The following is a 144,179-nucleotide window of genomic DNA, read 5'->3' as shown; positions in this document are numbered from 1 at the left end:
ATTACAATGCATCAAGATTTAATACTTTGGTATTATAATATATTTATGTCTTCAGTAGACAGTCTAATCGACTAATATGCATTCCTGTGTTGCATCTCACACGAAGGAGAAACACAATGGTAATAACTTACGCCTTTTTTTAACAATTTTAATAAAAATAATAATAAGTTCACAATTTGATGACCTCACACTAAGAGTACATGCATTTACGCGGTTTATGTGACCTACATCGGTCTGTCAAGTTTTACTGTGTGCACGGATTTAAAAGTTATTTCGCTGTCGCTTTCTACGATGAATTTGCAGCGTTTTTGTTGTGAACATGGAGTTTCACAACATGCAGATGACTACGGCGAAGCCTTTCTGTACTGCTTGAATATTGATGTTGAAAAAATACTCCAAGAATGTTTCCAGCGAACATGATGTTCTAGCGGTGGAATGTGTACTAAGAAGCCTGTGCTGCGGAATTCGTATTTCTGTTTTTGGTAAAGGACAGCTAATTAATTGCTGATTGCATATTGCTTGTGTTTGTCAAGACGGGGGTGTTTGAAATGTCCTCATGTTGTTTGTCACTAATGTGGCTGTATTTGTTGACTGACTGGATATTTCTGTGACTAGTGGTCAGCATGATCTGGTTTGGCGGAACATTGTTATCAGAAGTTTTTGAACAAGAAGCTTTCCGGCACTATGATTCGTTTGCCATTTGTCACCATGAAGTCCTAAAGCTTCATTATTGAGGTAAGTATTGGTTTGCGTTTAAACCATTTTGTTTACAAACAATGCGGAGGGATATCTAGGTCACGTGTGATCAGTCTAGCCAATAGAATTGTCTGATTTGTTAACTTACACATGTGTTAGATAAAAATATTCGCAATTGGTTTATTACACGGAAACAAGGGTAAGCATTTGATAAATATATATATATCAAACGAAACGGTAGCGCCATAATGAGTTTGGAAAAATGAAACATGCAGAACATTTAATTAATAATGTCTGCAGGAATTATCTTCGGTTTATGTGTGTGCCTTATATTGATTAAACAACAAAGAAATCGTTCATTGATGTGAAAGATGCCAAAACAAAATATGAAATTTAGGTAGAAGACAAATACGATATATTATCTCGATAATGGGCGACTAGTAACATGTTCTAACGAAACAAGGCGACAAGCAACAGAAATGTGTTCAAGTGATAAAAGGCGCCCAGTAACATCTTCTAACGATACATGGAAACCAGTAACATGTTCTAGCGCAGTTTGTTTTCCAGAGAATGATTATACAAAAAGTTACCGCCTTTTTCACCGTCGCTTCAACAGCATGAAGTTGAGAACTCCTGCGAAACTAGCTTATTTGAAAACTACAAAAACAAGCTCAGTAGTCAAAAGTTTAAATATAAACCACGTATAATTGCATAGGGTAAACACCAAAAGCATAGAAAACCAAACCAAAAAAAACACAATCAAGAAATATGGAACAACAGCACAAAACTCCACAAACAGCACAGTGCATATATTCTATATAAAAGAACTAGGTATGTTTATCAAGGATTGTCAGGTATCGCCTTGGAACGGTCAGTAAAATGTAAAACAAATCAACGATATTTAGACATTACCCGTCTCATGTGAAAACAAAGATATGCTTATGTACGTGTTTCTGTCTTCGTTGTCAGGTGTAATTTTGTGTCCCTAGTTGTGTATCGGTAAAGCCTCATTTTTGTGCCGCTTAGCTGTTATTGCTTTATATCACACTTAATTGTAGCTGTTTTGGCACTCACCATTTGTACTTGTGAATAAGCTTCTTAGAAATGAACATATTAATTGTATTATATACACAATATTGATACTATAACACGTTGGTTTACACTTGCAGCCCCCGCCCCCAAATTATTTGTAAACAAGCATTATTATCTCTCAATGTTCCCGACCCTTAGTCGACGAGCCTCTTGCATGTTACTGAAGACACAATTTATTACTTTGAAATTTCTTGTTCATTCACCACATTCTCACACTTGTCTATTCATTCGTGCAGGCACCATTGATTCCTTCACCGATTACCGACCAACACCCTAAGAGTTCCAGAGTCCGCCTATTACAAATAGCCCGAGAAACAGATATTTTATTGTGGCAAAGAGGATTGTGGATCGGAGACACTATTTGCGTATTAAATCAATACAATCGAGTATGGCAAGGTTCTGCTTGGATAACCTATGCAAGTCAGTACTAGTCAGTCTGAAGTATTGTCAAGAAGCGATATTGAGGTTTTTATTAGCTACCTTTCACGTGAAACTGTATTGTCGCCATAGTATGAAGCTTGGAATTGGAAACGAACGTGCAACTGTACAGACTATCAGCATTTTATAGAATCTTTTTGGATACCTCAACTTATTCGTGGTGTTTGAGTTAAAATAAGAAACAAACATGCACTAGTACTAAATAATCGGATAATATTGGGACAAAGATCTGAGAATAAAATTTGGTTTGTGTACATTTGCTATTGAATGACAATAAAGCTTAATTAGAACAAATACGGAATACATGGCAGGAGCTTAAGTGACATTCTTCTCGGAAGTTAGCTTGTTGATATGAATTAAAAGCTATATCCGTTATTTAATTTATTATGACGGAGGATCTAGAATGTTTTTATCGCCGTCACAAATTCTTTATACTCATCAATATGATCCGGAAATTCGAATGTCAACAGAGCAAACCTTTTCGGAACTTATGAAGAATTCTATACACGGATCGGTGTTTCCAAAACTTCAGGTTGTCAAAAAGGACGGTTACTATTTCACACTGAACGATGCAAAACTTCAGGTGTACAGACACTTGGAGAAGCTTGGTAAATGTGGAAGTGTCGAGGTGGATAGGGTGGCGCTTAAAGAAGTACCAGAAGGAATCAGACAGCTCATGAAAGCCCCCGAAAAAGTCAAACGGCGTAGAAGTAAGTATGTTGTCGTTTTTTTTTAAATATTCCTCTAATGTTTACAAGTGTTAAAATCAGCACAGAAACAAAAAGAGGGAAAACACGTTATTCTATTGTTTGAAAGATTAAAGACAAAACCTTATATTAAATCTACAAAAGTTTGATCAGTACAACCAAACAAAAGATTTTGCGACATCCGCCGTCAAAAATAGAATTTGAAAGGTAAAAGTATTTTTCCAATAATGTTAATAATTGTTCCAAGTAGGCAGTCGTAAAAAGGTTAGCTACATTAGATAAATTTTCCTTAAATTGTTTGTTCACTTTTTGATCGATTTTGTTTTAAATTTGATTGCATTGAACACGTATATGTATTTTCGGATTCTTCAATGAGTAAGGAAGCAAATGGCAAGTCAAGTTATTCATGAGTGTGGAGTCCCTTGATTTATATAAAATAATACAAAGACAAAAACATGCGAATTTTGTATTTTTTGTGTTTTCGTTTTGTTTCATCGGACATTGGAAATAGTAGTTCTTGTGTCCAAGATATACTCGTATATAGGTGAAATTCCTTTGGATGTAGCAATTTAAGCCCAACCAGATTTATGAGCAGATAAGCAACATGGTTACTTAGACAACAACTGCTTCAAATCAATATTTACACATGTTTGCTATATTTACCCCGTACCAGCAGCAATGACTGCTTGTTTATCCTTAAAAAAGCAAAAGAGAAGCAACACATTTATTCTATGGCAAAAGTATGGTCATATGGCCTCGAGCAGACAGTGTAAGCCCATAAACAAGAAGAGACGAAGAATATTTTTTGTCATTACTTATTTCCTGTACAGCAGAATGAAGTGGCAGTATCAGAAAACAGAACATTTTGGATATAATTATATAAAACCTATCCAAAAACAAAGTGTACACACTCCCTGACTGATCCTGCCACATTTTGCTTTGATAGAGCAAAGACGAAATAAAATATCTTTTTCCTTTTCTAAAATTCATGATTTTGAGTTTATGTAACATAAATACAGTACCCACTACATCAACACAACACATACATAACCCCTGCTGATATACCCTGATATCGGTTTCATTTTACTGTATACCAATTTTCATTGCATCGTTTGCATTGTGTTAAATCAATTTTTATTTCCGTATCAAGTCTAGCCTTTCATTTATTCTATTATTAGTGTGCCTGCATGATGCAAGTGGCTAGTAATAACAGTATATTTTAAGGAAATATCAGAGTAATTAAATTGATTATGACTTTTCATTCAGTTTTCAATTTAATTTAAATTTTTCCATTTTAAGTATCACAAAATACAGCTTTCTGGCGATATTTGCAATAAAAATATGTTATAGATATATGAATACGGATACCATTGCTACCATTACAATTTCAATTATGAAATCGGGAAAGTCAACACCACTTGATAATTATATAAACAAGTTGTTGTTTTTTCAGTCCTATATTCAAACAATAATTCTTTAGCCTGGTCGCTATTTTTTCTATGGCATGGAACTGCAAAGAGGAAAACAAGAGCAAAGTAAAACCTACCCAGATCGAACCACATACGTTAGAAAGACCACATTGGCATTTGTAACTATTGATACACGTTATATGCATGTACACTTATTTGTCATTAAGACCATTAAAACATGCTGAGTTTACTATGTCGTTCCTTGATTTATAAAAAAAACAACAGCAATAATTTTTGTTACATATAACAACCTGAAACAAATCCCTTCATAGCACATAATACATTTTGAAGATACTTGTAATTTGGCATTTTCCGCAGACAACCACGACGCGTTGAGCTCATACGTTGTGTCTTTAGTTCAACTTAGTTTGAACACTTATCTTAAGCCTCTAACCAGTGAACACATTTATTTTTATTACGCACAATCAACAGGAACAAACGACAACAAATTAACCAGGAAATATCGCTTAAAATGTTCTGCCGATGTTATTTCTGAGTTCTGTGAAACACCGCTTTGTTCCCGCTCGATAGCTAATCTAAGAAAAACCGTAATGAATGACCGTTCATTTTGTTATTCCTGGAAATTACTTTGAAATAAAAGAAACTCTGCGGACGGCAAATCGATCTTAGTTCCGTTTCCTACAAGTCAAAGTCATCTTTCTCATTCCTTTTGACATCTCCACAGTTTTATAACCAGGATATCAATCAGTTTTACCTGTGTGTGTGTGTGTATGTGTGTGTTTAATATATATTCTACTGCCATTATACTGTAGTACAGTTATACAGTAGTATAGTTAACTACAGAGATAAAGCCCTCTAGTCAAATATTTAAAAAAAATCCCTGCTTAGACAAATAGCTTATGCTGATCATATGCTGAAACAGAGACGAACAACGTACAAATTATATTTATTTTATGTTATCAAAGGTAGTACACAAATACATTGTAATGTTTTTTTGAAAACAGATTGATATGTAATTAAAAAGAGCACATTATCAATTTGAGGGCCACTATTTTATTATTTGCGATCACAGCCTGTTCCGTCTGCGTTTGTTTCCGCTGTAAATTGTGTTTGTTTCATGTTCCAATCAAACGAGTTTATAAAAAAAATGAAGTGTTTTCAAGCGTTTCATCTGATTAAAATGGTAAATTACTCAAGTAAATACCAGAAACGAGGAACATTTGCTTTGAGGGAATTTGAAAGAAAAATGTATGTACACATCATTCTAAATATCTCATTAAATGCACACTGCAACACATTACAGTCTCCAATGCTCGCCCGCATAATCAGTCGGATTTGGAGCCCTAGTTGAAGTATATAGCTCCAATGTGATAAGTCAGTATTGTGATTTTTGAAATAGGGAACATGTCAGAAGCGTTAATACTTCTGAAGTCGCATACCCATATGCGTATCAATTTCCCTTTTCTAAACATTACAAAGATACATTGTATTCGCGTGGTGTGGATTTCAGTCAATCTTTTAAATGCGTACGAAAGATACATCTTGACATGAGATATTACACTCAAATGCCGCGTAAGGAAATAATACCTTCGTCACGATACCAGGCTTATTGACGCCAAGTTCCCTTTGTTGCTCAACACCTTTTTCCTGTGTGATAATTGATCATATATATATATATATGTGTATATCTTTATCTGTACCGATCTCCTCGCGTATCAGCTGCTGCTAATGGAAAAAAGCGTTATGAAGGCAATAGCTGAATATTTCATTGCGTTTCTAGTAGAATTTTACGGTATCATAACACATTTAATGAAGGCTATGTGCACTAAAGGTTAATCATCTCATATTTTGAGCTCAAATTAATTGAATTTGAATAAAGGTAGCACCGATTCATTGGATGATTAAGACACATTAATCAACACCATAAATAGACTTTCTTACCTTTTCTTCAAATGCTTATTATTAATCGAATATAATTATTGTAAAAATAATAAGATTCTGAAAAAGTCTAACCAGCTTTTGATAAAGTAGTTTTCGTAATTTCAGGTTTATGCGTAACGACGCAGCTAATTAACTTGATTCTTTATTTCCAACATGCTTTACATCTCGATTAAAAAGGGCAATTAGTTGGTGAGGCAAGGGCTTGCTCTAAATGCAAATGAGTAGGATGGCAACAAATTAAACATCTAGCAATAATTTGCATAAAACGAATCTTCATATATTTAAATACTTTACTTAATTAACATTATTTTTCAAATTAATTTAATTCGATCTTTCAAATGCTCCATCGGGATCTCAGCTTATGCAATCATTTTTTCTGGTAAACACACACAAACTTGTAATTGCAATATCAAGGAAAGGGTTTTAGAGACATGAGTTAAACGTAGGGTTTTTGGAACGATTTTGCATAATAAGTCGATACCGAAAGGTGTACCATCAAACTACACTCAGTCTGCCACATGATATAAAAAGGATATTGTCAATATATTCCTAACATAAAGTGGTTCGTAAGAAAGTTGATTTACTAGTAACTATTTCCTATTAGCCAGGTATGATATTTGACGTATGTAATATGTCTTATAGTGTAACAAAACGGTAGACATTCTACACGAACGTTTTTTAAGTCCTCTATTCAATATGATAAAAGATGTTTTTGAAGAGAGAAACATTGCGAATACTAGACTGCTACGCACATTTTAGACTCGAAAGGCGGACATATATTTTGGACTGTTTACTTAATATGTTTGTTGTTTCTTAGACTTCCATAGTTAAGATATATTAGGTAAATCCAGAAGAGTGTAGAATTAGTACGTAATTTATATATATAAATCTATCAACAAACAGTTAGGTGTGATATTAAAACATCATGTGATGACCAATAATAGTGAAGCGGACGCGTCTTAAAAGTACAAAATAAAACAATACTTAATGTAATAAAACAGTTCCTATGTTATCAATCTTCACGCTTGGAACACCGTCAAGTAATAAGATATATCAGCTTTGCGGCCTGTCAACCATGGATATCTTATTCTCGTCTGTGGTCAATCTCAGTAAAGAATATTGCATTCGTTTAGACTAAGCTTTACATCTTGTCAATTTTAGGCGACAAGATAAAATTCGTTTCTCATTTAGTATATATTGCCTGTCTGCAGAAAAAAGTAAACGGACCGTACTTTTGCCAATTTGAGCAATTAAAACACTGTCACATTTTTTGGCAATAATGCTGTTCGCAAATCAACACCTTTCAATTGTAAAATTAATGAATTACGTCACTACTTGATTTTAGTCAGGTATTTGTAACTTAGTTGCAATCAGATGAGAAAGAATAAAATTTTACCTTTATCATGTTGTAAGCATGTTATTGTCATTGTATACATAGAAAAAATGTCGCAATGACGTTTCTTGATTGTTTAATCAGTTTAATTATCTCATATAGTTGTTGTTGTCACACTATTACAAAAATCAGGGATTTTTTAATAAAACTCACACATATCCATAAAAGCATTTTGCTTTCAATAATATCAATATGTCATTTAATCACATTTAGAAGTTACTCATTGCAAAATGCCTTAAATTAAAATATGTATCCCTTGTGTTTGTTTGTTATAAGCAATATGGTAATCACACTATTTTCCCTACAGTATAGCAGTTTGTCTTTAGAACAGTTGCCAGTATGAGGACAGGTTTACTTGCTGTGCCTGATCAAGTGATACAGTGAAAGCTTTATAAATATTCACAACTTTGGATTTTTTTCGAACGAATACCCCTGTATTAGTGTCACTCATATGACAACCTTCATAGACAAATAAAAAACGAGAATCCTCTTTAGTGGCTTCCATTTATTAAAGCTTAATACTTACACCTCAACTTCCATTCCTTATATGAACTGCTTTTTGGCAATTGAGAATATTTTCTGATGAACGCAAAATATTCCGATAAATGCTGATCGGGAAACTGAATATCGTTGATCTTGTTATTGTTTGCATTGTGCCACCAGGCTATGATAACTAAAATCCACAAGTTGGAAAGTGTTAATTTATGATATTTAAGATGCATTGTTGCAATTAGTATTTCAATTTTATGTTTAAATGTGATTTAAATATTTTTTTCGCGTTATTGTGACGTAATATGATAAAACTGTTTTCGGTTACGGTTGGATCGATCTAAATAAAGCATGGATCAGAGATAATTACTGTAAGGTTTTCTTCTATGAAATTAAATAATTTATTAACAAATTCTGGAAAGAAATAATGAACAATTGGTGTATATTTAAATAATGCAGTGCATGATTTATGTCTATAAACTGTTTGACTGGTTCAAGTACGCGTGGAGTCCTTATGCATTAACCAGACGTGCTGCGCTCATGACCCGATTATGTCATCAATCACGCAATGCATTCCTTAAATGACCATAGCTGATAAACAATTAACAAGCAGCTTGTTGAAATGCTCCATATCAGAGGCATCCAGTAATAAATCCAGCAGTTCTAGGATGCAATAACACTCAATGATTTATTCCAACATAGATTGCGGAAGAGAAATATAACACAAAGGTATATTCATATGATCTGTCACGAATCGTCATATAATATACAACTTTATTTATCTTGTTCGGGAAATGTGATATAAGCGAGCCTTTGTGGCGATCGTAATAACTTTTTTCTGGACGAAAGTCGGATTCTTTTTATCACAGTAATATAAATGAGAATGAAAATGTATTATTTTCATATGTTAAATGTATATTAGATGCAAAAAGTTATCTTAATTATATACCAACACGTTTGCAACGATATAAATATCAGTATGTATGGCATTTGGGGTAATTTTTGTCCTATTGGCCAATATTAAATATTAAATCGAAATTCAAACATCAGTTTCAGTATTTGTTTTGATAATATACTGTCTAAATATATATTATCATCACATATCCAAAACGAGAGGGAGGTAGATTCCATAATTACCAGAGAAGAACGCCAATGTACATTTGTTTGAGTTTCCATGCTACTGTTAAATCCGACTCACATTGTTCTGCTTTCTGGTCCTATATTCGGAGAGATACGTAAGAAACATTGTACAACATTAAACCGGCCAATCATTTACTTTCAATATCAGCAAGTAATTAACAATGTTGACAGGCATTTTTGAACAGAAATTGATTAACTTAAATTGCGTACACTAAAAAACATATTAAGCGATATTATATAATATGTTAGGAAGTACATAATACCTACTAGTTCAATGTTCAATGCCGTTTTTTCATATTAAGCATTTCATTTCTATAATATAATGTTTTACATAGAGGCTTTGTTTTTGTTTTAGTTTTAAAACGCAATACATTTCACTGAGTGGGCACCAAAAAAGTATATTTTTCGAATGGCGTAGCCATGATTGTACTATTGTATTGGTGTTTGCATTATTTTTCATTTTAACGCATCATTTAGTTGACCCTTTATGACCTTTCGCACTAACAACTTATCAATTTAGGCGATATAACGTATATGTATACACCAGCCTATAATCTTCTTCATTATACAGGTAAAGAACAATTAAATTGTTCGAATATATTTATGGTATGTTCTTTCATCACTTTTGTATATTTACATTCCAGACGTGATGTCAAAAACAAAAGATGGCGGAAAATATACCAGTGTCTCCTCATCTTCCGCAATAGATATTCCCGATGAAGACTTACTTGTGCTGGCCTCGTGTGATGACGCCAGTGATGGTGACGAGAAAAATTCCAGTGAAGAGAGTTCTGATATAGAAGACACAGATTCTGACTCTTCAGGTACAAATTAACAATTATTAAGAATCGCGTTATGCATTGTCAAAAGTAATGGCAATCTTTAAATGAAAAAACACTTTTTATTTTTTTATTTTAAAACTCTATTACAGCTGAGCAAACGATTAAATGAACAATAGTAAAAAATACTTCAAAGCAGACACAATTAAATTAGTTGGTCATCCTTGATAATCATAATTACCGGTTTTAATAAGCACAAAGACAAGCAAGTAAAACACCGAATATAAACAACATTATAAATGTTGTTATTGTTACCGATTATTTTTTAAGTTGTGTCACGCATGCGTTCCCCTTACCCTGGTCTTTATGAGGACGTCAGACGTAGATGAACAATATTCATAGGAAATACATTATGAAGAGTTGATTCGTGATTATTGAGATGTCTTGTCCTTCATAACAATACATAGAGTGATGCGTCTGCGATCCTTTGCAGCGATATATCTGGTCAATAATAAAAGTAATGGACAAAAACTGTAAATAACAATAAGTTGCAGCTTATATGAATTATTTTATGATGTTTGCCTAAGAGAAATTCATGTCAAATCAGTTAAAGGCAGGTTTATAACATGTTATCAAACTCGATTTTTATAGCAGCCCTCGCTGTCCTGGCTAGCGAATTTGTTTATATTTCCAAATGAGGAAATAAATGGCAGAATGAACAAGAACTCTTGAAAATGTTTTATTAACCTACGACCGGATAAGAACACAACAGATGATTATTTTGTTCTTAATCTGCTTTGTCCACAAAATGCAACAAATAACAAAATAAACAAGCAATTAACCTGACATAACAAGAAAAACATGTATTTATAAGAAGTTTCATGAAATAAATATCTCAAGTAAGTAATTATTGAATTTGAAACCCAAGAATAAAGAATAATGTCTAAATTCCAAAAGTTCATTAATAATCTTCACATATCTCGGTTACGTTGTTGTCCACATGATAAAATTCACATGAATATTGAACACACTATATGAGATATATTTATATCCAGCATTATTTAAAAAAAACTTCCCTAAACAGGTTAAAATGTAGTCTTTTGTTTTTAAGTATCTTAATTTAATTATTGTCCTATATCATTTAACCATTATATTTTCATTTGTTAATTGTATGTGCTAGGTAAACGAATGATTTGTTCATCATTATTCAATTTTTTTTAAAAGTTATGTATAACATCAAGAGAGCCACAACATGTGTCTAATTTGAAAGGTGTTGCAAAGGTTTTCGTTGGAAAATAATTAGTATTGCCTTGGCTCGCACTATGGTACATTCTCTCAAAAAGAAACCAAATGATGCAATAAATGATTTGTAAGGTTGGAAGTATTTGAATTAAGAGCTTGCAATTTGATTTACGTATAGATATTTTAAAACCTGGCTTGTACAGGATCTTGAAAAAGGTTCAATTATTGAGAAGCGAATAGCGATAATTGTGAGCACATATTTGATTTTTCCAAAAACGCATAATTTTATAACTTTGATAATTGGTATAAGATTCATTTCACGGCCGTCTTCCATAATGCAACAATGCTTTAAAATTAAACCTTGCCTAGATATGACCATTTTTTATGTTGGTTCGACTTAAGATGTTTCTTAAGATGCAGTCATAGAGTTCATAGGATTGGTAACCGGTTTTGAAGTGCATAGTCATCCAAAAAAAATATCTGCATTATTTTTCAATTTGCTGCCGATAAATTGTGAAAAGGTTATGCAAAATGCTTTTTCCCCAATGTTTCTGATTCACACTTAAAATATTATTCCAGAGAAATATTTCGTGTCATATAACATAAACTTCCTTGTAAAGATATCAAATTATGCCCTTTTGGGATTACTTGCATCCAAAGACCTTTGTTGGCATTGTAATGTCAATACAATTCAAATAAATATTCAGATGGGTAACAGACATCAAATGAAAGATTAAAATACAAAGAAGCCTGGACTGAATGAAGTTCTTTCTGTTTTATCATATTTACCACTATAAAAAGCATTAAGGGTTTTCCACAGTGCAAAAGTGGGTGGGAAAGTCAAATATTCAAACGTTTCAAAATATCAGGTTTTATTTCGTTTGGAAGAACGATCTTTTTGGGAGAAAAACATACATTCTTGGTGAAACGTTTTTGGGTAATAAGGAGTTGAACAAATTGAAAAGTTTTCGACATTAATCAACATAATCAACAATGTCTTCAGAGTTCTTGATGATAAGAAAATTATTAAAAAAATAATGGAAAATAGTGGCTGAAATTCGTGGTTACAAAAATGCAAATATCTTTTTTTTAATAGCTGCAATCACAACACAGCCTATAGACATCATTGATTGGGTAGTTCCGATAATTTTGCCTATAAACTTATTATTTTGTATTGAGACATTCCCGAGAAAACGTTAATGCTGTTTAATATGAAATCTAATCAAATCTTCTTTCGTAAATATTGTTTATATCCTAATTGCAGATTCACAAAAACGTCCTTCATACGACGTCTGCATTGTTGCCGGCCTTTTTAAGTTAATAAGTTATATTTCTTTTAAACATGACACGTTATGTCTTCGAAATACTATATGAATCGTTCATATCGAAAATATACATACGCAAAGTTAAGTGGGAATAATTCAATCGTTTCATACGGACACAAAACAAGATATACATAGAGGCATTACGTGCTTCGCCCAGAATATAGTTATCTAGATGTTTAATTGAGAAATTAAGTTATTCAAAAATCCATCAAGTTGAAAATCACTTAAGCGGTTGGTTAGAGTATGGCTTGTTTAATTACAGTCAATCGACAGCCCCAACCAATTCGAAACTGCTGTAAATATGATATGCATGGAAATCGTAGAGCACTCCTTCGGAAGATAATTATTCTATCCTATATGTGATTTCATTTTTCATTAACTATATTCAAGATTGGAGTGATGAAGACGTCTCGGACACGGACATACAGACAGACGAAGATGAAAGGTCAAGGTTGCAACCACAGGATTACTCCGCGGCAAACAACGACGAAAACGAAAGCTTCATTTGACAAATATTTACTTTACCGAAAGACATATTATATAATTGTAAATATATTTCAAATGTGTTCATTTATTCAAACAATGTCAATTGATGACTGAATTCAAACAAAAATGTATTTTTTTAATTATTCTACTTATTTAATAAACATGCATAGCTCGTTTTATTTTAATATATTCCCTTGAATAACGTTCATTTTTTAACAACCATAACGACTAAAGCAGCACAATTCTAAAGATTAAAAAGTTTTAAGTTTAATCAAGGAAATTGCTCGCAGATATTTGTAAAATGTGAGGTCAATTTCGAAGCTATGAATGCAGTATTTAATGATCTTTGAGCATTAGATAAATATATGTTCCTTTTTAGTTACAACTTCATTTGAACAAATTTGTGATATTTTTTTTTTCATTTGTATTCATGACGTTTAGGCCGTTAGTTTAGAATGCGTAAAACCTCAATTTATATTAGCTAAATGAGTAAACATGTGTTTGTATTGATAAAATAATGAGCATTTAAATTTCAAGTCCTGTATCTAGTTAAGGTTAACATAATTAGATGTACCAGTCATAATTTGATGTTTTGAAAAATTGATTTGTCTTGTATGAGTGCATTTTATTAAATGCAACAATTAATGCTTATACATTCTAATACCAGGTCATATTTTACGAAGCCAACGCCTTAATAAAATACATGAAAAGGAGAGCACAAAAGGTTTTTTAACATGACATAACCTTTGCCTTAACAATCCTGACACTCATTTTAACTCAGCCAACAAGAACTTTATTACAGGAAAATGTTATACTTACTTAACATTCATAAGCCATACACACATTCTAATTGGGGAACGAGAACTCTATAGCACAGGAACAATTGATACCAAGGCAATGAAGTGACATACATTGTACTTCTGTTTAAGATCGCCATGGAATATAAAGTGGAAATACATATGCACACACATTTGTTTAAGATATTCCTTGTAAGTTTGGATTAGTCACAGACATTCATGTCTCGGAACAAATCATTTGTAACAGTCAGAAGTGACACAAGAAAGGTGCGACAACACATTCATTTATATTTCTGTTTCTAATTCAGGGGGCCCATAAAGGCTGCAATTGTTCTTTCGCTAAGCTTACTACTTGCTTCGAATTACGTACAAGCAACAGAAATTCATAACAACCAATTAACCAGAAAATCCCGCTGAAAACTTATTGCCAGTGTTTTTTCCCCGAATGAGTTCTGTATTACCATACTTTGCTCTATCTCGGAAATAAATCCCTGAATAACGTAATGAATGGCCATCCATTGTCTTATTACTAGAAATAAAACAAACTGTGTGGACGGCAAATCGATGCTAGTTCGGTTTCCCTACAAGTCGTGGCCATCATTCTCATCTATTCGAAATTTTCCTTATTTTTTAACCAGAAAAAACAAGGGGCATTTCTTGTGTTTTGTCAGAGCATTTTTTAACATGAAACAATATTACCACCAAGTTACAAGGTGCATTTAGTAAATGTTATATCAATATTAAGTCTGATGAAAATGTTTCAATGTTTACATATAAGGAACGGTTATCATGTTTGTATCCATAATAATCCTTAACATATAAATATGGACATGGTGTCTCAAAAAACAAACATTGGATACATAACGATGCATTTCGATAGATCATTTTGACTCATTTGTTTCTGAACTTTCGATTGTTACAATGCTTACACACTCGATTCTTTTATATCAGCTCCTTTGCTTATAACTGTTTATATTGTGTTTTATTTAAATTGCAAAAGACAACGACATTTATTTTATGATTTCTAGAGATTTATAGAGTTTCATCAGTGAAATGATATTTTGATAGTTTTCTCTGTTTTGAAATAATAGCCGGCTCTCAATTTCAAATTAAACGTTATCGCAAAATTTCTGAAATGACGTTACGTTCGAATACAATTTGTCGCCCTTTTCTAAAAATCTACAATAAAAGATCATATTATATCCTCTTTAGGCATATAATATCTGAAGTAATTATTGGATATGGTACCTCTCCATCCGAGGGAATTGAAGTTAACCCCTTATATGTTCATGTAGGTGAAAAGGCATCACTAAAGCTAATGGTCGACTTTAAGTACGATAGCTTTTGTGGAATAAGGCATGATTTCTTTTTAGTTTTTTAAAGCATACCACAGTTTTTAGAGAAAATATGAAGAATGAAGTATTAAAGAAAGTTGTAAGGTTGCAAAATAATTCACCTCGTAAACACTAAAAATATATTGATTTCCGTGCTCAACCGGTGAAATATATTAAAGCTGTTCTCTAGCTCCCAAATAAGATTTACAACAAATGATACATTTGACTGAATATACCAAAAAGGGTAAATAAATGTCGAAAACAATGGTTATTTTGAAGGATACCGAGACTTATTTGAAGGAAAGGTGCAGACAACACGGTTTTTCGACCTTATGAGACGATATCAGATCGCACTAAATCTTTTAGCACCCACCAATCATTTAATATTCTTGTTTTCAGTAATATTTTCTATAATTGCATTTTGTAGTAAGAAGTTAAAGGTTTATCACTCAAAATGTGTGTTTGTTATACGTGTGTATGTATTGATTTTGAATGAGAGTATCACTTAAAGATGCACTATAACTCCCAATTAAGATTTAACACAGTTAATACAATTGTTTTAATATACCCAAAGGATGAACAAATGTCGAAAACAATGGTTCTTATGAAGGATATCGGGTTTAATTTTAAAAATAATGTGCAGAAAACACGGTATTTCTATCTTACCATAGAAAATCGCAGTTTATCTTTTAGCATTCGCCAATCATTTAATATGTTTGCGTTTTAAGCTATTAAATACACCATTATATTATTGTTAATAGTAATTAATATTTTCCATAAATGCATTAGTTAGTAAGTAGTTAAGGGTGTATCACTCACAATTTATGTTTATTTTACATTTGTATGTTTTTATTTTGAACCAGAGTGAAAAAAAAAATAATCCTTTATATATTTTACCCCTCTCAATCAAATGAATAAAACAAACTGTATCAATATAATTACAATTTTAATAATACAAATGAAATCTGCTTAATACATAAATTCTTAAAAGTAGGAAAAACGATTTTAGCTCGGGACTTAATAAAATAAATAAAAACAAAGATGAGGAACAAAAACGTTTCCCTTTAAGCAAACGGTCATATAACGTATGCCTACGTAATTTCTAAATGTCACATAAACACACTACAGCACATTACATACATCCCCCAATATGCCCTTATAATAAACATCACATAGATGTACTCGTATTTGTGTTCGTAACATCGCAGCGATTGATGATGTTCCTTCCATTTGTGGATCAACACCTGTTTTCGTATAAAAATACCATACATATACTGGTCCGAACTTTTAACGCGCAAGACATTGGGTAAATGAAACTTCCGTTATCTTTCTTATTTAGGCATCAACATTTGTTCGATAAATAATAAAACTATAATCTTTAAATCTCAATGGCCAAATGATCTAATTATCCCATATTTAAAGCCAAAACTATTTTTATTACCGATTTACTGATTTCTGGTAAATGAACTCAGTTTAAGAGTTTTTCTTAAAGCATGATTTAGCCAATTTTGAATTGTTTTGTTGGTTGCGTTAATTGTTTTATCAAGCAGTCCAAAATTAAGATGCATTTCATGCATGTTTTTATATCTTTACTTTATAAACATACTAAGAAGCACGTACCAACTATTTTCCTTTTAAGACATCAAGTTTTGTTATAAGTGGTTGTACGTTAAGGGAGCAAACAATAGACGGCGGGCACTGTTACTATAGGTTTATTCAAGGATCATACCCTCAGAGTGACTAAGGTGACATTTCTATCAAACCCGACCAAGATATTGAGCCAATACACACTCTGACCAAATTTGCTGATAATTGAACAAACGTTTATTAAGTTATTAAACGGAAAATACCAAATTCAATAAACTGGCATATAAAATGCACATTTAAGCGCAATATTTAAGATATATTTGACATGTCATATGATAGATTTAAGGCTTTGTTGTTAAACGAATGCAGTGCCAGATACGGCCCGAGTAGACTAACCTTACATGATAAGCCCCGACTTCCCGACCGCTAGTTGGTGTGACCCACATACTCGTCAATGTTTGAATAGTTATTTTGACAAAAACAATAAAAGACACAGCATTACGAATAATTCCACACAAAAAGTTTCCAAACAAATATGAACAGCAAAAAAAAACAAAAAAGCAAAAAAAAATAACAAAAAAACTTAACCCTTACCATAACATGAACGTGTTTAACACTGTTTCACTTTATGATATTTTAGCGTTCCTCATATAGTCCGTCAGACATGAATGTCTTATACTCGTCTTTAATCACTGTCAGTCAGTTAGTTTGTATTCGTTTAGCCTATAGTTAAAGTTGCATTCGTGCTACATTGGTTAACACTTTTTTCGCAGCGTTGACATCATAAATTTCACAAGTAGGAAAATAAAACTTATCCACATCAGGTCCCTTACCTGTTTACGGAACGCATGGGTTAATTCCAATTGCCAAATATGCAAACCAACAATTGTTTTCAGAAAACAATGAAGACTTTGGTTTATTGTGTTGTAGGAATTTCAGCTAAAACATTATTTATTCAGATGTATTGTTCGAAATAAGTTTCAGAATAAGTATAATATATTCGTAAAATGCTACATAAGATATCACGCGTTACAGAGCCAAACGGCTCATAAATACGTCGAGAAGGGAGCCTATAATTGATTTATATTGTTCTAATGTTACCAATTAAGCTGATACAACCTCTAACACTGTCAGGGTAAATGTCATCAGCCTCACAGATGAAAGTTGTATTTCCCTCGCTTTGTCAAGCTTTTGCCGACTGAGAAAGCCTCTTTCAATGTTTTTTAACGCCAACCAGTTTCAACTAAAGTGAGTTCATTCTACAAACAAGACAAATGGTAATAGTAATAACAAACACAGCCACTAACAAACGTGCATGCAAGTTTGCACACGCGCACAAGTGGTTAACACGAAACAATTCGCGAACGTTAACAGATTATCTTAAGGCATATTTATTCTATCATGGAAAACAACAAAAAAACAAGTTTTTAGATTGTGTCAGTAAATTATTTGTACGTAAGTCCCTATAATGGTGACACACTCCCACAAAGTGACATTTATCGCCTAAAACATCAATAGTTCATGTAATATATTGTCTAAACTATCGGTTTATAGTTCTTTATCGTTTGTCTTTATATAACGTTTGTATGCTAAACATCCAAATCTAGTTAGTCACATCCTCAACGTTTTGCCAAATTCAAACACACACAAATCAAGATACTAATACAGTCAGAACTGGTTGAAGGGTCACCTGCTTTGAAAGGCAACATGCCTTATCCGGCCACTCCAAATTCTCCGTACGCATGCTATATAAACAAACGCGTCCCATTGTATTACGCGTTATTACACATCAGTTAAAATATCGTTATTGACGATGTTAGGGAAACCGCCTTGACATTATCGTTGTAAACTAAATAAATACTCAATAGGGAATAAGAGTTTACTAAGCGACATTCGATAGGAAATCATGTTTTGAATCATAAGCTGATAGGGTGAAATATAAGTTCAGTAAATCTGTAATGATTGGCATATAGGGATATTATCAAATTTCAATTCGATTTAAGAAAGACAAGTTAGGAATCGGTATCCAACACTAGTTGCGCCCATTCTAAAATCTCCATAATAGTTCAAATTGACAGAATGCTGATATGATAGTTTATGAAAAAGGCTCACTAACCCTTAACACGAAATTTTGTACAATTTGTTTTGAACATAAGAGACATCAAGCAATGAGCCCAGCAGTTTGATGGTCACTGCATTAATATCAGCAGAGCCACACTACAAGAGACATGCAAGTACAAATTGCTTCAAATAGAAAACGGTGCAAAAGTAAATAATACGCATTTATTAATTGTCCCGTTATCGCAATAGTCAGCAAACTCGCTCTCAACAATAAGTCCTGTGTTCGACTCGAGCCCGGACGTATGTGTACGGGGTTTTCTGTGGTCACCATGTCAGACAAGTAGGTTTTCTACTCCGTTCACCCACTTAAATGAAGATCACACTGTCGAGCAACACCGTGTCAAAGAAAGTGACTCAAGATAAGTTTTTTGTTGTTGTAAAATAAGTATATTTTAAACGAAATTAATTAAAGAAAACGCGTACTAGTACAGTGCAAATACAAGATTTTAACAATTCATGAAGGGTAAAATTTGTCAAGGTTATAATATGTCCAAATTATAGTCTGGCTTCATAATTGTTGAGTCCCATCAACTATGAGAAGTAAAAAGGTGCATCAATTTCGATTGGAGTTATATCATAATCAACAACAACGTCTGCAAGCAATGAATTGAAACGATTAATCATGGAAAAATTTGATAACAAAAGCGCAACGTGTGCGGTTTCACATAATTAAAAGGTCAAGCAATGACAGGATTCCTGATCGAATTAATGTCGATTTCATTGTTATAATCATATAACCAACCACAACATCAATAAGTTCTTCACATGGCTTTGGTTTTCTATTCTTGTACTGAAAAAGGGTTGTTCGGATTAATGGAATGCATTGTGGGTTATAAAAGTACATTAAACTATGATTCATTCATGGGAAACACAATATGTCAGGGAGTGGTCCTTCTATTGATATATATAGAAGCTGCAATCAAACCTCAACTTTACTTTATAGATTCGCTTTTAAAAAAAACAATAAACAAAGGCTTTATATTTTGTTTTGTTTAATAAATATATTCATATTGTGTACTACAATATTTTGAAAATGAGGAGTCGGTCATCTTTCCTGTGTAATTTATAATTAATGGAGAAATGACTCCAAAGTGAGATATTAAATTTTTAGATGATGTACTATTGTTCATAAATTTTGTAGCAGTATTTAAAACGTTAAAGTTGTTCATCAGTCATCTAAATTCAAATATACACCAAGTCAATAGTCATTCGATATCTTAAGTGAATTCCTTTAGCAATATATTGTGAAGGGGGCGAGGGCATAGACCTAATGCTAATGTCTGCAATTCGAAATTTCTCATCCTCGCAATATTTATAAGCAAAGTGTTAATCACTCAACGAGTCGTAATAGACGAAAACAATGAAATAGGCCTATTTATAAACATAAATCATTTATTTATTCATTGGGGTATTAAACCTGTTTATGACTGCTATATCTTACAATTCCCCAAACTTGTATCAATACGTGCAGAATGAAAAAAAATACGTCTCGGCGTATGTTACCACTAAGACACTGTCAGGGAAAATATCAGCTTGCTAGCATTATTACTCCCGCGCCGACAAATGTCTTACTCTCTTATTTTATACGATTCAATTTGGTACACTGAATCCATATAATTGTTGGACGAGTGCCAAGGTGACAAAATAAGCGACGGACGGAATTGTTTGTTCTCAGCTGGAAATTCATTAAAATATACATATCAACCGCGCCTGGCGAAAAAAGTTCTACTTGATAAAAATTGTCACTTAAATGACATGAAATTTATTTTTGTACTATCTTTTATTTTTTCAATTACTTTTATAAGCGATTTGTTTTTCGATTTTGAAGTGAAGCTTCAAATAGCTAACATTGCTCACTTCATGCAATTTGGACCGAAATTCAGAGCAATATACTCTACTGAAAGAGTTTACTTTCTTAACATTTAATAAGCAACACTCAAACTCCATTTAGACAAGAAAAAAACAGCAACTTTATTGTATAGCCGAACAGAAATTGTCGTCTCGTATCTTTATTGACTGTGATTTAAAAAGCTTGGTAGAACGTTACTATTTCTAAAACACATGTTTATGGGTCGTCATATTATATATTATAGTATAATTTAAACTTTTAGTGTATAGTATCATAATTGCATATCCAGAGTTGTTTCAACGACGCGTACATTTTGGATACTAGTTAACGGTTTTTATCAATGCTTTAAATGAACTTCCTTACGTCTAGTTTTATGTCAAATAGAGGATATGTGTAATAAAGCGCATCCAGTATCTCGCAGTAAGGAAATATATTTTACGATCACTTAGTAAAAATGAATACTTCTGATTTGAGGAACACCATTATATTAGAAATAGACATGTTTATTTATTAATTGAAAATAACTTTTGAATACATAGTGCATTTACTTAAAAACTGCATCTGGAAATAGAAACAGACAATGATTTCAACCAGTCATATGACTATTTCATTCTCCAATCAACGAAGGAAAAGAAATTGTTGATATGGAAACTATGTGAAACGTGTTCATGTTCGTTGGTGCCATTTGTATGTGTATAAACTCATGTTTAACTATATTGCTTTCCTCACAAAAACAAGGAAACCGAAATACTGCCGTACTGTATCACTTACTTTCGAGACTGAAATAACCAAACATATGTCGATCCAGTTTATAAACAAATCCCTCAAATGTATCCAACTATGTCTGTAAAAATGTCATCCGCGTTCTCTACTTTGTTTCTACCTGCCTAATGATCTTTTTCTTCTTGATGGTGAATCATGAAACAAATGTGTATGTTTTAAAAATATATTTAACTAGAATATTTCTTACTTTTTGTCACAGTAATCGATCGCCCCGATTGATCTTTAAAGGTGGTTGTTTATATATAACGGTTACTCGAAATGCTGCAAGATATTTGAATATTTTAAACACTAGATAGATGGTGTATTTTCATTTTGTCAAAATTGTAGATCTCCACAACGGAATTATGTTACTATGCTTAATGACATTTCACATGTATTTTTCAACAGTTTGATACTAATTGATAAGCTTCATAAATCTAAAAATTGTATGTCAATAAAGAGAACATGGCATCAAGTATGAGGTTAGTGTGAATTCTTTAAACAGGTATATATCAATACGTTGCACTGAAATTTTTGTTGCATTGATAAGATAGGTTTTGGGTTTAGCTGGACTAAAATAACAGTAAAAATAACGAGTCCTTGTTTTCGAAACGCACCTACATGAACATTCGCATCATCCTCTTATTAGTGTGTTTTTCTCACGAAAACAAAATAATTATCTATATACTCTATATACGTTTTTTTGTCGGTAGTATTTCTCTCGAAATAAGACCTTTAATTTGCACATATAGACCGGAATGTATATTATTTTGACGTGTTAACTTAAGCCCTTTAGAGAAATAAGAAGAAATTGGAAGAAATCAACCAATAATAATATATTCATAACTATCGTAGACCATCGAAACAACGTTTTGGCATTTTCCTTTCGTTTTGTTATTTGGCAAACCCTTTATACTTTACAGGAACGTGTTATTTCCTTTACTGAGAATGTACAAAACGCTTCCATGAGCGCTAGTGACATGTGGCAGTGCTCCTACATAAACACTCGCATTAACCTCTTTACCGTGTTTTCCTCAGGAAATCAAACTAATTATTTACACTCTCTGTCGTATTTATCAAACATATAAGTAAACATATTACAATTAGGTTTTCACATGCGAAGAAGTGCTTGACATGAATCAAGCTATAATAGTATAAGCACCATACTGATACAATCATAATAAATTCATAACTTTCGTAGACAGCGGAAACAATCTAACACAGTATTATATTAATGGCTGAAATCACCAAAACATGTCAAGATCGGCGGTCTTATTGAAATTTGCATCCCTGTAATGCATCAACAGTCTGCAGAAATGTCATCAGCGTTGCTTCATCTGTCTCTCATTGCCAGATGTTCTTATTGGTCTTTAGTATGATTCAAAAGTGAAAACTGTATTTGATTACGACTAGATGAGACTGGCGGAAAGAAATAATTCTTAGTTCAAAGCTATTTTAAAGGGGCTGTTGAATGATATTAACTATGATACATATTTCTGCTTGTCGCTGTATAAAAAAGAATGTATTCGTTTGTAACCAAGGTTTATTTTAATAACTATTTCGTGATATATTGGTCAAGCTTATTTGTCTGGTGTACTACTCAGCCTTTCTATTATTGTCACAAAATGTCTCGAACCAATGCCTCCAAAGACCAACAAAGATGTCGGGAATGGGGACCTTAAATGTCATATATAATTCAAGTAAAGAAGTACTGACATACGTTTAAAATACATGAAGGTAAATTACCATAACAGTTAAATTGCTAAACGTAATTAGTTTCCATTCGCACCAGAACATACGTGAAAATAATATTTTAATGCTTTCTTAACGTCCACATTTAGTCCATAAAATTAATTTATTACAACATTATTGTCTGGAATTTTTGCTATGCGTAAATTCATTAATTGGTCTAGGATGAATAAATTATGTATTCCAGAATCAGAAATGCCACATTTACCATTCGCAGTCTTAATATTGATTTTCTATAATATCATGATAGTTCCAAGGAGATATTAAATCTCGAAATAGAATCATTATTGTACGAGTCTTTAAAATTTATTACAGCACATGTTGGAATTATTCACTTGTTGTCTGATATCAGCATAATCTTCTCTGCAGTATCCATGAAAAGGTAGCGGTGACTGTATCATCAATCTGAGACGCAAGAGCTCGGTCATCAAAATTCACGCAAATAGTTTTCATTTTCATTGTGCCTCGTTGACTATTTTTGTTTACAACTCATTTGGGAAACCCTGCTTCGTTTGAAACATGCGGTACAAAAAAGGTTTATTCCTCAAACAGAACCCGAAAATCTCGCCTGGGATTGACACTTCCTTTGATTTTTTTTATTGCTATGAAGTCGGTTCTTTGAGCTTACATATATATCTACAATGTGTTCAGTGTTGTTGACAAGAACCCTGTCTACAATTCAATTTTTTGTCCAAGTTCATTTTAACGGTGGCCCATATATTGAGGAAAAGGATTTGGCACATGAAAGAGACATATCCCACTTGTTTTTTAAACATCTTACTAAAGTTACCTACTGTTTGTTAACAAATTCAAACACTTAACTACACATATAACATTTCGCTCGTAATCGACATTTCAGAGAACTTTTTAATGGATTCAAGCCAAATTATTATACAAACCTAGCATATGTTATTGTATTATCTCTATTATCTCTTATATTATATGTATAAGAACTGATACACGTAGTGTAAGATGACTGTCGATTAACGTTAATCAGATTAATAATTCATGAACAAGTCAAAAGGCAAAGACGAAATAAATTCTACGTTTCATAAGAGAAATCAAGACAAGACACTATCACAATTTACAACTCGCATGAGTTATTGTTCTTTTTTGCCTACATGTATTGTTTTTAATCTGTTTATTTAATTTTTGCCAATACACGTATCAGTCTCATATTGAACTAACTAAAATAGTAGTCTTATACAATGTAACTTTCACCTGATACTTTAAATAGCCTTATGACGAGGTATTGATAACAAGGACAATTGCGTTTGTAGTATCTCTTTAATATCATTAATAAGAAATGAACAGTCAATTAATTTAAGATAATCATGTAAGATACAATAAGCGGAATGTTGTTATAATAACGTAGTTTCTGTTTTCAACTACAAAGCCGATTCTTAGATATCCATTGTTTCCCTAAAATGATTCCGTCCTAATATCGGCTTGAATGTTTTCTTTGTAGTCATACCTTCAATAATATTGCGACCGACAGAGATGTTTTGATAAAAAAAAAATTGGCTCGCAATGAAATAAAAAAAAGTACTATGATTGAGAGTATAAGTTTGTGTTCCATAATCAATACATTAATGCCCTTATCGGAACGGTTAAACGTAAAATGAAATTTACCATGCAATAACTATCGTGCGAATATTACAAAAGGATACTCACTTACACAGGTAAGTTATAAAACGTTGCCCTCGACAACATCATACACACTATTAACATCCAGTTTCCTTGAAAATATAATATAATACACTCTTGGCTTGTGTGTGCGGTAACTATAACTTTGTTCCGTATAGACAGGAGTCAATGGTATTAAAGACATCGACTCGAAAATGTATACTCTTGTTAAATCAGGGATTTGAGAGCATCCGACATCATGGAGCAGTATGCTTGCATTAACCTTGGAGAAAAGAACGGAGGACTGAACTATATCAATCAAATCGTGTAAAATAGCCAGGGAACAGATAGCTCATCCGTTTGAAATTAAGCAGTTCTAACATTTCATCACCTCCTTATTTCTTTACACATATCGATAATGAACATAATTAACCAATTTTCAGTAAATCCGAAGTCCAATATACAGGAGGCGTAATGCAATACAATGGCAGTACATGATCCATCCTATCTTGACTTCTTTCTTAAAATGCCTCATATGCCCAACACGTACTTCTTCAGTGAGAGTAAAACAACAAATAGTTATTTACTTCTTCACTTCTCATTTCAATATCATAAAATCACTGTATGTCAGGCGAGTTAGTATACAATCTGCTTCAAAGGAATCACATTGTTTTTTTTTAACCTTTTAAGGCAGAATGTATGTCATGTCAAACCATTCTAGCCCCATATTGGTGTGTAGTTAAAACATACCTGAGACTGCCTTAGAGAAGAGCATTTAGTAGGCATTAAAAAGTACTTGATCAATGAATTAACCATAATAAACATATCGAGAATGGCATACAATATTGCCTTAATGTATCTTCTAAACTTATCATTTCAACAACACAAATCCAATCACTTTTGGCCTTAGTGTCATGTCATTCCCCCTTTTTGGTACGCGCGCTGACTGTGCTCCAAATACCGGGGTAAGGTACGCCGCCTTATAGAGCAGGCTGTATGCGGGTTCCATTAGAGAGCAAGCTTACACATGTGATAAAACATTCTTATTTAAAACAAATCAGAAGACATTGTTGATTAATTAGTCTTGTGCATTTTTCCATAATCTTATATAGATATTGACGCAGGGTATTTTCAAAAATGCTCTTATTGATTTGTTCAACCCTGATTAAAATAATTTGTAATTTTTTCTCACTTCTTTATATTAACAAAACGTGTGGCAAAAGATGTATTACATTACAAATTAATTTTTCCTCCCACTTTGTATAATGGAAGGCATTAAACTATAAAAGGAAAGAGTTATTTTCAATATTGTAATTATACGAGATGTTCGTTGGTGTCATTTGTCAGTGTTTCAACACCTGCGCTTTTACATAAACACGCGCAATATCCTCTAATTGGTGCATTTATCACTAGAGTACATATATTAACGACAAGAGTATATGTTGCAATAACATTTTTACGTAACCATTTTGAGGAATAAGAAGAGATCCGAATAAAACATGTAGACATGTCGTAAGCGGAATTTTGATTGATTCTCATTGCAGGATGCTCTTTCTCATCTTGAGTATGACTCAAAAGACTACAAAGTATTTGATGTTGACTAGGTTGGGCTGGTGATATGAAATAATTCTTAACACATTTAAGATTATTTACTCAACATTCAGTCTTTTCTACAAAAATAGATTTAAGGAGCTATTGGCGTTTAACTGCTTTCATTATTAGTGTTAAAGAAAAGAATACGTGTGAAACTGCCATACAATGCTGCATGTGTCTTTGAAAACAATGAGCAATGAATGAAGTTGAAATATATATCATCGGCACATGTCACTACATAGGCATCGCCATCTCATTTTTAATTACAATGACGTCTGATTGTAATCAACCTCCGTTTTATAAACTATAAGACATATTTCTGTTTGTCGCAATCATAATTAAATGTATCATGCTGTAACAATGCTTTACTGAAATATTAACTTTGGGATAAATTGGCCAAATTATGTTTCTATTTTGTTTTTGTATTACTCAGCAGTTAAATACATGTCACAAATTGCCTCGCACTTTATTGCTTATAAGACTCAAACGACCAACAATTGTGTCGGGAATGGGGACCTTTAATTGATATTAACAGTTCCAATGTGACCGGTTATGCCTGTAATCCACCTAACATTGCCATCATTAGCGCTCCACTAGTAGTCCGTAACTGACTGCCAATGGATGTTTAGTATGAGTTTTTATCTAGTTCCATAGGTTAGAATGAATCTTTTATGAGGAAATGTGAAACAATTTCGTTTGTATTTAATATTAATGATTTGACATTTCGACTATCTGTAGAAAACATTTAGAAAATAACTTGTTGAGAATACAAAAGCACAGCCACCGAAATGAAATGCGATTTTATATAGTACATGTATTCGTGGATATTTCTTTCTTGTAAACAATTTCCTACGTGCCAGCTAAATAAACTCACACAGTTCTGTATCTATTTTGTCACACAAACGACCGATGATACAGTGCATGGAATGTAAAATTAACACTTCTCAAATATGAAAGGATCACTTCATAAATTAACGATAGGATGGTAACGTGGTAAATTGCCCATGTTATGTAATCGACTCGGACTGTTAACACAATTGCATTGATTTAGCGAGGTGCACAGATATTTTTACCATGAAAAATATTTATTTTAAAACACTATGCCCGAACATTTCATACCACTACGATTCTAAACAATCGCTTTGTTATATCTTTAAAATACTTATATTAATATAACCCTTACTCAAATCAACATACGGTATCATACATATATTTTGCAACTATTGTACTGCAATAATTTAAATCGACTAATAGTATACCAAAAGGAATGACACCATAATACTTTTTATCATGTTTTCACCGGTCCAAATAGAGAAAACCGATCCGAGGGCACAGGCGTAAGCCGATACCGAGGCCTCAAGAGTTACCAGTAACGCAATGTGCCCGAGAGTCATTTTTTCTATCCGGATCGTTAACCCATGCTCATTGTTTTTCTTCCATGCATTGATTAATGCATTTATGTACAAATTGACATTGTCAAGTGAAATATAAACTAGAGAGTACTAGTTTAATTTCAATGGTGACGTCAAAGAGGCCCTCTGAAATTGCGTTTTTAAAACCAAGTGGTTTTCGCATTTTAGTTTAAATGTCTTTCATAAATGAATATTTGATCGAGCTCTATTGATGCCTAACTTTATATTTTGTATTCCATTAGGTAAATGACAGAATAAAAGGCGGGTTGATGCACGTGATAAATCTGGCATGGTAGTGCCATATATTAATATTGTTAATACTTTGTTATCAAAATATTTGTTTCAAAGGAGATGTAGTAAAATCATTTACAGGTTTATTAAAACATGCAACATGATTTGAATAATACCATATAGGCATGTTTTACACTTATGATAGATACACTATACTGTGTAAGAGTTGGCAATGTAAATTGTTGGTTTACCTTGTTTTTTGTTCATTCACGGAAACTGTGATTACGATAGTCGAAAAATATCATTGATATTTGTGACAATTGACACTTTAGCAAGGGAAAACAGCACCACGAAAAACAAATGTACATTAACGTCATCTAAATTCAAATCCTTGTTTTAAACAGGTCAAATGTTAAATATTAGAAGGTACGTATAGCATTGCGGATCGTTATCAAGAAACAGTAACGTCCAGTATTGTTAGTTATCATGTTTCGTTTCTTTAGTAAAAAATTACCAACATACGTTCTACAAACATGAAGGTACATAACCATAACAGTGTACTTGCTAAAGAAACTCTCAGTTTTCCTTCGCAATACAAAGTTAAATGATTTACGTCCAACCTCTTACCATGAATGCATATCGATGATTATGTCAGGAATTGTTGCTCTAAGTTCGTTAATTTATTTGTCTAAGACTTAAGCTTCTCTATATTTCGGAGACAAAAATGTCATATTTTACAAACTCTTTCTGAAAGATAATTGAAGATGACATGATATAAGTTCTACTGACATATCTAAGTGAAATCTCAACTTGTCATGTCATAAAGAAATGCCTCAACAATTGAGACGTAAAATAACATTGAAGATAAATAACTTAAGTAATCAATATGTTCCGTGTGTTCGCCAGAAATTAAGTGCATAAACAACATAACCGCAATGGTAATGGTTACGTAGAATAATTACGTACTATACACAGACAGTAAAGACAGGCTCGCACAAGGCAATGGGGTAATTGTTAGACAAGTCGTAGAAATCACCGTTACTCCCTCGGACCCATAAATTTATTGAGCGTGGACAGCGCCATGTTTTGGGGTCCGCCCGGTTAGCTCAATCGGTTGGACAACCCGGTTGTGATTGGTTATGAAATCCTTTCTACAACCATTCGCATTGTACCACTGTGGCAGCCCCTGGCATGTACAGGGGTGAAGGCACCTTGTACTGGTTCTGCCCAGGATAGGTGTGCGGTGGTTAAACTGTCACTCTGGGACCCTTCAATGTGCTCACGCCAGGACCCGGAGTATAAACTACTAACACCAGCGCCATGCTATCCAAGAAAGCCTTACAGACAACCGCGAAGGTAAGTGGATCTTCTTACGAATTGTTAATGCACCAGAGGCCATGGAAATCTTATTTAGGATTAAATTGCAGACAATACGTTTGCGAATATCTTTCCAATTACAGAACATACTTGATTAAGCGGTGTCCGCTGCTACTATGAACGCAATCTTGTTTCTCCTCATTAAGTGACCTGTCACCAAGTACAAAGTATAAAACAAAGCAAATATAGAAAAAGTCCGTTAATACAACAGGAATAATACAATGCAAAATACAGGGACAAGCCCAGGATTCAAAAACTCAGCGCTAGACCCTATTCAGGGGAATAAGGCAAAGGCCCAAAAGACAATGAACTATAGACACAAACATATTAACATAATATCAACAAATACCAATACCAAAAACAAACTGACATCAGATAGTCAAATACAAACACAAAAAACAAAACATACTCTCACCAAAATTGCTTTACCCTTATATTCTTAAGACTCGGTAAGTTAATTACACATCAATAATGATTCACAGGAAAGATTATAAGTATGTTTATGTAATAACTTGATTATATTTGTAAGGATATGACAAATTATTCACCAGTTTCGATCCTAAAATAGGACCTTATATGGTTCGCGTGTACCAAATCGTTTACTTCATACTACTTAAAACATTACATAGAAGAAATGATATTTGCATGAGTAGTGACTTTATTTCAGGTTCATTAAATGTTTAAATCATTTATCAAAGTCTCCAGAAAGCACAACGGAAACGATCTGGAACAAAAACACACAGGAGATAATTTACCGAGATTGTGCGGATGGGATATTCGTTGTGTCCAAACTCACTTGGGAAATACTCGTTCTTTTGATAAATGTGGTTTTGAAACTATTGTCCCGTAAAGAGAATCAACATTTATCGGAAATAATCTGACTGAAAATGTGTTAATCGTTTCCTTGGCAAATGAACACTACTTTTTATTTTGATAAATAAATATGGTTGTAAATTTTATCATAGTTTTTAAAAAAAGTAATCGAAGCTATATTAGTCAAAGTGTATACATGAGTATTCATTTGTTAACAATTGAAGACAAATGTTTAAAATACATGAATGTGTATAACCATAACAGCTCAACGTACTTAGTTTCCATTAGCATCGAACATACGTGATTAATATGTTATAACGTTGTTAACGCCAACATTTATTCCATAAACATATAACAACAATATTGTCTGGAACTGATGCTAAGCGAATGTTTGATTAATTGGTCTAGGATAAAATAATTATATTTTTCAGAAACGAAATTATCACATGTCCACTTTTCAGTATTTTTGTTGATTTAAGAAGACATCATAATAGTATTAATGAGATATTGGATGCAATCTAATAAAAGTATCATAAATGTGCAGATCTTAAAGCTTTGTTATAGCCCTCACACCACCTAAATAGCTTTTAATAACATGTAAGACTTATTCACTTGTTGTCTGCCATCGGGATAATCTCCTCCGCATTATCCATGAAAACGCAACGACGATTGTTTAATTAGTCTGGGACACAAGAGCTCGGTGACCGAAATCCACGCAAGAAGTGTTCAGGTCCTTTTGCCTCGTTGACTATTTCTGTTCACAACTCACGTGAGGAAATCCTGCTTCGTTTGAGACATGCTGTATAAAAACAGTTTTTTCATAAAGCAGGGCCCAATCATTACGCCTGGGATCGGCACTTGCTTTAAAAAAACGCTTAATCACCTTGAAGATGGTCCTTTGTGCTTTGTGCTAACACCTATTCCTACTGTCTGTTCAGTGTTGGTGAAGAACACTGTCTACTATACAATGGATTGTCCAAATTCAATTGAAGGCTGGCCGCGATTTCATACACACTGTCACTTTCACCTGATACTTTATATAGTATTATGGTGAGGTATGTTACCAATGACAAATGCGTATTTATAACTCTTTAAAATCTTTACTAAGAAACGAACAGTAAATCAATTTATGAAAATCATGAAAAGGGCAATCAGCGGAAGGGTTGATAGAGCATTGAAGTTTCTGTTTTCAACTACAAAACCGATTTTTGCGGTCATATGTATGTGAAAAACTACAGGAACAAGCTCTGTAGGCAAACGTTTAAGCATAAACCCTGTCGTGCTACCGAGACCAAATCAAGACGGACGAAGTTTTAACCGTTTATTCATACTTTAGCATAATGTATGATGATGATGTTGGTAAAAAGCTGAAAGTATACAAAACACGTGTATAAGACTAGTTATTACATGTTAAGATGTTTGGTCCAGAATAGGTTTGAGGGTATAAGCTTTGTTTAAAACACCGAATACGTTCTGGGAATCTTACTAAACCAGCATACTCCGGAGGAATGTTCCTCGTAAAACAACTAATGGTTGCCAAATAAACAACAAATAACTTAAAGCAAACCGCTCAACCATAAGCTAGACAAACAGCTCAAATTAAGTCTTCCACCTTTCTATTCACTAAATGTATATAAAAACTAGTTACATTGTACTTAGATGGTAAATCTTAACTTTAATTGCAAAAATGTAAAAGCCTTAAAATAACCAAGAGTACTAGTACGAAGCTATTGTTTACGAATAACATAATCGCGAAAATATATGACATTCGTTAAAATACTACTTAAAGTTTGTAAACAAGACAAAAACTAGAAGATATCAATCTATACAAGTTCCATACTTATGGCAATATAAGAAACGTACACTATGAGGGGCTCAATGACTAGAAATTTAGGTTTTGATGTGCGGAGCTCACACAGCATATTTTGGAACAACGTCGTAACCCCGTCAAAACGTGAACAAATACCAAAGTCAAATTAACAACTAACGACATCAAAACACATAAAAGATACAAAACAATTTCAAGAACCATGGAACTATATGAAAGTTCCAAAACAAACCCATTTAATGTCACAGGGTAAACGCCAAAGACACAGAACACAAAAACAAATAATCACAAACAAGAAACATGGAGCAGCAACACCAGATTCCATAAACAATGTATGCAATTGTCACAAAGATATTTGATCTTAAAAACATATTAAGTATTGGCTAGTAACGCTTCATTTAACTTAAACTGAAATTAAGCTTTGTACTTTGTTTAAGAGTGATTTGTTTGAGTCCAATATCAATATGTTTATTACCTCTCATATTGGAACGGTAAAAAGTAAAATGAGATTGACCATGCAATAACAGTAGCGCGGATATATTAAAACGATATTCACTCATATGCACGTAGGTTAAAAAACGTTGCCCTTGACAACATAGTACACAATATTAACATCAACCATTCTCCTCGAAATTGACTTAATGCATACTCGACGTGTGTGTATATTAACTTGAATTTCGTTCCGTATCGAAAGGACTTGATAGTATTTAAGACATCGAAATCGTATTACTCTTGTTATATCACGGTTGTGAGAGCATCTAACATCATGGAGCTGTATGAAAGAACGAAGGACGTTATTTGAACAATAACATTCTTTCAATCGTTCGGTTATATAGTGTTACATGGCCTGGGAACAGATAACACATCCATTTGAATTGAGCAGTTATTTCATTGCATCGTTACATTCCATACACATATCATGAATGAACATGGTTGATCAATTTCCATCAAATTAAAAGTCTAATATTGAGGAGCAATGCAAACAGTGGCAGAGCATCTTTTATTCAATCTTGGGGGATTTCTAAACGTAGCTAAAACAGAACAGATAATGCCTTCGAGTAGAACATTTAGTAGGCATTTGTTAATAAGTTGAAAATAAACTGATCATAATAAACATTATTGAGAATGACATAAAATATTGTCTAAATAGTCTCTTTCCCATCATTCTAACAACATAAAACAAGTCTCGTAGTGGTTAAGTGTCATGTAATTCTCCATCTTTGGTATGCCAGGAGCATTAACCACGTTTGCAATTTAAACTTAATATCACCAGAATATCGATTAAGTAATTAATATTCATCTTGTCAGAACAAACCTGCACATTATTAAAGTCATGTCATTGTTTTAAAATTGACGGTGTATTCAAAGACATGTACAGACGTGGGAATCAGTCTCTTTCTGCATTGTTGACTTCGTGAATTTCTTTTTTAAAAGAACTGCAGGCATGAATATAGCATACATAGATATGGCTTATCATGACAGTTTAATTAAAAACTCTATTTGGTTGTGACTATTTGGAAAAGATTCAACAATATTTAAAGTTTAGAAAACACTAATGAAGACAGAGCAATATGTTCACTTTTTAAATAAAAAATGTAGCCCGTGTTTATAGGTTTTTCATTGAACATGCTTGAGACGTTTTGCCTAGAAAGAATGTAATGCAGTGTAGTAAATATTGATTAACAAATGCTCAAGTAATACGTTTGACAAATCAACAACCATTACTTAGTGTCAATATTGCGACCGGTTGTCGATCGAGCTCAGTCGAGAAATTATGCACATAAACATATAACCAAGTATGGTAAGGATTGAATAAGTGAGTGATTTGAGTCAACTTTTGACAAGTCAAGGGAACATTCTTAATATAAATCAATATAGTTGTTGCAAAAACACAGCCGAGATGGTATAGGTCAATACACATTTTGACCGAGGAAAGTATTGAATAACAAAAGCTGAAGTTTGTAAATTGTCAATGTCCACAATGGAATTATGTTATTAGACTTAATGGCATGTCATATATATTTTGCAACAAATTGATACTAATTGATAAGCTTGCTAAATCTATAATATTATTGTACTTAAGTTAAGGGGAAAATCTCATAAAGTATTAGTTTAGTGTGATTTTTTAAGCTAGTATATATCAGTACATTTTACTCAAATATTGGGTACATTTATAAGGAAGGTATCAGGTTAAGCTGAACCAAACAGTGAAAGGAATAATTCATTGTTTCTGAACGAACAAACACCTACATGAACTATCGCATTATCCTCTGCTTAGTGTGTTTTCCTAACGAAAACAAACTTATTGTGTACATACTCGGAGTTTTTGCCTATCCAATTTCTTTCGAAATAAGACGTATAATTTGCACTAATAAAGGAAAACCGGATAAAAGTACATGTATTGATGGCTAAATGAGAAAGATAACGATATTCCGAATAACCCAATAGCTGCTGCGCTTGACGTTTGGTCCAGTTAGCTGCTGCGTTAGAAGTTTGGTCCAGTATATGTATGCTCAATGTTTATAAGGAAACAGGTGTTGATCCGAAAATAGAAAGTAACATGAACAAACACGGTGATGTTTCGAAAGGATTACAGTTTTAATTTTATGTCTGAGACTTATGTTATAAAGTAAGATGTACTTTTCTTATCTCTTTTAAAGCTTGTCTGAAATTCATACAACACGGATACGAGTACAAATGTGATGCCTACAATAGAGACATTTTGGACGGATTTCGGTATAGGGTTTTAAAGGCGATAGTGTAAAGAGCTACCGTAATTTTTCCTATTGGAAGAATCACAAGCTTCACTTGGCGCATTCAAGCTGTAGACTTCAATTACGGTTCCACCTCTGCCATATATTGGAGAATGTATGTAATGCGTTGTAGTGTGATTAGGTGACATTTAGAAATGACGTAAGCATATGTTTTATGGGCGGTTGCTTATCGTAGGCAAACGTGTTTGCTCCTCATATTTGTTTTATTACAAATGTCCTTTAATTTTTTAAGTCATGAGCTGAAACGTTTTTTCTCCATTCATGAATTCTTTAAAGAAATGGCCTCTGTATAAGAAAGACAACAAAAAGACACTAGATACGCCACTTGTTTCTATGGTTATAGAAGAAGGAAAACCTCGATAAGATCGACTTGTAGGAAACCGAACTAACATCGATTTGCCGTCCGCAGAGGTTGTTTTATTTCTAGTAATAAAAATGGACGGCCATTCCCACGTTTTTCAGAGACTAGTTTACGAAAAAGAGCAAAGTATGGTATAACAGAAGTCATTCGGGGAAATAACGCTGGCAATAAGTTTTGGGCGAGATGTTTGGTTAATTTGTTGTCGTGAATTTATGTTGAGTGTGCGTATTTCGAAGCAAGTAATAAGCTTAGCGAAACAACAATTGCAGCCTTAGTAATAGGTGTTTTTAAGTTCTTAGTTCCACACAATATGACATGTTATTAAAATATATAAGCATCTACTGTTGCCTTTGATATACAATATTCATACAAAACATCTCTACAATTATTCCAACTACAACTGATTACTGGTATATCTAATTATACTTAGTGTTATTACTCCCACCACTTGTTGTTTTTATTATTAAAAGCTGGTTTAAATGATTTTGTAACGAAAAATGAGCATTACTTTATCAAATGCTCAAATACCGTTTCAGAAACTGTAAATTGTATTCACAGCTTCGAAATTGACCATACATTGTACTTAAATCCGAGATTAAACTCCTTGGTTAAACTAACAATTATCTCACAGTTAGAATTGTGTTGCTGTACATAGTCGTCGTGATAGTTATCGTAATTTAAGGAATACATTAAAATAAACCGTGCTATGAATATTTATGAAATAACAAGAAGAATTAAAAAAAAAAATACATTTTTGTTTTAATTCAGTCATCAAGTGACATAGGTTGAATATATGAACACATTTGAAATATTTACAAGTATATAATATATCTTTAGGTAAAGTCAATAGTTGTCAAATGAAGCTTTCGTTTTCGTCGTTGTTTGCCGCGGTGTGATCCTGTGGTTGCAACCTAGACCTTTCATCTTCTTCTGTCTGAATGTCCGTGTCCGAAACGTCTTCATCACTCCAATCTGGAATATAGTTAAATAAAGAATGAATTCACATATAAGATGGAATAATAATCTTTCGGAGGAGAACGCTTCGATTTACATGCATATCATGTTTACAGCAGGTACAAAACTTTCACCAAACCGCAAGAACCCACACGAATGAAATTTTGCACACAATAATTACAAAAGATGTCGATGTAACAGCAAGATAACTAACACTGGGCGAAGCACGTGATGCCCAATGTATTATCTTATTTTGTGTTGTCTGAAACGATTGAATTATTATCATCCAACTTGCATTTGTACATTTAAATGAATTAACGAATCATATAGGTTTTTAAAACAATCTGTCTATCTCACAGTATAACTTTTTAACTAAAGGCTGGCATCGCAGTTGATGTGATACTACAGGTAACAACTTCATCAAATTTACAACTTCATCAAATTTAGTCTTCTTTGCATTTTATTCTTTTATTAGTTGTCCGTTACCCATCTGAATATTAACTTGATTTTATTTGACATAACAATGGCAACAAAGGTCTTTGAATGCAAGCTTTCCACTTTTTGCAAAATATGTTATCTTTACAGTGATTTTTATGTTATATGACACGCACAATTTCTGTGGAATGATATTTTAGTGTGAACTAGTTACATGGGGAAGAAAACATTTTGCATAAGTTATTCTGAATGATATCGTCAGTATAGATCAAACCTGTGGTGTTCTTATAAGGTCGTAGGGTAATGGAATTCTTTCAAGATATCTTGTTCATCCTACCATGAATGTCAATAATTGGAATTATAAACAAATGTGTTATCCAGAAAAATGAGGACTGCTTTAAAATGCAGTTTGATTACATCTTGTTAACCTGTCTTAAACTGAGTTTACTTTAATTTCTCCTAGGCAATACTTTCATTAATTCATTGAAGCAGCAATATAAGGTAATTTACTTCTGACCGCAAACGGTTTTTTCCATAACGTTTATTGTCGACCAGATATATAATGCTGACAAGGACCGTAGACGCTTCACTAAATGTATCATTATGATGGACAAGACATCTTTATAATCACGTAATCTTTTCATAATGTATTTTATTTGAATATTGTTCATCTATGTCTGACGTCATTATAAGGGGAACAGTTTAATGCAGGATATCTATTTTCGGGAACAGAAAGCAACATTGTTGGGCGACTGAAAAGTGTACTGGAAATAATAACAACTCTTATAATGTAGTTTATGTACGGTATTTTCCTTGCATGTCTTTTTGCTTTCTAACCTTTTAATTATGTTCATCAAATATGACCTCATTCAAGTGTGTTTGATTTGCAATAATTGTTTGTTCATTTAATCGTTCACACACCTGTTTGAGTAAAATAGTGTTTGAAATGAAAAAAAAAAAGTTTTCTTTTAAGAGATTGACATTACTTATTATAATACACGACGGGATAAATGTTTATTGAGTCACCTTAGTACAAGAACTCAATATCTGCTTCTATTTCTATCTGCAGATATTGAGTTGTTGCACTAAGGTGACGATTGGTACGTGAAGTGTCAGAATCTGTATCATCTATGTCAGAACTGTTTTCACCAGAAGTTTCGTCATCATCACTGACGTCATCACACGAGGCAAGCACAAGTGGGAATATCTATCGTGGAAGATAAGGAAACACTGGTATACTTTCCGCCATCTTTTGTTCTTGGCTTCTCGCCTGAAATGTAAATATGTAAACGTGATGATAAGACTAATCATGAGTATATTCGAACAAAACAAGTGATGTCAACCAGTATTGTGAAGCGGTGTTTGAGATAATGTAGATATATTGGCATTATATCGACAAAATGTAGTCCAGTGAATGGTGCGTAAAGATAAAACACGGTTACAATGCCGTATTGACATCCAGAGATTTTATAAGAGAGCTAGATATTTTTTGTATACACAATTCAAGCAAATCAAGATATGGAAGCAGTTTATTTTTTTCTGCAGACAGGCAATAAATACTAAATAAGTAAAAAAATGTCTTGTCGACTAAATCTGACAAGGTATAAAGCTTTGTCTAAACGAATGCAATATTCTTCACTGAGATTGACCACAGACGAGAATAAGACATCCATGGTTGACGGGCTGCAAAGCTGATATATCTTATTACTTGACAGTTTTCAAAGCGTGAAGATTGATTACATAGGAACTGTTTCATTACATTAAGTATTGTTTCATTGTTTACGCTTCCATATCAGTATGATGAATGATAAAATGATGTTTTAATATTACACCGAACTCTTTGCTGGTATATTCAAGATTAAATGACAACCCGAACCTACCCTCTTTTAAAATAACCTAATATTAATTATTGAAGTCTAGGAAATTACATAAATGTCTCTTTAACACCCACCTCACAATGTATATGTCGGCTACTCGAGTCTTGACTGCGCCAAGCATTGTGCGACATGATTTAGTTATATATTTTTTCCAGTAAAATAACTTCTGGTTGAGTCATTTCAGAGCTTTTTTCGGGTAATTGTTGAAAAGTCCGACTTGAATATTCTGGGGCCGTATTCGATAACCAACTTACATATAACACTATTTTAAGAGAAGAGCGTCTGATTGAACAGTAAAATCAATAAGTCTGACTTGAATCACCCACTGAGGCATGCTTTATGATAAGTTTAAGAACTATATTGCACACGACCCCTTGTGAACGTAATTATTACAAAGTAAACGAATTTATCTCAAGGGAGTTACAGCGACCAGCGAATTGGGTTACATTTATGTGTACATACGAACTTAACAGACGTACGGGTCATTGTTGAAATGCATGTAAGAAGGTGATCAAGTATGGTGTCATTGCCGAATGTATGAATGAACAAGGTCACGTATACCAATAATACAAAAATAGTGCACGAGATACTTATTTACGATGGCGTGAACGATGGTGATTCGATTTCGTTTTTGTAATCAAACATCTGTATATACTGAATGTTGTTGTCTCCAAATGAAAGGATCGGGGAAATGAAGCTGCGTACGTAGTCCGTATTTTGATGTTATATTGTGTTAAAATCACAGCGTGTTAAGTATATGTAAACATTAATGAAATCCATGAACGGCCTTAGTATAACTATCATCTGTTTTAATGATACCTGAGCTCATCGACTTTTTTTGCATTTGTTTATAATGGTCACAGGTGATTTTACTCGCAAAACATGATCTCAACATACCTGTAAGGTGTTATATTTTAAAGTGCAGAACTGTCTTTCATAGTTTTAATTTTGAAGATACAAATCTAATGTGTTTCTGTCAAACCTTAGTATATCCATTGTTTCCCTCTTAGAAAATAACCTTTATCATGTTGAATAGCATTTAAGAGGAGTTATAGAACACCGCTAGGGCAAAATGTCTACCGTTTTGTTATACTGTAAGACTTATTACATTTGTATTATATCATACTTGGAGAATAGGAACTTGTTTCTAGTAATTTACCTTTTTTTACGCACAACTTTGTTTTGGAAATATATTGACAATATCCTTTTCATATCATGTGGTAGTGCAATTTGATGGTACACCTTTTGACATCGGCTTATCATGTAAAATCGTTTCAAAAACATTAGAGTTTTTGTGTGTTTACAAGAAATTAATGATTTTAAGAGCTGAGATCCCGATTGAGCATTTAGAAGATCGAATGGCAAAAAAATATAAAATAATGTTATCAAAGTAGATATTTGAATTTATGGCAGATATTTTCATGCAAATTATTGCTGAGTGTTTTATTTTTTGCCATTGCTACATATGTTCAATTGAAAGTTGCCATGCCAACTCATTATTCCGTTTAATTAAAATAATGAGCATGTTGGTAATAAAGAATCAAGTTTATGGCCTGCGTCGGTAGGCGGAAACCGGAAATCACGAACAAGACTTTATCTAAATCCTGATTGGACATTTTCAGATTCTCATTATCGTTACATACATTTTATTCGATTTACAGTAAGCATTTACATTTATGAAAAGGCAAGAAAATTTATTAATGCTGTTGATTAATGTGTCTAAGTTATCCAAAGAATTGGTGCACTTATATTCATATTCTTTGAACTTGAACTCAAGGAATGAGTTAGGCTTCATCAGTTATGCTATGATACCGTCATATTGCCTTAGAAACGCCCTTAGATAATAAGCGTATGTCTTTATAACGCTTCTTTCCATTAGCAGCAGCAGATGCGCGAGGAGTTTGGTACAGATATACATGTATGTTTGATTAATAATCACACAAGAAAAAGGTGATGATAAACAAAAGGAACTTGGCGTTAACATGCGTTGCATCGTAACGAAAGTATTATAATCCTCTCTCGGCATTTAAATGCAATATGTTATAGGTTAAGATGTGCCTTTCGTCTATGTTTTAGAGATCGGCTGAAATCCACACCATGCGAATACAATTCATCTCTGTCATATTTAAAAAAGGGAAGTTGATACGCACGTGGGTATGCGACTTTCGAAAAATTAACGCTTTTGACATGTTCCCTATTTCAAGAATTACAAGCCTGATTTATCCCATTGAAGCTATAGGCTTCAATTAGGGTTCCATATCCGACGGGTTCTTTGGGTCATTGGAGGTCTGTAATGTGTTGGAGTGTGCATTTTGTGAGATATTTAGAGAGGATGTGTTCATACGTATTTCTTGCATTTTATTTCGAAGCAAACGTTCCTCGTTCCTCGTCTTTACTTGATTAAGTTACCTTTTCTATTAAGGTCAAACGCTTGAATACTTCCCACGTATGAACATGTTCTGTTAAATACGTTGCTTATATTATTTTAGAATCTGTACATATTTTATAAACTCGTTTGATTGGTACATGAAACAAACAAATTTAACGGCAGTAACAAACGCAGACGGAACAGGTTGTGAGCGCAATTAAAATCGTGGCTCTTCTGAAATGCATTTTAATCTGTTTTCGAACACTACATAGTATTTGTATACTACCCTTGATAAAAAAAAGTATAATTTGTACGTTGTTCGTCTCGGGTTCAGAGTATGATAAACATAAGCCGTTTGTCTTTAAGCAGGGATGATTTTTTTAAATATATGACTTGATGGTTTTGTCTTTGTAATTTACTATACTAATGTATAACTGTACTACAGAATTATTCCTGTAGAATATACATAAACCACACACATCCACACTCACAGTAACCACTGATTGATCTCCTGGTTCTAAAACAGTGGAAATGTCAACAGATGACTTCTACTTCTAGGAAATGGACTTAAGATCGATTTGCCGTCCGCAGAGTTTGTTTTTATTTCATGTTATTTCCAGTAATAACAAAAGGGACGACAATTCATTACGTTTTTCTTAGATTAGCTTTCGAGCGGGAACAAAGCGGAGTTTCTCAGAACTTAGTCCAGGAAATAACATCGGCAATACATTTTAAGCCAGATTTCCTGGTTAATTAGTTGTCGTGATTTCTATTCATGTTGATTGTGCGTAATAAAAATAAATGTGTTCACTGTTTAGACGCACAAGGCAAGGGCTTGAACGACATAGTACTATGGATACAATGTATAATCACAACTAGTCATGGATATCTGCGTTAATGCCAAATTACAAGTATCTTTGAAATGAGTTCTGTGTTATGAATGAATTTTCAATTAAGGTTGTTATGTTTAACAAGCATTATTGCTGTATTGTTTTAAATCAAGAAACTACATAGTAAACTAAACATGTTTAACTTGTATCAATAGTTGCAAATGCCAATGTCGTTTACTGCCATATTTGGTTCGACCTGGGTAGGTTATACTTTTCTCTTGTCTTCCTATTTGTGGTTCCATGCCATAAAAACATACCGACACGGCTAAAAAAATATTATTTGAATATAGCACTGCAAACAAAACTTGGATATAGGCGTATCTAAATGTGTTGATTTTCCCGATTTTATAATTGAAATTGTAATTGTAACAATGGTATACGTATTTAAATATCTATAACATATTATTGCGAGTATCGCCATAAAACCTAGCTGTTTTTTTGTGATACTTAAAATGGCAAAATTAAATTAAATCGAAAACTGAATGACAAGCCATTATACATTAAATTACTCAGATATTTCCTTGAATTATACTGTAATTACTAGCCACTTGCATCATGCAGGCAGACTAATAATAGAATAAATGAAAGGCTAGACTTGATACGAAAAAAAAAGATTTAACACGATGCAGACGATGCAATGAAAGTTGGTAAACAGCAAAATGAAACTATTATCAGGAGATAACCAGCAGCAGTTATATATGTGTTCTGTTGATGAAGTGGGTTGTGTAATTATGTAACATAAACCCGAAATCATAAAGTTCGAAAATGGAAAGAAATATTTCATTTTGTCTTTACTCTATCAAGGCAAAAGGTGGCAGGATCAGTCAGGGATTGTGAACAATTTGGTTTTGGTTAAGTTGTATATAATAATTATAATTATATCCATTTTTTTGTTTTCTGATACTGTCACTTCATAATGCTGTGCAGGAAATTAGTAAAAACTATTCTTCTTCTCTTGTTGTTTATTGGTTTATATTGCTCCCGACCGTATGACCTTATTATTGCCGTAGAAAAAAATATGTTGCTTCTCTTTAACATATTTAATGATTAACAAACAGTCATTGCTGCTGGTACGGGGTTAATATAGTAAATATGTGTAAATATTGATTTAAAGCAGGTTTTGTCAAAGTAACCATGTTGATTATTTGTTAAAAAATATGATTGTTCTTGCATTGCTACATCCAAAGGGATTTCACCTATAAACGAGTGTATCTTGAACACAAGAAAATATTATACTTATTGTAAACCACTACAGAAACAAGCTCAGTAGCAAAGAGTTAAAAAATAAACTCGCTTTAATGACACTGGGTAAACGCCAAAGACATAGAACACAAAAACAAAAAAATCACAAACAAGAAACATGGAAGAACAGCACTTAATTCCACAAACAGCACAGTGCATACATACTATGTATAAAAATGAAGGTATGTTTATCAAGGATTGTAAGGTACCGCATTGGAACGGTCAGTAAAATGTAAATTTACTGGGGGTTTAAACCAGCTTACGTGCACAAACCTCACTCTTATCCCAACAATCCTAAATAAAGAAAAAAACGTAAAAGGTAAATCTTATCAAAGTATACTATTTCCAATGTTCGATGAAACAAATTTAGAACACAAAAAAATAAAAGTATTTGCATGCTTCTCTCTCTTTTTTATTTTTTTTATATATAAATCATCGGACCCCACCACTCATGAATAACTTGACTTGCCATTTGCTTCATTATTCATTGAAGAATCCGAAATATATGTCCATGTTCAATGTAATCGAATTGAAAACAAAATCAATAAAAAAGTGAAATAACCATTTAAGGAAAATTTATCTAAGGTAACTAAACAAATTACGGCTATTAACATAACATAGTTTTTCGTAACACTGCTGGCTTTAACACTAGTAAACATTAAAGGAAAATTGAAATATGAGAAACGTCAACATAATTACTTCTACGCCGTTTGGCTTTTTCGGGGGCTTTCATGAGCTGTCTGATTCCTTCTGGTACTTCTTTAAGTGCCACCTTATCCACCTCGACACTTCCACATTTACCAAGCGTCTCCAAGTGTCTGTACACCTGAAGTTTCGCATCGTTCAGAGTAAAATAGAAACCGTCTTTTTTGACAACCTGAAGTTTTGGAAACACCGATCCATGTATAGAATTCTTCGTTAGTTTCTGCTCTGTTGACATTCGAATTTCCGGATCATAGTGATGAATATAAAGAATTTGTGACGGCGATAGAAACATACTTGATCCTCCGTCATTATAAATGTAATAAAGCATAAAGCTTTAAATTCATATCAACAAGCTAACTACCAAGAAGAATGTCACTATAAGCTCCTGCCATGTATTCCGTATTTGTTCTTATTAAGCTTTAATGCCGCACAATAGCAAACGTACACAAACCTTTTTTATCCTCAGAACTATGTCCCTGTATGATCCGATCATTATGTACTAGTCCATGTTTGTTTCTTATAAGTTGAAATATCCAGAAATATTACATAAAATGCTGCTAGTCTGTACAATTCCACGTTCATTTCAAATTCCAAGCTTCATACTATGAAATACTTATAAAAACCTCAGTATCTCTTCTTGACAATACTTCAGAACGACTAGTACTGTCTTGCATAGGTTCCCCAAGCAGAACCTTACCATCTTCGATATGTATTGATTTAATCCGCAAATAGTGTCTCCGATCCACAATCCTCTTTGTCACGATACAATATCTGTTTCTCGCGCTATTTGTTATAGGCGAACTCTGGAACTCTTTGAGGGTTGGTCGGTAAACGTTGAGGGAATCAATGGTGCTTGCACGAATGAATGGACAGCTGCGAGGATGTGTTGAATAAACAAGAAATTTCAAAGTTATGAATCGTGACGTCGGTAACATGTAAGAGGCGCGCTCGGCGACTAAGGGTCGGGAATATTGAGAGAATCAATAACGCTTTATTTACAAATAATTGGGTGGAGGGGGCTGTTAGTGTAAAACAACTTGTTATAGTAATCAGTCTTGTGTATATAATACAATAAATGTGTTAATTTGTAAGACGCTCAATATAAAAAGTTTTTAACGTACATATCAAATTTATTAGTCTTAAATGTTTTATAAATACCGACCCAGGCTAGTATGATATTGGTTCCAAAGAATCGGCAAATCATAAACTATAAAGTCATTAAAGTCATGAGTAACTTTCATTATTATACTCTTGATAAACATTCCACGATAATGTTATGCAGTATCATCTATTAAAGCACGTTTTTTCAGACATGTACTTTCAAGTTACCAGTACAAATGGTGAGTGCCAAAACAAATATTACTACAAATAAGTGTGATATAAAGTAATTACAGGTATGTGGCACAAAATAAGGCTATACCGAAACTAAACTAGGGACAAAAAACTACACATCACAACGAAGACAGAAAACACGTACATAATCATATCTTTATTTTCACATGAGACGGGTAACGCCTATATATCGTTGATTCGTTTAACATTTTACTGACCGTTCCAAGGCGATACCTAACAGTCCTTGATAAACATAGCTAGTCTTTTTTATATATAATATATGCACCGTGCTGTTTGTTGAGTTTTGTGCTGTTGTTCCTTGTTTCTTGTTTGTGTTTTTTTGGTTTGGTGTTTTATGTCTTTGGCGTTTACCCTGTCCCCATAAACATGGTTTATGTTTAAACTTTTGACTACTGAGCGTGTTTCTGTAGTTTTCACATAAGTGTTGAGCTAGTTTGGTAGGAGTTCTCAACCTCATGCTTTTGAAGCGACGGTACAAATGTTGGTAACCTTTTATATAATCATTCTCTGCGAAACAAACTGCTCTAGAACATGTTACTGGTTTTCATATATCGTTAGAAGATGATACTGGTCGCCTTTTATCACTTGAATATTTTTCTTGTTGCCTTTTATCGATAGAACATGTTGCTTGTCGCCTTGTTTCGTTAGAACATATTACTGGTCGCCCATTATCGATATAAATTATCAAATTAGTTTTCTACCTAAATTTCATATTTTATTTTGGCATCTATCACATCAATGCAAGATTTCTTGGTTGTTTAATCAATATGAGGCACACAAATAAACCGAAGATAATTCATGCAGACATTATTAATTAAATGTTCCGCGTGTTTCATTTTTCCAAACTTACTTTGGCGCTACCGTTTCGTTTGATATATGTATATATGCTAATTTGAAAAAGCGAGGCCAGATATCTTGCGCATGTACTCGACTGGCTTTGAAAAGCGTTTGGTCAGAAGTAAGCTGTTACTTTTCATGAATTTTAGAAAACTAATTATTTTCCCTCTGTTCGGTGTCAATTATCGTTCATTTGTTCAAAGTATAAAGATGCAATGTCAGGATATAAAGGTTTATAAAGGTTTATTCAGGACACATTGAATGGCGTCGTATGCGCATGTAAGACTCCTGAAAGTATTCGTTTTATCTTTAGTATAATTTCGAAAACACATTCCAATACCATTGTTATGATGAACGTAATCAGCTTTGTTTGGCGCATTAACGTTGTTTTTAAATAACTGAAAGTTAAACACTCTTTTGAAAGTAACCTTATGCCGGTGAATGTGTGTGTCAGCTGTACAATCATCACTACCACCTTTTAGTTTAACACACTTCATACAAGTTCAGTCTACCAGTTGCGGACAATTATACTCTTTTGAGACCAAACTTTGTGCGTGCAACACTGGTCCGAATTTCGCTTACAATCTTAAGTCCCTAATAACAGTAGCATGCTAAGCGCACATGTTTGTTTCAGTAACATTTGTTTCATATTCCCAAAATGAAAAGTTATAATACTTTTAAAGGAAAATATATTTAGCTAAATTAATTTAAATTCTTTATTTTGTTACACTTAATATTTTTCGAGGAATTAAGACCTTGACTATATTTTTACCCACTTCATATGTGATCAATCTGGTAATTAAACACAGTGTAATGTTTCCGGATGGACAAATTTAGTTTTTAGTATTGCCTTCTAGCAATCACTCTGGTGTGACCAAACCTAATCGTTTATTACTGCACTATTGTTATACACACGTTCTACATGTTAAAGTAATTTATGTATATTGGTTACATTGAAGTGGCTCCAGACGGACGGATAACGCAAAAGCTAAATGCTTTCTCGAAACCTTCGGCTGCGTAAATATTGTTTTTTAGAATGCCGCAATATATTTTACAACGGGAACAACATGCAACAGTTCAGATGTCACAGAATCGCATTGCGTTACACACTTTGGTTTCGTTGTCAGAAACAAATACAATCGATGATCACACGTGTTGATTTGTTGAAACAATTTATTCGAATTTACTATAACAAAAATAAAACCCCTCAAAGAATATCGCTATTTTACTGTTTGGTTTTGTCACAAAAAACAATGACAAAAACTGACCGTTCAATAACCTTTTCGCTATGAGTATTTATCCTTTACCGATTTGTCACATCCATATTTAACAGTTCCATTTAAATGTCACGATATCATAAGGCGTAAGTTATTACCATTATGATTCTCCTTCCTGTTAGATGCAACACAGGAATGTACATTTCAATTAGACTGTCGTTCTTGACTTTTTATTCACTTCAGCCATTGATGTGATACTGTGTGACATTGCTTTGCCAGTCTACGAAAGTCATGAATATTTAAGGATTAGAATTCGACATGTTGCATTTTATTGGGGTATGGTATGCAATGGCGCAGTTCAAAATGTTGGTGGAGTTCTTCGGACTCCACCCATTTTAAACAGCCCCATTGCATACCATACCCCAATAAAATGCAACATGTCGAACATTTTGAACTGCGCCATTGCATACCATACCCCAATAAAATGCAACATGTCGAATTTTAATACTTATATTTACTCTTTTTTCTTTCTGTCGCTGTTCTCAACGAACAGCTATCGTAACCTAATTTTATACAACAATGAATGCACAGATAAAATAGTTCCTTATTTATATGTTTATTTTCTATCTTTTCAATGTCAAGAATATTATAAATACGTATTATTGCATAAAATGTGTGTTTTCGGTCCGTTATCGATATGTATTAAAACGCAAAAAAACCGGACGTTATCGGTAGAAAACGTACATTATTCAGTAAATTCACGTGCCGTTAATGCCCGTTTTTTGTTTTACGTATGCCCTATCAGGGCCCGCATCATAACAATGAAGGCTGAGCGACCTGCTTTCTGACCGAAAGTTGGTCAACGATGCAAACTTTTGCACAAAAACATATTTTAGCATATATAATGTAGCTGCATACAAATACCAAAACATGAAATAAACCACATATAACTTATTCTCTACTGAGTTGTCTTTTCCCGGCAAGTTGATGCGTTTACTAAATAATTTTTTCTGCAATTGTTTTAACTATTAAAAGCACTAAATTATGTCTAAAACGACTAACTCCTCCGAACTTTAGTTATTGCTGTCGATTTTATTCAGAACATACGACTTATATGGACATGATTCTATTACGTCGTTAGTAATAAACAAAGAAATTTCAAATGTTTTTTCTCTGATGCTGAAGATGCTGTACATTTTATTAACAACATGTTTATAACCTTTTTAGGCTTAAATAGGTTATCGAAACAAATAATGGTTATAGTAGGACTGTATAGGTAATTAGTTGATTACCCAATAGGTATTGTGTGTAAATAATCCCTGTAATCCAGTCAATTTTCGAAAAAACAACACTTTCAAAACGAATGAATACTGCAAAAAATGGGGTCGAAACAAAATGCAGCTGCCGAGTTATGTTGCGGCCCAAATCGAGCTTAATGTAAAACGTTTTCAATGACATCACTCATGACGTACAAGCACCCGTTATAGTGGTTATTTTGAACTGTTTTTTTTGCATTTTCGTGACATTTAACAGCCTTTTTTAAACACAAACGTTTCTTCAACTGTTCCATCCATCATGAAATCATCTACATTAAAACCAATCAAATTATCGTTGTTTATCTTGTTTTAACTGCTTTACTGCAGATTACAGTTTTGCATGTCGCTAATAATTTTACTACGATTTCATTGAAAAAAATAGTTCCGTAGTAAATATGCCCCGCCCATTAGTATTATTGCGCCCAATGACAGGACAAGCATCGAACAAACGCACGCGATTTCGATGGGAAATGCCATTGCACTTTTTACAGATATAAATATGAAATTGATAAACAACAACCATCGTTAAGGAATGAAGTGTTAATGTAAATATATTATAATGGCATGAATTATGTGTATATAATACTACACCTTGATGTATTGCAATCACTTCATACATCTCCAAAGGGATTACATGAAAACGTAATTGTATGATGTTAGCAGGTAAATTTTATTTACGTGAATGTCTAAAACGTCAAATACGATGGACGAAAATCACGTGAATGTAAACAAAATATTATTTTTTTTCTTACGGAAAACATTGTTTTATGAGGATAATGTTTTTGTTAATTAAGGAGCACTGACACATAACAAACATTTATGCAAAAAGCTACAGAAACGAGCTCAGCAGCAATAAATCTAAACATAAACCCGGTTTAGTGGCACTGGGCAAACGCCAAAGACATAGAACACAGAATCACAGACAAGAAACATAGAAGAACAGCATAAAACTCCACAAACAAACTGTGCAGCGTTTCGTACATTTTTAGGTCAGAAAGTAACGCTTTCCTGTAATGTTCTAAAATGGGAGTAGAAGGTCAGAACATTGTTTTGGCTGTCTACGAAAGTTATGAATATATTATTATAGCTTGATGTATGCCAATCTCTTCTTATTTCTCCATAGGCCTTACACGAACACGTCATGGTAATAGATACTCCGGTCTGCTTTTATATGTGGAAAACCACAACAGACAAAATCTACGGGTATGTAAATAATTATTTTGTTTCCGTGAGGAAAATACACGATTAAGAAGAATAAAGCGTGTGTTTATTTTTTAGCACAGACACATGACACCAACGAACATGGCCACGTTTTGAATATTTTCTGGATAGAAAATACCAAGTTTAAAGAGCTTTCTCGAAAACGGTGGGAAAGGAAGGCCAGTTATCACGTTTAAAATGTCATCTTCACTTAAGTTTTAAGTAATAATAATATTTATTTGTGAAACATACATATTTTGCATCATGATTTGTTGTAATACCAAATTTTACGAAGGAATATTTTACCAACGGTTTATAAAAATTTAGTTGGAACTTTTATTCAAACTTCTTGCGACAATATGAATATATATTCATTTCAAAATGTTCATACTTTCCATTCAGCAATGTAGTGTGATTTCACATATTAATTTGAAATAAAAAATAAAGGTCAATTATACATCTCTCATTTATGTCATCGTTTGTTTTCTTATGGAATCCGAATTTAGTTTGCTCCGCCAAAGTTTGCCCGATGTCGGTCGTACTTAAAGAGGAGAAAGGGTACGACACCTTCTTTAATGCCAAACACGATTATTATCTCATTGTTAGAAATATGTTCAGGGAATCGTTTTTGTCATTCTCGATTATATATATAATGATCAGTTCGTTCATTAAGGACTTAGAAATGCCAACTACTCAAATTAGTAATTTGCATTTTAAACAGTATTAGTTCTGTGTTAAACTCTACACACCTATATGTAACTAAATATGTTGACAAAAACGTATACTAGGATTTTCCTTTTGTTTTTGCTTGAAATGTTGCTATATAACTACTAAGCAGTTCAGTAACGTGCTTAAATGAACACATCCAGTGTGATATGCCTCTTACACGTGCTTCGTCATCTTTATCCAGATCTGGACCAGCCTTAAATGAATATTGACAATCCATCGTGTAGGAGACAGTTTTAATTAAACCACATACATCGAGATGTAAGCAATATGGACCGGTTTCATATGGAATATAACAGTTTTTTAAAGCGAGTCCAGATCCTTGGTGATGTCATTTATTTCTGCTGTGAAAACAATGGTTTCAACTCGAAATGCCTTCAGTGTGGACCTTTAATTAAAAAACAACAACAAATCGATTCAGTATTTGAAAAGTAAGTATAAATCGCAAGTGAACACATCTTATGAACATGATGTCTCACGTCAAGTAGACCCATTTTCACCGAAAGCGGCTTAAATGTATTTTTGGATGAATATCCAGCTGAGAAAAATAAATCAATATCTATTTCGCCTAGAAGCTCGCTAATTGCGTCATCTGGGCGTTTATCCAAATAATAATATGATTTCAGTGTTTCAAATGAAATCGTATAAATAAGACATCCGTCGATAAGGGAGTAATAAAGCTAGCGAGATGGCATTTCCCAGACAGTGTGTAAGTAGGAACATACGCCGAAACGCTAATGTTTCAATTTTGTACGCATTGATACAAGTTAAGGAATTGTTAGGTATAACGATCGTAAACAGGTTTAATATCCCAATTAAGTCATGAATAATTTCCTTTTATGAATATGCGTACTCTGTTGTTGATCCTTTAGCTCACAGATTAGAATATAAGGCCCTTGCTTATTGTTGTTTCAAACTCGAACAAATAAAGTAAAATTAAGGTTTACTACCAGCTTCTTAGATAAACAGTGGATGCTTCTGTAACAAAATGGTAGTTGATGATAGAATTAATCAGTTCAAATGAATATAAAATTGTGCGTTTGCTACCGTAAAGGGTAAAGGGATAACTGCAGGACACGCCCAGTTGCTTAGGGTTAGACAAAAAACAAACAAACACCACAAACAGACCACACATGCATTAGTAAATAATCAGATCACTGCTTTGAAGCTTTCAGTGAAACACGATTTCAGCGGAACACGAGTTCATTAGGGCTTAAGCAATTTAAGGTGTACACATCCACAAACCATTCCGAACATTTATACATGTCCTTTGACCCCAACGAAAACGATGATCACAATAGACTAGGTTAAGGAATTGATGGTGAGAAATATATAAAGATGTAGTAAACATTGCAACATATAAACATCTCTTCTAGAATGAGCAGTTTTTTTATTTAAACATAAAACCCTGTCACATTCTCAAAGTTTCGATCGAACAGAACAATAATCAAACTGTACATGAAACACTGCGTAGCTCTATGTATATTGGTACGTAGTAACGTGGGCTATATAGGAATCCACTTGACGTCTCGTCCTTCCGTCCGTATATCCATACGTCCGTCTTTCCTGGTACATAGGGACAATAACTATATGAAAAACATCAGAAACAAGTCCAGTAGTCGAATCATAAACCCCGTTTAATGGCACAGAATCAACGCCAATGACATAAAACACAAAAACAAACAATCACAAACCAGAATCATGGAAAAACAACTCAAAAATCTACAAACAAAACACTGCATTATATATAAAATATAAAAACATGGATCTAAACGACTTTTTCCGTTAAACCATTTATGTGTTTGTTTTTGAACTTCAAATTTCATGCAAATATTGAATGATTTATATCATATATAATTTCACGTCAACTGGTCGACCATGATAGAGACAGTAAATTATCCAATCTAATGTCCTCACACCCTAGGAAACTATCCAAATATATTGTAAATTCCTAGCTGAAAAGACGAACTATTATGTATTTGATATTTGATCATTTAACTATCGCTCCTGGAACCCACATTTTATCTGTAATACCAACTTTATTATGTTACTAGTCAATTTATGTTATATACCTTATGTTACTTACATTACACTTTACATATGGTGACCTATGGACCCAACGGGTCGGGTGCAAATGTTTGTATATATGTTATTACTACTTTGTTTGAATTGCACATATCACAATAATAAACAATTTACTTACTTATTTACTTACTTATATCCGTCTTAAAGAATTACGTGTTTTGGAAATAGCAAATATGTTCTCCTAATTGTCGTTACTAGGACTTTGAACGATTCCTGCAATAGCCAGGCCGGAAAACGGGTATCATACTATTTTACATTGGACAATGCAATACTTTACACCCATTTAAATATTTCTAATTTTTAAGCATTATTCATTCAAGCGAAACTTTGTTTGCATCTGAGAGAATGTATTATAGGGAGAACATTGGTGTACTGATAAAAGGAGACAAATTAGCGACTGTTCGTAATTAAATGAATACGTTTTTTTAACAAATGAGAGAAACAAACCCATATAAGGTTGAAAGTAAACAGAAGTTATCAATTTTATTAATTCAATTATAAAAAGGTACAAGATACGACAGCAGCATTCAAACCAGGGTACTCTTTATCAGCAATCTAAGACCGTAACCATTATAGCCTTGTGGCATATACAACCTGTCAGTTATATGCGATTAAGCAACTAAATCATTTTTTTGACTGATTTTGCTACCAAAAGCTTAATGCGCCGCATTCAAGATGCTTATTTCAACCTGTTATTCACTCCCTTATTAGTAAAAACAAACAAATTTACTGCTTAGAGTAGTGAGTGCTGGTATGAAATTCATGGTGACTGGTTGAAAAACTGTGTACAATTTCAGATCTTATGTACGCAAATCACAAAAAACCCATCACACTATGCGATATTTTGTTCTGTGGGCAAAACTATCATGGACTTATTATAAAGTATTTGAGCATCTATCAACATTTGATGAAGGGTTTCTGCCGCCCGTTTTTTAGTTTAAACAATCCAAATGATTTGTTTCGTCATAAAAAGTATATTTTACAAACCATGAGCGAGTACCTATTAAACAAATAATGAGGAAAGATGCTCATCGCTAATTTTCGGCCATATATAGTTTCAACAAACTTTTTGCGTTTTAAGGAATTTAAACGGTGTCGAAATTAGGAAACCATTATAACAATTTATAAACATTGCGGTAAGTCAAGCCGTTAACATAACGACCCATTTTTAGTCAGTCTGATGATCAAACATTGCAAGATGGACAGGTAAAGATGCTTTATCTGTCGCCTCACGCTTGACATGAGTCCATACTAGGTCTAAACAAATTAAATGCAACTTACTGCATTTGGTTATTGAGGATAATTAGACATCCGTTGGTGAGGGACTACTGGGCCGACGCTGATGACATTTTCCCTGACATGGTAATGCATCTTGGTTTATTATACTTTGATTATTAATAATGCATTCCATCAACTCGAACAACACTTTTCAATACAAGAATAGCCAACCAAAGCCATGTAAAAGTACTCATTGATGTTGTGGTTGGCCATATGATTATAACAATAAAATCGACATTAGTTCGATGATGAATCCTGTTTTTGCTGGACCTTTAATTATGTGAAACCGCACACGTTGCGCTTAAGTTATCAGTTTTCCATGATAAATCGTTTCAATTCATTGCTTGTAGAAGTTGTTGTAGATTATTTTATAATTGCAATCAGTTGTTACTTCTCATACTTTACCCTTACATTTACCAATTACGAAAGTTTAACTGGTGTGTAATACCGCGTTTTACAGTTGGCCGCTTAATGAAGGTATTTTATTTAATAAATACGTACGGGGGAATTTGAAGTGGCCTTTTAAAGCAGGTATCCCTTCAACCAGTTTTGTCTGTATATGTATCTTGATTTGTATGTGTATGAATTTGGCAATAAGTTAAGAATATGACTACCTAGTTGTTGCATGGTTGGCACACAGACGTGATTTTAAAGAAGGAAGATATAACATTTTAAACCGAGTGGTTAGAAAATATATCACATGAAACATGAATGTTATACGTGATAAATGTCACTTTCGGTGGGTGTGCACTACTAGTATTATTATAAATATAATAGAAATATGACCAATTTAATAACTTCTATTGTGTTGTTTATAACAGATTGAGTAATTTTGCTTCTTTTCTTTCCTGCTTTTTGATGAAATATGGAGTTTGATCAGAGAAATAACAACCGTGAAAATATAAATTTGATATCAAATATTGATATCTAAATGAGAAAGATAACGACATTCCCAATTACCCAAAAGCTGCTTCGTTAAAAGTTTGGTCAAGTATGTATGATCAATTTTTATAAGGAAACAGATATTGATCCGCAAATAAAAAGTAACATGAACAACCGCGGTGATGTTTCGAAGGGATTACAGATTTTATTTATATCTGAGACTTATGTCATAAAACAAGATGTACTCTTTTGAATCTTGTCTGTTTCATACAACACGAATACGAGTACATATGTGATGCCTATTATAGAGGCATTTTAGACGGCTACCGGTATGAGGAGCTGCTGTAATATTTCCTATTGGAAGAATCACAAGCTTCACTTGGCGCATAGAAGCTGTAGACTTGAATTACGGTTCCATCTCTGATATATATTTGGGGATGTATGTAATGCGTTGTAGTGTTTTATGTGACAATTAGAGATGACGAAAGCATATGTTTTATTGGCGGTTGTTTATCGTAGGCAAAATTTTATGTTCCTCATATGTGTTTTACAAATTACAAATGTCCTTTAATTATTTAAGTCATGAGCTAAAATGTTTTCTCTCCATTTAAGAATTCTCTGAACAAATTGCCTCTGAATAAAGAAGACAACAACAAAACACAAGATACGCCAATTGTTTTCCTGGTTTTAAAACCAGAAAACTTCGATTAGATCGACTTGTATGAAACCGAACTATCATCGATTTGCCGTCCGAAGATGTTGTTTTATTTCTAGTAATAAAAATGGACGGCCATTCATTACGTTTTTCAAATGTTAGTAGGAAACTTCCCTGTTTGAGTTCTTGTTGGCTCAATTAAAATGTATAGCAAAGGCAAAGGTTGTGCCTTGTTAAACACTTGTTTGTGCTGTCCTGTATAAGTGTTTTAAGTCCTTTGTTCCGTGCAATATGACCTATTATTTAAATAAGTAAGCATCAACTGTTTTCATGACTTTCATAAATACATGTTTATTAATTAAAAACTGGTTTAAATGATTTTGTAACGAACAGGGAGCATTTCCTAATCAAATGCTCAAATATCGTTTTAGAACTGTAAATTGTATACACAGCTTCGATATTAACCATACATTGTACTTAAGTCCGAAATCTAACTCCTTGATTAAACTAACAATTAGTTCACAGTTAGAATTACGCTGCTGTAGTCGTCATGATAGTAATTGTAATTTAAGAGAAAACATTAAAATAAACCGTGCTATGAAAATTTATTAAATTAAAAGAAGAATTATTTGTTTTAATTCATTCATCAATTGACATTGTTTGAATATATGAACACATTTGAAATATATTTACAAGTATATAAAATGTCTTTAGGTAAAGTAAATAATTGTCAAATGAAACTTTCGTTTTCGTCGATGTTCGCCGCGGAGTAATCCTGTTTTTGCAACCTTGACCTTTCATCTTCGTCTGTCTGTATGTCTGTGTCCGAGACATCTTCATCACTCCAATCTGAAATAAAGTAAAATGAAAAAAATGAATTCATATATAAGATGGGATACTAATATTCCGGAAGAGCAAACTACGATTTTCATGTATACCTTGTTTACAATTGGTTGAGGCTGTTCGTTGCCTGTAATGAAACATAAAAAAATGTCACCAAACCTCAAGTTCTCGTCTGAATGATATTTTACACACAACAATTACAAAAGATGTCGATGTAACAGCAATATAACTAAACGATGGACAAAGCACGTGATGCCTCAATGTATTATCTCATTTTATGTCCGCCTGAAACGATTGAATTATTATCAACTTTGCATTAGTACATTTCAATGAATTAAGGGTTCATAAAGTATTTAAAACGACCCGTCTATCTCACAATATAACTTTTTAACTAAAGGCTGACATCGCAGTTAATGTGATAAAACAGGGTTAAAAACGTCCATAAAATATATTCTTTTTAATACATACATTTTAATCTTTCATGTGTGGTCTGTTATCCATCTGAATATTTACTGGATTTTGTTTGACATAATAATGCCAACAAAGGTCTTTGAATGCAAGCTATCCACTGATGGCAACATTTGTTATATTTACAATGAAGTTTATGTTATATGACACGCACAATTTCTGTGAAATAATGTTTAATTTGAACCAGCATGCCTTGCATATGGTTTTTGGCAGCATATATCAAACTCATTTACAAAGACATCATTTTTGTTGTTCCTGTCACGTCGTAGGGTAATGACATTTTTCATAAAGTATTGTTCATTCTGCCATTTTTTTTTCTTTGGAAAATTTCAAATTTGCTATCCAGGACAGTGAGGGCTGCTTTAGAAAAATCGAGTTTGATAACATCTCGTTGACCTGTCTTTAACTGTTTTGATGCCAAAAAATAAACATTAAATTTATTAAGCTGCAACATATGGTAATTTACTATTGACCGCAAACGGTTTTGTCCATAAAATAAAAAAGTCGACCAGATATATCGCTGAACCTCTGTGGACCGTAGACGCATTTTGCTATGTTTCATTATGAAGGACAACACATTTTAATCATCACGGAACTTGTCATAAAATATTCATAAAACATTGTTCATCTATGTCTGACGTCAACATTAGGGAACCAATTTAATGCAGACTATTTAATTTTCGGGAACAAAAAGGAACATTGTTTAACGACTGACATTATTACTGGAAATAATAACGACTCTTGTAATGTTGATTATATACGGTATTTTCCTTGCTTGTCTTTTTGCTTTTTATACCTTTAATTATGTTTATCAAATATGACTTCATTCAAGTGTGTTTGCTTTGCAATATTTATTTGTTCAATTAATAGCTCACACACCTGTTTGAGTTAAATAGTTTTGAAATGAAAATAAAAATGCTGTTTCCTTTTAAGAGATTGGCATTACTTATTATAATACATGACGGGATAATTAATAATTGTAAATTGGTACCTGAAGAGTCAGAATCTGTATCTTCTATATCAGAACTCTCTTCACCAGAAGTTTCGTCATCATCACACGAGGCCAGCACAAGTGAGTTTTCATCGGGAATATCTATCGTGGAAGATGAGGAAACACTGGTATACTTTCCGCCATGTTTCGTTCTTGACATCTCACCTTAAACGTAAATATGCAAAAGTGACGAAAATACTCAACATAGATATTTTCGAACAAAAGAACTGTTACAATTCTTAATTTGTATAATAAATCAAAAGGTAAGCTTATGTCGACATATATGTATTGTTTCGCCCAAATTGAGAAATTGTGAGTGCGAAAGGTCATAAAGGTTCAACTAAATAGTGCGTTGAAAAGAAAATATCCCAAACTACAAATTAGATATTTTACAGATGATATAATAAAACTTATTTTTTTTTGTATACACATACACATACATTCAATGCTTATGTGAAAAACTACAGAAACAAGCTCAGTAGCCAAATATTAAAACATAAACCCCGATAGGCCAGGTTGATTTTATACAATGTTTCTTACGTATCTCTCCGTAAACATAACGGGAAAGCAGAACCATAATAGTCGGATTTATCATTAGTTTGTTTACACAAACAAGTTTACATTTGCGTTCTTCTCTGGTAAATATGGAATCTACCTCTCTCTAGTTTTGGAGTATGTGATGATAATTTATACTAAGACAGTATATTATCAAACAATACTGAAACTGATGTTTGAATTTCGATTTAATATTTAATGTTTGGCTCATAAGACAAAAAATGCCCCCAATGTATCACATACTGATATCTATATCGTTGCAAACGTGTTGTTATATTATTAAGATAATGTTTTGAATCTAATACACATTTAACATATGAAAATAATACATTTTCATTCTCATTAATATTATTGTGTTTGTCCCGAAAAAAGTAAATACGATCGCCAAAGGCTCGCTTTCTACACATTTCCTGAACTCGATGAATCAAGTTATGTATTATATGACGATTCGTGACAAATCCTATGAATAAACCTTTGCCATAGTAATTTTCCCTTTTGCAATTTATGTGTGAACAATTCATTGAGTGTGTACTTGTTTGCCTCTTGTTCTGCAACTAAGGCGATAATTATTGCATCTTAAGACTGCTGGATGTATTGCTTGATGCCTCTGAGTTAATGAGTTAATGAGTTAAATGAAACATTTGAATCAAGTGGCTTGTTAATTGTTTATCAGCTATGTTCATTTCAGGAATGAATTGCGTGATTGATGTCATTATCGGGTCGTCAGCGCAGCACGTCTGGTTAATGTATGTTGACTCCACGCATACTTGAACCAGCCAAACTGCGTTCATTTCCCCGATATTGACATTAATCATACAATGCATTATTTAAATTGACACCAATTGTTCATTATTTCTTTCCAGATTTTCTTAATAAATTACTTAATTTCATTGTTAAATCACCGAAAATACTTATACAAGCTACTGACTAGTATTTGCATTCTTAGGAAGAAACTAATAGACATGTTGCACGAAATGTGGCACCCACTCTATGTTAAATTTAGTTATAATAAATTTGAGATTTCTTCATAATTGCTAAATATTTAGAATATTTTGCACTGTTTTGTTTTTCAACTCTTGATGAAAAGCTATATTGTAAAATACACTATGCAAGAAAAACACACGAAATTAACCAATTACGTTCCGTTACTCTAAATTACATGTTGTAGGGGCACTCGTAAAAGTTGAGTGCCAATTGCGTTATAGTATTCTATATGACATGTTTGGGGGCACTTGTTAAGTTTGAAGCCAAATAAGTATTTAAGGCCTAAGTTAACGAGTGACACAGCGAAGTACTAAGTATAAGTTTTTGTGTCCATTCAGAAAGATTAGGACTTATGTGACTCAACTCGTTTCTTGATTAATAAATGGAAGAAACGTGTGCACTTAAGATGAATCTCGTTATGCTTTTTCGGTTGGGGTTGTCCCTAAGTTTCCGATGTATTCGATATGAAAGTAGATTGAGTGACACTAAAGGGATTTTCGTTTGAAACTTTTCCAAAGTTGTGAATATTTTTTAAACTTTCACTTTATCACTTCATCAGCCACAGCAAGTAAGCCTGCGCTCGTACTGGCAACTATACTAAAGACAAACCGATAAACTTTGGTATGGGAAATCATGTGATTACCATATTGAATACCACAAAAAAGCTAAATTGGGACACTTTTTTAGTAAATACTAAACTTTAAGCATTTTGCCATGAGTAACTTTTGATAAAATTATATATTGATATTGTTGAAAGCAAAATGCTTTGATGAATATCTGTAATTTTTATTAAAAAATCCCTGATTTTTGTAATTATGTGATAACAACAAACATATGAGATAATTTAAGTAATAAAACAATCAAGAAACGTCATTGCGACATTTTCTCTGTATGAAATGTTTATAACAAGCAAGCTTACAACAAGATACTGGTTAAATTTCATTATTTCTCATCTGATTGCAACTAAGTTACAAATATCTGATTACAATCTAGTAGTGTCGTAATTCATTAATTATACATTTGAAAGGTGTTGGTTTTCAAACAGCATTAATGCCAAAAAAGAGACATCTATAGAATTGCTCAAATTGACAATAGAACGGGCCGTTTTCATTTTTTTCTGCAGACAGTCTTAATGTCAAGCAATAAATAATAAAGTAAAGCTGATATATCTTATTAACATCTGACAGTATAAAAAGCGTGAAGATTGATCACATAGGAACTGTTACTTTACATTTAGTAATATTATACCTTACATAAATGTGTCTATTCTTTGTATATTTAAAGTCGATATCACTATATTTTGATAAAAATCCAGTTTTATGACGTCAGCGGTCCATTTCATATTTTTGGCCGGTCCGGACCTCGCCAAAATGTAATATGGACCGCTGACGTCATACAACTTGCAAGTGTGGCTTGCTTTTTCATAACGGCAAAAATTGTCGCAAGTAAAGATTATAAGCTATGTTCAATACAACACATCTGAAATAATTGTTAAAATAATTGAATTGTATTATAAATTGTTCAGTTTATTATTAGAAATATTAACACACCACTTCGGGCCATATGGCATTATAAGGACCGGCCAGTCAGCCCCCGAAGGTGAATGGACCTTGGCTAAAGCCTCGTTCCATATACACCTTCGTTGGCTGTCTGGTCGGTCCTTATAATGTCATATGACCCTCAGTGGTGTGTAATATTTCTGAAATTGTTCCATTATGCACGCTTCCGTATTAGTATTATGGATTGTCATATTATGATGTTTTGATATTACACCTAACTGTTTGCTGGTATATTTAAGAGTAAATGACAACCCAAACATACCCTCTGTTAGAAATACCTAGTTTTAATTATTGAAATCTTAGAAGTTACATACATGTCAGTTAAACACCCACCTCTCCATATATATGTGGGCTATTCGAATCGCGACTGTGCCTTATAGTGTGCGATAATTTAGGTTGATATTTTTTCCAGTAAAGTAACTAGCGTTTCTTTCTGGTTGAGCCCTTTCTGGTTCAGGGCTTTGTTCGGGTCTTGTCGTGCAATCTTCTGCGGCCGTAATTGATAAACACCTCTAGATATAACTTAATTTTAGTTATTAAGTTAACTTTATGAGTACAATCAGTGAGGTTCGATTGGATAGTGAAATTAATTGTGCAACAGTTCGACTTGAATAGATCGAGGCTGTTTTCGATACCAACTTTCCTATAACTTTATTTTAAGATTAGAGCGTCTGATTGGACAGTAAAATCAATTAGCCAATAGTTTAATAAGAATTATCTTTTGCGTTTTATCTTTATTAAGAATTGTTGGGATAAGAGTGAGGTTTGTGCACATAAACTGGTTTAAACCCCAAGTAAATTTACATTTTACTGACCGTTCCAAGGCGGTACCTAACAATTATTGATAAACATACCAATTATTTATATATATATATTTAATATTTATGCACTGTGCTGTTTGTAGAGTTGTGTGCTGTTCTATGTTTCTTGTTTGTGAATTTGTGTTCTATGTCCTTGGCGTTGCCCATTGCCACTAAACCGGGTTTATGTTTAAACCTTTTGCTACTGAGCATGTTTCTGTAGCTTTTTGCATATATATTGAATCACTCAGATATGTTTAATGATAAAAGTAAGAACTATATTGACCCCTGGTGAACATATTTATTACAAATTAAACTAATTTATTCCAAGGGAGTTACGAGTGACCAGCGAATTTATTTGTTATTTATATACGAACTATGACGGACGTAAAAGGTAATTGATTGAAATGCATGTACGGAAATCATTAATTATGGTGTCATTGCCGAATATATGAATCATCTCTGTTATGTACACCAATAATCAAAACATAGTGCACGAAATACTTATTGATGATGGCGTGAATGAACGTGATTTATTTCGTTGGTTAATCAATACTAATATAAACTGAATGTTGTTGTTTCGTTATAAAACAAATCGGGATGTTTTAACTACCTACGATGTCCGTTTTATGATGTCCTATTTTGTTAACTTTACACCATATATAGTACATGTACGAAGTCTGTATGAAACCTTAAAACACCCTTGGTATTTCTAGCATCTGTTTTAATGTAATGTGAGTATATCGACTGTTTTGCATTTGTTCATAACGGTCACAGGTGTTTTACTCGCTAAACATGACATCTACATACCTGTAAGGTGTCATTTCTATATAAATAACAGAACTAACTTTCATAGTTTAAACATTGATAAACCTAGTGTACCTCTGACACACCCTAGTACTCGCATTGTTTCTGTCTCAAAAGATAACTTTTATCATAATATTATTGAATATTGGACTGTTCGTGTAGAATGTCTACCGTTTTGTTACACTATAAGACAATGTATAAGACAATATATTACAAAAAATAAAAGTCATACCTGGACAATAGAAGCAAGTTACTAGTAAATCAACTTTCTAAAGAACCACTTTATGTTGGGCATATATTGACAATATCCTTTTTATATCATGTGGCAGTGAAGTTTGACTGTACACCTTTTGGCATCGGCTTATTATGCAAAATCGTTCCAAAAACATTAGATTTTCCTAATATCTCGAAAAACCGTTACTTGATATTGCAATTACAAGTTTGTGTGAGTTTACCAGAAAATAATGATTGCATGAGCTGTGATCCCGGTGGAGAAGTTGATTGAATGGCATAAAATTGAAACATAATGTTACAGTAAACTATTTTAATATATCATGCAACTTATTGCTGGATGTTTAATTTGTTACCAGTGTTACTTATTTGTAGTTGGATGAAGCATTTGCCATACCAGCTAATTACTCTGTTTATTTAAGATGTTGAGCATGTTAGAAATAAAGAATCAATTTTATGTGCTGCGTCGTAAGGCAGAAACCGAAAACCACAAAAACGACTTATTAATAATATAAATCCTAGTAAGACTTTTTTAGATTCTAATTATCGTTACATTAATGATATTCGTGTTATAGTAAGCATTTGCCTTAATAAAAAGGCAAGTAAGTATATTCATGGTGTTGATTAATGTGTCTTAGTCATCCAAGGAACCGGTGCTACTTTTCTTCGTATTAAATTAATTTGAGCTCAAAGTATTAGTTGATTAAATAATGTGGCCATAATATAACCCTTTATACACATAACACTCATTAAAAATGTTATGATACCGTCAAAGTTGAGCCTATGCCTTTATAACGCTTCTTTCCATTAGCAGTAGCTGATGCGCGAGGAGTTAATTCCAGATATATACGTACATATGATTAATAAGCATGCATGAAAAAGGTGTTGGCCGACATAGGGATCTTGGCGTCAACGCGCCTGTCATCTTGACGAAAGTGTTACATTCCTATTTCGATATTTGAATGTTGTATGTTATGATTGAAAATTTACCTTTTTCTGTATTTAAAAATCGGACGAAAACCAATTCACGCGAATACAGTCTTCTTTGTAATTTTTATTAAAGTGAAGTTTGATACGGACGTCGGTATGGGATTACAAAAGTATAAACGCTTCTGAAATGTTCCTTATTTAAAGAATTACACGCCTGATTTATTACATTGAAGCTATATACATTAATAATAGTTCTATATCCGACGGATTTTGCGGGCCAATGGAGACTGTAATGTGTTGTAGTGTTCAATTTATGAGATATGATGTGTACATACGTTTTCTTGCAAATTCTTCGAAGCGAATACTTCTTGTTATTTCATTAGATCAAACGATTGAAAACATTTCTGTAAAATTCATTGCTTGTATTATTTTTGTATTTATATCCATTTTATTAACGCGTATGATAGAAACATGAAAAAACAAAATTAGCAGCAAGGAACGCAAATGATATAGGCATTGAGCGAAAATAATAAAATAGTTGACGTTCTATAAATAATGTGCTCTTGTAAATGAAGAATTATCATTTGAATATCACACTAAAAACAAGACAAAACTTGATTATATGATTATCTAGTTGTGTTGACCTTCCCGATTTCATAATTGAAATTGTTATGATAACAGTGGTATCCGTATTCAAATATCTATAACATATTATTATTGCAAATATCGCCATAAGACCTAGTTGTATTTTGTGATATTTAAATGGCAAAAATTAAGTTAAGTCCAAAGCTCGAATGACGAGCCAATATATATTAAACTATTTAGATTTTTCCTGAAATATACTGTAATTAATAGCCATTCACATCAATGCAGTCACACAAATAATATAATAAATGAAAGGCTAGATTTGATACGGAAATTAAACACAATACAGACGATGTTATGAAAGTTGGTAACCAGTAAAATGAAACCATTTTCAGGAAATAATCAGCAGCGGTTATTTATGGGTTGTGTTGATGTAGTGGGATGTTACATAAACCAAATATTATAGATTTCATAAAAAGGAAAGAGATATTTCATTTTGTCTTTGCTCTGTCAATACAAAAGGTAGCAGGATCAGTCAGAGACTGTGTAAACTTTGGTTTTGGATAAGAGTTATATAATTATATCCAAAATATTTTGTTTTTTGATACTGCAACTTCATACTGCTGTGCAGGAAATTAGTAAACACTGTTCTTCTTCAATTGTTCTTTATTGGTTTATATTGTCTGCTCGAGACGATATGACCTTATTATTGTCTTAGAAGAAATATGTTGCTTCTCTTTTGCTTTTTAATGATCAACAAGCAGTTGTGAAGCAGCATTGCTGCTGTTACGGGGTAAATATAGGAGGCATGTGTTCGTATTGATTCAAAGCAGTTTTTGTCTAAGTGAACATGCTAATTATATGCTCATAAATCTGGTTGTGCTTGCATCCAAAGAGATTTCACCTATATACGAGTGTATCTTGAATACAACAAAATACTAGTTCCAATGTTCGATGAAACAAAACTAAAACACACAAAAAAATAAATATTCGCATGTTTCTGTCTTTGTATTATTGTTTTTATAAATCAAAGGACCCTACTCTCATGATAAACTTAACTTGCCATATGCTGCCTTAATCATTCAAGAATCGGAAAACATATATCCATGTTCAATGTAATTGAATTGTAAACAAAATCAATCAAAAAGTGAACTAACAAATTAAGGAAAACTTATCTAATGTAGCTAAACTATTTACGACTGCCTGCATGTTAGGAACAATATTAACTTAATTGAAAAATTCACTTTTAGCTTTCAATTACCTGTGTATGGCAGCGGATGTCGCAAAATTGTTTTGTATTCTAGTATTGATCAAACGTTTGTAAATTAAATATAAGGTTCTGTCTTAAACCTTTCGAACGATAGAATAACTTATTTTCTGTTGTTCGTTCCACTGCTTACTTTAACACTAGTAAATATTAGAGGAATATTAAAATATAAAAACGACAACATACTTACTTCTACGCCGTTTGACTTTTTCGGGGGCTTTCATGAGCTGTCTGATACCTTCCGGTACTTCTTTAAGCGCCACCTTTTCCACCTCGACACTTCCACATTTACCAAGCTTCTCCAAGTGCCTATACACCTGAAGTTTTGCATCGTTCAAAGTAAAATAGAAACCGTCCTTTTTGACAACCTGAAGTTTTGGAAACACCGATCCCTGTATAGAACTCTTCGTTAATTCCGAAAACGTCTGCTCTGTTGACTTTCGAATTTCCGGATCATATTGGTGAGTATAAAGAACTTGTGACGGCGATAGAAACATTCTAGATCCTACGTCATTATAAATGTAAAAACGTATATATCTTTTAATTTATATCAACAAGCTAACTTCCAAGAAGAATGTCACTATTAGCTCCGTCCATCTAGTCCGTATTTATTCTAGGAAATCTTTATTTCCACTCAATAGCAAAAGTACACAAAAGCAAATGTCCCTATATGATGCGAATTTTTAGTACTAGCCCGTATATGTTTCTCAGTTTAAATAAAACTCCAAGAATAAATTAATATATCCAGAAAGATTCCATTACATGCTGAAAGTCAGTACAATTCAACGTTTCTTTCCAATTCCAAGCTTTATACTATTGCGACAATACAGTTTCACATTCAAGGTAGCTAATAAAAACATCAATATAGCTTCTTGACAATACTTCAGAATGACTAGTACTGACTAGCACATGTTATAAACTCAGATCCTTGCCATTTTCGATGTGTATTGATATAACCTGCTAATAGTGTCTCCGATCCACAATTGTCTTTGACACGGTTAAATATATATTTCTCGGGCTATTTGTAAGAGGCGGACTCTGGAACTCTTTAAGAGAGTGGCGGTAAATGGTGAAGTAAATTACTTGCCGCAAGAATGTGGTGAATGTAGAAAAGTATTAAAAACATATCGCGTTTGTATTAATTTCTATATATATTTTTGTATATTATTTAAAAAGAAAATAATATTGATTTAATGCTAAGTTACTCTCGTTTGCACAATGATGCGTGACAGTCATGCTTGGGGTTGTGGGCAAAAATGAGTATCGGGAGGTAACGCACTTATCAAACTGACTACAAACTTAAACGAACCTAATTGCTATGATATAAATCTGTTTTCAGCCTAAATTTCATTATATATATTGGCATCTATCACATCAATGCAGGAATTTCTTCCTGTTTAATCAACAGGATATACAAACATAAACTGACGAGAATGCATGCAGACAGTATTAATTAAATGTTCTGCGTGTTTCATTTTTCCAAACTCACCTTGGCGCTCACGTTTTGTCTGATATATATAATATTATGCTAATTTGAAACAGCGAGGCCAGATTTCATGCACATGTTCTCGACTGGCTTTGAAAAGCGTTTGATCAGAAGGAAGCTGTTCCTTTTCATGAAATTTAGATCCCAGGACTAATTATTTTCCGTCTTTAAAGTATTAATCGTCGTTAAATTGTTTACAGTATAGCAATAGATATAAACGTGCAAAAAGCACACCGTAAATAGAGACATCGTGATGTCTTATTACATTAACAGAAAAGGCTTCTAAATTATTTTGATATCGTGAACTTACTATATATATTAACTACATTTTGTCCCGCATATTAGGTACTCAACTAAACTCATGCTTGATTTGGCTATAGTCAGCCGTCCAGCAAAAAGGTACTTTTTAAATTTGGAGAGAACTATATATTTCGTTATTTTAGTTCGTTTAAAGGAATAAACAATAACTCTGGTTTTACTGACCCAATCTAGGTCAAACACTTCACTAAAACTAGGCAAATGCCGGTGAAAGCTGTACGATCATCACTTCTGCCTTTTATTCTAACATTCATTAAATAAGTTCAGTGCACCACTTTTGGACAAATATAAGCTATTCACACTAATTTAAGTACATTAACTCTGGTGCTGCTGACTCTTTTAAGACCAAAGTTTGTGCGTGCACCACTGGTACCAATTGCGCGTATAATCGCAAGTCCCTTGTCACAGTATCAAGCTAAGAATACCATGTTTGTTTCATTATATTAATTTGTTTCACAATTCTCAATTGTTAAGTTCTAATACCTTTAAAGGAAAATCTTTGGAAATATTTATGCTTATCGCGGTAAACTTGATTTTGGTTTAAAATCAAATTGAAGTAAGTTGTTTGGCTAAGGCAAATTAAATTCCTTACTATGTTACGCTTAATTTGTTTCGAAGAATTGAGACCTTAACTATTATTATACCCATTTCATATACATTTAATAAATGTCTGGTAATTATTTACAGAGTAATGGCTTCGGACGGACAAATGTTATCATAAGCATTGCCTACCAGCAATCACTCTAGTGTAACTGAATCGATGTGATGGCACTTACAAAAACAAAAAAAGCAAAAAATATCGCAGTGTTATTGTTTGGTTTCCTGCAAGTCACAAAACAAGAGACAGGCAGGCACAAAAACGATCCTATGGGAGGCCCTTGGAAGGCAGCCGTTGCAGGCTTGAAAGTAACATCAGCCTTGCATGATATAATTAAAAAAACGATGCATTGCAATCGACTTTCTGTGAGCCTTTTGGTTTACATTACGACACAATTGTACCGTTTATCGAGTAATGAAGTAATTCCATCTACAGACGTACGCTCAGTTCTGTTTCATATTTATAGCCATATAGCATCAGCAACATACTGCATATGGCGTGTTACTCATTCATTGAAGAGCCAAAGAAGATAATTCCAATTACTGAAGGTATAATGAATCATTAAATCATTAACATGCTGTTTTACGGATATTGGTTCACTACAATTATGGATAAACGCAGCAATCGGAAGACAGATAATTGGTTCCGTATCAACACAATGGGTGCTACTAATTAATAATTTACGTCATCAAAACCTGACAAAGCACTCATGCACCAACACCTTCTGTTTGAATTACAGGGACAAAGCACAATTCAAATGATCAATGATAACGTGTTTGAAAAGAAACGGCAAAATAATTTACAATAATTCTGGTTTAAGTCCAATTCCCAATATGTTGATATGGTTTAGGGCCTATCAAGTTAAAACCATCTTGCGACAATATGATTATGTGTTTGAAATTGTGTCAAAATGTCATAGACTGTCCAATCAGCAATGTAGTGTGATTTCTTCTTCATACTATTTCAAATAATAATGAAGGTCATGTTAACATCTTTTATTTATGTCATTTATGTAACTAAAGCTTGTTTACATATGGAATGGGAATCCAGTCTGCCCGGGGTCGGTCGTCCTGAAGAGTGGGAAGGACACGACTACTTCTTTATTGCCCATTGCGATCATTATTTCGTTGTTGGAATTGATATTATAATTATAATACACAATTATAAATATTAAATATCCGTTCGTTTATTAAGTTTCAAAAAATGCGTAGTAAATACTCTGCTCTTATACAGTATCAGTTACACACATATACGGGAAAAAGGTGGACATGACATTTAGTCTTCCTCAAATGGTAAACGAAACCATGAGTTTGTTGTGTAGCCGATTGTACGTTCACTCGCCTGATATAAAGTGTATGAATTTACTCATACACATATGATTTCGAAAGGATAAGTACATAAATGATCAGTCCGATGTTATCCACAATAACTTACGTAGTACGGATGATTTGCATTATGTATTTTCCAAATAACCCAAAGACAAGAAGGAGCATGCCAACTGTTTGCATTGCAGCACCTCAACATTTGACATAATCATTGGTTTTATGACAATTAATCAGTTATGTTATTATCGATATGTGTAATGAAATGATGAAGTGGTGCAATTATTTAAATGCTTAACTAAACAGGTGAATTGTCAGTTCCCTGGCCATGTTAAAAGTGGGGTTGTTGGATTGGGCATGCGGCACCACGATGTTGGATGCTCTTACACCCCTGTTATAGCAAACGTTAAACGTGTTCGAGTCGATGACCGAACTACCATTGACCAGTTTGTACGCAGTACTGCACTCACAACCTGAGTTATTTAAAGTGTACAGGAACACATTGCACGTGTGTATGATATAAATTACTAGAGTAGTGGATGGATTAATATCGTTGTAATTTTTCCGCGGGAAAATGATTGAAGAGTTAATCTCCTCGTACTTGTTACCGTTACTAATTGGAATAATAACTGGTGGTAAACAAAGGAAAGCCTATCAAACTTGATTTTAGTGCGAGTTAGGAGTTGACAGGAATATATTTTTATTTGTACGCCTATAGAAAACCTCTATCGAAATTGTTTTAATAGTATGACTGCAAACAATCCAGGAAAAATAACGACGTAAATGTAAGCAGAAAGGAACGGCTTCATAATGATTAAACGTATTTCAGAGATCCAGACCCTCGGCAATATCGTTAGGCTCTGGTTTAGAAACAAAGGTTTAAAACTGCATATATCAAACGAAACAGGATTTCTCAAGTGAGTTTGAAACAAAGTTATCGAAACAAAAAGAACATGAGTACCATCTGCATGAAATTTATTCTCTGTGTTTTCGCGTCTCTGTTTGATAAATCAATCGTTGTTGCTTTTTCGGGACACGTCAGAGGAGATTAAATCGAGTTCAGACAGTAAGTGAACCGTTCTTACTTCTTGCAAATCTATCGTGGCGTGCGTGCTATATTAACGCTTGAAGTCTCAAACAATATGGATACTATTTTGAGATTTTACCCTGAAATCTCATTGGGACTATTTTGATGGCAGTTGTCATTATCAATCAACTTTCAGAGAAAAAATTGTAATATTTGAAATTTTCGTTTATCAAAAATAAATAAATAGATAAACACTTTATCTTAGAACAGAATGATGGCATCCATAAGCACACTATATCACAATTCAAGAAACTTTGTTGCAAAGGTAAACTATGAGTTATTTCATCACGTGTTATGGTATTACATTTTTATATATCTGATATGTATGTAATTATTTCCTTAAATATTTTTATATAATGTATATATACTGCACATTACTGATTCTTATTAAATATCCGATCACACTTTTATACACACCTTCGAAAACTTACCAACGTACAATTTTCTCCACTCGTTAAATATTACTTAAGGTGCTTACTCGGTGAAATATATTAAGAATTTACACTGAAAGAAATACTAAACAAAAACGAAATATCCTCTACAGATTTCTACTGTGTATAAGATTGCATATACTCAAAATAGATGTTATATGCGAACTGTGTAGACGAGTTTTACGATAAATATTATAATTTCAAAAGGATTATGATTGCCTAAAATGTTTACAAAATGTGTCCGTTATTGGAACGAGTTTTAACATTACAGTCTGATTCACAGAGCCATGCCGATGATTTCGTTCATAATTACGCATACCAACTAAAATGGCATGATAACATGTTGACTTAATAGATCTGTGTCAACTACAGTACTAATGATGTAGCTTTTTGTCATGCGATTAAATACGTTGTGAACATGTCTTTATTACTAAACGTAAGGAATTAATTTTAACCATATATCCATATAAGTGTTTCATATTCTTCGCATTAAGACACAGAACTGCAAACACGTTCGATATTAGAAACATATTATTGTAATTAAATGAAGTGTAAAATGAACAAAAAAGGAACTGCTTCATCATCATCGAACTCTTCCGGTCAGATCAGACTATTTCCAACATCTGTGCATTCTGATTTTGGCAAAATTCATCAAAAGAAAATATGTTTTGCAAGTGAATTTGGAACAAATGGAACACAACGAACATCAACAAAATCTCGGTGAATCATATCCAGCGTCTTATTGTTTAAGCTTAATAACCAAACTATACATTATTATTTCTGTGACGTGTTAAAGTTTTCTTTGCAAAATGTAGTTTTCAAAATTTACATTCTAAATGTATAACTGTCCGTACATTTCGTGAAATGCAAGTCTATAAAGAAGATATTTCTTCATATTACTTTGCTTCAGTTACTTCAATGTGAGGGTGTCTATAATTTGATATGTTATATACTTATATTATCACCAAATTGTAGGCACAATTACACATTCGTAAATGTTAACTATTTGTACAATGCTTTGTTTAAATACACGTACAAGCACACCGTTTTCCATGGAACAGCGTTTATAAAATTAGTTATTTTATAATTTCCTGCTTGCTCTGACCTTGTTCGTGCATGGTGGGAACGAATGCAGTACGCTCTTATATATGGAGTTATATTAGAGAGAAAATAAGACAATTTTCATTCGTCAATAACGGGCTACTCGGGCAGCTCTGATGGATTTTTTTCCCTGTCAAGATCAGATGTATTGCAAGCGTAACCAGTCACATTTGAACTGTCAATATCGAATCCCCATTTACCGTTCCCGACATATTTGATGTCCATTTTAGTATAATAAGTTTTATGGTGGAGACATTTTGTGACATTTATAGAAAGGATGAGTAAGACACCAGACACATCGGTTTGCCGAATATATCTTAAATGTGCGAAGTAATCAATTATTACAACCCAATGCTATCCATTTTTGGAACTGCGTGAAGGAAACATTCGTTTAAAAGTCAATATGAGTAAATATGAGGCGGGTAAAGTGACGTCTTTGGAAATGCCCATGGTGCTTTTGAATGCCATTTGTATTAGTAACGTTAATTGTTTTCTATCTATAAAAAAATAATATATTATTTTGGCATTTTTTTCTTAAAATCCAAAGTTAAAAACGATTTCAGCTTGTCGTGTGATTAATTGAATTCTGAAACAAATTTTGTTTTTAGTGGCAGTTACACACATACTTTTCTCTAACCCTTAATCTGATAGGAATGCAAACGAATACTCACGTGATAACGATTTTTTCAACATTCATGTTATTTTAGTTTGGGAAAACAGCATGAATGACGAGCGATAAATTTAAAAAGAGGTAAAGGATTCTTTCTTGCTCCTTAAACCTTGTCTAGAGCCTCACTTAGTCTTTATGAATTAGGTTGTACAAATTTGAACTTCATCAAAAAAGATTTATAACATCATGCAGTAAGAGGAAAATAGAGAAACGCGGATGACATTTTTACAAACAGTGCTAGGATTTATATGAGAGGTGTAATATTCAATTAGGCCGCCGGTCTAGACATATATTGAGTTATTTCAGTCTGTAATGTGATATTTTGTGACAATGTTTTCTACGAAACATAATTATGTATATTTTATGATAGTCAGGTGTATAGATAACGCTATCATGACATATTACAATCTCGTTTAAGGTATCCAAAAGGCTTTCACATATGAAATGTAATTTATAATAATTTACAATCTATCATATTTGCGTGAATTATACCTTTCATTGCGAGACTAATACAAAACAAAATAAACGATCTAAATAATGTATTTGTTTTCGTGAGGAAAACAATCGAGTGAAAGACGCCTTCATGCAATGCAAATTTATTGATAGACGGACATAGATCCAACGGCCTGTATGTAAAGATTCAAGGGTCTTTGAAACTATACGTATACGATTAAAACTTAAGTCTAATAATCTGAAACTTAAGGACGTATTCAAATCAATGATGACGACCCGTTAAAATGTGTTTTTGGAAACCCTAGGATTTCCAATATTGCTCTTTAAATCTCAGCCAATGAAAATACCCGTTACAACTGATGTTCGGCTTTATGTGTATGTTTAAACTTTTTGCTACTAAACTTGTTTCTGCAGCTTTTTTCATAAATATTTACATTTGAGTAACTGTCATATCTATTTTTTCGTCAAGATGAAGATATTTTTATCGAGGAAATGCTACAATGACTGCTGTTATTACTTATATTCACAATCAATATGCCAATGAAATCATTGAACTCACCTAGGATACTGCTTATTATTTGCAATGAATGTTAATTGGTTATGCACAGAGTTCAAGTAGTTTTTGACTTTTGTTTCAATATGAGTAAAGTGTGCACTTTTGATTTTATACGCAGAACGTTCACTTCCAGATTGGAAAACAAGACGCTTGAGTAATGGTTAAAAAGTAGGTACAAAAACACAGATCAAGTCATTTAAGTGGCAAGATTTCTTACGTCAATTAAAGTAATGTTAGCCGGACGCAGCTCATATGTTTAGTTGGATGAATATCCCTCTGGGAAAAACAATATCGAATGCGTCCAGAAGCTTGTGTTTTTTTCTTCTGGGTACTTGTCCCAATAATGATATAGATTGAATGTACCCTATAAAGTTGTAGAAAATAGGGGAATATCAAATTCGTCGGTGAGGGAGAAATAAAACTAGCACGATGACATTTTCCAGACAGTGTCTTCGCGGTAACATACGATGAGGACTATATGTTTAGTTCTGAACAAAGTTTTAGAAATTGTGAAGTTTAGCGTTAGTTCACAGGTTAAAGACCCGAAATAATTCTTGTTTTCTATTCATGAATAGGCGTATTTCATTGATGGCTTCATAGATATTTGTCTATTACGGTCTGTTTTGTGCTTTACAATTTGCTGATAAATGTTGTGAGCAATGACCAACTAGTTTGAATTTCAGTGAGTTTGTATTGTGTTTTCCTTGACCTTGCTGTCCACGGTTTTCCCAACATTAAGAGATGGCGAAAGTTTGATAGTAATGTAAAATAATTTGAGGCCTGTTTTTTCCTTTTCATTTTGCTGATAAATGTTGTGAACAATGACCAACTAGTTTGAATTTCAGTGAGTTTGTATTGTGTTTTCCTTGACCTTGCTGTCAACGTTTTTTTTCAACATTTACAGATGAAGAAAGTTTGATAATTGTGTAAAACTTGTTTTGTTAAAGCGTGTCTCCTTTTGTTGGATTTGCAGTGATCGTTTTGCCTTGAAACAGGATATTTGTTAAATAAACGGCTTCTGGTTTGTCCCTGTAGTCACATATGTTTTGTTATACCCCATTAACGTTATACTTTGTGGTTCATCTGGTTTACCTGTATAGGAATTGACTTCTAACGAGTGACTTCACCTTTTTGAAATGTTGTCTATTTGAATTAAGATGTCTGATGCACAACTTTTACGTTTGAAGTACTGCTACTTAATTAATCAACATACGGGTATCCCATGGACAAATAATATCTTACCTTGGATACGTTTTCTTATTCTTACATACGAATACTATTTTTCTTTTTATAAATACCATAAGAAAGATAACGGTTCATCATTCTTACGTTTGTGGCCAACCATGTATAGAGGTACCCAGAACAGACGGTAAGGCCCTTGCCTATTGTTGTTTCAAACTCCAATCAGAAGAGTAAAATTGAGGTTTGCTAGCAGCTTCTTAAAAATGCAGTGCATATTTCTGTTACTAAATGCTAGTTGGTGGTATAATGGATCGGTTCTACGGATTACAAAAGTAATAAAAACATCGTTTGTTAGGGCTAATTATTCAAGGAAAACTATTGAAACAAGCCCGGTTGTTAAAATATAGAAATCCTGTTTAGATGCACAATCATAGGGCCCCTAAACATTTTATACTTTGATCGGATTACTGGTGTTTAGCGTTCAGTGGAACACGACTTTCCAGGAACACGAGCTCAATGGGGTGTAAACCAGTTTAAGATGTACTACTCAAAATTGTATAAACATGCATACAAGAACTTGCCATCAACAAAAACGACTATGACAATAGACTAGGTTAAATAGTTGATAGTTAGAAATTGGTAATGATGTAGTTAAAATTGCAAAATATATCAAAGACTAATCTAGAATGAGCTTAAATTACACATCAATGAGAACACGCAATGGCTTTGTGGTTCAGTTGAAACATAACATTTTTTTTGAGAACATCTTCCTCAAAAGATGACTACATAAAATACAATGAGTAAAATGTTGATGTTCAATCTAATAACACGATTTTCTTAAAATGTACCATTTATTACACGACAGTTTCACTAATATGGTTTAATTAAACCCAATTCCGTATTTTGTGACTTTTTTCCCTTAAATCTCTAGTTACGTCCCTTTTTTATACCTTTCCACTGACTGAATTGCAATGGTAGTTTATATTTACATTTATGATATACCTAACTCCATATTACGTAACAACTCCTACTATATATATGATATGTTATTTGATATTTCAATTCGTATTAGGTAACACATCTGCGTTCATGGAAACCTTTGAGTTAGAGACGTTCACAAATGCATATGTGTCTGATTTTATGGCTGTTTCAAGTGATTTCTGTCGGCTTCAAATTAAACAAAAGCTGACACAAACCCTATCTGTGGACTGATGTTGATATATATACGTGTTGGAGCAGCCCGTTAATACCACACACTTCCATACTGGTTACCAAGATTTCCGACCGTCAACTAACTGTTAAATATCTGAGTACATTAAGTTTAAAGCATTTCGGTTTTTTGTTTGACGGCCTTGAAATGAAACTGACCACCAGCATGTTAGTATGGTATTGCCTTCCACGGTGCAATAAAGGATGGGGAAGACCCAAAGTTAGAACGTTTCAAAGTTCATGTTTTATTTATTTTTGAGGTATATCATTTTAAGGCAGTAAAATATTCTTCCTTTGGGATATAGTGTGGGGAAATAAGGAGTTGACCAAATTTTATGAAAAAGATTCTATCTGATTTTGGACCTAAAAAGCATTTGCATTTTTCGGAAAAATGTGTCGAAAATATAACTATGTGTTTGTATCAAAATGCCCCAGACTACCTTATCAACAATGTCTTTTGAGTTTTTGATGTCACTGATATCATTTCAAATAAGAAAGTTATGTAATACAATAATGAAAAAGTGGATATAATAATATTCATTTCCTGAGAAAAATGCAAATAGATTCCTTAAAATAGCTGCAATCATCACAAAGCCTCAAGGCATTGTCGATAGGCTAATACTGACTTTTATGACAAAAACACATACTAGTATTACTTTTGTATAAAGACATTTTAGGACAAATGCATATGCTTTTTGATTAAAAATGTTATTAAATCTTCATTCGTAACTTATCCTCAACTCGTAATTATAGATAAACGAGTTGCAACCGAAATATGTATTATGCTCGCTAAATATTAATTCTCAAAACTAATGATAAATGAGTTTTAAACATTTTTTTTGTGGTCCTTCAAACGACTTTTATACTGTGGAATGCCCTTAACTAATTTTGTGTTTTGGAAATCGCAGAAACTTGCTTATTATTGTCCTTTTTTTCGGATTGGTAAAAGTGTATTATGATATTTTACAAAAGGCAATGCAAAACCAAAAATCTTTTTTCTAATAGTAATTGTAATAGTTTTGTTCACCAATTAAACACTAGTTACAAGAAGTTAAAAGTAAAGGCCCATTAGCGATGGTGTCTACATATATATATTACTTTCTAGCAGAAACTTGAATTTTTTTATCAAGGTGGTAAGTAAAGAATCACATACAAATTAATTTTAGACTCGTCATTCAGTTGTTCCTATTGCATCTCCGCGCGGTTCTCGCATGGTGTGCCTTTTGTATGGTTCCTCCAGCTAATTTGTTTTCGTTTCAATAATGTTTTAAATGTTAATGGGATTTGGACCGTAGGTAGCAACGATATGATCTTAAAAGGTTGAATAACGAAGTATGTAGTTGTGCCTGGTTTCGAGTTATCGAGTTGGGGCTTGGACGAAAGACACACCAGCTCTTTAGAAGTTCATTGTTTATTTGAATGTTAGTCATTGAGAATATAATAAAAGAAAATACTAAGAGCATGATTATTTTTAAACAACATGCCGCTTAAATTGAGTATGAAAAGTATGTCTGCAATAAAAACAAAATACATATGTACGCAATGAATAACTTATGCGGGAAAAGATTGTTCAATCCCTCTTTAATGCCGCATGAAATGAAAAAGAAACGTTAACACTTTTAAATTCATTTAAACAAGTAAATTTGTAAACAATTGCTATTTGAGCCATTTTATATACTCCGTTGTTGTTAAAAAAGATGCGAATAATAATACACCATCTATTTGTCATGGTCGTCTCCCATGTTCATCTTCTCCATCTTCATGACCGCCTTTGCAAACTGCTCACCCGTCATGCAAACCCAGGTGGCAAACCTGAGAAAAACGTAAGGTCAATATTAAAATTGATCATATTTTGTCTTTGTTATTTTGTTTTCATAGATAACTCTGCCCTCTGCGCATGTGCGAAGTAATTAAGAGCGACAGTTAAGGCTGCTGTTTAAGCTTACGTCATGAACCAGCATTAAAAAAACAGGTATATTTAAACAGCTATCAAATCGTATTGACAACTATGCAGGGCCCATTTTGAATACGTATTTAAATAGAAATTAACCATCAACGTTGTACTTAATATGCTCTTTATAATATACAACCAATCAGGCTAATTCAGTACCAAAACGTGCAATATTTTGCTGTTCGTAAGAGATGAAAAAAAAAAACGTAACGAGGTCTTCCCAGTAAAGTTTTTTATCATGCAAACAATCCATAGGAAATTCTAATAATCTAAATACCAATAATGTGCTGACTTTTAAACTAAGTACCATACACCGTTCATGTTTCGGTGCGTTTTCATTTTTTTGTAGACATCAATCCATTGTATTTGCTTTAAAAACATATTTAAAAAATCGCGACAATTTGCCATCGCCAGATACTCATTTAATGAAACTTACGCTTGGGCGATTTAACTTTCGCGCCAAAATATCAGGGAAGGGAGGGGCTTTAGGGTAAAATAAGAGGGAAAACCAAAGAAGTTAATTTTGGCAATTTTCAGAAAATGATGCGAGCTTTCTCGGCCTGCGGCCTCGAGATTGCCACAATGAACTTTTACATATACATAAAGTTAAGGATCGGGTATACATGCATGCTTGCTCTGCGTAAGTTTACTAGACGAGTAATAAATGAATCAGTATATTGATAGCGTAGTTTTGAGACTTGCTTAAATAGTGGGTGTCGGTCCTAATTATAGCATAGTCCATTTGGATTGGTCATGGTTATGTCCAAGTAAAAGTCAACATATTTTGCCGCAAAAAGCAAGAGTGGCAGCCTACCTGAAGAATATCTCGCTGTATGTCTGCGGATCGGTCATGAGCGTGTTCAGTGCATAGTCCGACTTCTCCTGCTCAGACCAGCTCTCCATTTCCTTGCCTTTCCTGTCCATCCACTCGTCGGTGGTGTTCTGATGAAAAAGATACGTCAAATAATATACCGGGAACTTCAAGTTTAATACTGTATCGAAATTGGTCCGAGCGATAAGTCGTTAAAATGTTCACTGCTGCATAAACATTAAGACATATATTTTTCGTTAATGTGAACTATTGTAGGGAGTTTATTTATCACTGAAAATAACAGTTAATGACACATTATGTTTGTAAATTAAAGCTTGGTGGTTGAATAATATTAATCATAATAAAAACAGCAATTTATAATAATAAAGTGTTTTTGTTTTTTCTGAAATTGTGAAAATAAATGTGGTTGTGCTACAGAAAAGACGTACGGCACTTAACGTTAAAAATGCACTGCTCCAACTGGTTAGGACCATGCAATGTTGTCACCAGATATCGTGAGTATAAACATAGCAAACTAGTGGGTTTTGTTCATTATTGTGGTGGCCTCTGCGAGTGAAACATTTTTATAAAACAAGGTGAATATATTCAAGGGAAGATAATTTAATATTTATCAATAGAACATGTTTATATATTATTCATTGATTGAACGATAATTGTTTTCACTATCCAATCACTTTAAATAATGATAAGTGCACATTATTTGGCAAAGTAGCCTATATATATATATATATATATATATATATATATATATATATATATATATAATATATATATTAACAAAATAATAATATATTTTATCCTTTCTGTAAATATATGATTGTATTACACCAAATTTGAATGATATGCAATAATAATTACATGTTTCAAATTCTAACCTTGAAAAGCACATAGCCGCGTGTTTTCACTGCGTTGTATGTGTTGTTCACCATCAAGCACAAGGTCTCCATGGACTCTGTGAAAGCCGTCTCCTTTTCCTGGAATACGTAACATAACTACATTATAGATCAGGTTGCATACACAGTAATTTCAAATGCCGATCATTCGGAATAACATGTGCTTTTTACAAAATCAAAGCACATTTATTAAGTGTTAGCGGACAAATTATTAAGGTATCGTGTACTTTAAAAGAAATATCTTGTTAGTTTTGGAAATGTTAATTGAAAAACGAGTTAAGACTGCGCATGACTGATTCAAAGAGTGCAAATGGGTATTCATCGTACTAGATGTGTTTAAGCCTACATACTTTGTAGTCCATGTAAATCATCATCATATCAGCCATTTCCATCGTCATCTTCCATTTCATGAGGTCCTCCATCTTATTAACCTCCTCTGTTGATGCCTCCGGAGTGTTATGCCCTCCCTGCTGGGACATTCCTTGTGGGGGGTTTCTGGAACATACATTTAAAATATTTGTACAAAATATTAAAAACAAGAAATTAGCACGTCAGCGCACAATCATTTCCCGCAATTTAATCAATTATGATTATATAGAAATGTTCATTTCCAAAGTCCTATTACACTCCTGAGTAAGAGTATGCAAAATGAGATACTTATTAGAGAGACAGGAAGAATTTTAAACGCCCATTAAATAAAGAAAAGGTACAAAATAACTGTCGGAAACTCTTACCTATCTTCATGGCAAAAACAATGGTTTTTCAATGCTAAAAAAACTAGTGATCAACCTACAACACGTCCATGTCAATATCAATGGTTTTTCTATCCTAGAAAAACTAGTGGGCAACCTACAACATGTTTGAGATAAGGAGCATGAGGATATTGCCCATCATGGAGTTTTGCTGTCCCATTCCCGTGTTTCCCATTCAAGTGCTTCCCATTCCTGTGTTTCCATTTCCCATATATCCCATTCCCTTTCCTGGGTTCATTCCCGTGTTTCCCATTCCATGGCCCATTCCCATATTGCTTCCCTGCTGTTGTTGTTGTGTTCTCATCATATTCTGGAAAAACGTCATCTGGAATGGAAACGGACAGGATGATATACTGTTTAGAAATACTGTAATTGTCAAAAAAATTCAAACGCGGCATCACCATTTTCAACATCATCATCCTCATCATCCTCGTCATTCTCATCATTCTCATCATCATCATCATCATCATCATCATCATCATCATCATCATCATCATCATCATCATCATCATCATCATCAGCAGCAGCAGCAGCAGCAGCAGCAGCAGCAGCAGCAGCAGCAGTAGCAGCAGCAGTATCATCATCATCATCATCATCATCATCATCATCATCATCGTTTACTTCGTCATCGTCCATTCATCCATCCATCATCCTTATAATCAGCAGCAACAGCAGCAGCAGCAGCAGAAGCAGCAGCAGCAGCAGGAGGAGCAGCATTGGCATGAGGACCACCTCATCATCATCATCATCATCATCATCATCCTCATCCTCATCGCCATTATCATCCACATCAGCAGCAGCATTATTGATCTTAATGAAAGCAATAGACTGTTTTTGGTGAATACGTGTACTATTTCGGAAAATGATCATTTTTGATTTTCCATACCAGAATGCTCCCTTTTTGTATTGATACTTATAACAACAAATCACAAAAGGGCAGTTCTTTTGATTATGTTAGGTGTACGGGCTAAAATAATCTAAACCGTATAATGTCAAACAAAGTGCGTCTGTTAATTTAAATGAAAATGGGAGAAAAATGAGCAATGTTGAAATTCGGAAATATTTACAACACTCATCTACCATTTCAACAAACTCAGGGGTGGATCCGGAAATCGATGTTAGAGAGTGCGTAACTAAGGGCGTAACGTTTTGACTTGCGCCCTCCCTCAAAACCAAAACTATTTGATTGAAAGTGTTGACATGGATTTGGTCCATTTGGTGCATTTTGGGCGTATTTCTTTTTTCATGTACTCCAATATTGAAATCAAAAGTAAATTTTAGCGATTTTAATGTAGTGCTGGGTCCCCCCTTCCTGGACGCGCTAGTGAAACTAAATGTGAACAGAATGGCGCATTTTAGAGTAAGCAGTGTCGATGAACAAGCAGATGTGTTTTATAAGTCGTCTAAAGCTTGTTATGAGTTCATATATATTCCAAAGAAATGAAATACGATTTACTAAATTCGATTATCGAGAAAAAATAGACGCCAGTCTGTGAGGGACAACACGACCAATGCTGATGACATTTTCTCTAACAGTGTTAGAAACTGTATAAACGTAACAGGTGACATTAAAATTACATAATATATCAATTGTAAGAATTTCTCTGACCTGTTGTATTTTTGTTCCCATAAATAAATCATATTCATATACTAAAATAATTCAAAAAGCAAAGGAAATTGTTTCAATTCACTCGAACAATCTCTTTTTAAAAATAATAGCAGGTCACGGATGGCATTGACGGCCGTATTTATATTACACTGAAGTCGGCATACGCTGGTAAATTCTGCAATTACTTGACCATTCATTATATGGTAGCTCACACGTTACAATTTGGTTATCATTTAATGCCGAACTATGATATAACTATAGTTAAAGATATTGTACTTGTTATTTTCGTATATATGATTCGATTGGTTGTCCGGTTAGCACAGTGGTTCGTGAACTTGCTTCTCACCTTGGCGATCCGGGTTCGATTCCCGGTCTGGGCGCATGTGAGTTTGGTTTGTGGTCACAAAGTCAGACAATTGGGTTTCCTCCGGGTACTCCAGTTTTCCTCACAACAGAAGACCACACTTCCGCGCAACATCGTGCCCACAAGAGTGATTTATATATATTTCAGCAGCATGTTTCAAAATCGTTGTAAAATCAAATAAGTTAAAACTAAACTTATTGAGCCGCTATATCAGAATGACAATGCCAAGGCCGTTTTTCTAGCATTTACCGATTAAAATATTTTAATTGTTTTATCTGTTATAATTTTCGTCCGTAACGTATTTCCTTGGGTTATGTTTTGTGACATTTTACGAAGAATCAATACTTATTATGATAAAAAGGTCTTATAATATATCTCAAAAATTACTTTATGAGCATATTTTTCACACCAATATAAAAGAAATATTCGTCATTGCTTCCAGGCAATATTTGTCAGCAAAAGTTTAATCCTGCATCCTGCTATTGCCTTACCTTTTCATAATGTTACACCTCACGCGGTGCGCTCTTGTTATTAGTTTTTGCATGATTTGTAGTTTCATCGCTTGCAGGAATTGTTGTTGATTATGATAAACTTGCAATCAAAGTTGATGAACTGTTTTATTTCTGATACATTTAGGCATTCCAACATAATGAACATGATGTACTATGATTTGGACAATCTTTAACCCTGACAGCCTTGAACCTTTATGGATGATCAAAACGTTTTTTTTCAATGTACTAAAACACGTTTAGTTGAATTAATTGAGTTTAATACTCTATAATGTTTATTTGTTTTACAGGAATTGTGAAATAGAATTTCAACTGATCCTATTCACTCTCGTTGGAATATTGGTGTACGCGAGTGTAGTCTTGATTTGATTGCTGTTCTTGTTTCTGTAGTTCTTCATATAAATATTTTTAGAGGAGTCGTACCTAGGACGTATTGGTGAGAAGCGGATGCGCAAAAGTGCGCTTCATGGACAACCACTATTATCGTGATATTAAGTGAGAAAGATATAGAACCAAAATAGAACCAGAAAATGTTTATCATGCAATAAGAATGTTTTAGGTTTTGAATGCCAGTTTTAGTGGAGTGTGTCCTCATAATAACGACTTAGGTACACACTAAATACATCGGTATCATATGTATAAGCAAAGGCCAAATATGACCATTTAAACAACTCATCTTGTGTAGTTTACATACTATTTGATAATGTTGCTTCCTACTAAGCTTTTATACGGTTCAGTTACTATATATAACAGAAATACTTAGCTTAAATCAATGGATATATATATTTTACGGCACGTTTAGGTATGTCTCTTACTTTCCCTTACCGATAAAATGTTGCGAAAATGATTTTATATTTATTTCATTTTTATATTTTATTCAATTAATATTAACTCTAATGCTATCTTGTATGTTACTTGTTAAAAGGGCAATGTTCTTATTGAATTGCACATAAAGATTCGACTTGACCTTGTTGAAATTTTGGCTGCTGGATTTTGGCCTGTAATTGACTTTTTTTTATTTGACGTTATTTGACGACAAAATATTGATCAATCTAGATTGTCACTCAAAAGTCCATGTTAACTAATGTAGCCTTGGCCCGCAACTAATAACCATATATTAATAGAACTTCTAACATACTGCCAGGCAAACATTTTTGGTAAGGGAATATATATTTCATTTAATCACCGAAACATTACAGTGGTATTTACAATACAATTTCGAACTGAACATTTTGTGAGTATTTTGCAATTTCTGCTACAACCAATCGAATATAATTTATATAAAAGCAGATGATGCCGTGTGTTTGTTTATTGTTCTCATAGAAAACAAGAAAAAAGAATAACAACTGTTCTAGGACGAATAACACAAGCAATTCGCGTTCATTAAGAAACATAATTGCAACAGGCCCTAACTTTGCCCTTTCTTTAACTGTGTGTGTGAGTTATTAACATTAGCATACATCTGGCTTGCAGAAATAACTCACTGGATCTTCGAACTGTTTGACATTTGGTTTTAACAGTATTTATTTCAAAATAACATTATAATGATATACACAGTTATAGCATACTCAATATTAAATGGTTGACGGAGGAAGTGAAACATGGAAGTAAAAATACAAATGAAATATGCACAAAACAAAATAATTAGACAGAATTGAGAAGGAAACTATGGTATCTTATACTATGCCTCGCTTTTGTCACTCTTTCTAGCGAATTGAAATGTTTTTAATGTACAGTTATAATTATTTGTATATTTATGTAATAGTTATAAGTTGATGGATACTGTGAAAGATGAACGTCAAATAAATAAAGTAGTAGGTGGTAAAATGCGCATGGGGTATGAAAGAGAGTAGTGTAAAGAGCAGGAAGAGGGGGGCGTGGATAGGTCAGGTCAGTTGTAGAGTCAAGGTTGGTCTAATTTACCTTAAGGAAATGAAAAAAAAAACGTTTGACGAGTGTTGAACGTGATTAAATATCGTTGGGTTTGTCTGGTCCGTGGCGTTTTTGGATTTAAACTATATAACTTGAAGTGACATAGGCCTTATGGCAGGCAAATGATCGAATAGGTAATGCTTTTGTGCATGATATAAGGGGCAGGAGAAAAATAAATGGTAGGTGTCCTCAATTTCACCACATTGGCAATTTGGGCTATTAATAATATTTTTAGAGAACAAATGATCATTAAGATTACTACAGTGCATCCGCAGCCTTGCATGGGTGACACTCAATATGCGTTCACCCTCATTGTAATATTGAGGAACTGTTTGTTTATTCTTGTTTGGGTTAAACTTGAAGGAGAGCAAGGATGGAGAGGAACGAACTCTTTCCGGAAGTGCATTCAACGACGATATTGTAGTTGGTAGAAATGAACTCGATAACAGTTGAGTTTTACAAGTAATATTACGAAGGTTAACAGAATTCCTAAGATTGTAGGAGGATGTATCACCAACTCGGGACGGAATAAGTGAAGTGAGATAAGGCTGGCGTAAGGAGATGAAACATCTTGTAAAAGAGTGTGAGTTTATGTTTTCTCCTTCTGTCCTTCAGAGGTTCAAGTCCTGTTTCAATTTAAAGATTATAAATGGAAACGAGTCGTGTTGCTCCGGAAATGATTCGCGCTGCCTCATGCTGAACCTTCTCTAGATCTTCTTCATCAGCTTGCGTAAGATTGTCCCAAACAACATCGGCATATTTTTAAAGTGGCCGAATAAATGTTTTATATAGTACTTCTAGCAATTTGCGACCAAGGACGTATTTGAATGATCGCATGAGGTAGATACGTTGCCAGGCCTTGGTTACAGAAACAGCAAACAGAAACCATTCCTAATGTTATCGCCAGCAAACTGGAACAGCCCGTAAATACCCCACACTTTCAAACTGGTTACTAAGATTTTTGACTGTCAGCTAACTGTTTAATATCAGAATACATTAAGTTTAAAGCATTGCGGTTTTGTGTTTGACGGCCTTAAAATGAACTCATTTCAAGCATGTTTAGTAAGTGATGACCTTCAACAGTGCAATAAAGCTTTGGAAAGCCCAAAATAAAGACGTTCCAAAGTTCATGTTTTATTCAGTTTTGAGTAGAGGTGGCAACGAGTACCCGACTACTAAATCACTACTCAAGTACTTGATTTTTTTATTGATTTTTTATAAAATTCACCAATGCACGATTTACAGACGTAAGAATCAGATCTGGTGCGTTTCAAAGAATACAATTTACGGTCCCTCTAATCCCCGCTGTGTACACAGTTGACCATAATAAATTAATTGACACTTGTTGTGAGAGTAACAAACTGTAAACAAAGTGCCCTTATTTGCAAATAGCAATGTTTTGAAAATGGTACATCTCCGACAAAATTGTATTGTTTACCAATTAGAGAGTTTTCACCAAACAATGGACGTTGACGAGTGAATTAGTAACGACCGTTACATGCAATGATTCCTGAATGGGCGTATTTTTGCAATGATTATCACAATTGATTGGTGGATATCTTATATTGTAATTCTGAATGTTGTTCATTATTGAGTGTAGTCATCGAGACGCTCGGTTATGACCGGAGTTTTACTTTCAATTCATATTGAAGTACACATGTTTGTATAAAATGAAATGAAAAGGACAAATTAAAAGCACGAAACGACATTTGTTTTCTTATTGATTTTTTATTGAAATAATGACAGTCCTATTTAAAGATGAAAATAGACAATATTACGACCAACGCACAAAGTACATGAACGATACATGTAACATGAAGTTGTCTTTCCTAAAATCAATTCAAGTTATCCAAGTAATCGAGTACCCAAGTACTCGATCGGAAGGTTGTCCGAGTACTCGAGTACCAATTTTACTACTCGTTGCCATCCCTAGTTTTGTGGTATAATCTGTTACGGCAGTAAAAAGCTGTTCCTGTGGGATATGGTGTGCGGTAAAAATGAGTTGACAAAATTATATGAAGAATGGGGATATCGTGGGAGATGAAGAGACACTGGTATGTTTCTCACCATCTTTTGCTCTGCACGTTTCACTTTTAATGTTATTATGCACAAGGTGATGTTAAGACAAACCATAAATATATTGAACAAAATCATTGTTCTTAACTTACATATTTATTCACATGGCATAATGCAGACACATTGCCATACTATGGGTTAAAAGATGAAAGCATATTAAAAAGGCGACACAATCGGCAATCTCAATTTCACTTTCAAACCGATTGATATTCCAAATTGCTGTGTATATAGGTTAACTTATATACATCGTTATGTTTCAGCTACTATACGTGAAAGTACATACATATTTTACAAGCGAGAACTTAACACTGATAAATACGTATTATTTTATAAAATATTTAACTAACTTCCGAATAAGATTCTCGCTTTAATATTGAAATGATTTGTGTATAAGTGGGGTTGCGTTCGACCACGTCTGAAACGTATTTAAGGTTTCCGACCCACACATGTTCTAATTTGGGATGTTTAGTGTCCCTGTATCATTTGAGGGTTTTGGGAGGAAAAAATGTTAATATCTACTGTGTGTTTGAGGGGTTGATTTTTGTTTAACAAGTAAGTAATCAATAAGCAAATGCCTTTCCAAATGATACCAAATTCGTTTGCGGATTACCAAGCAGCAGACATAGTGGAACCTTCAGAGACCTAAATTATTTGTCAGTTGGACTCCATAAATCTGTAAGAATATAGGAACACTAAACATGGTACATGTAAACATTTTCACAATTGGGACACAATGGCAGTTGGTTCATAACTCGTTTATAGTTTTATTCAGTTGTTCCTGTTTGCATCTCTGCGCGGTTCTCACGTTATGTGCCTTTTGTATGGATCCTCCAGCTTTTTTGTTTTCGATTCAATAATGTTATAAATGTTAAGGAAATTTGGACCGTCGGTAGAAACGATAGGATCTTAATAGGTTGAATAACCAAATATATAGTTGTGTCTGGTTTTGCGTTATCTAGAGTTGGGACAAAAACACAACAGCTCTTAAGGAAATTCATTGTTTATTTGGATGTTAGACATTGCGAATATAATTAAAGAGAACATTAAGAGATTGAATATTTGTACAAACAAACACAGCTAAAACTGAATATCAAAACTACGTCTGCAATGGAATAAAATACGTGTGTATGCGATATAAAACCAAAAAAGACCGTCCAATCGCTCTGTAATGCCGCTTGAAATTAAAAAGAAACAATAACACTTTTTTAATGGATTTGAACAAGTAAATCTGTAAAGAATTGCAATTTGAAACCTTTTTATATTCAATTGTTGTTAAAAAAGATGCGAATAATAATACACCATCTATTTATCATGGCACTAGTCGTCTCCCATGTTCATCTTCTCCATCTTCATGACCGCCTTTGCAAACTGCTCACCCGTCATGCAAACCCAGGTGGCAAACCTAAGAAAAAATGTAAGGTCACTATTAAAACGAATATATCATATTTTGTCTACGTTACTATTGACAAAAATCGCTCTGCCCTCTGCGCATGTGCGAAGTAACAAAGATTGACAGTTGAGGCTGCTGTTTAAGCTAACGTCATAAACCAGCATTTAAAAAAGATGTTTATTTAAACAGGTATCAAATCGTATTGACAACTATGCAGGGCACAATTCAAATGTGTATGTGACAATATACAAATAGAAATTAAGCATGAACGTTTTTTCCTTTAATATACTCTTTATAATATACAACCAATCAAGCAAATTCAGTACCAAAATGTGCAAATCTTAATTGATCAAATCAAATGTAGATCATTATGAATAAAAAAACTTGACGAGGTATTCCCAGTAAAGTTATCTACTATGCAAACATACCATAGGTTAATCTTGTAATATAAATATCAACAATTTCTTGATTTTTAAACTACAAGTACCATAACGTTCATTTTTCGGTGCGCTTTCGTTGTTTGTAGACATCAATCCATTTTAATTGCTTTTTTATAACATATTCACAGAGCCGCGACAATTGACCATCGCAAGAAACTCATTTAATGAAACTTACGCCTGGGCGATTTAACTTTCGCGCAAACTATTAGGGAAGGGAGGAACTATAGCGTAAAGCAAGCAGGAACAACAAATATAAAGTTTAAGTTCATTTTGGCAAATGTCAGAAAATGATGCGAGCTTCCTCGGCTTACATAGGCATAGCGGTAGGGATCAGGCATCCATGCAGTCTTTCACTGTCGGTATGTTGATAACGTAGTTTTTAGACTTGCTTAGATTGTGTTTGTCGGTCATAATCATAGCAAAGTCCATTTGAATCGCTTATGGTTTTGTCTAAGTAAAAGCAAGAGTGGCAGCCTACCTGACGAAGATCTCGCTGTATGTCTGCGGATCGGTCATGAGCATGTTCAGTGCATAGTCCGACTTCTCCTGCTCAGACCAGCTCTCCATTTCCTTGCCTTTCATGTCCATCCACTCGTCGGTGGTGTTCTGATGAAAAAGACATGTCAAATACTTTACCGGGAACTTTAAATTTAAAACTGTATCGAAATTGGTCCGAGCGATAAGTCGTTAAAATGTTGACTGCTGCATAAACACGAATATATTTTTGTTAATGTAAACTATGGTAGTATTATCAATAGAAATGACAGTTAATGACACATTTGGTTTGAAAATTAAAGCTTGGTGTAATAATAATCATCATGATGCTAACAGCTATTTATAATAATAAAGTGTTGTTGTTTTCTGGAATTTTGAAAATAAATGTGGTTCTGCTACGGAAAAATTGTGAGGCACTTTACGTTAGCAATAAACTGGTCCAACTTGTTAGGACCGTCCAATGTTGTCACCTGATATCGTGAGTATAAACATAGCATACTTGCAGGTTTTATTCATTCTTGTGGTGGCTTCTGTGAGTGAATCAACTTTATGAAACAAGGTGAATTTATTCAAGGGAAGATAATTTAATAATTATGCCTGTTATGGGACATGTTAATATATTAAATATTGATTGAACGATAATTGTTTTCCCTATCCAATCATCTTAAATAGTGATAAGAGCACATTATTTGACAAAGTAGTCAAAAGGAAAATCCTATATATATCCATTTTAAAGTTAGCCCTGGCACGTTACAGTACTGTGATACTGTATTGAATAGGGTTTTTATTGTCTGGGGTTGTGGAATAGCTAGACAATTGTTAACCAGGGAAGCCATTGTTGTTTTTTTCAATTCTGTTTCAACAAAACGCCGTGATATTCCTGACCTGCTGGAGATTTTGTAATAACATAATAATTTATATTATCCTTTCTGTAAATATATGATTTAATTCCGCCAAATTTGACTGATATGAAATAATAAATACAATTTTCAAATTCTTACCTTGAAGAGCACATAGCCGCGTGTTTTCACTGCGTTGTATGTGTTGTTCACCATCCAGCACAAGGCCTCCATGGACTCTGTGAAAGCCGTCTCCTTTTCCTTGAATACGTTACATAACAACATTATAGATCAGGTTGCATACACAGGATTTTCAAATGCAGATCGTCCGGAATAACATGTGCTTTTTACAAAATCAAAGCACATTTATTAAGTGATAGCGGACAAATTATTAAGGTATCATGTGCTTTTAAATAAATATCTTGTTAGTTTTGGAGATGGGTATTGAAAAACGAGTTAAGACAGCACATGACTGATTCAAAAAGTGCTAATGGGTATTCATCTTATTAGGTGTGTATATGCCTACATACTTTGTAGTCCATGTAAATCATCATCATATCGGCCATTTCCATCGTCATCTTCCATTTCATGAGGTCCTCCATCTTATTAACGTCCTCTGTTGAAGCCTCCGGAGTGTTACGCCCTCCCTGCTGGGACATTCCTTGTGAGGGTTTTCTGGAACATACATTTAAAATGTTTGTACAAAATATAAAAAAGACATAAGCATGTCATAGCATAATCATTTTTCGCAATTTTAATCAATTAAAATCATATAGAAATGCTCAATTCTAAAGTCTAATTACACTTCTAAGAGTATGCATAATGAGTACAATATTTCTTAGAGAGACAGGAAGACTTCTAAACGCCCATTAAATAAAGAAAAGGTACCAAAAAAAAAGACTCTAGGAAATTCTTATCTATCTTCCTGTCAAAAGCAATTCTTTTTTCATGCTAGAAAAAGAAGTGATCAATCAACAATAACTTCATGTCAATATCAATGTTTTCCATCCAAGAAAAAGTAGTGGTCAACCTACAACATGTTTGCGATTAGGACCATCATGAGATTGCTCATCATGGAGTTTTGCTGTCCCATTCCCGTGTTTCCCATTCCAGTGCTTCCCATTCCTGTGTTTCCATTTCCCATATTTCCCATTCCCATTCCTTGGTTCATTCCCATGTTTCCCATTCCATTGCCCATTCCCATATTGCTTCCCTGCTGTTGCTGTTGCGTTCTCATCATATTCTGGAAAAATGTCATCTGGAATAAAAAAGGACAAGATGATAAATTGTATTGAAATGCTGTAATTGACAAGAGCATTCGAACGCGGCATCACCATTTTCATTATCCTCATCATCGTCATCATCATCGTTTTTATCATCATCATAGTCATCGTCGTCGTCGTCGTCATCACATCATCATCAGCATCATTATCATCATCATCGTCGTCGTCGTCGTCATCATTATTATCATCATCATCATCATCATCATCATCATCATCATCATCATCATCATCATCATCATCATCATCATCATTATCAGCAGCAGCACCACCACCGCCACCACCACCACCACCACCACCACCACAACCAAATTATTATCACCATTATCATCATCATCATCATCATCATCATCATCATCATCATCATCATCATCATCATCATCATCGCCTTTATCATCCACATCATACACATCATCATCCATATCATCCACATCCTCCTCCTCATCATCATCATCATCAGAAGCAGCAGCATCCTCATCATCATCATCATCATCATCAACCTCATCATCATTTCTTCTCATTACCGCTTCCAGTGTGCTTATCCATTGCCTTTCAAATATTTGATTTCTACTTACTGGGTTCACCTGTCCGTTCTGGTTTCCCCACGGCTGCTGGTTCCATCCATACTGGTTGGCCCCGTATTGCGGTACCTGGTTCTGGTATGCACCTCCATTCATGCTCCAGCTGCCGCTCCCGTGAGCCATTGCCATCCCCATCACACACAGGGCCGAAGCGTATGCGAGTGCAGCCATCGTTGGTAGTTATCTATGGATTAATTAATAAGTTGAATAAATCAAATCGCAGTTTATTTTAATTATTAATGACTCGACGGACAAACTACAATAGAAGCCTGACCGAATTAGAAGCTGAATATATCATATTCTTAAATGAAGGAATATATGTAATTGTATTTGATATAAGCAACTATGCACAGGCATAGGATAATAGTACATGTTTACTCGATTAAGTGAATTTAATATAAATATTATGCATCTTTCAAAGCTAAACATTTACTTTAAAGAGTGTTTGCCAAAGCCTTAAAGGCTGCCGCCGTATACAAATAAGTAGCAAAAAATAAGTATTTGTTTAATATATTAAACGCAAAAAGTACAGAACATGGGGCAAAAGCTGTGACGTGGACGGAATAAAGTAGGCTTCAATGGATGGAGCGGACATTCAATAAGTGTCAACAATTAACCAAATCTAATAAAACACGGACAAATTCTTCCGAAAAGTGTTTGAGCAACGTAGGCGCTTGGCGCTACTCAATGACAATAATTCGAGAAGGCCCTTAATACTGAACCTGCTTTGGTCAGTTTCAACTAAAACATGTAAACAAAGAAAATTGTGATTTAAATGAAATGCTTCGTCCTGCAAGGAAAAAAAAAACATACAATAAATACCCGAGATTCAATCGGTTTTATCACCAAATAAACCCGACATGCTTAAAAGCTCAATACTATTTCAGAAATGGATTGATTTTCTTTTTAATAAATTTAGTAACTGAAATTTTCAAGCGCTCATTGTACTTTGTATGGACTTTCGTTATTTCCAGTCTTGAATTACAATTTAAATTAATAAAAAAAGTTATATGTTTCTTAAAAAAGGCACTTAATCAAATAATCGCATTTCCACTAAGGTCTTATTTCTAAACAAGGCAAAGATAGATCGACGTAGACCATACATCCGCGGATGTATATCGGTATGCGCCAACGGAGGGTCGGTGACATGCGATGGACAATCCACAGTACTTGCCGAAAGGGCTTCCTAATTTTCGATATTCTGCATTCGCAGCCTCGTTCTGAGATTCATCTTAACTAAATATAGCCACCAAACCAATTCGGGAACAAGTTAAATAATGAAACGAAAACAAACGTGGGTTCGACTCATCTATTGTACAATGATAAAGGATATAAATCCTATATACCTATACTTTACATACAGATTCATTTCAAAGAACAAACGATTCAAGAATATCGAAATATGAAAAGCGGTTTATAGCACATAACAAGATTATATCATCACGGCGATTTGAACATTATTACACAGCTTAATTGGCAGCCAAGACAGCACTTTGGTGTGAAAGACGATTCCTTAAATTCATAGTTTGCGTTATCATTAAATGTACGCGCGAGTAGTGGATTGTTATCCTGTCAAGCATCTTGAAAGGGACATATTTTGTAAAAACAAGACAATCTAACTTAGAACACAATAACACAGTTGCGGACTAAAGGTTTATTACTGTTTTAATTCAACAGCAAATCAACGAATATTTGATATTCAGTTTGACATCAGAATATCGAATAATCATTTGCATCCCATATAAACGCATGCAAAGGAATCAAGATATGATTGATAAACTGACCGGATTCTCAGTGTCGTGCATTACAGTCGAAACCTTTATCCATGTTTTACACCAGCATATGTAATCAAATAAAACTAAAGTCAAAAAAGTTTGATTTGTTATTTTGTTTGCGTTTAAACATGCGGCGATTGCCTAGCTGATAAATACTGTAAATTTGAAATTAAAAAAAAATATATGAATAAGAAATGAATGACATAAACAAACAATTTCGTAAATAGTTTTTTTTTACTTACTTACCAGTAGGTGAAAACAAATCCAGCACAAGACGAGTTGAAATGTGATGAAATCTTGGGCGCCGGAGCCTCTCTTTATACCGGTTCTCCGCCTCGACTCGTTTGGATGGACCGCAGTGTAAAGTTTATCCACCCGTGATCGAATAGTAATTATAAACGCCTATATTTGGATATCGAATATCGTGCAAATAAGAAACCACAAAAAGTCTTAAGATTGTTTAAACATAATCGTGTTCGAAAGTGGAACGTTTCAAAAATCGTGACTATATAATTACAAAAGAAGGGTATTTCAAAATTGTTGAACTTTAAAGTGGAACCACTCTCTAACAATATTTATTTTGTTTTAAATACAGTCATGATGTTCTGTATTTTACCCTTTAACGTCGCTTTATTAAAGTTCACGCATCTCTCTATAATTTGTATGTCTTTTTGAAATAGTTTTGGTATCAATTTAATGCTTTTAAAATCGTTCTTGTTTTTAGCTTTTTCGTGAGTTTCTCTGACTAATCCATCCCACACAAAATCATATCAAAAATGATAACTGATACAAAGTGTATATACATGCGTATAACGAACATGTTTAATGGTATTCGTAATAATAATTTAGCATTTATGATCATTAAAATTCACATGATTGTATACTCAACAAATAATAAGAATACAATGGTCTTAATACTCAAACTGTACTGTATTGAGTAAAAATGTTAGAAGAATAACAGGGTCTGTAATGTAGAGGCATCTAAGTAAATTTTAAATATTTTTAATTAATTATGAAAAATTGTTTCATATCCAAAATTATGTTATTATGAACTTAAAAATGGTTTACCTGCGTTAGCATAGCACGAATATGAAATAATAGTAACAGCTATTTATTAACTTAATTTAACCTTAAATATCGTACATATTTAAAGTCCTATTCTTATAATTATATTTTAGTAATGTAAACTTTATAATAATGTGTATAAATCAAAATGACTTCGCTATCTTTCTGATTTACCGCAATTTTGATAAATAGATACATTTATCGCAATAACAAATATGCCATACAAGATACAACCTACAGAAAAGTCAAAATGTAGAACGCATAACGTAAATACGAATTTTGCGGATCACATGTTTTTCTTAATTCATGGAATATCATATCGTTTTTTATCATATTATTTTTATATTAAATCTAAGAGGTAATATTTGATTAAAAGAAAATAATTCAAAATGATATAATGTTTTAATTAAACAGGGTTTATACATGTTCTTTCGATTAAAGGGCTTGTCCCTGTGTAATTATTACAAGAAAGCAATTGATTTATCTTACAGATTCAAATTCAAACATTTTCATTAAGTGACGTAAACATATAAATTTTCTTGATACAAGATATATTTATGTCACAAAATTGATCTCGTGAAATGACATGTCAAAAGAAAATATGGAAATATATATAAAAAGTACAAGAGTGAAAAAGAATGAAATAAGTTATCGTATACATGTATAATAACCATAAATTAATGCACGTACACGCAAAACGAGCACATATAATATAAATAATAAAAAATAGGAATATCTTGCCTTGTTTAATAACATCTGCTTTTCTTTTTTAGTAACATATAAAGGATAATCAAAAAATATCTTCGAGGTAGTACAATCACTTAAAAAACCCAGTCTATTGCTTTCATTAAAATCAATAAATACCAGTGTACTATCTCATTGTACATAATGGTAATAATCACATAAAAAGTTCAAAGGCGGATCCAAGATTTAATGTTGGGTGAGGGGGCGTAATTTAAGCCCCCCCCCCTCCCCCAAGAACCAAAATTATTTGGTTTAAAGTGTTGAGAGAGGGGTCGGGTTTTAGGGTTTTGAACCAAGCTCTTCAACTAGAACACAATGTTTTAATCCAATGTTACTTTCGACCTTTAAAATTTCATTCAGTGAATGGTGACAAGTGTAACTTTGGCAAGGTTGATGCCCTTATGAACTATTTAGATAATGGAGCACTTGCTCTTAAATAATAAAGATGCATTTATAAAAAAATCATTAATTGATGTTTCTAACATGTTTGCACTCAAACACGAGCTAATAATATACAAAAAAAAACAGAACTATATTTGAGGAATATTTTTCCACATGCCGGCGTTGGATCGACATTCCCGACGATCTCAGAACTTTGCAGGTAGGGCGATTCACGGGTAGCAATTGCGTATACCAATTAAGGATTCCGATAAAACTCCGACATAAAGCATAAAACAACCAGTAAAAATGTAGATTTCAGTTTAAGATCGTGTTTTATTCTCTCTTGATCATCGAAAGACTTTTTTGCTATTAATAACAATCGTGAAATAAAATTCTATTGTACTCTGGACTCATCAAAAAGCCTCCATTTAATTTACGACGATAGTTGAAAGAAAGAAAATTAACGTATGCTTAGTGTCTCTCGTTGTCACGATTTTGCGTGCTATCTTGGTTTGTGTGGAGTAAATAATCCACTATTCCGGCTTGCTGACCACTAACGAAACAATACGCTCGGACTGGGATTAATGACAAGCGCTTTAATAATCTTTCCACTATCTGGACAACCATTGAACTAATTTGCAACATTATTATCACCACTTGAAGCGGTTTTTCCTTTTGAAACAATTTATAAGTTTATATTTGCATAACTTTTTTCTTATGTTGATAATAATTGAGAAAACCTTAAACAGCATGCTTCATTACTAAATGATTCTAGTATAGGTAGTTCATATCAATTATTGAAAGCTTCTTGTTAAATGTTTGTCAGCTCTTTTCATTACGCTAGCATAGCATGCCCTTAACCCCAAGTGAGAGTTCACTTAGATTAATACGATCATACAAAGGCCGTTATTTTAGCATTTACCAATTACGATATTATTATTGTTTTTTATCTGTAATCCTTTTTCGCTCGTAACGTGTTACATTGCTTTATGTTATGTGACATTTTACAATGAATCAGTTCTTATTCTGAAAAACGTAGTTCGTACGATTTATAGCAAAAATTACTTAATGAGCTAATGCTTTCACTCAAAGATAAAGCACAATTCGTCATTGTTTTCAGGACACATTTGTCGGCATATGTTCAATTACGAATTCTGCTATCGATTCACCTTTTCATTATGCGAAACCGCACACGTTGCGCTTTTGTTATAAGGTTTTGCATGATTGGTAGTGTCAATTCATCGCGTTCATGAATTGTTGTTGATTATGATATATCTGCAATCAAAGTTGATGCACTCTTTTATTTCTATTACATTTAGGCACTCAACCAGAATGAAAATGATATACTATGTATTGGTCAATCTTAATCCCCGACAGCCTTGAACCTTTATGGATAATCGAAATGTCTTTCTTCAATGTACTTATACACGTTTAGTTGAATTAATTGAGTTTAATTCTCTAAAAAGTTTATTTTGTTTACAAGAATTGTGAAAAAAAATCAAATTGTCCCATTCACTCTTGTTGTAATAATGTTGTGCGCGAGTGTAGTCTTTATTCGATTGCTGTACTTGTTTCTGTAGTTCTTTATATAAATACTTTTGGGGGAGTCGTACCTAGGACATATAGGTGAGAAGCGAATGCGCAAAAAACTGCGCTTAAGGGACAACCACTATTATCGTGATATTAAAGAAGGAAGATATAGAACTTTAAACCAAAATAATAGAAAATGTATTACATAAAATATGAATGTTTTAGGTTTTAAATGTCACTTTAACAACTTGTCTTGTGTTTTTACATAATATTTAAGAATGTTGTTTCTTACGTTTTTTACAGATTAATGATTAATTATAACAGAAATGCTTAGTTTAATCAATAAATAGGGAATATTTTATTAGTTGGTTGATCCGTGGTGTTGTATTACTTCGAGTTGCTTATGGAAGGGTCCCTATCGCAAGAGACCAAGTAGTACCGGTCCATTGTGTAATACGGAAACAGAAAGCTGCACTCTGTAATACGGGGATTTTCGCCTGATCATTTGTATTTTTCAGTTAAAAATTCAATACTTTTGACAGAATATTTATTTTTAGGTATATAATAAATATGTATATTGTATGTCACGTATAGTTCTTACATTCCCTAACCGATAAAAAGTTGTAAAATTGATTTTATATTTATTTCATATTTATATTTCACTCAACTTTTATTGGCAAGAAATATCATAGTGTTTATAGTCATTTGTCAATTGGCAAGGTTCTAATTTTCCAAAAATTATCTATGTAAACTAATGCCTGAATTGAACCATCGTCACTGTATAATTATGTTTAAAGTTTTTCCTGAAATCACCTTTATATTAGCCTTGTCCCGCAACTTATTACCATAAATTTATAGAAGTGCTAACAAACTGCCATGTTTTGAAGGGGTAGGGGGAAATATCAATTAGTTGATTGCCATAGAATTGCAGTTATATGAAGATACAATTTTGAACTGAACATAAAAGCAGATGTTGTCGTGTGTTTCCTTATTGTAATCCTAAAAAGCAAGCTAAAAGAATAGCAACTATTCTAGGACAAATATAACAAGCGATTTGCATTTATTAAGAAATTAATTGCAACAGGCCGTAACTTAACCATTTCTTTTGGTGTGTGTATGCGTAATTAAACATTACTATACATCTTCCTTGCAGAAATAACTCGCCGTTTCACATTTAGAAAGCTTTGCAAAAAGCTTATCTCAGACTTTACTAATACAATGTACCATAATAAGATTGATTAACGAGGAAAATTAGGCATCCGAGGGATTACTGAAGCAACGGTAATGACATTTACCATGACAGTGTTAGAGGCTGTTCAAGCTTAACTGGTCATATCGGAACTAGATACATATCAATTATAGATCGCATTCCTGACGTTTTGATGGGCCTTTTGGGTTTGTAACCTGTGACATTTTACATAGAATCAGTATATTGTTCAAAAGTTTTAAAATGATGTATCAGCGTACTTTTCTAACCGTGCACCAAAGACAAAGACGTCGTGCAAAAACAATCAACAACCAAAAACGAGCAAAATGACGCGAATGGACAAGGGCAAAGCAGATGGGAAGCATTCATAATTATAGTTTCTTAAGAGTGAACCAAATGGGTTTTAAGGGAGTAAACCCCTTGGCATCACACCAACCAGCGATCTAGAAGACGGGGCTTATCGTGCAAACTCCTTCTAGTCGTCCCTCTAGCCTCTTATTTTAAAATAACTAAATAAATTCAGATCCCGATGTAGCAATTGCAGTACCGTACCTCATTGAATGGAAAAAAAACACATTTAATGGTAATGTAGAGATGTATTAAACTCCAACAGTTCAGAATTATGCCAATCTTTGATCGGTGTTAAATTTGGTGCTGGTTTCAAGGGGAGTTGATCATTATATTAAGAAACTTCCAACAAAGCAGATGTGTCCATGCCATGTAGTATTTATGTTTTACATTCAAATTGCAGCAAACAGAAAATGAATCTAGATTTTGGACTGCTTGATTAGATAATAACCAGAACCCGCGAAAACATCTCCAGTCAATGTCCATTCATGATTGGCTAAATCCTGCTTTTAAAATTATTTTGATATTAAATGGTTATTTATATGTCTTTATTATCCAGGGACAGTGAATCGGTGCTGCATAATATGTTTAGCCCAAAGTATGAAATAATTAAATAACTTGGCCATTTGTATATTAAGATTATGCTTATTTGTTTTATCGAACATTTGTGCTTATTCCTGAATGAGACAGATAGCGACATTTTCAATTAAGCAATGCGTGGAGAGTGAAAAAATGTTGATTCGGACATATATCGTGACATCAACACAGGCAACCATGCTTCGAATGGATAACGGTCTTTTGTAATATCCTGATTTATGTTATAAATTATGATGTACTTAATGCCATTTTAAAAGCCCGATTGAAATTCGTGCTACACGAAAACGAGTACAATCTATCAGTGTGATGTGTCTAGTTTAGAGAAGTTTCAGACAGCTCTCGTATGAGATTTCCGAGGTGTAAACACTGCCGTAATTTTTCTTTTAGGAATAATAACAAGCTTCACTTGGCGCATTGAAGCTATAGACTTCAATTAGAGTCCAACCTCTGGCAGATATTGGGGGATGTATGTAATGCGTTGTAGTATGTTTATGTGCCATATAGAAATGCGGGCATATGTTGCATAGCAACTTCCTTATTGTAGGCAAGTTAATTATTGAAGTGTTCTTTATTTCATATGATTAGGATCTAGAAGTCCTTAAAAAGATTTTTTTTCCGAATAATTAAGCATTGATTTTGATTTCTATGCGTGCATATAGTACAAACGCTCATCCGCACTTTCTAAATTCATGAAGCGCGCTAGTACTTCTTTGAAAATAAAAAAAATAATGGCCGGGCGTTTATAGCGCTTGAAAGCACGCAAAATAAGGATCAATCCGTAAATTTCCTCCATTTCATTGATTTTTGTATGGCAATAATAATTTTGGTTGTAAATAATTTCGCTTTATCAAGAAATTTGATCAAGATTTTTAATTATTTCTTAAATATGATTAGCCCAGATTTGATTTTGCGAAACTCCGCCAACAGAGACCATGAAAGGTTTATGCAAATTTATCGCAAATTAATCGTACAGAAATTCAAGTGCGAATGTAAATATTTAACTTTGTTATCAACTTTATAAAATTGTATAATGGGTCATTTTATAGGGACATCCAATTCAAACTAATTATGTGGTTTTCGTTGTTCGTTTTCTTTTCAAATCACACGCTATATAATTATATTTTTACAGCAGCTGTTAGCAGCGCAGCAGATACATTGGAAATTATGATTGTGTAAGTAGCCATTGTACAACTGCATTTTTACAAACAAAGATACTCAAATGAGCAAATAAAATGCATCGCTATGTTTTCGAAAATATGTTATTTTTTAGACAGTACTTTCAATATTTATATGGGATATTGCTTTCATAATTATATAGGATTATGGAAAACAATCGTCACCATTCATTCACAAAAATTACATTCTGTTTTGATGGTAATATTGTTTGATATTGACCAATTGATCCTAATTTCATATTGGTAATATAAAAAACTTCAATAAAGAGACACACAACCTAAATGTCTACAATGTCGATATTGCACTTAACTTACACATCAGCAAAAGACAAAAAACGCCACTTGATCTCCTGGTTATAAAACAAGGGAAACTTCAATTAGACGGAGAATGATGACTTCGACTTGTAGAAAACCGAACTAGCATCGATTTGCCGTCCGCAGATCTTGTTTGATTTCATGTTATTTCCAGTAATATGAAAATGGAATGTCATTCATAATTTTTTCAGAGATGGTTTTCCGAAAGGAGCAAAGCGTGGTATTACAGAGAACTCGTTCGGATAAAGTAACACTGAAATAAGTTTTAGGCGGGAATTCTCGGTTAATTTGTAGTCGTGTACTTCTGATAGGCGTGCATCATTCTAAGTAAGCTGTTAACTGAGCGAAACAAAAATTGCAGTCATTAATTAAGCCTCCTTTGCGTCTCAACAAATTGCTATGAGTCGTGATTGTCTTTAGCTGATCCTAAGAAAAAAGCAAAAAAAAAAATGTTTTAAGTGCAAAAGTATTTCCATTTTATACCTCTTTGTGATTTTTCACATTTCTAAGTCCCTTTAACACATGCTTTTTTGGCTCAATTTTAGAATGTGTGTATAGGATGTGAATAGAAAGTGTATAGTTTATTTTCCGGTATAATAGAGATTTGGTGGCTCAATTATAACGGATGTATGGATTGTGAATGTATAGTTAGTATTAAGCTTCCCTGTATATCAAGGTTTTAGTGGCTCAATTACTATGGAAGTTTTTATAATCATGAATTCCAATTAAAAATTCACCTTGCACATGTTATGAGGTTTTGTTTGCTCAATAAGACTTAATGTATTGATTTGTGTATGCAAAGGTAATGTCATTGATGTTGTTTTTTGTTAATATTATCAAATAACGATTTTTTTCGCAAACGTTTGAGGTCCAATAAAACCTGGTTGACATGGTTAGGTAACGACAAAGGTGCACTATGTACGAATCTAGAAAAAAACGGCCTTATCATCATTCAATAAATGAATGTTTTTTTTTCACAAACTTATGAAGACGGTTATTAGCTGGTTCACATAGCTGGTGTAACGAAACAGGTGCATTATTCATGCTCAAATATCATATTAAAAACTAGTTATTATATTAATTACTTCGAGCTTGACTTTCACACATTGTACTAAAATCCTAGATCAAACTCATTAAAAGATTGTTGATTTAAACATAAGTTAACAGTTAGAGTCATTCTGCTTATTTCGTCACTTCCGGTAAGTGTAATTCAAGGCAAAAAGGTCAAGTACCATGTGTTATGAATATTTATTAAATAACAAGACGAAAGAAAAATAACATTTTGTTTTAAATTTGTCATCAACTGACATCTTTAAATACACACGTTTTAAATATTTACAAATATATAATATGTCTTTAGGTAAAGTATATAATAGTCAAATGATTTTTTTTCATTTTCGTCGTTGTCTGCCGCGGTGTGATCCTGTGGTTGTAACCTTGACCTTTCATCATCGTCTGTCTGTATGTCCGTGTCTGAGACGCCTTCATCACTCCAATCTGGAATATAGGAACTTTAAAAAATGGTTTATAAATAACGAAGAATAAAATACGAGTTTCATGTATGTCTTTTTCTTTTTCGAGGGAACAGAAAGATAACTAGACTGTCGACGAAGCAGGGGATGACTCTATGTATACTCCATTTCTTGTCCGTCTGGAACAATTGCCTTGTTCTCATTCACCTTGATTTTGTGTACTTCGATGAAACATCCCGGGAACTTTTAAAAACACGTGAAATAAGAATATGTTTATTTTGATTGAAAGAAGTCTGCAAACTCATTACACACATTTTATACATAAAAGCAGCAAACGCACACTTATATTGGGAAAATATCAATTAAACACAATACATTAAATGACAAAATACATCCTATAAATGAACGGTTCATATAGAAGTCAGGCAAATACCGTGCTACGTTATAAAGAATATAATTAATAGGCTTAAGACACGCATTAAAGTAAAAATATAAAACTGAGATAACTTCCATAAACAATGTGGTTTCATATGTTTTAATCTTTCATTTTTTTTTCTGTTATCTATCGGAATGCTTATTGGAATAATTTTGACATTAAAATTTCAACAAAGGCCTTTGGATGCAAGCTCCCCGATGTCAATAATTATTGCTATCTCCCCATTGAAAACACGTATTGCATTCAAGATGGGGTCACTATCCGATCAACAAAGTATTGCGGCTTTGTGGTGAGTGCAGGTATTTTATGAAAAATATTTTCAATTTTGTACCCATAAATGAATTAAATTCACTATTTTGCATAATTTTCTTAAATATCTTTCTTATTTGAAAATATATCACCAAGAAGCCGCAGTACATTGCTGATTGGGTAGTCAGAAGCATTTTGACTCAAAAACATATCTTCATATTATGGACAGTCTTTTCCGACGTAATGAAAATCCTATTTGCACGAAAACCCGATAAAATCTTCTTTCGTATAGTTTGCTCAACTTCTTATATTCCAAAAACACGTTACAAAGGATGTTCGTTCTACTCCTGAAAAAGATTGTTCATCAAAACATAATTAAACAAGAACTTTTTAAACATTTTATTTTTTGGCCTTCCCCACCAACTTTTGCATTGTGGAAGGCCATTAATGCTGTAGAACTATTAAGTTTTCGTGAACAAAATAAACAGTATTCAAATAATAAATTAATCCTTAAAGTGTTGTTTGTTTGCAGTACCTTTCTTAATATGTATTCGTTTTCACAGGTGTGAGAGTAAAATAACAACAAAATGAACAACCTTTTGTTTGAGAGATAAACGTTACTTATTCTTATGCGTGAAGCGATACTGAATAATTACAATCATATGATTATATTATTATGTATTGAAACTGAAACTGAAACTGAAACTGAAACTGAAACTATTTTATTTGGTTAAACGCCTGTTTCTATAAACATATTCAACGGCGTTTTACAATAAAACAATCATAGTAAAATATGCAAAATGATAAAATGTAAAATCACATTATCATCAAATGAATACGATACACTTTACATTCATCAGTAAAAGACAAACAACATCATGTTAAAAAATAAAAAAATAAAAAAACAGCAATAGGAAATATTGAGTATTCATGACATAAAGCATTCAGTTCTATGAAACCAGTTGGCACAAGTTAAATGTTACTTATTGCTCAGTAAAAACAGCACCAATACATTCAATGTAGTTATCATTAAAACAACGAGTAAAAATCTCTAAAGTAATGAGTTTTAAGATTTTTCTTAAAAACATCCAAAGATGGAGACTGTCTAATATACAAAGGCAACTTATTCCATAACGTTGGACCTACTGTACTGAAACCCCTATCATTAAAATTTTCCGTTTGTTAAAAGGGGTTGAAAAGCAATATTCTACATTTTTAACAGATCTAAGATTCCGTCCTGTTGACACTGGCTTGTTTAAAAGTTCAGTTAAATAAACAGGAGCATTGCCAATAAAGCAATTATACATTGTACATAAAATTTTAAAATTGATTCTAGCTTTGACAGGTAACCAATGCAGTTTGAACAAAGATTCCTTAGAACTGTCATATTTACTGCGACGTAAAACAAGTTTGGCGCACATATTCTGAATTCTCTGCAATTTCTGTATTTCGGTCTCAGAGATACCATACAAAATAGAATTGCAGTAATCTAAATGAGATATCACTAATGAAAGAACTAGAATTTTAGTTGCGTCCTCTGTCAGATATTTGCGAATGTTTTTTATTCTTAAATAGTTCAACATTGCTGCTCTACATTTTGTTTTGACATGAGTGGTAAACCGAAGACATTCGTCTAAATATGCGCCTAGGTACCGTATACACTTAACGTTTTGAATAATGTCACCAGCAATATCAATGTCTGTGGTACGACATTTATTTAGTTGTGCTTTACTCCCAAATATTATAAATTCTGTTTTGGTAGTGTTCATTTTTAGTTTATTTGTGTTCATCCAGTTGTTCATGGTAACAGCACACTCTTCCAGTTTGGTTATTGCAGTAAGTTCATTAGTTACTGAAGTTGGCCGAAAACGTTTACTAGCTATATGGTCGTCGGCAAAGCCGTAGACGGAAATAGTTGGTGGAATGACATCAAAAAGAGTCCCCGCGTATGTTAGGTAAAGCCACGGGCCGAGACAGCTCCCTTGAGGTACACTGCACTCCAGAGATCGTGGATTAGATTTAGTAGAACCGATTTTTACACAACAACTACGTGGGCGCAGGTACGAGTCGACCCAGGCTAATACGCTACCATTTATCCCATACTGATTTTGTAGAACCTCAAGTAGAATCTTATGGTCTACTGTATCGAAGGCGGCGCTTAGGTCAATAGCAATTAAGGCTGTAACCTCTTGCTTTTCCATACCATCAAGAAGGTCATTAACTAGTCTAAGTAACGCCGTTTCACAGGAATGGTGCCGTCTATAAGCAGATTGGTTTTTTGGTAACAGATTGTGTTCATTTACATGGCTATTGAATCTGAAGAGAGCAGCTTTTTCAATGAGTTTTGAGAGAAACGAAAGATTACTAACAGGTTTGTAGTTAGATAATTGTAGCTCTAGTCCTGCCTTTTTCAACAAAGGTCTTACAACTGCTTGTTTCCAATGAACAGAGAATACACCATTTGCCAGCGAAAGGTTGACAAGTTTAGTAATATTTGGCAGAAGATCACTTAGATAAGCTTTTAGTATTTTGGTTGGTAATAAGTCTAACTCACATGATTTGGTGTTAAGCTCGTTTATTAGACGCAGCACTTCAGACTCTGTCAGATTGACAAAAGTGTCAAAACGTTGTACCTGTTTAGATTGTGGTTTAAAACTTGGAAATTCCGCAAGTGTTTCACGAATTTTAGTTATTTTGTCCATAAAGAAGTCTGCAAATTGTTCAGCTAACTCGCTCTCACTTGTAGCTTGGGGCATTGGATTTTCAACTTTAGTGCCGGTAAGTTCCGAAACTATGCCATAAAGTTTTTTAGAATCACCCTTGGCATTTAGGATCATATTACTCATTACTAATCTTTTCTCAGAGTCAATCGCCTGACAATATTTATTCCGTGCTTCTTTGAATGCTTTAAATTGCTCAGGTTGTTTGTACTTTCTCCATATTTTTTCACTTTTGCGTACTACACGTTTCAATTCTAAGATGGACTCACTGAACCATGGTTTTGGAGTTCTGCATATCTTTGTTATTGTTTTTGATGGAGCATGTTTATCCATAACTGCTTTAATTTCAGATTCAAACAGGTTCACAAAAGTATAGCACCTGAAGAGTCCGAATCTGTATCATCTGTATCATTTATATCAGAAATCTCTTCACCAGAAGTTTCGTCACCATCACTGACGTCATCACGTGAGGCCAGCACAAGTGTGTCTGCATCGGGAATATCTATCGTGGAAGAGGAGGAAACACCGGTATACCTTCCGCCATCTTTTGTTCTTGCTTTCTCGCCTGAAATGCAAATATGTAAAAAAGAGTAATTATGTCTCCCCCTCTCTGGGGGAGACATATTGTTTTTGCCCCGTCCGTCAGTCCGGTAGTCCGTCAGTCCGTCAGTCCGTCCGTACGTCACACTTCGTTTCCGATCGATAACTGAAAAACCGCATGACCTAGGATCACCAAACTTGGTAGGGAGGTTGGTCGTGAGGTGTAGAGGATCCCTATTGTTTTTGGGGTCACTAGGTCAAAGGTCAAGGTCGCGGCGACCCCCAATATAAAAAACATTTCTGCTCAAAATCTTGAGAACGGTTTGACCTAGGTTCACCAAACTTGGTAGGGAGGTTGGTCATGAGGTGTAGAAGATCCCTATTGTTTTTGGGGTCACTAGGTCAAAGGTCAAGGTCGCGGCGACCCCCAATGTAAAAAACATTTTCGCTCAATATCTTGAGAATGGTTTGACCTAGGTTCACCAAACTTAGTAGGGAGGTTGATCATGAGGTTTAGAAAACTCCTATATTTTGGGGGGTCACAAGGTCAAAGGTCAACGTCGCTGTGACCTCTAATGTAAAAAAATATTTCCGTGCAATATCAGGAGAATGCTTTGATCTAGGTTCACCAAACTTTGAAGTGAGGTTGGTCATGATGTCTAGATGATCCCAATTGTTTTGGGGGTAACAAGGTCAATAGTCAAGGTCGTGGTGACCTTCCATGTAAAAATCATTTGCGTGTAATATCTATATGTCTCCCCCATTCATGGGGAGACATATTGTTTTTGCCCTGTCCGTCAGTCAGTCCATCAGTCTGTCAGTCAGTCAGTCAGTACGTCACACTTCGTTTCCGTCCAATAACTATAGAACTCTTAGACCCAGGAACTTCATACTTGGTATGCTAGTTGGTCATGACTAGTAGATGACCCCTATTGAATTTGGGGTCACTAGGTCAAAGATCAGGGTCAACGTGACCTTGAGGTGAAGAAACGGTTTCCACTCAATAACTAAAGATCCTTTGGGTCCAGGAACTTCATACTTGGTATGCTAGTTGTTCATGACTATTAAATGACTCCTATTGATTTTGAGATCACTAGGTCAAAGGTCAAGGTTGCCATGACCTTGAAGTGAAGAAAAAGTTTCCGCTCAATAACTAAAGATCCTTTGGTTTCAGGAACTTCATACTTGGTAAGCTAGTTGTTCATGACTAGAAGATGACCCCTATTGATTTTCAGATCAAAAGGTCAAAGGTCAAGGTTACCTTCAGGTAAAAAATGATACGTTGGCGGTGACCTTAAGCTTAAAAATGGTTTCTGCTCAATAACTTAAGAACGCTTGTAATCAGGAACTTCATTCTTGGTACGCTAGTCGGTCATGACTAGTAGATGACCCCTATTGATTTTGAGATCAGTAGGTCAAAGGTCAAGGTTGCCATGACCTTGAGTTGAAGAAATGGTTACCGCTCAGTAACTAAAGAACACTTGCACCCAAGAACTTAATACTTGGTATGCAAGTTGGTTATGTAGATGATCCCTATTGATGTTGCGATCAGTAGGTAAAAGGTCATGGTCACGATGACTGTGAGCTGAAAAATGGTTTCCGATCAATAATTGAATAACGCTTGCGCCCAGGAACTTCATACAATGCAAACTTCGTTTACATTTTCCATGATTAATCAACAACACTTTCTTCTCTTCACTATTTAATATAATCGAATAAACCAAATTTCACTGTTGGTTTGTCTCCAGTCCAAAGTTACAAATTTCATGTCCATCATTTATTTTTTCTCAGCTACGACCACACAAAAGGGGAGACAAGCGCTTTTTCAAAAAAGCAATCTCTAGTTATAAGACTTACTTTACATTTATTCGAACCAAACAATCTTTCTTAACCTGTATTTTGAAGCATACTGTGGGCTAATGTAGATGTACTGGTATTATATCGACTAATGGATAAAGCGTTAGTAATTGCAAAAGGTGATATGTAGTCCATTGAATGATGCGTTGAAAACAACACCAAAGGTTATTTTTTTCCCTCGTGGCTACCATCTCGTGAAACATACCATTCGCTGCTCACTAGGTGAAATACATAACAAGACTTATACTGAAACAAAGATTAATCCTGTATCTGAAACACTAGATTGAAAGTTTAAAAACAAACGAAAGACGATATAAAGCATTGGACTTTGTAGTATATATATCGAAACAGATAATATAACATGCCTGAATATGTTTTATAAACACAATTCAAGTTAATCAAGATAAGGAAGCAGCTTTACTTCTTTTCTACTCTCTGAATTTCATAGACTGGGGAAAATCTGGTGACATTATTCGGCTAAACATCAGCAGAGAAAACAGGTAGGATATATTTTTTGTTAACATTGAAAAATATATTGTGATAAAAAATCTGCCATTGGTCATCATAAAATACACAGATGTATTAAACTCGTCCAGGAAATATGTTAAAAAATTGTTGTTGAGAGATTGCCAAAGGCTCGCTTATTTTCGAAGTTCCTGAACTCGTTAAAATAAGTTATATAAAGACTTGTGGCAGGTCCTATAAATATACGTTTGCGACCGTGTTATTATCTTCCTTTAATTGATGTTGATGCAACGTACTGCGTTTGTACTTGCCTGCCTCTTGTCGATAATTTTTGCTTTATAAAACTGCTGGATTTAATATTGAATGTCTCTGATAAAGTGAGTTTAATGAACCATTCAAATCAAGCTGCGTATTAATTGTTTTAGCTGTAATTATGTACAGGACATTGTATGTATCATTGTTAGATAGCAATATATGTCGCAGAGTGAGCACCAAAGGCGTTATTTACTTTTGGTGTTCATGTAGGGAATTATTTGTTCTAATTTTGTTTGAAAGTTCTATAAACTTATGCCTATACAGGATATAAAATGCCACAAAATTGTACATTTTCTGAAAAGCGCACCAGATTATATGTGAACGTAATGCCATTTTGGACGTGATGTCGATGAAATTGTGACCCAGTCCTGTGTGCACTGAATAGTGACTTGAGCATGAACACGGGGTTGCTTGTGTTATTTTATTTATCAAGCTGGAATAAGGACTTCATTTGTTTAAACAAATATAAGAAACTTGTCCATAATACATTTAAATCCACACGGACATGCACAGAAGTAAGAAAAACTGAAATTTGATGATAAAAAACAAAACAAAACTTTTATAAATGTTTTAATTGATGGCTACGCCGGTAAACGTTCCCCAATTAAAAAAGTCTAAATATCAGTAATACTATTCATCTGTTACAGTTCATAAATCGATTGTTTCATTTTTGTTTAGGTCTTTAAAATCAAATGTCATAAACAAAATAATACATTTAAATAAAAAAATGGGTTTGCATCATCCTATATTTTGCGCCTTAAATGCTAAACGTTTGGTTTAAAAGTTTGTGAAAAGATTCAGTTTCGTTATATTGATATTGAAAATATTGATTATAGCAAGCTTGCAATATACTATTGTTATTATTTCTCATCTGATTGCAACTACGTTATAAATCTCTGATTAAAACCTAATAGGTTCGTAATTCGTTAACTTTACACTTAAAAAGTGTTGACTTTCGAAAGACAGTAATGCCAACAGAGGAGACAGCGATTTAATTGCTGAACTTTGTATTAGTTACGGTCTGCATTCACTGTTTTCGAATGACAAACTTAATGTCAAGCAATGAATAATAAATGAGTAACGAAATTGATCTTATCGCAAAATGTTATACTTAGTCTGAACGAATGCAATATACCTTACTGAGATTGACCACCAACGAGAATAAGACGTCCATGTGTGACGGGCTGCAAAGCTGATATATCTTATCATCAGACAATGTTAAAAGCGTGAAGATTGATTACGAAGAAACTGTTCATTATATTTAGTATTGTTCAGTGCATGTTCAAGTCAATTTCGTATCCGTATTATGGATCAAATTTATGATGGTTTAATATAACATCTGACTGTTTGTTGGTGAATAAATGAATAAATCACATACCGAACCCACCTTCTTCTGGATTTACCAAATGTATATTTGCAATGGAAAGGTAAGGAATTACATACATGTCAACGAAATACCCACTACTCACTACTACTACTAAAAATATGTCGGCCTTTTGTGTCTAAAAAGTGCCTAGCAGTGTGCGAAACGATTAAGGTATGATTTTTGGCGAGTAGAATTACTTGTTGTGTTTTCTAGTTGAGCCATTTCAGCACACGGCTCGGTTCTCGCTGCGAAGTATTCTTGGACCGTATTCGATAACCACCTAACAAATAATTCAGTTTTAAGCTTATAATATGAGCGTCTGATTGGACAATAAATTTTACAATAGTCTGTCTTGAATCACTGAGACATGTTTTAGGATAAGGATAAAAACTATATTGAATTCAATCCCTGGTGTACATTATTATTACAAATAAAATGAACTTATTTTTAGATGAGCGTCAACGACCAGTGAAATAAGCTCATTTAATGTGTAAATAAGAACTATAACGGACGTTAAGTTCATTGTTAAATTGCAAGTAAGGAGGTCATCAAGTAAGGTCCCATTGCCCAATATATGATCCGACTTGGTCAAGTACACCAATAATCAAAACAGAGTGTACACCATACTTACTGACGATGGCATGAATGAGACTGATTTGATTTCGTTGTTTGATTAATACTATATATTTCTTCTGAGTGTTGCTGTTTTGTAATGAAATCGCTGGGGAAATCAAGTCACGTATGATACTCTATTGTGTTAAAATTACACAATGTAAAGTATTTGTACGAGGTCTATGAAACTCGCGAAGTGCCATCATATCACTAGAATCTGTGTATATGAAACTTGAGAACATCGAAGGTTTTGCATTTATTCATTATGGCCATAGGTATTTTTACTCGCTAAGCATGGCGTCTACATACTTGTGAGTTGTCATTTCTGTATAAATGGCAGTATTGTCTTTCATTGTTTTACTTTGAAAAGACAAACCTTATGTTTTTCTCACAAAATCTAGTATTCACATTGTTTCTCTCTTTAACATAAATTTATCCTATTGAATAGCATCAACGGGGAGTTATAAAAAACGCTGTTGTAGATTGCCTTTCGTGTTTAAACTATAAAACATATATTATGACAGTGCTGTTTAATGGTATACCACTTGACGTCGGTTAACCATGCTAAAACGTTCCACGAATCTCAGGTCTAACCATTATTTGAATACCCATTCCGTGCTATTGCAATTACAAGTTATTGTGTATAAACAAAAAGAAAATGGTCGAATGAACTGAGTTCCCGATGTAGCGTTTTAAAGACCAAATGGTAATATTAATAATTATATGAGTTATTAAATGAAATTACTGTAATAAATGGATGATATAATCAAGCAAATTACTATTGTGTGTTTTATTGTTGCCAATGTAATTTATTTGCATTTCCATGCCATGCTAGCTAATTATTCAATTTAATTAAACATTTGAGCATATTGGAAATAAAGAATCACGTTTATGGGCTGCTTCATTAAGAAGAAACCGGAACTCACGAACACGACTTCATCTTTATCCTAGCTTGACATTTAAAGCTTCTTATTTTTGTATCATTAATTTAGTCTATTTATGAACAGCATTTGCCATAATAAAAAGTCGAATAAATCTATTCATGGTGTTGATTCTTTATTCACAATATGCTCAAATGTTTAATTAAACAAAATAATTAGCTGGCATGGCTACTTTTCTCCATTTTCAAATAATTTGACCTCAAATTATGAGTTGATTATCATTTGGCAAACACATAACCTTTCATACCCCTTACCTTCAATATGTTATGATAAAGTCAAATTACATTAGAAACTCTCTTGAATAGAATGCCTTGATAACACTTCTTTCTATTGGCAGTAGCTGATGCGCAAGCAGTTTTGTCCAGATATGCAAGAATATATGATCAATTATCATACACGAAAAATGAGTTGATAAAGAAAAGGAACTTGGCGTCAACAAGTAGCATCGTAACGAAAGTATAACATTCCTTTTTCTTTATTTGAATATTGTATATTATAATTGAATGTGTACCTTTCTTCTGTACTTAAATAATCGGCGCAAATTCACATCAAGCAAATATGATGTATCTTTGTAATGTTTGTGGACGTGTGTATACGACTACCGAAGTATTCACGCTTCTGAAAGGATCCCTATTGCACGAGTTACAAACCTGACTTATCACATTGGAGCTATAAACTTTAATTAGGGTTTCATTTCCGACTGATTTTGCGGGCCATTGGAGTCTGTAATTTGCTGCAATGTGCATTTTGTCCATAATACAATAGGGTTACAAACCCTTCTAGTCAGATAAAGTGGTTAATCAACGGTTAAGCATTAAAGGCCCACATTATAGGTAGATGCAATTCTTTTTATTTTATGCAGGTTCATGTTCAATGTATGTGATTTTAATGATGAGAATAAAGATATATTATTCTCTCACCTCAAATAAGTAGATCCAATAATTTAACCGTGCTAGAAATCCTTATCTTGCCCACGGGCAAAGATAAAATGCCCGTATGGAACTCCTTTTGAATGGTCACGGCATTGTAACTACCTCCCTTGCTGAACACTGTCGTCTGTAGCATCATGGAAACCTTTTCTTGTGGCAATATTTAGAACGCTTATTAATTTTTTTCCCGCTTCAAATGTCACCATAAAACAGTTTTAACGCACCTTTAAAGAAATAATGCTTCACTCTCCTTAAAACTATTTAAAGACCGATTTGGCTATGAACATAATCTGAATCACTACGCGCATATCCATGACAACCACGAATTATCGCATTTCCATACGCAATTACTTTCACTAAGCATAAGAGAGTTCCAGCAAAAAATACATTTTAACGTTATTTTTTTTAACTGAGGTGGGAGAAAAAGCATCTACCATAGCCGCTCGTGTAAGATAGGTTCATCCCGACCCTCGCGCAGGGTGTTTTGCGGATACTCGGTAAACCTCGCCCCGCAAAAATCCCTACGCTCGGGTCGGAATGAACCTATCTTACACTCTCGGCCATGGAAGATACTTATAATCTTTATAATTGGGTGTATTTAATTAATAGTTACATGGCCGCAAATTCCCCATTTAAAAGAACCAAAGTATCGTTTATATGTATTCATCTGTACCTATATCATATGCTTTGTTTGTTTTGATCATTTAGGGCCATTCCAAAGCCGGTGTAAACGTGGGTGGGAAATGTCAAACAATTCAAAAAGAAATGTTTTTATTTCATTTTGAGGAACTCTTTTTGTCCTTTGAGGCATGTTATGGGGGTAACAAGGCGAAGACCAATTTTTACAAAAAAGAAATAATTTCTACATTTGCATTTCTAATTTCTTTGGAAAAGACTGTGGACAATAAAACTATATTTTTGTGTCAAAATACCCACACTGCCTTATCAACAATGTATTGTGAGTTATTGATGGTATCTTTTCAAATATGAAAGACGCATAATGCTTTTAGAAAATAGTTACTTGAAGGCAATTTGCTCTATGAGTACTTGGAGACTATGATGAAATGCCATGTTGATCTTCGTGAAAATAAACTGCTGTTTTTTAAAACAGTTGTTATTTATTGCAAATCACCGACTTATGTGACAAACAACAAGAAATATGAGATAAGGAAACTGATTTACAAGAAAAGTCTTTGCGACATTTGCTTTGTATGAAATAATGCATTTCGATGGAAATAACAAGCCTACAAAAAGATAAATTTAAGAGTTTATTATTTCTCATCTGAGTGCAACTAAGTTATAAATCTCTGAGTAAAATCTACGGGCTTCGTTTGTAATTACTTACAAACCTGAAATTTGTCGAAGAACATTTACGGGAACAGACGTGAGAGCAAATTGAATGCCAGACATGCCAAAGGAGGGGTCTGTATTCGAAAAACAGTCTTAATGTCAAGCAATGAATAATAAATGAATAAGGATTGTTTCTTGTCGCCTCATATTGACAAAAGAGTACACTTAGTCTTAACGATTACAATATAGCTTTTTGAGAGTGATAACAGGAAAGTTTAAGACTTTTATAGGAGATGGTCTGCACAGCAGATACATCATATAATCCAACAGGGTTAAAACACGTTACAAGCGTAAATGTTAATCACATAGGAATGTTTATATCACTGTTTGTACTCCACATTCCCAATATATTTGTTTCCAGCAATGTGTGGCTTAATTTAGATTATTTTATTTCAGTGAAGTAATTATCGTTTTATTATGATTAAACAATATCAGTAGTTGATTTTGGTCTCGTTTCACGATCTTCTGTGGCCATATTCAGATACCACCTTAAATGTAAATTTAAGTTTAATCTTACTTAATTTTAAGAGCAGAATCGGAGGGTTTTGGATGGACTTAATATATCTGTTGTTTTGTTTGTATTCCTAGTTAATAGTTTGAAATTAAGCCCATGTTTTCCAAGTAAACAATAACGACCGTGTAAATATAAACTAAATCGGACTTACAGTTTATTACTGAAATGCATGTAAGGAGATCATTACGTATGCCATTGGTGTCATTGCGCATGATATGAAATAATTCTCACATACTCCAATAATCAAAACTGAGTACACGAGATACTTATCATATAGACCATATCTATAAGAAATCTGTGAAAATCCGTAATATGAATATTATCTCGTTTTATGTAATTGGAGTGCATCAAGTAATTTGCTTTTGTTAATATTGGTCACAGATGTTTTAGCCACTAAACATGACTACAACAGAAATATGTGTTGTCATTTGTAAGGCAGAACTATCTTTCATCGCCGACAATGGAAAAGTTGAAAATGCAAATATAATGTAATTCTGACTAACCCTAGTGTTCGTATTGATCAGAAATATTGTTTACCCTATATAATTGCATAAAAGAGGTGTTATAAACATATGTCTGTGTAGTATGTCTATCGTTTTGTAATACCATAAGACGATGTATGACATTAATGTATCATTTTTTGACCATTGCAACTAGTTCCTATTAAATCAGCTTAATGGTGCATCGGATTATCATGCAATATCATTTCACTTGTGACGTATGTCTTATACCGTTGCATGTATTACCTTCATATGACAAGAACATTTTAGATTAAACATTTATTTCGAGAATTTATTCCTAGATATTTACAATAACATAATAGTTAATTGAACTGAGATCCCGAAGGAAAATTTAAAAGACCGAATAATATTCAAAAATTGAAATAAAAGTTAAATTATTATTTTGTAATGTATGCTTTAGAAGATCATGCAAATTATTGTTGGGCGCTGTATTTGATGGCCTTGGTTCACACTTGAATGATCATTACTTTAAGAAAGTCAAACAGAGCACTACTGTCAATATAATTTTATAAACCTGATAATATTTGAGGACGTAGAGAATGATTAATCAAGTCAGGGACCACTACGTGAGGCAAAACCCGAAAATCACGAAATTAACAATTATATGTAAATCTTCTCGACATTATTTGCTTTAGTAAAAAGTGAGGTAAGGTAATTCTATTCATGGTTGATAACGGTGTCTTAAAGATCGAGGGATAGTAAATTGATGCTATGTTTCTTCATATACAAATAATTTCAGCTCAAATTAGTCGTTGATTATATATACTTGCCCATAGCGAATCCTTCATTACTGATGTTTGGATACAGTCAAAATTCATTTTATGTATGAACAGTTAAACTGTGTTGATAGACAAAAAGGAACTGTGTGTCAACAAAAGTGCATGAAGGTTTTCATAGACAAGGGGAATTTGGCGTCTAAAAGGTCAACGCATTTCTGTATTTAAGAGTTCGGCTGAGAATCAACATGGATACAATGTATCCTTGTAAAGATTTTAAAGGGATTTTTACTGACGTCGGTAGAAGACAACTGAAGTATATTCGACGCTGAAATGTTCAATATTGCAAGAATTACAAGTCTGCATTTTCACATTGAAGCAATAGATTGCAATTAGGGCTCCATATCCGACGGATTTTGTGGCCCATTGGAATCTGCAATTAGTTGCAATGCGCATCTTCTGAATTCTCAGAAATATTGCGTACGAACCTACGTCTTCAGGCAAATTTCTTCAAACTGCATGCTCCTCGTTCCTCACTTTTACTTGATTAGGTTACCTTTCTTTTATAGGATCACACGCTTGAAAATATTTTCTCTGGTATTAATGTGTTCTGATAATGACATTGCGTATGTGTTATTTAAGTATCTTTACAGATTAATTCGTTTTATTTGCACATGAAACAAACAAAATTAGCAGCAGCATGAATGGCAGATGATACTGGGTCTAAGATGATTATTAGTTAATGTTTATGCACATGTGATAGACAGATTATCAAGTGGTGTATACATTTAAAAAAAACATTCAATCGTTGTTTCAAAACAATACTTTGTACTCTACCTTTAATAAATAAAAAAGTGCAATATGTACATTGTAAGTACTGGTTTAGTGTCTGTTAAGTATGAGCCATGTGCTTTTAACAGGACTTTTTGACTTTAAATGTGTAACCGTAGTACTATATTATGATTTAGTATATACATAACACCCTCGCACGCACGCAAGCACGCACGCACGCACGCACGCACGCACGCACGCAATTTACTATACTTCTGTTATATTTAACTATTGTATAATGACAAATTCACATTAAAACGTACACAATGAAGATATCAACAGGAATGAGAATGATGACATTGACTTGAATGTAAGAATCCGAACTAGCATCGATTTGCCGTCGGCGACGATTGTTTTATTTCATGTTATTTCCAGTAATGAGAAAATGGATGGCCATTCATAACGGTTTTTTAGATTAGCTTCTGAATGAGAGCAAAGCGGAGTATTACAGAACTTAGTCGGGGAAATAACACCGGCAATAAGTATTGGGTGGGACTCAATTGCTAATATTTTATCGGTAACTGCTGTTGCGTGTGCGAACTGAGCACGGAAACAATTGAAGTATGTTTGTGATCACTGTATCAGCGGCGGAAACTAATATGAATGTGTTGTCGCCATGAAACATACCCGTTAAAGTCACAAAACATTTCTTGCTATGATTTACACAAAGAACATTACAGGAACAAGTCCAGTGATAAAAATAAAAGGCTTAAGGCAAAAGCCAAAATTACAATGAACTTTTTTATGTTTGTGTGTGACTAATGCCCAAAACAAGGAGCACCATTAAAGTGTGTTCTGGGTTATAAAGGAATTTTCCTCTAAGAGTGCGATGTTGCAAGAAATATGGCTTTTTTCATCTTTTCTGAATAAATAAAAGAAAAAAACGTTACAGTAGACTAGAAACTAAGAATGTTTCATAGCGTTTTTTTTTTATTTATCCAGCTCCAAATTAATATTTTTAAGGTAACAATTCTATCCATATATGTATTACATATTATTGTAGCAGATATTGCCATAAACCATAGTTGTCTTTAATTATATTTGAAACAAGCAAAATTCAAATAAGTTCGAATGACAAGCCATTAGATATGTAAATTCTCTGAGACTTTCTTGAAACATAGCATGTTTACTAGCCAAATAGCATGTTTACTAGCCACTTACATCAAAGAAGTCACATTTATAAGAGAAAATAGGAAAGGTTAGACTTATATGAAAATGAAATTGATTTACCACAATAGTTCTTGCTATGAAAATTGGTAAACAGGAAAATGAACCCATTATCAGGAGATATTCAGCAGCGGTTATTTATGGGTTGTGCTGATGTAGTGGGTTGTTGATTATGTTAAAAAAAACTACATTACATAAATTCCAAGAAATGAAATAGACATGTTATATTGTCTTTACTCTGTCAAGACAAGACTGTGGTAGGATCGGTAAGGGATTGTGAAAACTTTGGTTTTGGATACGATTTATATCCTTTTATGCAAAAGCTTTCAAATTCAGGTACAGCCACTTCATACAGCTTTTGTTAAGAGGCTGGAAAAAAGTAATAACTAAAAACTGGATGAGGTCTTTTGTTGTTTATTAGTTTATACCGTTTGCTCGAGAACATGTGATATAATTATTGCCCTAGATATGTCAACAGAAAAATTGTATTTTGCTGTTTTAATGATTAATCAAGCAGACTTGAAGCAGCATTCCTGCTGTCTCGGTATAAATATCACAAAGAGATGTACTTATTGATTTCAAGTAGTGTTTTATCAAATCAAACATGTTAATTACCAGTTGATCAATATGGATGTGCTTGCATTGTCACATACAAAGGTATTACACATATATACGAGTGGATCTTAAACACATTGCCATGCTATTTCCGATTTTCGATGAAACAAAACCAAACAAAAACAACAACACATATAGTCACATTTTATTCATGTTTAATGTTATCGAATTGAAAACATAATCAATCACAGAGTGGACCAAAAAAATGTTTAAATCTAGCTTACCTATTTACGATTGTCTACTTGTTAATGATTTAATTTAAAGAGTCAATATTTTCCTTTCTAAGACCCATTTTTGCAGCGAATGCCGCAAAGTGGGTTTGTATGGTAGTATTGATATTTTTTGTAGATTTAATATAAGGTTTTTATACGTTCTGGCATAAATACTTAGAACAATACCAACGTGTATTTTCTTAAGTTGTTCGTAGCACTGCTGACGTGAACTATAATAAACATTGCAGGAATATTAGATAAAAACGACAACATATACTTACTTCTACGCCGTTTGACTTTTTCGGGGGCTTTCTTGAGCTGTCTGATACCTTCTGGAACTTCTTTAAGCCCCACCATTTCCACCTCGGCACTTCCACATTTACCAAGCTTCTCCAAGTGCCTGTACACCTGAAGTTTTGCATCGTTCAGAGTAAAGTAGAAACCGTCCTTTTTGACAACCTGAAGTTTTGGAAACACCGATCCGTGTATAAAATTCTTCGTTAATTCCGAAAACGTCTACTCTGTTGACATTCAAATTGCCGGATCATATTGATGAGTATATAGAATTTTTGACAGCGATAAAAACATCGTTGATCCTCCATCATAATAAATTTGATAACGTATATGGCTTTAAAAACATATCAACAAACTGGCTTTTAAACAGAATGGCACTATAAGCTCTTGCCATCTGGTAAAAGTCCGTATTTATTTATTTAAGCTGTATTAAACTCAGTTTCAAGTAAACAAAAACATATTGTCCTCTCAGAACTATGTCCTGTATGATACAGTCAATTTTTACCAGTCCATATTTGTTTTTGACTTTAAATAAAACTCCAAAATTAAGTAAACAATTCCTGAACGTTTCCAGTAAATGCTTCTGTTAGTCAGTACAATTCCACGTTCATTTCTTATTCTTACATTTATGATATTACGACAATTCAGTTTCACATTCAAGGTAGCTAACGAATATCGCTTTTTAACACGACTTCCGAACGACTAGTTCTGACTTGCGCAGGTTACTCAAGTAGAGCATTGTCATCTTCAATAGGTATTGATTACCCCTGCGACCGGTGTCTCCAAACCACAATCCGCTTTGGCACAACAAAAGACGAATTTATCGGACCATTTGTAAAAGGCGGACTCTGGAACACTATGAGAGAAGCTCAGTAAACGTTAAGGGAATCAATGGTACAGGAATCAATGGTACTTGCACGACTGATTCGACAGCTGTCAGAATATAGTGAACGAACAAGAAATGTTTTAATGCGCAAGAGGCGCTCACGGCAAGAGAGGGTCGGGAATCAGTTTTTGTTTCAGACACAATTTGACGGCTGTAAGGAGTATTAACTAACGTGTTAAATGTATTTTTCTTGTATTAATTATTAAACGAAATTGTTTATTTGGAAAAATATATTTATTTGGTGAAATGTAATTTACATACATTCTTCAATCTGTTTTATGGTCGACACATGTAAGCCTTGCGATAAAGTATAAACACAATATCTTTCTAAAATCTATGAGCACTTTGAATTGACTTATTTTGTTATAAAATGATATATATCATCGCCCATTCTCGCTAGAGCATTGCTGCTGGGCGCCTTTATCGCTAGAACATGTTGCTGGTCGCGCTTAGATTGGCATGCCCTTTACAATCTAAATAAAGTAGATACTTTCACCGAAGTAAAGGAGACATTACAGTCTACTTTAAATAGCATTCCTGTGTGATTAATATTCTTTCTTTTGAATTATTTTCATGACTTATATATATATTCATATATAACACTAACAACTTGTTTCCGGGGAAAACCTTGTTTCTTTCCTTCGCATTTTAATAATAACACTGCAATTCATTGATTCACCTTTTGCATAGATGTATAAAGTCATTACTTTCCGAAGTTCTTTCTTAAATTTAGATTAAGATCGAATTTTGGAAACTAAACTGTCACTTATCATAATTTGTGTCTTAATGACGATTGAAGATGACAATCCCTGTGACAATTATAGATGGCACATTTAAAATATGATGTATATATTATGCATTCGTAAATCTTCTTCTTGTCGCTTTTGACAGCATGCCTGGTCGTCTCAATTTCCTTTCTTCCAACCGATCAATATTTGTCGTATAATACTGAAATCTCAAGGAATACGCCATTAGAAATATTCATTTTTATTAACGGACGTTGTTACATTATTGCCAAAGTTATGGTGTTATTGTCGATATTAAAAGACCTCCGGTGGCGTTCAAACTTTATGTCAGTGTTCAATGTGATCCAAGTAACAGCACGAGTCTGGATTGAACTGGATTGGGATTATGTTCATGACGTAAATAATTGTCGGCAGTCTTAAAGTCCATTAAAGTGAAGTTGTATTAACACAAAGTTTTTCTCAGGATTCGTTTAGATAACCAAAAAAGATATTCCATTCCATTCCATTTAGCAACTTGATGGTCAGAATTGTCTGGTGGCGTTCCAATTTTATGTCATTTTTCAATGTGAGCAAATTAACAGCACTTGTATGTACAGAAGTGTATGCTGGTGAAACATATCAGATCACGAGTCTGGTTGGAACTGAAACGGGATTAGTTATATGTATATATTAGGTAAAGTGGCCTGGGAATAAATGTCGGCAATCTTGTACAATAAAGTGATGTTGTGTTTACGCACATTTTTTCTCAAGCAACGTTTTGATAACCAAAACAGATTTTCAATATAATTACAAGGTCCCCAAAATTTCGTCCGTGCAATCAACGCCCGTTTCAATCGTTTTTTAAAACTTGATGGTCAGAATTGTTTAACCCCCGTATCTGAAGTTCAACGAAACTTATTGATATGAAATATAATTCGCTTTAAACCTTAATTTAATAATTTGACATTAATGCAAGAGTTCCTGGTTGTTTAATCAACAGGAGACACGAAAATATAGCGACAGTAATTCATGCAGACAGTATTAATTAGATATTATGCGTGTTTCAATTTTCTAAACTCACTTGGGCACTCCTGTTTCGTTTGATTTATATGCTAATTTGACAAGGCGAGGCCAGATATCTTGCGCATGATCTGGACTGGCTTTGAAAAGCGTTTAATCGTAAAGAAGCCGTTCCTTTCTGCTGAAATTTAGGTCCCAAGGCTTATTGTTCTATGTCTGTCGTTAAATTGTTTACATTATAAACAATACAATGTCTGGATAAACGTTTATTCGAGACGCCTTGGAATTGCCTTCTTCGCATGTAGGGTCCCTTAAAGTATCGTTTAAGTTTTGGTACTTCAAAAACACATTCTAATGCCATTTAAACGATAAATGTCTTCAACTTCAATTGCGCATTAATGGTTCGATTTCACTTTAAAAAAATATCGGAATAGCCTCGACTTTAATGTAAACAAATGTGAGGTTGAACATTCCATGCTTATAAGCAACCACTCTAGTATAACTGAATGCATGTGAACGGAACTTGCTCGTTCATCGCACCACTGTTTTAAACACAAGTCGCACATGTTTGAGTAATTTATGTATATTATTTATATAGTAATTGCTCCGGACGGACGGATAACGGAAAGGCTATTTGCCTTCGCTAAATCTTCGGTTTGAGTTAAAAAACAATACATAGAAGATCGCAATATAGATTACATTGTGGACATCAAACAAGATTAAACATGTCACTCGTTGCTTGATAAACTTAAAGAAAAGCTGAAAATCAAAGAATGATCATGCACATATATTTAATTAAACAACGTTTTCCAATTTACTATTACAAAATCAAAACAGCAAAGCATATCAAAGACTATTGCTTGGTTTTCTGCATGTCACATAGCTAGATAAAAACATCTCAGCCCCTTGGAAAGCAGCCGTTGCACGGCTTGCAAGTAATATCATTAGCCTTGCCTTTAATAATTAAGTAAGCATGCAATACGTAACTGGATATATGATGAATTATTTAATCATTGAACACGCTGTTTTGCGGATATTGGTTTACTTTACTACAATTGTGGCATAAACCGCAGCAATCGGCAGATTGATAATTAGTGTTGTTCAAGCGCATTGAGTGTAGAGTGTAAAACATTGCAAGGACTCTGGTCTGAGAACACAAAGTTCAAGGCAAAATAGACACACAGTGAAATGCACTCTAAATTCAAAGTATCGCAGACAGTGAACACATGCATTGCAATAAGTTCTGGGTCTACCGCCTCGGAACAGTCATCGATACATCAAACAGTGAAACTTAGGGGTTGAGTATCGGGGTATATCATTTTAACAATACTACACCCTCACACTTGTTCCAACATTAACCAAAAGAGTGTTAATGTACGGTCGAGTGATCACAACTACACTGGTTGGAGTTCGAACATATGCCATAATTGCAATGAATAATACTTTGAAAATTGTAATATTTACTACATTAGATCCTCTTAAACCAACAACGCGATGTAAATGATAGTTGACGAAATATTAAATAAAAAATGTTGAAATAAATTAGCGATCAAATCACATCCTCAATTTAAGTCCTCGCAAGCAAAGAAGGTCGTTGACTTTTGTCTAAACTTTTGACAGACACGCGACCTTATCTACGTTGGAAAGATACTGCAATGTGAAGCCGCAAAAGTATATGAATATCAAAGCGTAAAATATGCGTTTCCTAAATTTTTTATTTACTGGAATATCTAACTCGATCTTCTTGCATTCTTTATACTTTCCTCTGTTAAAAGTAATGACAAAGAGTGACCGTTAAATGAACCTTTTGCCATGAATATGTTTACTGAATTGATTTGCTACATTTATATATGACAGTTCCATTAATATTTCACAATACCCTAAGGCGTTAGTAATTGCCATGGTGTTCTCCTTACTTCCTTATTCAAAGAGCTTATTTTGCTTGTAAATACTTTCTATGAACAGTTTAGTTTAACGTGACGTCTATTTCCATACTTCGGTTATATTTTCTCTTTCCAGTATATACTTATGTGTAAGAAATCAGTTTTCCTTTTCTATAAGAGTGTGTTATTTATGCATTAAAACCTTATTTACACAACCCTGTGACAACAATGAATATCAAATATTACATAAGAAAGAACAGTTATTCCGACATTAATATCAACCTTTTGTTGTTGTTAAGACGGCATTGCCGTGTCATATAAATAAAGATTATCTCCTTTCAGACTTCATTCTGTCAGACTTTTAGATTCTATAGATTGCATTAGTCATTTGCTACTATTTATTAGAACATATAAACAGTACCATGAAAACTGTAAGAACAAGCCACGATATTCGATTTCAAGGCACACGGTCAAAGCCTCATCAAAAAACATACACGTATGAATATAGACATGCAATTAGTTCATATGTAATTGATGTGTTCTGAACGACGTATTCTGTTTTGTTTTGTTTTCAAAATAATTTTGGTATTTTAGCAACGATGTCGACCGTCGTTCATACTAGGTCCTTGGCGTGTTATAATGTGTGGCCTTTGTCAATAATGAAAAGCTTATCATATTAGACCAAAGACTTTAAGATCCATTTCTGTGTGTAGCAGTTATTAAGATATGCCATTTTCACGCTTAAAATGAGATCTGTTAACATAAATAACTGTACGTAACTCTGGCATTAAGCTATGCATATTTTACTGTGTATCCAGTAGAAACGTTGAATGTATGTCAGAGTGTAGGAAAAAAATTTGTTAACATTTAAAAATATATTGACAGGATATTTGATTGTTGTCTATACACAATTTACACAGGTAGTATATGTGTATGCAGCGGACAAATATGATCAATTTTTATAACTTGTCTTGTGTTGTTTACAAAATATTTAATTTTTGCTTCTAACTTATCTTTTGATACAGAATAATTTCTAAATATAACAGAAATGCTTAGCTTAAATCAATGAATCTGTTTATGTTATGTCACGTATAGTTGTGGTTCCTACTTTCCCCTACCGATAAAAAAGTTGTAAAAATGATTGTGTACCTACTTCATATTTATTCTTCACTTAATTAATATTGTCCTTAAATGCTATCTTGCATGTTATTTGTCCATGGCAATGTTCTAATTGAATTGCACATACGGATGCGACTTGACCTGGTTAAAATTTGGTAACTGGATTTCCCACTGTAATTTACATTTTTTATTAAGCGTTTTTTGACGACAACAATTGTTTGATCAATCTAGATTGTCACCCCAAAATTATCCATGTAACCTAATGTCTAAATTAGACCTACGTCATTGAATAATTATGTTCAAAGCTTCCCTGTAATTACCTTTATATCAGCCTTGTCCCGCATTTAATTAACATGATTATATTAATAGAATTGCTAACATACTGCCAGACGAACATTTTTGGTAATTAAAAATATCTTAAATTTGATCACCGTAGCATTGGAGTGATAGCAAGATACAATATCGAGCTGAACATTTCTGCTACAACTAATCGAATATAATTTATATAAAAGCAGATGATGTCTGGTGTTTCCTTATTGTTCTCATAAGAAAGCAAGCAAAATGAATAATAAAAATATAACAACTGTTCTAGGACGAATAACACAAGCAATATGCGTTCATTAAGAAAATTATTGCAACATACCCTAACTTTACAATTTCCTTTGGTGTGTGTGTATGCGTTATTAACGTAAACGTACATCTGGCTTGCAGAAATAGCTCACTGGATGTTCAAACCGTTTAACATTTGGAAAGCATTGCAAGAAGCTTATAGTCTTTACTAATACAATGTACAGTATTAAGTTTGATTAACGAGGTGAGTTAGGCATCCGAGGGATTACGGAAGCAACAGTTATGACATTTACCATGACAATATAACAAACTGTAATAGCTTAACTGGTCACATCGAAACTGAACATATAACAATTATAGGTTGCATTCCTGACGAATTATTGGGCCCTTTAGGTTTGTATCTTGCGAGATTTTACGAAGAATCAGTTCTGCTTACACGTTTTGAAATAATATAGCAGCATACTTTTATAAGAACTATGTATTCGACATATATTAATCCTTTTTGATATATTAAAATTGAATTTATTGTGGTGAATCTTCTTAGGGAGTAAGAGTGCATCCTTAGCAGTGTACCAAACTTGTATTTTGTTAAACTCTTCTTTCGTACAAAGACGTCGTGCAAAAGTCAATCAACGACCAAAAACAAACGAGCAAAAGGTACGAAGGGACAAGCCCAAAGCAGATAGAAAGCATTTACAATAGTTCCTTAGCAGTGTACCAAATGGGTTTTAAGAGAGTAAACCTCTTGACATCTCACCGACCAGCGATCGAAAAGATGAGTAGTATCATGCAAACTCCTTATAGTCGTGCCTCGTGGTATACCGTAGCCAGTTCTACATGTGTTTTACGGTAGAACCTTAGGTTTATCATAAAACAAAGAAATAATAAATATTACGCTTAAAAATGGGATTGAAATTTAAAATAACTAAATTAATTCAGATTCTGGTGGAGAATTTGCAGTACCCTACCGCTTATACTTACAAAAACCAACCCAATTAATGGTAATGAAAAATGTATTATAAGCAGACAATTCATAATTTGCCAATCTTTGATCGGTGTTAAATTTGGTGCCGGTTTCTGAGAGAGTTGATAATTACATTTATATTCCAACAAAGCAAATGTGTCCATGCCGTGTAGCATTTATGTTTAAGAAAAAAATTGCAGCATGCAGAAAATGAATCTAGATTTTGGCCTGATTGATTAGAAAATAACCTGAACCCACGAAAACATCTCCATTCAATGTCAATTCATGATTAGAATTATTTTGGCAATAAATGTTTTTTAATGTGTGAATAATATTTTAGCTCAAGGTATGAAATAATTGAATCATTTTGTCATTTGAATATTTAAGTTTGCTTTATTCTTTCATCGAACAATGTTTATGATTAAATGACAGATAACGATATTTTCAATTAAGCAATGTGTGGTAAAGTGTTGATCCAGAAATGAAACGTAACATCAACACAAGCAGCATTGCTTCAAATTGATAACGAATTAAGATATACGTCCCTTTTAAAAAGCTTGGCTTAATTCCATGCTACACGAAAACGAGTACAAACTTTCATTGTGATGTCTATTATAGGGGCATTTTAGAAAGCTCTCGTATGAGATTTTCGCGGTGTATACGCTATCGTATTTTTCCCATTAGGAAGAATTACAAGCTTCACTAGGCGCATTGAACCTATATACTTCAATTAGAGTTCCATTTCTGACAGATATTGGGGAATGTATGTAATGCGTTGTAGTGTGTTTATGTGACATGTAGAATTGCGGGCATATGTTGCATAACAACTTCTTTATAGTAGGCAAATCAATTCTTGAAGTGTTCTTTATTTCATACGATTAGGAGCTAGAAGTCCTTAAAGGGTTTGGTCCGAATAATTAAGGATTGATTTTGATTTAACTGCGTGCATACAGTATGAACAATCATCCGCACGTTTTCAAATTCACGAAGCGCGCTAGTACTTCTTGGAAAAATCAAAATATAACGCCCGAGTATTCATTTTCATTGCTTGAACGCACGCAAAATAAGAATCAATCCGTAAACTTAAATGTCCTCCTTTTCATTGATGTTTGAGTGGCAATAATAATTTTGATTGTAAATATTTTCTCTTTTATTATGATCGAGATTTTTTAAATCGTTTGTACATATGATTAGCCTTGATCTTACTTTGCGAACTCCAAGAAGAGCTCACGAAAAGTTTATGCAAATTTAACACAAAATTGATCGTACAGAAAATCAATTGCGAATGTAAATATTTAATTTTGTTATTATCTTTATAACGTTTTATAACGGGTCATATTTTAGGGACATCCAATACATTATATTTTTGAAATTGAAATGCATAGTTATGGTATTGATATGTTGTTTTTGAGACATCAATATCTATATGGGATATAACTTTCATAATTATAAGGGATTATTGAGAAAAAATGTCACCATTCAAAATATGTTTACATTGACTCAATTTGCATGATACTTAATATTAATATAACATTCACTAAACTTACATTCTGTTTTGATGGTAATATTGTTTTATATTGACCAATTGATCCAAATGTCATATTGGTATTACAAAAACTTCAATAACAAGACACACAACCTAATTGTCTACAATGTCGATATTGCACTTGTTTAAATTACACAACAGCAAAAAACAAGAAACTCCACTTGATCTCCTGGTTATAAAACAAGGGAAACTTCAATTAGATTAAGAATGATGACTTCGACTTGTAGAAAACCGAACTAGCATCGATTTGCCATCCGCAGATCTTGTTTGATTTCATGTTATTTCCAGTAATAAGAAAATAGATTGCCATTCATTACAGTTTTCTGAGATGATTTTCCGAAAAGGAAAAGTTTGGTATTACAGAGAATTCGTACGGATAAAGTTTCACTGGCAATAATTTTTTTGGCGGGATTTCTTAGTTAATTTGTAGTCGTGAACTTTTGATGGACGTGCGTCATTCTAAGCAAGCAGTTAACATAGCGAATCATCAATAGCAGTCATAAATTAAGCCTCCTTTGCGTCTAAACAAATTTCTATGAGTCAGGATTGTCTTTGGCTGATCCTAAGAATAGTTAAAGTTTGTTTGAAGTGCAGAGGTATTTTCCACTTAATACTTTATGGTGATTTTTAACATTTCTATGTCCCTATAACACAATCTTATGTTATATAGTTCTGAGTGCCTTAATTAGAATGTGTGTATGGGTTGTGAATAGAAAGTAAGTCCTTTACTTATCCGTTAAACAGAGTATTTTTAGAATAGATGTATGGATTGTGAATGCACATTAAGTCCCTGTGTATCAAAAGTGTGATAGCTCAAATAGAATGGATGCATCTATTGTGAATGCGAACTAAATATTCATCTTGCCCATATTATTGAAAAACTGTTTGCTTAATTAGACTTAATATATCGATTGTGCATGCAAAGGTAATGTCCTTGGTGATGTAGTATGTTAATTGGCATTTATCATCGTAAGTCTCAACAGTTTCATTAAAAAAGAATGTCAAAAAAAATAAAAATCAGTAACCCATGAATAGTATATGTTTACTACTTACAAAAACTGGAATGTAAATGATAATTGTATCAGTATTTCCATTAAGCTAATATTTTATCTATGTTAACGTAGCGCAATCAAGATCATCACGGTCTTTTCATCATATAATGATTTGATGTTTTTCGCAAACGTATGAAGTCGCCTATAAGCTGGTTCACATGAATATGTAACGAAAATAGTGTAGTATGTACGTAACACAATCTAGTAAAACGGCTTTATTATCATAAAATAAATAAATGTTCTTGTTTCACAAAAGTATAAAGTCGGATATAAGTTGGTTCTCAAAACCTTTGTAACGAAAAAGGTGCATTATTCAGTTAATGCTCAAATATCATATTAAAAACTGTAAATTGAATTCATTGCATCGAACTTGGTATTCACACATTGTACTTAAATCCGAGATCAAATTCCATTGTTTGGTTTAAACAATTACATAACACTTACAGTCATTCTGCTTATGTTATCACGATGGTAAGTGAATTTCATTTGATCAAAGTAAAGTACTTCGTGCAATAAATATTTATTAAATAACTAACAGAAGAAAAAATAACATTTCGTTTTAATATAGTCGTCAACTGACATCGTTTGAATATATATACGTTTTAAATAATTACAAATATATAATCTGTCTTCAGGTAAAGTTGATAATGGTCAAATGAAACTTTCATTTTCGTCGTTGTTAGCTGCGGAGTAATCCTGTGGTTGCAATCTTGACCTTTCATCTTCATCTGTCTGTATGTCCGTGTCTGAGACGTCTTCATCACTCCAATCTGGAATATAGGAACAAGAAAAAAATTGTTAATAAATAAGAAAGAAAAATATACGAGTATCATGTTTATCTTATTAGTCTCATGTTTGTTGAGGCAGTCCATTGATCGTAAAAATATACAAAACTTTCAGCACCCCACGTACCTACTTCAATGATATACTACTAACAAGAACCACTTTCTTTTTCGATGAAAGAGAAAGATAACTAGACTGTTGACGAAGCAGGGGATGACTCTTATGTGTATCTCATTTTTGTCCATCTGAAACAATTGCCTTATTTTTTATTCAAATTGAGATTTGTGCATTTTGATGAAACATGCCTGGAATATTTAAAACACGTGAATTTATCTTTATTTATTTTGATCAAAAGAAGGCTGCATACTTATCACACACATATATGATACAGAATGAAAGCAGCAAACGCACACTTATATTGAAAAACGATCAATTAAACACAATGCATTCAATGACAAAATATACCATACAAATTAACGGTTTATATAGTGTTCAGGCAAATACCGTGTCTTTTTATGAAGAATATGATTTAAAGGCTAAAGACACACCTGAAAGATAATAAATGAAAATCACAGATAACTTCCGTAAACTAAGTGGTCTTATATATTTTAATCTTTCAATTGTTTGTTGTTATCTTTCTGAATACTTATTGGAATTTTCTTGACATCAATATTTTAACAAAGGCCTTTGGATGCAAGCTCCCCAATGTCAATAATCATTGCATTCACAATGAGGTTGATGTTAATTAAAATTCTATACACAAATATTTTTAGTTTGAAGCAGTAAGACATGGAGAAGAAACTATTTATCATCTGCTCTTTTTTCTGAATGCTTTTTTTCCACCTAATATTTATTTCTTTATTCGTAAAAATAACCAAATTTACTATGAAGAACAGTGAGCGTCGTGGTAGAAACATTTAATTTGATAATATAACTTGTGAAACTGTCTTTATGACTTGACATAAATTTTAAAGTAAGGTAAACAAATTAAACAAAAGCGGCAAAATTCCTGTTTTTCTTTTTAAGAGGTCAATCTATAATCACGTAATCTTGCAATGATTTTATGACTGATTACACAACTGTTCATCTAAGTCCGGCGTCCTTAAAAGAGGAACTAGTTAAGGGTCTTCCACAGTGCCAAAAAGAGTTTGAAGAACCAAAACATATACTAAAAAAACAACATTTTTTTAGTTTTGATATCTGATATTTAGCAAGCATAATACGCACATCCGTTGTAACATGTGTATGTAATAAGGAGTGCGTACTTATTGTGGAAAATATTTTATCAGATTTTTAATCAAATAGCATTTGCATTTTTACGGAAATTTCTATGAACAAAATATTTATGTTTTTGTGTCAAATTAGTCAGGACTATCCGGTCAACAATGTATTTCGGCTTTTTAGAAATTGCAAGTATTTAGAAAATATGTGTGCATTTGCATTTTTATTGACAAGAAATGAAATAAATCCACTATTTTGCATAACTTTCTTGAATATCTTTCTGTTTTGAAAATATATCATCAAGAACCCGCCTTACATTGTTGATTGGGGAGTCTGGAGCATTTTGACACAAAAAATATATTCATATTATCAACAGGCTTTTCCAACATAATAAATATCCTATTCGAACAAAATCTGATAAAACCTTCTTTCGTAAAACTTCTTATTTTCTAAAAACATGTAGCAAAGGATGCTTGTTCTACTCCTGAACAAAAGTGTTCATCAAAACTCAATTTTACATGATCATTTCAAATATTTTAGTGTTTGGCATGCCCCACCCACTTTTGCATTGTGGAAGACCCATAATGCTGTACATTTCTTTCGTTTTTGTGAACAAATCAAAACGTTTTTTTTAATTGTATGCCTTAATGCGTATAGTTACCGTTATGTTCATCAATTAATGACTTAATCAATAAAGTGTTTGTTTGCAGTACCTTTCTTAATATGTATTCGTTTCCACAGTTATGAGAGTAAACTAGCAACAAAATAAACAACCCTTTGTTTGAGAGATAAACGTTACTTATTCTTACGCGTGAAATGATGCTATCATAGGATTATATTATTATGTTTTGAACCTGAAGAGTCCGAATCTGTATCATCTTCATCAGAACTCTCTTCACCGGAAGTTTCGTCACCATCACTGACGTCATCACGCGAGGCCAGCACAAGTGAGTCTGCATCGGGAATATCTATCGTGGAAGATGAGGAAACACTGGTATACTTTCCGCCATCTTTTGTTCTTGACTTCTCGCCTGAAATGTAAATATGTTAAAAAGTAATGATAAGACTAACTTTACATTTTTCGAACCAGGCAATCGTCCTTAACCTGTATTTTGAAGATTATTGTGGGATACTGTAGGCATACTGGCACTATATCGACTTATAGATAAAGCGTTATTGCGAAAGGTGATAAATGGTCCACTGAATGTTGCGTTGTAAACAACACCAAAGGTTAATATTTCCCTCGTGGTTACTATGTCGTGAAACATAACAATCGCTGCTCACTAGGTGAAATGAATAACGATCTTACGAGACTTCCACTGAAACAAAGAAATAACATCTATCTTATACACAAAATTGAAAGTTGAAATACAGGCAGAAAACGATATTTTGCATTCAACTATGTAGTATGTATATATCGATTTTTACCCTTTAAATTTCATAGCTTTGGAAAAAACCTGGTAACATTATTTTGATATTCGGCTTAATAGTAGCGAAGGAGACAGATATGATATTTTTCTTGGTTAATATTGCAAAATGGCTTGGGATAAAACAATCTGACATAAAATACACAGTTGTATTCAACTCGTCCAGGAAATATAACAATAACATGCTATTAAGATCGGCAAAAACTCGCTTACTTTGAAAGTTCCTTAACTCTGGAATAAAGTTGGGTATAATATGACGACTCGTGACAGATCCTATAAATATACATTTGCAACACTTAATTTCCCTCATGCAGTCTATTGTCAGACAAATTATTGTGTTTGTACTTGTCTGACTCTTGTCGATCATTATTGAATTATAAAGGTGCTGGGTTTCATACTAATTGTGATATGTGATATGAGATGAACCATTAAAAGCAAATTGCATGTTGATTGTTTCTAAAAGTTATGATTATATATTTTAATTACATGCCTAAAAAGGAACATAAAATGTCACATAATTGTAGATTTTCTTAAAAGCGTGCCAGATAATATGTTAACGTAACGTCATTTAATATATGACGTTGTTGAAATTGTAGTTCAGTCCTATGCGCACCGTATAGTAACTTTAACATGAGAACGGAATAGCTTCCATTGTATTATTTATCAAACTATTTAAAAGATTTCTTTTGTATCAACGTGAATTAGAATATTGTCCATTATACAATGAAGTCAACAAGACCAAACCCAGAAGTAAAAAGTGGACTTTGTTGATAAAAAACAAAGCCTTTATAAATGTTTTTTTTTATTGATAGCTACGCCAGTAATCCTTCCCAAATTAAAAGTAAAACAACGTCAGCATATCAGTAATACTACTAATCTGTTACAGTACATAAATCTTATGTTTTGATTTTTGTTGATCATTAAAGACAAATGTGTTAAACATAATAATACATCAAAAAATGTTTTTGCATCATCCCATATTGTGCGCCTTGAATGTTTGAAGTTTGGCTTAAAAGTTTGTGCCACGATTCATTTTTATAATTGAAAATTGATTGTAGCAAGCTTACAACATAATACTGGTAAGAGTTCATTATTTCTCATCTGATTGCAACTACGTTTCAAATCTCTGATTAAAACCTACTTGTTTCGTTATTCATTACTAATACAAATGAAAGGTGTTGATTTCAAAGAACATACATGCCAACAAACGCGAAAGCTATGTAATTGCTCAACTTGGCAATAAAACGGTCCGCGTTCAATGTTTTCAAAAGACAATCTTAATGTCAAGCAGTGAATAATAAATGAGTAACAAAATCTACCCTGTCGCAATATGTTATTCTAACTCGTCTAAACGAATGCAATATACCTTACTAAGTTTGACCACGAACGAGAATAAGACATCCATGGGTGACGGGCTGCAAATATCATATAATTATCGTATCTCAGAAAATATTGCGATGAAACGTAAAAAAAAATGTTTCATAACATTTAGTATTGTTTTATTGTGTATTTTCAAGACGATTTCCTATCCGTATTATTGATCAAAATATGATGATTTAACCTTACTGTTTTTTTGCTGCATTTATGTATAAATTACATACCGAACCCCCTTTTCTAGATTTACCTAATTAATATTTGCTATGGAAATGTAAGATATTACATACATGTCAACGAAATACCCACTACCCAAAATATATGTTCGACTTTTGAGTCTAAAAAGTGCTTAGAAGTGTGTCACATGATTAAGGTATGATTTTCTAGCCAGTAGAGTTACTTGTTTTTTTTTCTGGTTGAGCCATTTCAGGGCACGGCTCGGGTCACGCTGCGGAGTATTCTGGGACCGTGCTCGATAACCACCTAACAAATAACTCAATTTTAAGCTTATAATATGAGCGTCTGATTGGACAGTATAATTAACAATAGACTGACTTGAATCACTGAGACATGTTTTAGGATAAGGATAAGAACTATATTGAATACAATCCCTGGTGTACATTATAATACAAAAATAACGAATTTGTTCTAAGAGAGCGTCAACGGCCATTGAGTTAAGTTCATTTAATGTGTAAATAAGAACAATAACGGACGTTTAGTTCATTGTTGAATTGCATGTCAGGGGGACATCAAGTAAGGTCCCATTGCCAAATATATGATTCGAGATCAAGTACACCAATAATCAAAACAGAGTGCACAAGATACTTATTAACGGTGGCTTGAATGAAGGTGATTTGATTTCGTTGTTTAATTAATACTATATATTTATACTGAATGATGTCATTTTGTAATGAAATAATCGGGGAAATCAAGCCACGTACTTAGTAATGATGTTCTATTGTATTAAAATCACACCATGTAAAATATATGTACGAAGTCTATGAAACTCACAAAGAGCCTTCATATCTCTTTATGTAATATATATAATTTATTTTTATGTTACCTGTGTACATCGAATGCAATTGTTTATAACGTCACAGTTTTTTTTCTCGCTAAACATGACAACAACATACCCGTACGCTGTCATTTCTAAATGAAGAGCAGAACTAGTGATGAAACGATTATCGAGTACAATCAATTAATCATCGCTGACAATGCTATGTCGACGACAATCGATAGTAGTTAACCAAAATCGTTGTCGCTAATGATACTTCCGGTAAATAAATATTGTTTTAGTTTTTTGGTATAAGTCGAGTAAATGACAATTTTTCTTTCCAGTAAATTCGTCGAGTCCATTTTAACAAGGGGTGTCACTCTTTTACACAAATGCGGTGAATGTAAACCCTTCTGCTTAATAACTTACACGCTCTTCCATTTTTTTCTTTAATTGTTTATATATTTCATAAAACCTTCTTCAATAACCTGTCTCTATGGTGTAGTGGGTCCAGTCTTACCTGTAAATACCGGGGATCCTGACTCGATGCATTCCGTTTTTGAAACCTTTTTTGGAATCGCTTATAATTTATTGTAAATCTTTAATGTACTTTTTAGCGACAGTTATTTGAAATTAAGATATTCTAATGAAATTTGCAATATAGCAGGTTAGTGAATGCTAAGCTAGTTCACAAATATTTAATATGCTTTTACATGGATAAAATACTAAGATAACTTGATGTGGTGTGCGTCATTTTGCAATTGATGTGCAATTATACGTGTTTTGATGTTATGCTTTTTCGTTAAATTATTAAACACAGAAAAGGGTAATGGAAATTTACTTACTGTTGCAAAAAACATGACTATAGCATCACACGCACTGATTCCAGGTTTAACCATTAAAATGATCATGATGATACTATGTATAAAAGAATGTATTCCTTACTGATGTAATGGACTTTCAATTATTAATCGATAGTAAGTCGAAATGCTTAGTCCGATTCGATTCGATTATCGATAGCAAATGGAGTCCGATTTTCACTAAACACTAAGCAGAACTGTTTTTGATATATTAAACTTTGAAAAGACAAACCTAATGCAGAAGCTCTAGTGTTTGAATTGTTTGAATTGTTTCTCTCTTATTTTTTATCATATTGAATAGCATTAACTGGGAGTTATAAAACAAACAACACATTGGTGTCGAATGTCAGTGTAGTTTAATGGTAAACCTTTTGACGTCGGCTTAACATGCCAAATCATTCCACAAACCTTTGTTTCAACCATTTATTTGAAAACCCATTCCTTGTTATTGCAATTACAAGTTATTGTGTATAAACAAGAAAATAATGGTTACATGAACTCAGTTCCCGATGTAGCGTTCTATTATAAACTTGTTATTCAATTAATATTGTTATATATATGGATGCTATAATCAAGCAAATTATTGCTGGGTATTTTACTTGTTGCCAATGTTATTTATTTGCAGTACCATGTAGCATTCATCATGCCAGCTTATTATTACGTTTAATTAAACATTTGAGCATATTGGAAATAAAGAATCACGTTTATGGGCTGCTTCATTAAGAAGAAACCGGAACTCTCGAACACGACTTCATCTTTATCCTAGCTTGACATTTAAAGATCCTAATTTTTGTAAAAATAATTAGTCGATTTATAAACAGCATTTGCAAAATGAAAAGTCAAGTAAATCTATTCATGGTGATGATTCTTTATTCCCAATATGCTAAAATGTTTAACTAAACAGAATAAACAGCTGGTATGGTTACCTTTCCCCATATTCAATTAATTTGACCTCAAAGTATGAGTTAATAAAATCATTTGGCCAAAACAAAGCTTTCATACCCCTTACCATCATTTATTATTAATACCGTCAAATTGCATTAGAAACTCACTGGAATATAACGCCTTTCTGTATTTAAAACAATCGGCTCAAATCCACACCACACAAATATGATGTATCTTTGTGATGTATATTAAAGGAATTTGAATACGGACGTGTGTATACGAGTACGGATGTTTCCTATTGCACGAGTTACAAGCTTGACTTATTACATTGCAGCTACAGAATGAATTCAATGTGGGTTTCATATCCGACTTATTTTGCGGGTCATTCGAGTCTGTAATGTGTTGCAGCGTGTATTTTCTGGGATATTTAGAAATAGTGTGTTGTTAAATTCAATAACATTTCATTTGTTAAGGCTAGAATAAGAATTATTTATACAATACAAATCTGCAGGCCTTAAAGTAAAAACTTAGAATAGAGCGACTGGCAAACATCCTTATGTATTAATCGTTTCATTATTGATGTTCAGATTGACATACAAATAAATGAACCGCTACTAGTCAGATAGCGTAGTAAAACATCAGCAGCCAATTGTATAAAACCGGTCATCTTTTTGGTTTGGTCAAAGTTATCCGAAATGTTTATCAATTGGTCAATATTTATCAAATATTTTTTTCTAACCAATCAAATCATTGAAAAGTGTTCACTAGCCGAAATATAACCTGTGAACAACTTATCCGAGTTTTATACAATTGGCTGCAGATGCGCCTTAAAAGCCAACAGTATAGGTTGATGCAAGCAATTTTCTTTTGATTTAATGCAAAGAATAAACCTATAGTATTGGGTGTAAATAATTATTAGTTACATGGCCACAAATTTCCCAGTTAAAAATCGCCAGAATATCGCTTACTTTTTATCATTTAGGGCCTTTACATAGCGGGTGCAAAAGTGAGTGCAGAAGGTCAAGTAATGTTTTAGTTAGATTTTAGGAACACATTTTTAGGGAGTTAAACATACATCCTTTGAGACATGTTTAAGTGGTAGCAAGGAGTAGACTTAAAGTGACACTGGTATTCAAAATTAATTTAAACACATGTATAACAAACAAAATTTTTGACTGATCAACCTTAAACTACTTGCTAAATAATGCATACATTGAAAATATTAACTACATATAACAAGAATGTAACCGTGAATTTAATAGCGGAAAGCGCTAAAATATTAAATGATTAGTGAATGCTAAATATTTAATTTGGTCTACTTTAGTCTCAAAAGGTAGAAATACCGTGTTTTATGCTCATTTATTTCAAATCAAACTCGGTATCCTTGATAATAACCATTTCGTCTGATAATTGTTTATCCTTTTTGGAGTTTTAAAGCATTATTAGTAATTGTGGTAAACCTTATTTGGGAGTAAGAGTGCGTATTTAATTTATGAAAGAAAAAGGCTTTTCTACATTTTCATTTCGCTCGGAAAAATCTGTCGAAAATATAATTGTGTGTTTAAGTCAAAATACCCAACACTGCCTTTTCATCAAAGTATTTTGAGTTCTTGATGATATCTTTTCAAATATGAAAGACGCATAATGAATGAAAAAGTAACTTGAATGCACTTTGCTAAGTACTTTGAGACTATGATGAAATGCTATATTGATTTTGGTGAAAACACCCGATTTTCAAAGTATGTGACAACAATAAAAAATATGAGATAATTAAACTGATTAACAAGAGGAGTCATTGCTCTGAATGAAATAATGCATTTCGATCGTTATTGCAAGCTTACAACAAGATAATGTTAAGAGTTTATTAATTATCAACCTGAAATGGTTTGAATGTCGAAGAAAATTTATGACAAAATTCGTGACAGCAGTTTACTTGCTAGATATAGCAATAGAAATGCCCGTTTTCAATGTTTCCGGAAGACAGCCTTAATGTCAGGCAATGAATAATAAATGCATAAGGATGTTTTCTTGTGGCCTCAAATTGACAAAAGATTACACTAAGTCTAAAGGATTACATTATGCATTACTAAGACTTAAAACAGAGGTGTATAATACATTGATGGGATATTGGCTGCAAAGCAGATAATATATTATATATTAAAACGACAGTGTTAAAACACATAACAAGCGTACAGGTGGATAATTAGGAACTTTTGCTGTATATATCACTGTTGTTTTTTTACTCCGTCTTCCTTATATATTTGTCGGTCTTTTATGCGTTTTCTTATGGTTGAGCCATTTCAGAGCTTTGGTTGGGTCTCGTTTCACCATCATCGGAGGCAGTTTTCAATAACAACCTTAGATATAACTTATTATGTAGCTTTTCGCATAAATATTATTAATAATTTAAAGAGTAGTTCTGAGCGTTTAGAATAGACATTGAAAGCGAATGGCCATAGTCTGAAATTAACTGAAATGAATCACTGAGAAATGAAAAATGGATTAGGAGGAAAATGATATTGAAAACGACCCCTGGGGTGATCATATTACAGAAGCATCTTAAGTTACAATTGTACCTTTTTCTTAAATTCAACAATTGCCTAACTATTTCATTTCCTTGGTTATAAGTGCTAAGCTTAGCGTTTATTATGCAATAAAAATATGGAAACTTTAAGATTTTAGCAATGCAAAATCTTTTTTAAAATACAGTATAACGAATCCATTAGTTACACTTAAGTTAAATATGTTAAAGTCTTTTTGACGATGCTTCTGTGGTACGGATCCTGGAAAATATGTTTTCGGTTACAAAATAATCTACATGAAAACCATGTATCTCTGTTATGTTTTTAAATGATTTTTTTATACTGACGTCAGTATGGGACATTTGAAGTATGAACGCCGCTGATGTGTTCCCTATTGCAACAACTACAAGCCTGTTTTCACACTGGGGCTGTAGACTCCAATAAGGGCGGGTCCGTATCCGGCTGTTTTAACGGTCACTGGAATCTAATGTGTTGAAGTGTGCATTTTATGAGATATTAAGAAATAATGCGTACATACTTATGTTTTCAGGCTAATTTCTTCCACTTGAATGCTGCTCATTTCTCATCTTCACTTGATTAGGTTACCTTTATTTCATAGGATCACAAGCTTGAAAATATGTTCTCTGCTCTTAACATGTTCTGTTATGACACTGCGTCTGTGTTTTATTAGTATCTTTACAGATTAATTTATTTTATTGGTACATGAAACAAACAAAATTAGCAACAGTATGAAACGCAGATGATACTGGGCCTAAGATGATAATAAAGATCATGTTTATGTACATATAATAGACAGATAATAATGTGATGTGTTCTTTTTTAAAGCATGCAATCGATTTTCGAAAACAATACTTTGTATTCTACCTTTGATAATATAAAACAGTATAATATGTTCGTTGTAAGTCTCTCTTTAGTGTCTGTTAAGCATAAGCCATGTGCGTTTAAAAGGGTCTTTTTAAATATTTGAATCTAATTGTATAATTGCAGTACTATAAAATGACTTTAAATACACATAACACACGATCACACACACACACTTATGCATGCACACACATTTACTATACAACTGGTATATTGAACTACTGTATAATGGCTTAAAATACCCATAAAAAACTTACACACGAACACTGCTTAATCTCTTAGTTATAAAACAATGGATATTTCAACAGTTATGAGAATGATGGCTGTTGCTTGTAGGAAACTGAACTAGCATCGATTTAACGTCCGCGGAGTTTGTTTTATTTCATGTTATTTCCAGAAATGAGAAAATGGATGGCCATTCATTTCGTTTTTTGAGATTAGCTTCTGAATGAAAGCAAAGAGGAGTATGACAGAACTAAGTCGGGGAAACAACACCGGCAATACTTTTTTGGCGGGACTTAATTATCAATTGGTTGTCGTAAACTGCTGTTGATTTTTCGTATTTCAAAGCAAACAGTGATCTTAGCACGGAAACAATTGAAGCATGTAAGTGATCACTGTATCAGAGGCGGATATTTAATATGTATGTGTTGTCGCCATAAAACAAACCCCTTTTAAGTCACAGCACATTTTATTTTTATTTACACATTAAATAATACAGGGAAAATAAGAGGCTCAAGGCAAAGGCCAAAACTACAATTCCCTATTTTAAAATCAATCCAGAAAATGTTAAAGTTGACTAGAAGAATAACTAAGACAGTTTGAATGGGAAAAATATATGTACTTTCATTAAACTTCCATACGCTGTAAAGTTATTGTTTGTTTTGCCAGAACAGTTACATCGATCGTTACAAAAGTCAATGTATTCTTACTGTATGCATATGTACTTGGTTCTGATGCGTTTTTGGTAGGTTTTACTTTTTTCCACTTTATCATACAAGCGGAACAGTTATTTTTTAAATACATAATTTAAAACAATATACAACTTGATGACAAGTACCTCTAGCGTTTTGTATTTTCCCAGCTCATAACTGATATTTTAGAGATAACAATTCTATCCATATTCATATACGTATAACATATAATTATTGCAAATATTGCCATAAAACATAGTTGCGTTTTCTTATTTTTGAAACTTACAAAAAATTCAAATAAGTTCGAATGACAGGCCATTAGATAAGAAATTACTCTGAGACTTTTTTGAAACATGGCATGTTTACTAGCCACTTACATCAAATAAGTCGCATTTATAAGAGAAAATAGAAAGGGGTAGACTTAATGTGAATATGAAATTGATTTACCACAAAACTGCTTGCAATGAAAATTGGTTAGCAGGAAAATGAAACCATTATCAGGAAATATTCAGCAGCGGTTATTTATGGGTTTTGTTGATGTAGTGGGTTGTTTGTTATGTTATATAAACAACATTTCATAAATTTCAACAACTGAAAGAGATATTTTATTTTGTCTTTGCTCTATGAAGACAAAAAGGTGGCAGGATCGGTCAGGGATTGTAAAAACTTTGGTTTTTGATAAGATTTATATAATGTTATCCAAAATGTTTTGTTTTTTGATACTGCCACTGCATACAGCTTGTGTTAAGAAATAAGTATGCCAATAACTGGATGTCGTCTCTTGTTGTTTATTGGTTTATAACGTCTGCTCGAGAACGTGTGACATTATTATTGCTCTAGATATGTCGACAGAAAACATATATTTCTTCTCTTTGATTTTATATGATTAAACAAGCAGGCTTGAGGCAGCATTCCTGCTGTCACGGTGTAAATGTAACAAAGACATTTACGTTGTTGATTTTAAGAAGTTTTTGTCAAAGTCAACTTGTTAATTATTTGTTGATCAATATGTCTGTGCTTGCATTGTAACATACAAAGCTATTACATATACATACGAGTGTATCTTAGACATTTAAACATAATATTTCCCATGTTCGATGAAACAAAACAAAAACAACACCACGTATATTCACATGTTGTTCTGCCATTTTGATTATCTTTCTTTTGTTCATATTAAATCGAAGGACCACATTCTCATGAATAACCTGACTCGCGAAATGCTTTCTTATTTATTCGAGAATCAGAAAATATTTATCCATGTTTAATGTTATCAAGTTGAAAACAAAATCAATCACAAAGTGAACTCACAAAATAGGGAAGTTTTAAAATATAGCGAACTTACTTACGATTGTCTTCTTGTTATTGAGTTAATTTAAAAAGTCAGTCTTTTCTTTTCTAAGACCTTTTTTGCAGCGGATGTGGCAAAGTGCTTTTATTTGCTAGTATTGATCAAACCTTTGTAGACTTAATATAAGGTATTTAAACGTCTGACATAATTTCATTGAACAATAGCAAAATGCATTTTCTAAAGTTTTATCATTGCAATGATGAATTGTTATAGAAACGACAACATACTTACTTCTACGCCGTTTGACTTTTTCGGGGGCTTTCATGAGCTGTCTGATACCTTCTGGTACTTCTTTAAGCGCCACCTTTTCCACCTCGACACTTCCACATTTACCAAGCTTTTCTAAGTGTCTGTACACCTGAAGTTTTGCATCGTTCAGAGTAAAATAGAAACCGTCCTTTTTGACAACCTGAAGTTTTGGAAACACAGATCCGTGTATAGAATTCTTCGTTAATTCTGAAAACGTCTGTTCTGTTGACATTCGAATTGCCGGATCATATTGATGAGTGTAAAGAATTTTTGACGGCGATAAAAACATTCTAGATCCTCCGTCATAATAAATATAATAACGTATACAGCTTTAAACTCATATCAACAAACTGGCTTTTGAAAAGCATGCCACTATAAGCTCCTGCCATTTGGTAAAGGTCCGGTTTTATTTTAAGTTAGCTTTATTTAAACTCATTATCAAGAGTTACCAAAACAAATTGTCTTCTTAGAACTATGTCCTATATGATCCGGTCAATTATTACTAGTCCATGTTTGTTCTTAACTTTAGATATAACTCCAAGAATAAGTCCTGCCAGTTTCCAGTAAATGCTTTTGTTAGTCAGTACAATTCCACGTTCATTTCCAATTATAACATTTTTGGATATTACGACAATTCAGTTTCACATTCAAGGTAGCTAACGAATATCGCTTCTGGCCACGACTTAAGAACGACTAGCTCTGACTTGCGCATGTTACTCAAGCAGAGCATTGTCAGCTTCAATAGGTATTGATTATCCCTGCGAATAGTGTCTCCAATCCACAATCCGCTTTGCCACAACAAAAGACCAATTTATCGGGCCATTTCTAAGAGGCGGACTCTGGAACTCTATGAGAGAGGCTCGGTAAACGGCAACAGAATCAACGGTACTTGCACAAATGATTGGACAGCTGTAAGAATGTTGTGAACGAACAAGAACTGTTTTATAAATGTGTTATGTCTTCGATAACACGCAAGAGGCATACTCAGTAAGAGAGGGTCGTGAATCAATGTCTGTTTTAGACACAATTTGAAGGCTGTAAGGAGTAACGTTGTATAGTTATTTTTCTTCATCTAACAAAAAAAAAATATTTGGAAAAATCTTGTGAAAGGCGATATGTAATTTGCGTACATTATTAAATATGTCTCATTTTTGAAACATGTTAAACATGCGATACAGTATAAAAGCAATATATTTCTAAAATCTATAAGCACTTTAAATTAACAAATTCATATTCCATATATACCGTTCTACGTCCAAATTAGTCAATTCAACACATATATTGCTTTATCATGGTATCGGTCGCCATCCATCGCTATCGCATGTTATTGGTCGCCCCTTATAGCTCGAAAATGTAAATCGTCACCCTTTATCGCTACAGCAATGCTACTTTGCGCCCTTTATCGCTAGAACATGTTACTGGTCGCCTTTAAACTGGCATGCCCTTTACCATCTAAATAAAGAAGATGCCTTCCCCGAGGTAAAGAAGACATTACCGTTCACGTTAAATTGCATTCCTATTTTGTTAATTCTCTTTAGAGTAATTTCACAGACTTTCAGAAGTATCTTAAGTTAAAATTTTACCTTTTCCTTAAGTTCAATAATTTAAAATAACTGTTTTATTACACATGTAGAATGTAGCTAAGTGTTAATTCTACAATTAAAAAATGGACACTTCTGTTTTTAAAAATGAAAAATACTTTTTATAGAATTAGTTTTGTTTAAGAAATGTAACGATTCCAAATATTACTCTTAAGTTAAACTATTTTAAAAATATTTTAAGATAATTATGTAGTAGGGACCCTGTTATTCCTTTGTAGTGTTTTCACATTGCATGCTTTCGGATATTTGTCATTACTGTTATTACTTTCTAGTTTCGTCTGAACCTGTAGGTCCACATTAATGTTTCTATGTGGACCAACCAAAACA

General features: G+C 33.3%; 5 protein-coding genes across 6 annotated transcripts; 1 reads left to right on the top strand and 4 right to left on the bottom strand.

Annotated features, from left to right (window-relative positions):
- The first annotated feature begins 2,242 nt into the window (after window positions 1-2,242).
- On the top strand, window positions 2,243-13,199 carry LOC128243614 (uncharacterized). Its single transcript, XM_052961490.1, has 3 exons — window positions 2,243-2,936; window positions 9,971-10,150; window positions 13,063-13,199. Exons 1-3 carry the CDS (start codon window positions 2,630-2,632, stop codon window positions 13,179-13,181), a joined length of 606 nt encoding a protein of 201 aa, XP_052817450.1. The 5' UTR covers window positions 2,243-2,629; the 3' UTR covers window positions 13,182-13,199.
- Window positions 13,200-56,122: 42,923 nt separating this feature from the next.
- Window positions 56,123-65,909, bottom strand: LOC128214017 (uncharacterized). The gene is made up of 3 exons (XM_052920217.1): window positions 65,603-65,909; window positions 57,695-57,859; window positions 56,123-56,241 (listed from the first exon to the last, which is right to left on the bottom strand). The coding sequence occupies exons 1-3, from the start codon at window positions 65,907-65,909 to the stop codon at window positions 56,123-56,125; spliced, it is 591 nt and encodes a 196-aa protein (XP_052776177.1).
- A 21,851-nt stretch (window positions 65,910-87,760) lies between these two features.
- On the bottom strand, window positions 87,761-93,834 carry LOC128243527 (uncharacterized). 2 transcript variants are annotated; one of them, XM_052961355.1, is made up of 7 exons: window positions 93,790-93,834; window positions 91,763-91,952; window positions 90,942-91,165; window positions 90,438-90,582; window positions 90,070-90,168; window positions 89,052-89,179; window positions 87,761-88,145 (listed from the first exon to the last, which is right to left on the bottom strand). In XM_052961355.1, the coding sequence occupies exons 2-7, from the start codon at window positions 91,937-91,939 to the stop codon at window positions 88,061-88,063; spliced, it is 858 nt and encodes a 285-aa protein (XP_052817315.1). In that variant the 5' UTR covers window positions 91,940-91,952; window positions 93,790-93,834; the 3' UTR covers window positions 87,761-88,060. The 2 variants fall into 2 exon arrangements, with proteins under 2 accessions (XP_052817315.1, XP_052817323.1); XM_052961363.1 differs by having other exon boundaries at window positions 93,786-93,815.
- Window positions 93,835-101,321: 7,487 nt separating this feature from the next.
- LOC128214016 (uncharacterized) lies at window positions 101,322-119,321 on the bottom strand. The gene is given in 4 exon segments (XM_052920201.1): window positions 101,322-101,331; window positions 102,342-102,402; window positions 106,162-106,334; window positions 119,011-119,321. Coding segments are annotated over 4 exon segments (555 nt in total).
- Window positions 119,322-129,038: 9,717 nt separating this feature from the next.
- On the bottom strand, window positions 129,039-143,034 carry LOC128225166 (protein starmaker-like). The gene is made up of 3 exons (XM_052935213.1): window positions 142,234-143,034; window positions 131,651-131,827; window positions 129,039-129,562 (listed from the first exon to the last, which is right to left on the bottom strand). Exons 1-3 carry the CDS (start codon window positions 142,538-142,540, stop codon window positions 129,444-129,446), a joined length of 603 nt encoding a protein of 200 aa, XP_052791173.1. The 5' UTR covers window positions 142,541-143,034; the 3' UTR covers window positions 129,039-129,443.
- Between the last annotated feature and the right edge of the window lie 1,145 nt (window positions 143,035-144,179).

Source organism: Mya arenaria, chromosome 2 (assembly GCF_026914265.1).
Source record: "Mya arenaria isolate MELC-2E11 chromosome 2, ASM2691426v1".
Lineage (NCBI taxonomy): Eukaryota > Metazoa > Mollusca > Bivalvia > Myida > Myidae > Mya > Mya arenaria.
The sequence above is the reverse complement of the archived record's forward strand: the minus strand, read 5'-3'. Positions and strand labels throughout refer to the sequence as shown.

Excerpts from the sequence above, each read along its gene's own strand:
- LOC128243527 (XM_052961355.1), bottom strand. The coding sequence starts at position 91,939 with ATGGCTGCACTCGCATACGCTTCGGCCCTGTGTGTGATGGGGATGGCA. Across the intron at positions 90,583-90,941 it reads GTCCTAATCGCAAACATGTT|AAAACCCTCACAAGGAATGT; the intron begins GTAGGTTGACCA and ends TGTATGTTCCAG. Across the intron at positions 88,146-89,051 it reads TACAGCGAGATCTTCGTCAG|GTTTGCCACCTGGGTTTGCA; the intron begins GTAGGCTGCCAC and ends ATTTTTTCTTAG.
- LOC128214017 (XM_052920217.1), bottom strand. The coding sequence starts at position 65,909 with ATGTTTCTATCGCCGTCACAAGTTCTTTATACTCACCAATATGATCCG. Across the intron at positions 57,860-65,602 it reads AAAAGTCAAACGGCGTAGAA|GTGAGATGTCAAGAACGAAA; the intron begins GTAAGTATGTTG and ends TTTACGTTTAAG. Across the intron at positions 56,242-57,694 it reads TACAGATTCTGACTCTTCAG|ATTGGAGTGATGAAGATGTC; the intron begins GTACCAATTTAC and ends ACTTTATTTCAG.
- LOC128243614 (XM_052961490.1), top strand. The coding sequence starts at position 2,630 with ATGTTTTTATCGCCGTCACAAATTCTTTATACTCATCAATATGATCCG. Across the intron at positions 2,937-9,970 it reads AAAAGTCAAACGGCGTAGAA|ACGTGATGTCAAAAACAAAA; the intron begins GTAAGTATGTTG and ends TTTACATTCCAG. Across the intron at positions 10,151-13,062 it reads CACAGATTCTGACTCTTCAG|ATTGGAGTGATGAAGACGTC; the intron begins GTACAAATTAAC and ends ACTATATTCAAG.
- LOC128225166 (XM_052935213.1), bottom strand. The coding sequence starts at position 142,540 with ATGTTTTTATCGCCGTCAAAAATTCTTTACACTCATCAATATGATCCG. Across the intron at positions 131,828-142,233 it reads AAAAGTCAAACGGCGTAGAA|GCGAGAAGTCAAGAACAAAA; the intron begins GTAAGTATGTTG and ends TTTACATTTCAG. Across the intron at positions 129,563-131,650 it reads TACAGATTCGGACTCTTCAG|ATTGGAGTGATGAAGACGTC; the intron begins GTTCAAAACATA and ends CCTATATTCCAG.